The sequence below is a fragment of the Prionailurus viverrinus genome, chromosome B4 (genome assembly GCF_022837055.1).
Source record: "Prionailurus viverrinus isolate Anna chromosome B4, UM_Priviv_1.0, whole genome shotgun sequence".
Lineage (NCBI taxonomy): Eukaryota > Metazoa > Chordata > Mammalia > Carnivora > Felidae > Prionailurus > Prionailurus viverrinus.
The window spans coordinates 39,396,929-39,541,107 of record NC_062567.1 but is presented as its reverse complement, the minus strand read 5'-3'; the positions used below and the strand labels follow the sequence as shown (position 1 = coordinate 39,541,107).

Here is a 144,179-nt window from a genome sequence, read left to right as displayed (position 1 = left end):
TAAACAAAACAAAACAAAAAACCAGCTTATCGCATCAATATAACAAATATTTGATGCACGTAGTCATGGGTCTTGAAAGAAGTCAGCCAGATTTGACATGGTAAGTCACTCAAATCTGAGTGACTTAAAGAAAATTAAATATTTTATTGATTTACCGGTTATTAATTTTCTTTTTTTTTTTTTTTTTTAGTTTTATTTATTTAAGTAATCTCTACACCCAACATGAGGTTCAAACTCACCACCCCAAGATCAAGAGTCTCATGTTTTTCTTACTGAGCCAGCCAGGCAGCCCTATTGGTTATTAATTTTCTTTTTTTTTTTTTTTAATTTTTTTTTCAACGTTTATTTATTTTTGGGACAGAGAGAGACAGAGCATGAACAGGGGAGGGGCAGAGAGAGAGGGAGAGACAGAATCGGAAACAGGCTCCAGGCTCTGAGCCATCAGCCCAGAGCCTGACGCGGGGCTCGAACTCACAGACCGCGAGATCGTGACCTGGCTGAAGTCGGACGCTTAACCGACTGCGCCACCCAGGCGCCCCTAATTTTCTATTACAGTATGTACTGAGGAGAGCCAAGGAAAGGAGATTGAAAGGGAAGTAAACCGAGTGCAGCTGCATTTTTCAAGAACACCCTCTGTGACTTTAATTCCATGAACTGAAAGTGGACATGGGGGCAAGCCTTTCCGTTTGTGCTTATCTAATCTGATGAGAAACCATAGGGACTTTTTCTGGTGGGGACAGGACTCAAGACCCTTGTGGGGTACACAGGTCTCTACACAATTTTGTGAGTAAATTTTGGTGGATTTTGTAGGTTAGTTATCCTACTTGTGCATTACTTAGAAAATGTCTTCCCCATTTCCTTTCTTCTTTCTCTTTTCTTCCCCATTTCGTTTTCACTAGGATGCAGGGGACAGAAGGTGGCGCTACTGAGTGGGGAAACCACCCAGCGTTCCCCTCCGTAGAGGGGGAAAAACCCAATTCTCCATCTTTTGCGTGTCTCCTTTATTTTCATACAGCCGACATTTCACTTCTGACACGTCTGGCCACCACACTTGTGGGTTTTATTTTTCTTCCCACAACCAAACCATTCTGTGAGGCCAGTCGGTGGCAGTTTAACTCCATTCTGACGCTGTCTACCTGGATAGTATCGCATCCCGCAGATCAAGGACCGAGTCCGGCAAGACTGCGCTTCACTTCGGGTGCCAATCCCAAGTAGGAGGTCCCCAGGTTACCCACAACTTCTGTCCCTCTTGGCTACGAGTCGGACGTTCCCATGACCTTCTCCCCCTTGGATTCCATTACTTACTAGAGCCCTCCCAGTGTGGATGTCTTCACCACCCTGGTAACTCTTTGAACCTCATACTTTGGGGATTTTTATGGAGTCTTCCTCACCTAGGCTATATCAATTATTAATGCCTTCTCCCACTCTTTTACCTTCTCGAGAAAGTGGGGGATGGGGCTGAACATTTCAAGCTTCTAACCATGGCTCCGTCTTTCCGGAGCCCTCATCCAGGAGCTACCCGGGAGCCCACCCAGAGCTGCCTCATAAGAACCCAAGACACCTCTATCACCCAAGAGATTACAAGAATTTCAGGACCCCTGTGTCAGGAATCAGGTTCAAAGACCAAACATACAGAACAAATGCTCTCTTTTTTTTTTTTTTTTTAAATATAGTTTATTTATTTTTGAGAGCTAGAGACAGAGTGTGAGCAGGGGAGGGGCGGAGAGAGAGAGGGAGACACAGAATCCGAAGCAGGCTCCAGGCTCCGTGCTGTCAGCACAGAGCCCGATGCAGGGCTCGAACCCACAGCTCCGAAATCATGCCCTGAGCTGAAGTCGGAGGCTTAACTGCCTGAGCCACCCAAGCACTCCTAGAACAAACGCTCCCAATGCTCTTCCCACTTAGGAATTTACAAGGGTTTTAGGAGCTCTGTGTAAGGAACTGGGGGCAGAGATCAGGATATATATTTCTTATTATAAATCACAGTATCACACATAGCCATTTCAGATACAGTGCTCCTTATGTACTCACCACTTTTGCCCGCCATTAAGGAAAAAATGATGTCAGAATGGTAACTCCCCTTTAGTTATTATGTTCTCTGCTGTGAAGCAGCAGAACTACTGATCTACTGAAAATAAATGTGTCAATGCTTATCTTTACCTAAACAAACATGAGAATTCTTATCTCAAACGTAGATCGGTATCGATAATTGTAAGACCTTACACACTGAGAACACATCTACCAACACTCTGCTAAGCACCAGCACTCCCCAGCGATGCGAAAGATCCTAATACTAGTATCTCACTGTCAAAAAGGACACTGAGTTGCAAAGAGGCTGAGGAGTTACCCACGTTCACACTACTGTGTAAATGGCCAGAACTAGAACCAGACAGCTGGCCTCCAGACCCCCTCCTCTTGGCCACCATGTTCCCTCGTGAATGCTCTATTCTTTTGGTATTAGTGGTAATTTATGCTGTATAGAGTCACCAAGAACACTGAATTAGCAGATACAGAACAATTGCTGCTTGGGTAAATGAACGCAGATTTACATTCCGTCATCTGGTCACAGTATTCTGGTCAACAGATCCCTATACAGTTGATCGTTGAATAGCATGGAGGTTAGGGGTGCCGACCCCTCACACAGTCAAAAATCCATATATAACTTTTGACTCTCTCTAGACTTACCTACTAATAGTCTACCATTGACCAGAAGCCTTGCGAATTAGCAGTAGACTAACACAGATTTTGTATAGGTATTATATGCTGTATTCTTACAATGAAGTAAGCAAGAGAAAATAACACGTTATTAAGATAATCATAGGAGGGGTGCCTGGGTGGCGCAGTCAGTTAAGCGTCCGACTTCAGCCAGGTCACGATCTCGAGGTCCGTGAGTTCGAGCCCCACGTCAGGCTCTGGGCTGATGGCTCGGAGCCTGGAGCCTGTTTCCGATTCTGTGTCTCCCTCTCTCTCTGCCCCTCCCCCGTTCATGCTCTGTCTCTCTCTGTCCCAAAAATAATAAACGTTGAAAAAAAAAAATTAAAAAAAAAAAAGATAATCATACGAGGGGCGCCTGAGTGGCTCAGTCGGTTAAGTGTCCGACTTCAGCCAGGTCATGATCTCGCGGTCCGGGAATTCGAGCCCCGAGTCAGGCTCTGGGTTGATGGCTCAGAGCCTGGAGCCTGTTTCCGATTCTGTGTCTCTCTCTCTCTCTGCCCCTCCCCCGTTCATGCTCTGTCTCTCTGTCTCAAAAATAAATAAACGTTAAAAAAAAAATTAAAAAAAAAGATAATCATACGAAAGAGAAAATAAATTTATAGTACTGTCCTGTATTTATTTTTTTTAAAAAAGCCATGTAAAAAAAATAAATTAAAAAAATTTAAAAAGCCATGTACAAGTAGAACTGCACAGTTCAAACCTGTGTTGTTCAAAGGTCAACTGCATAAACTTGTTTTATATGTGTTTCTGTTGAAACACATCTTATTCGGCGTACATCGTGTTTTTAAAAAAAAATTTTTAAGTGTGTATTTATTTATTTTGAGAGAGAGAGAGAGCTGGCGAGGAGCAGAGAGAGAGAGAGAGAGCGAGAGAGAGAGAGGGAGAGAGAAAAATCCCAAGCAGGCTCTGTGCTGTCAATGCACGTAAAATCATGACATAAGCTGAAATCAAGAGTCCGATGCTTAACTGACTGAGCCACCCATGAGCCTCAGTGTATGTTCTTGGTTTATTAACACTGACTTCTCTACCGGTAGCATTATAACTCATGCTTGAATGAAATTTACCTAACACATGTATTTTCTTTGTAAGACACATCACGGGCTTCTTGCACTTAGAAACATAGCACAGCTTCTGCACTATGCCTGGGGGGGGGGGGCTATTTTAAACAGGAAAACTTCCAAGAAAAAGCATGAAACATGCAAAAATCTTAGCACTACATAGAATGCGAGGGGCATTTGTTTGCAATATGAAAAGCGAAACAGGAAGGCATGGCACTATCTTGTTCAATCTCAGCTATATATGTGCATTTCAGGTGAGTCTTTTTGTGTGTGTGTGTGTGTTTATTTATTTTTGAGAGAGAGAGAGACAGAGTGAAAGTGGGATAGGGGCAGAGAGAGAGAGGGAGACACAGAATCCTAAGCAGGCTCCAGGCTCTGAGCCATCGGCACAGAGCCTGACACGGGGCTCGAACTCATGGACCTTGGATCCATGACTTGAGCCAAAGTCGGAGGCCCAACCGACTGAGCCACCCAGGCGCCCCTCCGGTGAGTCTTTTGCCACTCTGTGCCTGTCTGAGAGTGACTGTGGGAAGTTTGGTGAATATTAATCTTGGGGTTACAAATAAATTTAAGCAAATAGGCAAATTCACAAACATGGAATTCATGAATAATGAGGATCTACCATAACTGCTAAAAGTCTTGCATATTCTGCCCACCAACTGAATGGGGAGGTTGGAGGGAGAAGAAAAAATTACAGAGGCAGAGTTGCATGCTGGTTAAGCACCTGCACTTGGGGGCGCCTGGGTGACTCAATCAGGTGAGTGTCCAACTCTTGATTTTGGCTCAGGTCATGATCCCAACGTCTTGAGATCAAGTCCCATGTCAGGCGTGGAGTCTGCTTAAGACTCTCTCTCTCTCTCTCTCTCTCTCTCTCTCTCCCTCCCTCTGCCCTTCTCTCCTGCTCACTCTCTCTCTGAAATAATTTTAAAAAATTAATTAATTAAAAAAAAGAAGAATTAAACCTTTAAAAAAAAAAAAAAAAGGACCCGAGCTGGGAGACATTTAGATCTGTTTGCCAGTTGTGACTGTGGACAAGTTACTTAATCACATTGTACCGTTTCTTCACCTATAAAACAGGCAGGATAATCATAGTACCTGTCTGTTGCGAGGAATAATGATAGAAAGCACATAAGCATGCAGAATAGTACTCAGTACTCAATAAATGTCACTCATTACTATAATTCAACCAGAGACACAGTATTACTAATAATACATGTAAACATATAAATTATAGGCAACTGTTGTGTTGGTATCAGAAATTTAAGGTTTTCTTTTCCTGACACTTAACTATTAAATGAGCAACTCAATAGAGCTTTCTGTATCTCAGCATGTTTAAAATAAAAAATTTTTAAATGCTTATTTATTTTTGAGGGAGACAGAGACAGAATGCGAGAAGGAGAGGGGCAGAGAGAGAGAGAGAGAGAGAGAGAGAGAAAGAGAGAGAGACAGAATCCAAAGCAGGTTCCAGGCTCTAAGCTGTCAGCATGGAGCCCCATGCCGGGCTTGAACTCACGAACTGTGAAATCATGACCTGAGCCTAAGTCGGACGCTTAACCTACTGAGCCACGTAGACGCCCCATCTCAGCATATTTTTGATGAAAATTGGGTTAATACTATCTAGCAGCCAACAGTGTTGTGAGAAATAAATGAAATAGTGTATGCGAAAGCATTTTGTAATTTTAAAGGTGCTATATAAATACCAGGTAATATTATTGTTTTTTTTTAATTTTGTTTATTTATTGATTTATTTGGAGAGAGTGGGGGAGGGGCAGAGAGAGAAAGACTCCCGAGTAGGTTCCTCGCTAATAGCACAGAGCCTGATGCTGGGGCCTGAGCCCACGAACTCAGAGATCGTGACCTGAGCTGAAACCAAGAGTCAGATGATCAATATCATTATTCTTTTTTTTAAAAAAATTTTTAATGTTTTTATTTATTTTTGAGACAGAGACAGAGCAGGGGAGGGGCAGAGAGAGGGGGAGACACAGAATCGGAAGCAGGCTCCAGGCTCCGAGCCATCAGCCCAGAGCCCGACGTGGGGCTCGAACTCACGGAGTGTGAGATCATGACCTGAGCCGAAGTGGGACGCTCAACCGACTGAGCCACCCAGGCGCCCCTCAATATCATTATTCTTGTTCTACTGATTATTTGTTGTTGAAATCAATAACTGACCACTTGCTTTCTTCCTATATCACTGTTTAAATGTTACCGGGAGGTATATAACCCATTTGAAAGAGTCTGTAATGAACATGTACGTTTTAAACAATAATGAAATGACTACCATGAGCTTATCATCCAGTTTTCAAAGCAGAATGCTGGCCAGTATCACTCAAGCAGCCTCTGTGTACATCCTGATCGCCCTCCTCCCTTCCTCCTCCCCACTATCCACAGTTGGGAGTTTCGTGTTCAGCATTTCCCTTCATTTTGAAAATGGCTTTGCCGCCTAAATGCATTTGCCAAAACCATACGATTTTAGGTTTGTTTGTTTTTGAATATTGTCCACGTGGACAATCTTGTTGTTTCTTTTGTTAACTCACTTTTCTCCCCAGTCAACATTATGCTTTTGTGATCTATCCCTTTTGATGCACGTGGTGAGCAGTTCACTCATGGTCACTGTTTAACGTTACCCTATTGTAGGAATATACCCCAGTTGATTTGTTCTAGTGATGGACATTTATTTCCAATGCCTCGCTGTCACAAATGGTAAACAACGCCGCGATAATATTTTGTGCAATTTTCCTAACAACCTCCAGCCCCTGGTTGTATGTTTGCACCTGGGGGACATATGCAGGGCTTGTTCTGCTTCAGTGGAGAACTCCTGGTAGGAGCACATTCAACTTTACTAGATATCGCCAAACTCCCACCAGTTCCATTGCCCCATATCCTTGCCAACATTGGATGTGGACCGATTTTAAAAATGTTTGACTCTCTGGGTTGTGAGAAATGTCACCCCAAACTCTTCATTAAATAAGGAGAGTCCTGAGGCGTCTGGGTGGCACAGTCGGTTAAGCGTCCGACTTCAGCTCAGGTCACGATCTCGAGGTCCATGAGTTTGAGCCCCGCGTCGGGCTCTGGGCTGATGGCTCGGAGCCTGGAGCCTGTTTCCGATTCTGTGTCTCCCTCTCTCTCTGCCCCTCCCCCGTTCATGCTCTGTCTCTCTCTGTCCCAAAAATAAATAAACGTTGAAAAAAAATTTTTTTTTTAAATAAGGAGAGTCCTCTGGAGATCAACTGTTTCCTTAGAAAATGGCGCCTGGGTGGCTCAGTTGGTTGAGCGTCTGACTTCTGCTCAGGTCATGATCTCACAGTTCGTGAGTTCAAGCCCTGCACCGGGCTCTCTGCTGTCAGCACAGACCCGCTTCAGATCCTCTGCCCGCCCCCTTTGCCTCTCCCCTGTTCATGCTTTCTCTCTCTCTCTCTCAAAAATAAACAACAACAACAAAAAAGCATCTACAGACTCTAGTGGCTATAGGAGGGACTAGAAATTGCTTCCGTCGGACTTGCATTTGGTAGTGCAGTATAAGATAACAGAGTTGGGGGGAAAATCAGACATCTTGAGCTGTCGTGTTGGGTCCTTCTCCTAATTCCATCCCACACCTGCCACATGCCTCATGTCCTTGAGATGGAACGAAGATTCTCAAAGGATGAGTTATTGCTACAAACCTCTGTGGGGCCAAATCATTTTCCACCTTCTGCAGCCATTAAGGCTTGGACACCTAGGAAGAAACAGGCATTTTTCTTGTCAGAAAAAAGAATCCTAACTCAAGAGTTCTCATCTGGAACTTCAAGTGAGACATAACCTTTGTTTTTCAGGGTTGTAGGACCTGGTAGAGCTTTCTCTACAAATGCTAGGGCGGCTTGGATCTTAAACTCTGTAGTTCTAGGACTTGCTCAGTCTTCTTCCCCCCTTAAGCCTCTAGGTCACTCCCATTCTAACTGTAGATGTTGCTGGAACACACCGTGTGCCAGGCATGTCTTCTGTGTGGGGGATACGGAGTAAATCAATTGGACAAAGTTAGAATTCGTTACCTTTCAGATTTAGAGACTGTCAAATTCACAAACTGGGCCAGTTTAACTTGACCCAGTAGCTACAGCACCACATTGGGAAGCAAGGAGTAGGAGGAGGTAGATTTAGGTGAATGACTGGCTTTATTTACTATTTAACTAAAACATCACGAAATCATTGTAAAACCAGTACAGTGTTTCTAACTTTTAACAATGCTCATTTTTGAATTATACAACTAATATGTGCTCATTGCAAAAAATCGAATGCAGACATGTTGAAAGTGAAAGTGAAAATTCTTTCTCTACTTTCTCCACTTCCCAAGTCCATTTCCCAAGAAGTTGTTGCTATTAAATATACCCTTTTTCAGGGACGCCCGGGGGGCTCATCCGGTTAAACGTCTGACTCTTGATTTCAGCTCAGGTCATGGTTTCACAGTGTGTGAGTTCAAGCCCCACATCGGGCTTTGTGCTGACAGCACAGAACCTGCTTTGGATTCTTTCCCTCCCTCTCTCTCTCTGCCCATACTCCACTAGCACTCTCTCTCTCTCTGTCTTTCTCAAAATAAATAAACTTTATTTATTTTTATTTTTTTTTTAATTTATTTTTTTTCAACGTTTATTTATTTTTGGGACAGAGAGAGACAGAGCATGAACGGGGGAGGGGCAGAGAGAGAGGGAGACACAGAATCGGAAACAGGCTCCAGGCTCTGAGCCATCAGCCCAGAGCCTGACGCGGGGCTCGTACTCTCGGACCGCGAGATCGTGACCTGGCTGAAGTCGGACGCTTAACCGACTGCGCCACCCAGGTGCCCCAAAATAAATAAACTTTAAATATACCCTTTTCAAAGTTTTCTACATACCTGGAAGTATATGTGAAGTATATGTGTATGTGTGTTTGAATATTTCACATACTCACTTTAAATTATACATATAATTCAACAGCTCACTTATAGCACTCAGTAATTTACCACGTCATTTCTTCATTACTTAATTAAAAATTTTTAACTCTTGGACTCCCATTCTCTATTTTCTTATAATCACATATTTAAAACAGAGGTATAAGGACATAAAAACTAGGATCAGTATCAGCTTCATCAAGTTGTGACTATGCAGCTTTATTAAGGTTTTAATATTTATTTCAGATATATATATTTATTATTAAAAAATTTTTATTTACTTTTATTTATTTTGAGAGAGAGAGAGAGAGAGAGAGAGAAGGAGCATGAGCAAGGGAGGACAGAGAGAGAGAGAGAGAGAGAGAGAGAGAGAATCCCAGACAGACTTCACATTTAACACAGAGCCTGATGAGGGGCTCAATTTCATGAACTGTGAGATTATGACCTGAGCTGAAATCAAGGGTGAGACGCCCAACTGATTGAGTCACTTAGGTGCCCCTACTCAGATATTTTTAAAAGATATATACTCTTTCCCCAAATCTTTTATCTCTCTCTTTTCCCAGAGATAACCACTTTCTCCCCAATTTGCTTTTATACTTTTATTACATATACATGGCTTCATCAGCAATATGTAGCTTTATTTTCATGCTTTGAAATTTTATATGAATAGCTCTTGACTTACTATTACAAGTTAGTTATTACAAGAGTAACGTAAGGAAGGGAGTAAAATGAGGGGCCCCTGGGTGGCTCAGCTGGTTCAGCATCCGACTTCAGCTCAGGTCACGATCTCATAGTTTGTGGGTTTGAGTCTTACATCGGGCTCTGTGCTGACAGCTCAGAACCTGGAGCCTGCTTTGGATTCTGTCTCCTTCTCTCTCTGTTCCTCCTCTGCTCTCACTGTCTCTGTCTCTGTCTCTGTCTCTGTCTCTCTCTCTCTCTCTCAAAAATAAATAAAGATTTAGGGGCACCTGGGTGGCTCAGTCGGTTAAGCGCCCGACTTCAGCTCAGGTGACGATCTCGCGGTCCGTGAGTTCGAGCCCCGCATCGGGCTCTGGGCTGATGGCTCAGAGCCTGGAGCCTGCTTCCGATTCTGTGTTTCCCTCTCTCTCTGCCCCTCCCCCGCTCATGCTCTGTTTCTCTCTGTCTCAAAAAGTAAATAAACGTTAAAAAAAAATAAAGATTAAAAAAAATTTTTTAAATAAAATAAATTAAAAAAATGAAGAATATAAAATGAAGAAGAATTTCCTTTTCTTTACTTTCCATTTACCAGATATAATAGCCTGTATTAAGTGTCTTGGCTGTAGTTCCATAAATATTTTGTGCCTAGCAAGTCTAAATATTTTATAGTTCTTTACTTATTTATTTTATTATCATTTTTTTAAGGAAGTGCTAGACCCAATGTAGGGCTTGAACTTAGGACCCTAAGGTCGAGAGTCAAGAGTCATATGCTCGGGGCGCCTGGGTGGCGCAGTCGGTTAAGCGTCCGACTTCAGCCAGGTCACGATCTCGCAGTCCGTGAGTTCGAGCCCCGCGTCGGGCTCTGGGCTGATGGCTCAGAGCCTGGAGCCTGTTTCCGATTCTGTGTCTCCCTCTCTCTCTGCCCCTCCCCCGTTCATGCTCTGTCTCTCTCTGTCCCAAAAATAAATAAACGTTAAAAAAAAAAAAAAGAGTCATACGCTCTACTAACTGAGCCAGCCAGGCATCCCTTATATTTAGTTTTTTATACAAATGACCTACTATTACACTTTTTTTTTATACTTGCAGTTTTCCACTTATTTAGTTCACCTTTTCATATCTGAGCATATAGGTCAACCTCAATTTTTAATAGGTGCATATACTTTATCGATAGATGTGCCGTAATTTATTTATTTATGGAATTGATCAATTCTAAATGGATGGGTGTTTAGATTATTTCCATTTTCTAATCACAAAAATTTTGCAATACATATCCCATGTATGTTATGTACTTGCGAACTTATCTTTATGGTTTATATCAAATGAAAAGAATAGATGTGCATACAAAACTACATGAGTGTATTATTTTTGAACCAATATCTTTTTTTTTTTCCTTGAGCCAGTATCTTAAGTGCTTCTTGTATTAAATAGTATGGTGTGGTGAAGAGAATGTTGATTTGTAAATCATGAGGCATGAGTTTTCAATTCTGACTGCATCACCAAGTGTGTCTGGACAAATGACTTAATAAGTCTGGGATTCAAGTCTGTCATATGTAAAGTGCAAGATTTCAACTACAAGGTCACGAAGGTCCATTCTAAGTTAGGAAGATTTGTAAACTATGATTGAATGCTCATTACAATTGTTATCAGTGCATTTGTAGCAATCCTAGGATTTAGGAAAGTTATACTTTAACAAGTACCATTTCATGATAGATAACAGTACCCTGAGCAAAGGTAAAACGGAATTGAAAACCCTGTGATAAACTGCTTTTTGTATGCGCACAAAGAATCAAGAGCTGAGAAATATGTTACTGGTGGAAAAGAGTCAAGAAACTCTGACTTTTATTTTCATGTTTAAAATATATCTAAAAGTAATAAAAATTTGAGTTGGATGAAGCTTCTGTCATTTCTAACAAGAGTGCTTTTGTTGAACTTGGTTAAATCACATACACTTGGAAAAATCACACATACGAGAAAATTCGCTTGATTTCTAGGAGTCTCCAGTCCAGAACTTTTAAATTGTGTAGTTGCTGCCCCCTACTGGTAGGCAAAGGTGAATTGCAGCCAAGACATTTAAAATTTTCTTGATCAGGGCAAGGACAAATTATCCCAGTAAAGATGAATAGAAATGATCATTCATTTAACGACAACGAAAAAATATGGCGTTCTTGCTACATTCTGAAAGCTGTGATAGATACTGGGTAAATACAAATGGGTTTCTTGCCTTTGTAAAATAGATGTACCTATAAACAGCTGAATGCAATGTGGTAAGAATTAAAACTAAGTATAAGTCCAAGTATAGATAAGTATAAATAAGTGGGAGCATAGAGTGGGAGTTACTAGTTTTATTTAGGGAAGCTAAATAAAAGAGAGAATAACTGCTCAGATAAATTGATATTTAAATTACATCTGAAGGCATTTTACCAAGGAATGAATGGGAAGGGCATTTCAGTCTATGCAAATATGTGTAACATGAACAAAGACGTGTTTGGAAAATTACAAAATTAGCAATGCGATTAGGTTAGAGGGGACACTGGGAGTGAGAGGAAGACAGTACGAGAAAAGAAGCTCTCTGTGAGCCTGAAAAGCAAGGTTGGGGCAAGATTATGAAGAATCAACTAGCTACGAAAATTCGACTTTATTGTACAGCTGGTGGAGAGTTTATAAGACAACTCTTTAAAAGGCAGAGTATAATGTACATAATAATCTTAGTATATGATCTAATTATCAGAATTATTCTTGGTCTTTTTCCATTACTTTTTTTTTTTTAACCTGTAAACTGATGAACAGAGTTAGATCCCTTTTTATTTATTTATTTTTTTACTGTGAGTCAAGATGTACTACTGGGTATTAAAATCAGTTATGTGGGTTGAGAACAAAAATATAAAATAGAACGGAGCAAAATAAAAAAAATTATACACTGCCATCATGTTTAATAAGGTTATCATTTTGGGAAACCTTTGTTTCAAGTATACATGTGTGCATTGGGTTCTAATATAAAACGTGTTCTTACTGTGGGTCATAGTAAAAAAAAAGTACAGAAAAGGCTATTTAAAAATATCTAACGGTCTCTCCTAATTCAAATTTCCTATGCTTCTACTACCTCCTATTGGCTGATTCTTTGGAAGTAAATATTATTAATTTAATTTCAGGTAGTTTGAAAAGATTCTATACTGTATAGATAAATGGAACTTTATATATAGATAAATGGAACTATATAGATAAATAAACTTTTAATGGAATGCATAAAATGCTAAAAAGTTTGAGGTCTATCCATATATACTGACACAAAAAGGTGTTTTGATGTATATTGTTAAGTAAAAAGCAAAATGTGGACAAATATGTATAGCATAACTCCATTTGTGTAAATTCATACACTCATACACACACATACACTTATACACACACGCACATATATACACATACACTTATAAATGGGTAATGCACATAAAATACCAGAAAAAATTAACAGTAGTTAATTCAATGGAGAATGAAAGAAGAATAGATCTTGAAGAGCACGGAGGTAGATTTTAATTTTTTTAAATAAATTTTATTCAGTTCTAATTTACACACAATAAAATGCATGCATTAAAAATACACTTTCTTGAGTCTTGATTAATATATATGTTTTGTGTAACCAACAAATCTTCTGGAATTTCATATAAATGAAGTTATATGGGGGGCGCCTGTTAAGCGTCCGACTTTGGCTCAGGTCATGATTTCACGGTTTGTGAGTTCGAGCCCCGAGTCAGGCTCTGTGCTGACAGCTCAGAGCCTGGAGCCTGCTTCGGATTCTGTGTCTCCCTCTCTCTCTGCCCCTAACCCACTCGCATTCTGTCTCTGTCTCTCTCAAAAATAAATAAATGTAAAAAAAAAAAAATGAAGTCATATGATATGTATGGGGCTGGCTTTTTTGTTTGGTATAATATTTTCGAGATCGATCTATGTCATTATGGGTATTAGTACTTCAAATCTTTTTATTGCTATTACTGAGTTTAGTTTGAGGCTATTTATTGCTATCCTTCCTAATACTGTTGAATATCCATATGACAGTATTTCATTATATGGATACACCACAATTTGTTTATCCATTTTCCTATTGATGGACATTTGGTATTTTTTTTCAGTTTTTGGCTATTTTAAACAAAGCTGCTATGAACATTTTCCTTTCTGGGGATCTACGTTTTGTTTTTAGTTTTTAAAAAAAATTTTTTTTTTTTTTTACATTTATTCATTTTTGAGAGACAGAGAAACAGAGTGTGAATAGGGGAGGGGCACTGAGAGACACACACACAGAATCAGAAGCAGGTTCCAGGTCCTGATGTGGGGCTGGAACACACAGACTGTGAGATCATGACCTGAGCTGAAGTCAGACACCCCACCCACTGAGCCACCCAGGCGCTCGACTGTGGATCTATGTTTTAATTTCTCTGGGGTAAATATTTTGGAGTGGAATGATGGGTGATGTGATAAATGTATGTTTAACTGAAAAAAATATTTTAGAAATGTTTATTTATTTTGAGAGAGACAGAGAGAGCGCGCGTGGGCCAAGAGGGAGTGCATGAGCAGGGAAGGGGCAGAGAGAGAGGGAGACACAGAATTGGAAGCAGGCTCCAGGCTCTGTGCTGTCAGCACGGAGCCCGATGCAGGGCTCTATCCCATCAACTGGGCACTTAACCAACTGAGCCATCCAGGTGCCCCCCTCCCCACCCCCACCCCCATCCCCGAGTCAGAGCAGTTTTCTTTCTTTCTTTCCAATGTGTATACTTGTATTTCTTTTTCTTACCCTATTGTAATGACGAGGACCTTTAGGATGATAATTAACAGAAGTGGTGAGGGCATAAACTTGCCTCGTTCTTCACTCGTTCTTGATCTTAGCAGAAAAGCATTCAATATTTCATCAGTAAGCATGATGTTAGTTGTAAGGTTTTTATAGATGTCCTTTATCACACTGAGGAATTCTCTTTCTATTCCTAGTTTGGTAAGAGTTTTTGAGTACTGAAGTTTTTCATATTCTTTTTTCTGCTTCTGTTGGGTTGACTATGTGCTTTTTCTCTATAACAGAACCTTAAATTCTTTGGAGTAAATCCCAGTTGGTCATGATGCATTCTCTTTTTTTACACATGGTTGGATTTGATTTGTTAGCATTTTGGTAAGAATTATTGCTTATGAGGAAATATTGGTCTACAGTTTTCTTATAATATCTTCGGTTTCAGCATCAAGGCAAATGATTGTCTCATAAAAATTAGTTGGGAAATATTTTTACTACTTATTTTTTTATTTTTGAGAGAGAGACAGAGCACGAGCAGGGGAGGGACAGAGAGAGAGAGAGGGATACACAGAATCTGAAGCAGGCTCCAGGCTCTGAGCTGTCAGCACAGAGCCTGACGCGGGGCTCGAACTCACGGACCGCGAGATCGTGACCTGAGCTGAAGCCGGACGCTCAACTGACTGAGCCACCCAGGCGCCCCAAGGGCACACTTATCTTGATGAGCAGTGAGTAATATATGGAACCGTTGGCTCATTATAATGTACACGTGAAACTAATACGACACTGCATGTTAACTACACTGGAATTAGAATAAAAAAATATGATAATTGGTGAAGTCACAAAGGAGGTAATATTTGAGCAGATATGTGAATGTATCAGTGTGCCAAATTGACAGGCCGGGGGGAAAGTGTTCAAGATAGTAGGTTTAAGCACAAGTAAGTGTTTGAAGAATACGAAGAACAGAATTCCGGAATGAGAAATAGTTGAGGATTACTGAAATTTTAAGTGAAAGTTTGCTGTTTTTCTTTTTGTCTGTTTTTTTATCTTAAATATTTTCCTATGGTTCTAATATCAAGACATATTTTTAAAAATTTTTATGTTATATATGTTTTAAATATATATTTTTTCTATTGATAGACGTTCATGTTGTTTTGTAGTTTTCACTATTACAAACAATGCTGTAATAAACATTGTCCCTACTTTTCTGCACATGTAAGAATGTCTCTAAAATAAGTATTAGTGGATTTACTAAATTGAATGTTATTTACAATATTTTGATCAATTCTGCTAAATTTCACTTCATTCTTGGTACCAGTATTTGACAGTAGCTGATTTCCCACATCCTTGACAGGGATACATCATAAGGCTTTTTGAATTTTAAGATTATCCCTTAGCTACGTAGACAATTAAGGACCCATTTTCAACCAGTCAATATAACGAAGTGGTTAAGACCACTCTTGTATTGTAGTCACAGTTGAGTTCGTATCTTGGTTTTGACATTTGCCATCCACTTTAAACAGTTTCTAAGCGATCGTGTTGAGGCAAGTTTACCTGTGGAGTGTACAAGAAACATATTTATGGAAAGAATTCAGTTGGATTTATCATTATAGGACTGGGAGCAAATAGCGGGCATTAAATAACAGTTCATCATTCTTCGCGAATTTGTCAGGAATTGAGGGTCCCATTTAAGAGTTTAAGAGGTTCACATTTTCCAGAAAGATAACCAGAATGCACATCGGAAGTGCGGCAAACTATTTCAACAAGTGCTTTTAATCCGAGATTAAAAGGTGCTATCAGGCAACTCATCAGGCTGGGCATTTTAAACGTTGAGACGCTGGAGGATTAAAATCCACCACGTCTACGACTGGGTCATACATTTACCATAGGTACCCAGTTTGAGATTACCGACGGGCAGATACCCCTTTTTTGCCAGGAAACTATGGCTAAATAGTGACTTCTGTCAGAAAAAAAATCCTCCAGATTCCAACACAGTCCGCCTCCTTCCTAAGCACTGCGGGCACCTGCCAGCCGCAAGATGGCGATTACCCCAACCACCTTTCCGAAACGGAGATTTCCATAACGCGAATCGCCGCGCCCTGGAAAGGAAGTTTTGCCATTACCCAAGATGGCGAACTGCGCAGCTTCACGGTTTCCAGCTTTCAATATGGCTTCCCCAACCCGCACCACCGGAGGTTAATCTCAGGAACCAAACTAAACTCGCGCGGAAGTGGCGTCAGCGGAAGTTGCGCCTGGCCCAACTTCCCACCCCCCCTACGCCCGCCCCCGTTCCTTCGCCCCGCCCCCGGTGGCGCGGAGTGCAGAGCCAAGATGGCGGCGGAGTTGGAGTACGAGTCTGTTCTGTGTGTGAAGCCCGACGTTAGCGTCTACCGGATCCCTCCCCGGGCCTCCAACCGCGGTTACAGGTACTAGCCCCGAGGCTCTGCAGTACACGCATACCGGGTCGGGGATGACAGTGTCCTCCTCAGGTGGCACGCAGCGAGTCCCCGCCACTGCCACCTCTGAGTTGTCACTTTGCTAGCCTCCCCACCAGGGTTGTTCTCGCCCCGTCCTCCTGTTCTTTTCCCACTGTGGCATGCCAGCCTGGTTTCCGCCGCTTAAAAAAATTTACCATCTGCGTCTTCCCACCCCTCCTCCCTTGGGCCCCTCTGGGTTACCCATCTGCTCCCCATCATACCCATCCCGTCGTGCCTGCTCCATCGCCTGTCACCTTTGGTTCATTCTTTCTTGCGTCCTTCGGTTTCTCCTCCTCGTCGTACCCCCTCCTGACCTCCCTGTCTCTCATAAACATTTCCAGTACCCCGTGCATAATGGTGGGTAATCATCGTGTCGGCCGCTCTCTAGGTGATACGATTTAATCTTTTGTGCCAGTCTTGCCACCAAGCATGATCCGCCGTTTGGTTTTCCTTTCACTTCTTTTGCTAGTGGGCAAAGGTTATGATGGTACGTTTTCCAGTGGTTGTCCGTTCTGTTTTTTTTTTTTTCCAGTACATTTTCTTGATGATTACATGGTATTTTCTATTTTCCTTTCCTCTCTTCTTAATCTCTCTCATAGCCTTTCTCTCCAAAGTTAATGCAGCATTTTCTCTGTAGGGCTAACCAACCACCTTGTGATCGCGTGTCGGTGAGGTTCTGAGGATGCTCTAGGCAGTCATGAAGTCATGTAGTGGAAGGAGTTAACACGTTAACCGGGTTACATATTCAAAAATACGGGTATGAACCCTGACAGTTTAACAGCTGTATGATTTGGGACAAATCGCTTAATCTCTGCAAGCCTCAGTTTTTTCATCTGTAAAATAGAAAAAAAAAAAGTGATCAGAAAACCTGCTCTGGTTCTGTACCTCAGAGAAGTTTTTGGGAGGGTTACGTGACATAATATAAGAAATGTGAAAAAATTTAGGAGACAGGAAAGCAGCATATTAAATACAAGGCACTGTTCTTACCCCTCTCTCGTCCACCTCACCATCATGATTTTCCTCTTGGCATTTATCATTGCTTTGGCTCTTGTCCTCCTCCTGGGGCCATTAGCTTGCCTCCTTACTGGGGTTTCATTCATCATGGATCACTCTCTTCGTGCTTGCTGACCTGTGCACTAGACACTGTGGGTTGCACGTTTTGGCGGAGGTGGTCCTAATTCCAGTTTTTCAGTCAGGCCCCAAATCGACCACGAATAGGAATCTACGTGCTTTTCGATGGTAGTTACTGGTAGTGGTGTGTGAGTCAGCAGGGACATCTGCTGCTTTGGGCTTCCCGAAGGAGTGACCCTGCCATTCTGGCTTAGGTGTGCTCTGTGCGGGCCTCCGTAGCGCCACTGCTGATCTCTGTCCTAGTGCTCTTCCTTCTGTATTGTAATTGATTGTTCCGTCTGCTGTTTCTCCAGGCTAGCTGTGAACAACTTGAGGTCTTTTCTAAGTTTATAGTACCAGGGTCTAGTACAGGGTCCTGCACATAGTTGGCACTCTGTAAACGTGGGAGAAATTAGTAGATTCCACTTCATCACATAAATTAGCAGTGATTGAACTGTTCAGTAGTTAAGACTTCCGAAAGGGTATGATACATCATACAGTGGGGTTTTCTTCTCTTTCTTCTACTTTAAGCTTTTTCAACGACCTTCCTCCTCTCACCCACCTGCATTCTCAACTTTCACTTTCTAGTTTATCCACAGCCTTTTATCTGCATGTCAGTTAACTGCACTGAGCCATCAAAACAATTTCTTAATTTTCCTCTATTTCTTGTTGTCTGTGTTTTCTATGCTTGTTATTGACATTTCTTATCCTCAAGAGGCATTTTATCATTAGCCACTCTTAGTATAGTGAGTGAAGAGAGCTGAACTAAGTGTGCATCGAGATTCCCATTTATTTGCTGGGTTACTCTTGGCAAGACACCTAACTCTTTTTAATTTTTTTTTATTTTTTAATTTTTTTAATGTTTATTTATTTTTGAGAGAGACAGAGATGGAATGCGAGTGGGTTAGGGGCAGAGAGAGAGGGAGACACAGAATCTGAAGCAGGCTCCAGGCTCTGAGCTGTCAGTGCAGAGCCTGACGCGGGGCTCGAACTCACAAACCATGAGGTCGTGACCTGAGCCGAAGTCGGACGCTCAACTGACTGAGCCACCCAGGCGCCCCACACCTCTCTTGAACTGTAGTTTCCTCGTTTGTAAAAATGGATATACTACTACTTACCTTGCAGTATCCTTTCACTTAATTTTCATAGGAATAGGCATAATGCTTGGCACGTAATAAGTACTTGATAAATGTTACTTTTATGCCTTTTTGTCTGCCTAATCTTGTTTACAGAACCCGTTTTACATTATGAGCATGACTTATTCTTTAGGCTGCCTTTAAAGGAAAAACTGGGATTTTTAGGAAGCAGGAGGAATACTTTGAGTGATTAGTAAGATTGAGGGAATGAATGACTTTGATTCACGTAGTGTAAGCTGTTGCTTCCCAGACTTTCTCTGACAATTTAGATCGATGAGAATGTTAGAAATGATTAGAAAATGGTTTCCCAACCTATGAAACTGTTGTCATATTCATCACTGCCCTTCCCCTCAGCTAAATCATTAGTAAACTCAATAGTCTGTTTTAATGTAATGAGAAGAATGCTGGACTTCGAAGTTAGGCATTACTTCCTGTGTTACTATTCTTCATTGAGACGGACAGAGATGGTAGGCTTTCCATGCCTATTCCAGATGGTTGCTGTAAGGGTTTATTACTGACGTCAGTGAAAATTTGTGAAGTCAGTTCAGAAGACCAGTGAAACCAAGAGTTCCTCGGACTAGGTCTTGGGAATGGGAAAGGAACGAAGGCTCAGGGCTGAGGGAAATTGCTGCTGGGGATATCCATTCACTTACTGAGGATTTGTTAAATATTGGCCACTGGACATGCAAGATAAATAAGCCAAGGAACCTGTCCCAGGAAACACATCTAGTAGGCTTGTTCCTGATATATTCAGTACACAGTGTTTAGCTCATGGTGTGATGGTAGAATAAGTAATGACTCCTTAAAAAAAATTAAAACTCAGGGACCTTTAGAGCATTATAGTGTGGATCAGATTCAAGTACTTGAGGCACCGCATTAAGAGATGAGGGCATGACAAGGATTTATAAATCCTGTTCAAAACCTGTGCTAATTTTCATTTTTTTTTTCCTTTCCACCTTTGCTTCTTGTTTAGATATATTTTATTGTTACCTTTCTGCCTTGCAAGTATTAGTCTTCAGGTTTCTGAGGGATGAGGTTTTTTATTTAAAGATTTTATTTATTTATTTTTAAATTATTATTTTTTTAAGTTTATTTATTTTTGAGACAGAGAGAGACAGAGCATGAATGGGGGAGAGTCAGAGAGAGAGGGAGACAGAATTGGAAGCAGGCTCCAGGCTCTGAGCCATCAGCCCAGAGCCTGACGCGGGGCTCGAACTCACGGAACGTGAGATCATGACCTGAGCTGAAGTCAGACGCTTAACTGACTGAGCCACCCAGGTGCCCCAAAGATTTTATTTTTTTTTAATTTTTATTCTTTTTGAGAGACAAAAAGAGAGAGAGAGCACAGGATAGAGGCAGAGGGAGAGAGAGAATCCCAAGCAGGCTCTGCCCTCAGTGTGGAACCCCATGCGGGGTTCGATCTTGTGACCGCGAGATCACAAACGCAGCTGAAATTTAGAGCCTGGTGCTCAACTGACTGAGCCACCAAGGTGCCCTGAGATTTTATTTTTATGTAATCTCTGTACCCAACACGGGGCTTGAACTCACAACCTCGAGATCAAAAGTCACATGCTCTAGAGATTGAGCCAGCCAGGTGCCCCATGATGAGTTGCTTAATAACTTTTACTTTGCCCTCTCTTTTCCACACGCTGACAAAAACAAACTCACAAATTCAGAGCTTTGTAAAATTGGTCATATTTAAATAATGTCTTAGATTTCCTTCAAATTCATGTATCACACAGATTATAAGTATTCAGTGTTTTGTAATGTTTCCACAGACATCTGTATCTCTAGCCCACATGTTTTTCCTGAACTCCTGACTCATATTCAAATGCCTTCTCTGTATCTTCACTTGAGAAATCAATTTGACGACGTCTCCAACTCAACATATTCAAAACTGAACTCCTGAGCTTCTTAGACATGCTCTACCTATAGCCTTTCTGTCTCAGTTATTGGCAGCTCCTTTGCTCAGGCGAAAAACTTCAGTCATCCTTGACTCCTCCTACCTCACATTCAGTCCTTTAGAAAACCCCGTTTCTTGGCTTTAAATGTATCTAGAATCTAGCCGCTTCTGCTCCTGTCCCTTCCTAGTCACCGTCATGACTCCTGGATTGCGGTGGTAGTCTCTTAACTATAATCCCCCTGCTTCAGTATTTACATTGCTTCTATGTACAACAGACAAGGTGATCCTTTTAAAGTCAAAGGAAGATCATGTTTCACCTCTGCTTAAAACTGGTACTGGCTCCTTTTTCACTCAGTAAAAGCTAAAGTTCGTACAAGGCCTATAAAATTTGCCCCTCTGTTACCTCACCCCCACCTCATCTCTTACTTTATTCCAGCTGTAGTGGCTTTCTTTTTGAGGGCAAGCATTCCAGGTACACTCGCACCTTAGCACCTTTGCACTAATTGTTTCAAACCTGGAGCTCCTCCCCCCCTCCCCCCAATATCTGCATGAGTAACTCTCTTGCTTCCTTCACATTTTTGCCCACATGTCACCTTGTTTAAAAAAAATTTTTTTTTTTTTAATGTTTATTTATTTTGGAGAGAGACAGAGACAGAATGCAAGTGGGTTCGGGGCAGAGAGAGAGGGAGACACAGAATCTGAAGCAGCTCCAGGCTCTGAGGTGTCAGCACAGAGCCCGACACGGGGCTCGAACTCAGGAGCTGTGAGATCGTGACCTGAACTGAAGTCAGACGCTCAACCAACTGAGCCACCAAGGTGCCCTTCATTTCACCTTGTTAATAAGGCCTCCCCTGACTACCCTCTTGAATGCTGCAACCTGTTTACTCTCCCACTACCCTCCCGATTTCCCTTTTCTGCTTCTTCATTTTCTTTCTGCTTTAGCACTTACCATTTTCTGAGATACTAATTATTTTACTTGTTATGCTTATTTTTTATTGTCTATTTTCTATTAGAATATAAACCTCACGAGGGTAGGAGTCTTTGTTTTGTTCATTCACCTAGAACAGTGCCTGTGACTTAATATGCATTCTGTAAGTATTGGTTGAATTCAGTGAAAGATGGTAATACATTTAGGGATTTGGGAAGCCTTCTGTTACCCAGTATAGTTCATTCAGTAGACTCTGTTATTACTTGATCAGTAAAACACTATTATATAAAATATCATCTGCATTGTGGCAGTATAGTACCATTATGACAGTTAGTTTTAATTGCTTGTATTTGTACTTTTACATGTTTTTATTGATGCTTATTAGACTCCAGAATTCTTAAGGAGTAACACTGTCTTTTGTTTGCTTTGGATTATATGTCATATGAGGCATCTGGGCAGCAGGGATCATGAGTTATTCTTGTTAATTATTTAATAGGTAGAATAAGCAAGAAGGGAAATAGAAATACGGCAAATGATTCTGTGTAGGTTTTTCGTAATAAAAGCCATAGACTTGAGGCTTCCTATTTTCCTGTCCTAGGGCATCTGACTGGAAATTAGACCAGCCTGATTGGACTGGCCGCCTCCGAATCACTTCAAAAGGGAAGATTGCTTATATCAAGCTTGAGGATAAAGTTTCAGGTAATCTGTGCTGGTGACCTTCTAACATATTAAGGGTATTAGTTTGGTGTGCCTTTTCTTTTCCTTTTTCTTTTTTTCTTCTTCTTCTTTTTTTTTTTTTTTAATGTTTATTTATGTATTTTGAGAGTGAGAGAGTGAGCAGGGGAGGGGCACAGAGAGAGGAGAGAGAGAGAATCTCCAGCAGGCTCTGAGTTTTCAGCGCAGAGCCCAACACGTGGCTTGAACCCACACACCATGAGATCATGACCTGAGTCGAAATCAAGAGTCAGATGCTTAACCGACTCAGCCACCCAGGCACCCCATTTTTGGTGAACTTTTATAAATACATTTAAGTTGGAGACTGGAATGGAAATATTTGTTAGAGTTTTAGATTTTTGCTTCTTTAGCTCAAGGAAGTCCTTTTCTTACCTGTTAGGGGAGCTCTTTGCTCAGGCACCAGTAGAACAATATCCTGGTATTGCTGTGGAGACAGTGACAGATTCCAGCCGCTACTTTGTAATCCGGATCCAGGATGGTACTGGTAAGGGATCTGGGATTTTGAATGGGTGAGGTTAGGAAAATAGGTAATGCCTTTCAATAAAGTGCGTCTCAGTTGCATTTATCTTAACTTCAGTTTACTAAATTTTTCCACCCCTTGCTCCACAGTTAACTATGGTTGCTAAAGGACAAGGATTAACATGTTGTTTGTAATAAATAAAAACAAGTTCAAGAAATGATAATTAATAGGTGGATATAAATAAATGTCTATCCAACCAAAGAATTCATACGTATTGCCCACTCATTCGTTGTTTGTGGTGGGTTTTGGTGGGACTGTCTTAAATCATCTATGTCTAGGGCATTTTCTATCTTTTCTCCATAGTCTATATCAGAGGTGGGCAAACTTTCTGGAAAGACAGATGATGAATATTTTAGATTGCAGGCCAAATGGTCTCTATTGTAGCTACTCAGTTCTGCTGTTGTAGTATGAAAGCAGCTATAGATAATATGTAAACAAATGGGAATAGCTGTGTTCCAGTAAAATATTATTTAAAAAAAAATTTTTTTTTTTTTTTAACGTTTATTTATTTTTGAGACAGAGAGAGAGCGAGCATGAACAGGGTAGGGTTAGAGAGAGAGGGAGACACAGAATCCCAAACAGGCTCTAGGCTCTGAGCGGTCAGCACAGAGCCCTATGCGGGGCTCGAACTCATGGACCGCGAGATCATGACCCGAGCCGAAGTCGGCCGCCCAACCGACTGAGACACCCAGGCGCCCCATTATTGACAAAAACAAGTATGGCAGCATTTGTCTCTTGGGCAATATGTAGGGTGTGGACCCCTGGGCTGTGAGAAATGTTTCACATTCACAGACTTTATCTAGTTAAGGTAACTGTTAATTTTCATTGGGTGGAATTTTCCCTGAGGGACACTTCCTGTTCTGAGTATTCCTGTCTTTTTCACAGGGCGTAGTGCTTTCATTGGCATTGGCTTCACAGATCGGGGTGATGCCTTTGACTTTAATGTCTCCTTGCAAGATCATTTCAAGTGAGTGATTCTTGTCCTTAACCGAGTTAAACCTTGGCTAAGTTAACCCTGAACCAAGCTAAAGGGTTTTGGAAATGCTCCTCCTCAGTTGAATGGATACTACCTCTTTTACCTGCTGGTTTCTGTATTTGATAAACTAGTTTGTTACGAATTTGAATCTTCCCATTCACTGTTTCCTTACATCGTCTTTGTGTCTCTTCTGTCCTTTCCTTATAGCCCAGGATATGTTTTTGGTCCTTTGTACGGTTTTGAGATGATGCATTTGCTTATGCCTCTGGAGGAATTGACATTTGCTCTCTTAAGTGGCCGAGGGAGGCATATAGTCACAGCAGGACTGTATGTGAGAGAGGAGGAGTTACATGCCAGTTTTGTTGCTTTGTGTAGCTGACGTGTTGTATGTCTTCTGCAACGACATTGCTTCAGTTTTGCCACAGCTGTGGTGGACAGCGCCATGCACTGTTGCTTCCTACTTCAAGGGCAGGCATAAGTCTGCTTTTCTGCCTCAGAACTCTGAAATTGTGGAAGTGCACTCAGTTGGCACAGGGATGCAGCCCGGAAGGACGGAGGAATTAACGTCCCCTCAGGGGCAGCCCTCACCCGTGGCGAGTGGAAATTGGCGGCCAAATGCCCTCCTTTGGAGGGACAAGTTAAATATGCATTCTGAATGGCTCCTCGGTGATATTGAACCCTGTTGCCCTGTTTTGGCTTTTCTTCTTTTCCTTCCTCACTTTTCATGTTCCTTCACTCTGCCTTCTGGAGTCCTGTTTCACATAAGCCAGTTACACTCAAATTTGTGTGTCAGCTCTGCTTTCAGGTAGTCCCAAATTGAGCTAATTTACTCTTTTACTGAAGGTGGGTAAAGCAGGAATCTGAGATTTCCAGAGAATCTCAGGAAATGGACACTCGTCCCAAGTTGGATCTGGGCTTCAAGGAAGGACAGACCATCAAGTTGAGTATTGGGGTGAGTATGGTTTCTTTCCTCCCACTCCCTGAATTTCCATAATAAGCTTGTGACTTTTTCTTTCTCTTTCTTCTCTGTTTTCTTTTTTATAGAACATTACAACTAAGAAAGGTGGTGCTTCCAAGCCCAAGGCTGCGGGAACTGGGGGCCTGAGCCTGCTCCCGCCCCCACCTGGAGGCAAAGTCACCATCCCCCCACCATCCTCCTCAGTTGCCATCAGCAATCATGTCACTCCACCACCCATTCCAAAATCTAACCATGGAGGTAGTGATGCAGGTAAATCTCTCTGTTACTTTGAACTCAAGACCCTGAGAACAAAAGTTGCACATTGCACCCTCTGAGCCAGCCAGGCGCTCCGTCTCTGTTACTTTTAACTTTGAGAAATCATCTTATCTTTTCTTTCTTTTTTTTAAAAATTTTAAATTTTATTTAAATCCAAGTTTAACATGTGGTGTAATGATGATTTCAGGGGTAGAATTTAGTGATTCATCACTTACACATCAAGAAATCATCATATCTTAAGTTTCAGTTGGGTACCGTACCCCTGTTTGCCAAGGGGAGTATTGATGTTTTTGCTATTAAATGACACTTGGTACCGAAAGGTGATTCTGACAGCCTTTAGCAAGGAATTTAAGCTTTTCTATTGAACCGAGAGTCATGGTATTTGGTAGGTTTTTTGTCAGAAAATGAGTGGATATTGGGGCACCTGGGTGGCTCTGTTGATTAAGCATCTGACTCTTCATTTCAGCTCAGCTCTTGATCTCACAGTTGTGAGATTGAGCCCCGCATCAGGCTTCAAGCTGGGTGTGGAACCTGCTTGAGATTGTCCCGCCCGCCCAAAAAAAGAAAATGAGTGGTTATTAAGAAAAAGACTATTTCCTTCATTGTACCTTGGTTAGATGCTAGTAGGCCTGAGAGTCAGATGCACTCAGATTTTGGTGAGAGCTCTGCTTTTTTTTTTTTTTTTTTTTTTAATTTTTTTTAACGTTTATTCATTTTTTGATAGAGACAGAGCCTGCGTGGGGGAGGGGCAGAGAGAGAGGGAGGCATAGAATCCAAAGCAGGCTCCAGGCTCTGGACTGACACAGAGCCCGACGTGGGGCTCGAACCCACGGACCGCGAGATCATGACCGGAGCTGAAGTCAGACGCTCAACCGACTGAGCCACCCAGGCGCCCTGAGCTCTGCTATTTTATATCTGAGTGTACTTGGTGATATTATTTCCTTTTTTTGTCTTAATGTCCTTATCTACATAATGGAGACTTAAAACTACACCCAGATTGTGAAGGTGAGGTGGCCTGACGCCACCTAGCACTGTCTGTGGCGCAGAGCAGCCACTAAGTAAACGTGATGTTTTCATTTTTCCTGTTTCTTCGCTAGGGCAGCTGGGAGACCGTTAGACAGCATCTGGGTTCGTGAATACATTTTCACTTTTCTGTACCATCTAATGGCAAAAAAGAATAGATCTAGTTCTTTCCATTTCAAGAATGAGAATATTAGGGGTGCCTGGGTTTGACATCGACTCAGGTTGTGATCTCATAGTTCGTGTGTTCGAGCCCTGTGTCAGGCTCTCTGCTGTCAGTGCAGAGCCTGCCTTGATCCTCTGTAGCCCTCTCTGTCTGCCCCTTCCCCTCTCTCACATGCGTATGTATGTGTGTGCTCTCTCAAAAAATAAACATTAAAACAAAATAAAAGAGTGAGAACATTAGAACGTGAAAAGGAATTTTCCTGAGATTATTCATATAATTGACTACTAAGAGTAAACTTTTTCTTTCTGGAATTTTGAGATAAAAATGGTTGTAACCTACTTCTTTTCATAAGTGTCTCCAGAAGGCACTGGGGGGATAATGTCTAAGATTTATTTTTAATTTTTTTGAATGAAGCTTTTTATTTTAAGATGATTGTAGGTTCACATGCAGTTGTAAAAAATAACAGAAAGAAATCCTGGGTCCTCTTTACCCATTTTCCCTAAATGGTAACTGTTTGTAAAACCGAAGTGGAACAGCTTAATCAGGAAATTGACATTGATACCGTCTACTGATCTTATGTAGATTTCACCAGCTACACGTGTTCTCATTCGTGTGTATATGTGCGTTTAGTTCTCTGCACTCTGATCGTGTTAGGTTCCTGGATCTGTTACCACGGTCAGGATACAGAACGGCTCCCTCAGTGCAAGGATCCCTCACATCATCCTTTTATACCCACACCTCCCCCCGAGTCCTGCCCCACGCCTCCTCTAACCCTTGGCGATCACTAATCTGTTTGCCATCTTTATAATTTTGTCACTTCGTGAATGTTATATAAGTGGAAACATACAGTACATAACCTTTGGGGATTGGCTTTTTCCACTCAGCATAATTCCCTTGAGATTCATCCAAGTTGTGTACATCAGCAGTTTGTTTCTCTTTCTTGCTGGGTAGTATTCCATGGTATGGATGTACCATAGCGCGTTTAACCGTCGTCACCCACGGGGGAACATCTGGCTCATATCCAGTTTTTGGCTCTTGCAGATAAAGCTGCAAGGAACATTTGTGTATAGATTTTGGTGTAAGCGTAAGGTTTTATTTCTAAGATTTTTATTATGCTTCCCCTTTTCTTTTTCTTCCGTCTGCCCTGTATTCAGATATCCTTTTAGATTTGGATGCTCCTGCTCCTGTCCCGGCACCAGCACCAGCTCCAGTGTCTGCAAGCAATGACTTGTGGGGAGACTTTAGCACTGCTTCCAGGTATGAGCTTAGTGAAACCAGCATACTGTCAATCAGGGTACAGGGAATGTTACCGTCCAATGAAACGTCTTAGGCAGGAAGTTTAGGTAAGGAAGTAGAGTTAGTGCTGGGGATGGTGGGATAAGAAAGCTGTAGGGTGAAGTTTGACTGGGATGTTTCAAGCCTTGATGAGTAGAATTTCTGTGAGGTATAGTTTCAGAAATTCTGGGCAGTGATTTCTTGGAAACTATTAAGTGAAGAATGGAGTAGCTGTCCTAATTCCTTTGGCTTTCTCTCTGTTCTCCTGTCTTGCAGCTCTGTTCCAAACCAGGCACCACAGCCATCCAACTGGGTCCAGTTCTGAATAGCATTAAGGACAGACTTGAAGAAAAAAAAAAATGACCTTGAGGGCACCAATCTGTGAGGGAAGTTAGGAACCCCTTCTCTTCCCAGAACCAAAATTACTGGACAATCTTTTTCATAGCTCCTCCATTGCATTCAAGCTGGATCACGTCACCCCCCTATGTTGTTACTTGCGTACAGCCGAGGAAGAATCTCTCATCTCCTGTCCACTGTTAAGGCAGGGGAGTGGTGGGTCTTCTCATACTTGTGGCTGACTATGCAGGGCCCCAAAGGCCAGGTCTCTTTGAGGGAGAAGTGAATTCTAACATCTGTAAAGTTGTTCTTTTCAGTTCTTCAACTTATTTCAGAATCCTCTCATGACCCTGTGTGCCTCTTTGTGAAGCCCTATTTAGCAATTTCAGGGGAGACAAAAACCTTGACATTTCCTTTCCCACTAGCCTACGACCCTCCAAATGGACTGGCCAACCTCAGTGTTTACAGATTCAGAGTTTTGACAGGGATAGGTGTGAAGAAAGACCTGTTTCCTGGGTCTCTGAGATAGACCCTCCTGCAGGCTTATCCTGTCCAGTGAACATCCAGGGCGGGGGGCAGCTCCATCACCCTCGTGTGTTTACATTGTTTCCTCCTGTGCTCAGAGGGTTTGTTGGTGGCACCTCCACTGTTCTTTTATTTGTTGAATAGTGCGACATCTTTGATCAGTGGGTGTCTCTTGGATGAAGGAGGTTCAAGGGGCTGTGTTTTCCAAGTTATATTGTAGAGAAGCATTGACTTTCTTGCAGCTCCATCTGGTGGCTGCATTTGAAGCGCGGCATTACTTTGCATTTGCCCCATTATTTGACCTGGAGTTGAAGCGTTTAGAGTTTTTAACCTGATCTGTAGAGCAGACGGGTTGCAAAGCACGTAACTCTTTTTCAGTACCCACATTGCCTTGCTGCCTGGGTATCTGGCCCCTTGCGTGAACATTTCGTTTTCAGTGCATCTAGCCCTTTCATAGAAAGCTGCTATTACATACATTGTCACTTATGAAGGAAGCTGGAGAGTCCACGGCACTAGCCGTCCTGGGTTCTGCCCGAGTGACCGCTTCGCTAAACCATCACAGAGGGTATCTCAAAAGCAAGTTGCTCTCCCACCACTTTCCCTTCCCTCTACCCCACCATTCCTTTTACAGTGCTGTGAAGACAGTTCCCTTTCTCAAATGAATGGGCACTATCAATTGTGTTTGTTAATGGGCAATTTTGAGGGTGAAATGGGAAGATCTCGTTTCTTCCTTCAGCACTTCTTTGGATGTGTACACTTTGGGAGGCTCGTGTTTAGTTTCAAAATATAGTCTCTCTCCTGGATTTCCTTCTTGACTCTTTTTAACTTTGGGTCCATTTTTTTCTCATTGCCTCCTGTTCCAGGCAGCTCTATTCTTACAGAGCCATGGCAGGGCTTTTTAAAATTCCAATAGAAAACACTAAGTGGAAAGTCTATAGAATCACTAGTGACTGACTACTGGGAAACTATTTTCTCAATCTTCCTCCATGTTGTGTTCTTTGTATTCTCAAGATGATAATATATTATGTATTTGAATTGCTGAAAAACTGAAAATGAAATTTAAGATATATGTATATAAAGCGTATGCTGTATTGGTGCAATAATGGTAATTAAAAATATGGAAAAAGGTAGTGTCTCCTTTATCTTTAATTTGCCTATTTCAGTGCCTTTTTAATTCAACTGACCCAATATAAACGGGCCAGTAGGTAATAAATGGACATTTTATATCTATTACTCTTTTTCAAGAAATAGGGTTTCATTCAGCAGTTCAGGCTAGACTTCGGTACTCATGGTTCTAAACCCACAGAGCACTCCACTCCTTATAGAGATCGTATATATTAATTATTTATTTGCTGGTACAGTTCATTTCTTTTGCTTCAGATTATCTTCATGATCGAGGCCACCACTCACGTCCCAGAACTATAATCAGCATCAGTGAGGGGGATCTGTAAGACATGGAACTAAAGACAGAGTTATAGACTTTGGAAGCCAGAAGGATCTTGGAGTTCTCATTCAGTACTTTTCACAGAAGGTGAATCAGAATGATACGTGTGCTTGCTTTTTTAAATAAAGTAACACACTGCTCTCTGTAGAGATTCTGATGTACCTCCTAGAGTAGGGCCTAGATGTCTTTCCCACCCACGGCCTTTCTTATCATTACTGAGGTTGTGAGGCACTGTCACTGATAGAAGTGTATCATAAACCTCAGGTTTTGTTTGGGGAAGAAAGTGGACAATCTTTTTGTTTTTTGTTTTTTGTTTTGTTTTGTTTTTAGCTCAACCCCCTCAGTTATACATTAGAATCTGCCTTCACAGTTGTAGTGTGAACTTGTATTACTCCACTTCATCCTGATAACCTTCTAGGCAGTTGGCCTGCCTCTAGCTTTCTTTTCTTTTCCTCTAGCTCCAATTCACCTTCCCTGTTGCCACCGGAATCACCTTCCTAAATCAAGCCCTGCCCACGCCCTTTCTTCCCTGACTCATTGTCTTTAATGATTTTCCTTTGCTTAGATCATAAAGTCCAAAGTACCATTTCATCCTCAACCTTGTTTTCCCTTTCACTCAAAATATGCTCCTGAAACCAGGTTACTAGTCATTCTTCAAATGCCATTAGCACCCTGAGCATTGACTGCTTGCTAAAATTCCCTCTGCCTACAATACCTTCCTGCCTATTGAAATCCTTCCCGTTTCGTAAAGCTGGCGCGAATAATACTTCATGAAATGTCACCTATTCTTTCAGTCTGAAAAATGATCTCCTTTGTTTTGTTTAGGTTGCTGTTGAAATTCTCTAATAACATTACTTTGTAATATTAATTATGCTAATTAATATTAGTTTGTAATATTAGTTAGAATATTAGTTTTTAAGCTCTTTGAACATAAGGACCATGTCTTCATTTTTATCTACAAACCATACTTCCCTATACTTTTGTGTTATAGTAGATGCTCATTAAATACTTGTCAAATTAACGGCGATTTCAGTGAAGATGGATTAGAAATCAGTAAGTTGGGTATTTTCCTTCTTTTACTCATTCTCAGGGTTGTTCCTAGCTACATGACGTAAGTGTTCTTTGTATGCCTTGTCATAGTTGCAGAAAAATCTCATTTATGTGCTCCAAAATCCATCACTATTAGGGAATCAAAAAGGCAGTGATGAAGAAAAATTTTACTTTGGCGCATAAACCCTGTGACCTGGGAAAAGAAAAATGGTATTGTAAATAAAGCACGGCTGCGTATACGCTTGGTAATTTACGGTCTCATTTTGATGACCATCACTGTCTTAAGATGACATTGCACTTTGGTTATGTTTTAGTTATCTTGTAGCTTAAAAAAACACACCATTTCTGTTATTGCCTCTTAACTGTGCATGACACACACATACGGTATGTGACTATAGAACTTCCACTTGGGGCAATGGGGTGGCTCAGTTGGTTAAACGTCCGACTCTTGATTTCATCTCAGGGTTTTGAGTTCAAGCCCCATGTTGATGCTAGGTGTGAGGCCTACTTAAAAGAAGAAAAAAACAACAGCTCCTACTCGAGAGCTCCCCATCAATCACACACATATCCTCTTGAGAAAGAAAGGAAAAATGAGAGTTATCTTGATTTTCAGGTCCCTTAACCCTGGGGGACTTACGTATAGGCTTGTGATTGTTTGGGGCATTTATTTCAGATTTTGCCATTATTGTCATTTTCAGTCCCGTTTTGAAAGATATCAAAGTAGAGTGGTAGTTCGTATTTTTGAAAAAGCTCTGGTATAGTTGAATTGGCTACATCTGAGCCAGGAGTCACATAATTGTCCACAGTGCCCTCCTGTTCTGCCTTATCAGTCTACTCAGTCTAAGCACAGTGTCATGAGCTCAATTAAAACACAGTAACGCGGGGGGTGCCTGGGGGGCTCAGTCGGTTGAGTGTCCAGCTCTTGATTTTGACTCAGGTCATGGTCTCACAGTTGGTGAGATCGAGCTCCGTGTCCTGCATGGGATTCTCTCTCTCCCTCTCTCTCTCTGCCCCTCCTCATGCTCTCTCTCTCTCTCTTTCTCTCTCACTCAAAGTAAATAAACATTAAAAAACTCACAATAATGCGTTAAGACCCATTGTGGATTACTTGCTTTTTAATATTTTCTTTTCCCTTACATGTGTTCTGCCACTGAACCTATACTAGGAAAGAATGTCATTGAAGCACTTTCTGTGAATGCTACCTCTGGCTGCATATCAGCATGGGGCCACTAGAGGGCAAGCTCCCTCTAGCAACTCCAGCAACTGTAGGAAATACTGCTCATACATCCTGGTGACGGAAGGTGTTTAAAAAGAAAGACATACATGAAGACTGTCAAGGGACATATCTATGGAGTCTAACCATGCATTTGATGCATTTGTTGAGAATGTAGAAAGGTAGCTCTTTAGGTAGGCAGAAAATGAAGTACAGAATAATACTTTCTTCAGACTTTAATACTTAAATAAATATTTGAATGAGGAATGTACTTACTAATTTTAATGACCCTTCCCCTGATCCTATCAGAATAGATGACTAATGGCTAGTAAAGTGTAGTCGTGGTTATGACCATGGATTTGGGAGGGAACAAATTGCCACAGTGCAAAATTTTGCTGTGCCACTTACTTTTTTTTTTTTTTAATGTTTATTTATTTTTGAGAGAGACAGAGCATGAGCAGGGGGAGGGACAGAAAGAGAAGGACACAGAATCCAAAGTGGGCTCCAGGCTTTGAGCTGTCAGCACAGAGCCCAACGTGGGGCTCGAACCCACAAACCATGAAATCATGACCTGAGCCGAAATCAAGAGTCAGACACTTAAACGACTGAGCCACCCAGGCGCCCCATTGGTTTTTTAACTTTGGACAAGTTACTTAACATTTGTTTGCCTTGGTTTATTCCTATGTGATATGAATATAATAGTTCCTACTTTCTAGAGTTATTGTCACAATAATATTTTTTATTTTTATTTTTTTACTGAAAAATTTTTTTAGTGTTTTTTTTTTTAAATACAATTTATTGTCAAGTAATGGCTAGCATACAGTGTATACAGTGTGCTCTTGGTTTTGGGGGTAGAGTCCCATGATTCATCGCTCACATGCCACACCCAGTGCTCATCTCAACAAGTGCCTTTCTCAATGCCATCACCCATTTTCCCCTCTCCCCCGCACCCCCTCCCATCAGCCCTCAGTTTGTTTTCTGTATTTAAGAGTCTCTTATGGTTTGCCTTCTTCTCTGTTTGAAACTATTTTTTCCCCTTCCCTTCCCCCATGGTCTTCTGTTAAGTTTCTCAAGTTCCACATACGAGTGAAAACATGGTATCTGTCTTTCTCTGACTGACTTATTTCACTTAGCATATTGCCCTCTGGTTCCTTCCACGTTGTTGTAAATGGCAAGATTTCATTCTTTCTCATTGCCAAGTAGTATTCCATTGTATATATAAATCACATCTTCTCTATCCATTCATCAGTTGATGAACATCTGGACTCTTTCCATAATTTGGCTATTGTTGATAGCACTGCTATAAACACTGGGGTACATGTGCCCCTATGAATCAGCACTCCTGTATCCTTTGGATACCTTCTTAGTAGTGCTATTGCTGGTTCATAGGATAGTTCTATTTTTAATTTTTTGCAGAACCTCCACACTTTTCCAGAGCGGCTGCACCAGTTTGCCTTCCCACCAACAGTGCAAGAGGGTTCCTGTTTCTCCACATCCTCGCCAACATCTGTTGTTTCCTGAGTTAATTTTAGCCACTCTGACTGGTGTGAGGCGGTATCTCAGTGTGGTTTTGATTTGTATTTCCTTGATGATGTGTGATGTTGAGCATCTTTTCATGTGTCTGTTGGTCATCTGGATGTCTTCTTTGGAAAAATGTCTGTTCACGTCTGTTGCCCATTTCTTCACTGGAGTACTTGTTTTTTGGGTGCAAGTTTGGTGAGTTCTTTATAGATTTTGGATACTAACCCTTTATCCGATATGCCATTTGCAGATGTCTTGTCCCATTCTGTCGGTTGCCTTTTAGTTTTGTTGATTGTTTCCTTTGCAGTGCAGAAGCTTTTTATCTTGATGAGGTCCCAATAGTTCATTTTTGCTTTCATTTCCCTTGCCTTGAGAGACGGTGACAACAACATTTTATTTTTATTTATTTATTTATTTATTTATTTATTTATTTTTAATTTTTTTTTTTCAACATTTATTTTTGGGACAGAGAGAGACAGAGCATGAATGGGGGAGGGGCAGAGAGAGAGGGAGACAGAATCGGAAACAGGCTCCAGGCTCTGAGCCATCAGCCCAGAGCCCGACGCGGGGCTCGAACTCATAGACCACGAGATCGTGACCTGGCTGAAGTCGGACGCTTAACCGACTGCGCCACCCAGGCGCCCCGACAATAACATTTTAAAGTGCTCAGGATGGCCTGGCACATGGGACTACTACTGCTGCTTAATGGATATTCTAATTCTGGCTATCAGGATGTGCAATAAAATGGTAAGTGTAAGGACATAATGATGGGAGTTCTTTTCTTTTTTAAAAAATAAATTTTTATCGAGATATAATTGACATATGTAACATGACATTAGTTTAGGCATGTGCCACATATTGATTTGATACATTTATATATTGTAATATGGTTACTACCATTGTGTTAGGTAGCACTTCTATTACATCACAGAATTATTATTTCTTTTTTCTGGTGAGAACAGTTGAGATCTGGTCTCTTACCCCTTTGAAGATTATAATACAGTATTGTCTATAATCACTATGCCATGCATTAGATGTCCAGGACTTATCTACTGGTGGCAGGTTTGTACCCTTAAACCACATCTCCCCAACTCTCCTACGCCCTAGCCCTTGGTAACCACCAATTTACTCTTTGTTTCTGTGAGTTTGGGTTTTTTCAATTTCACAGAGAAATGATAACATATATTTGTCTTTCTCCGTCTGACTTATCTCATTTGGCATTGTTCCTCAAGGTCCATCTATGTGGTTGCAAATGGCAGGTTTTACTTCTTTCTTATGGCTGAATAAGATTTTTTATGTATGTGTGTACATATATATACATATGCACACACATATATACACCACATCATAAATGGACACAGGGTGTTTCCATATCTTGATCTTTCTGAGTAATGTTGCACGAAACATTGGAGTGCTTCCATCTCTCCAGTATCCTATTTTCATTACTTTTGGATGTATATTTAGAAGTGGAATTGCTGGACCATATTGTAGTTTTGTTTTTAATGGTTTGAAAGACCTCCATACTGTTTTCTGTAGTGCTGTACCAATTTGCCTTTCCATCAACAGTGTACAAGGGTTCCCTTTTCTCCACATCCTTGCCAACTTTTGTTAACTCTTGTCATCTTGATGACAAGGTGTGAGGTGATATTTGATTGTGGTTTTGATTTGCATTTCCCTGATGTTTACTGATGCTGACCATCTTTCTTGTGAATGGGCCCCAAGCATCACTCCTGCCAGGCTGGGCCCTAGGGCTTGGAAGGGAGTAAAGTAGAAGTAGTATCTTTGTGGTCTTGAGTCACGTTGAGACCGTCAACTACTTGTGACTAAATAAGCCTTTTGTAAATGAAAGAAAAAAAGAGCTGTTGGCCATTTTGTCTTCTTTGGAAAAATGTCTATTTAGTTCCTCTGCCCATTTTTAATTGGATTGTTTTTTTGTTACCGAGTTGTAGGGGTTCCTTAAATATTTTGAGTATTAACTCCTTGTCACATATATGGTTTGCGAATATTTTTCCCCATTCCATAGGTTGTCTTCATTTTTTTTTTAATGTTTCTCTTGTGCAAAAGCCATTTAGTCTGATACAGTTCCACTCGTTGATTTTTGCTTTTGTTGCTTGTGCTCTTTGTATCATATCTAAAAAATCATTGCCAAGACTAATGTCAGGGAACTTCCTCCCTATGTTTTCTTATAGAAGTTTACTATATCAGGTCTTAAATTTAAATCTTTAACCTATTTTGAGTTAATTTTTGGGAGTGTTGTAAAAAAATGTGGACATTTTAACAATATTAATTCTTTCAATCCATGAACACAAGATGACTTTTCATGTTTTGTTTTCAGTTTTTTTTCATCAAAGTTGCAGTGTTTGGGGTATAGAAATTTCACCTTCTTGGTTGAATTTATTCCAATTTTGTTGTTTTTGGTGCTACTGTGAATGGGATTGTTTTCTTTATTTCTTTTTCATGAAATGAATTTGGGAGTGTTTTTCCCTCTTGAATTTTTGGTCGAATTCTCCTTTAAAATCATCTGGTTATGGACTTTTCTTTGTTGGCAGGTTTTGGATTTCTGATTAAAAATCCTTACTTGTTATTGGTCTGTTCATATTTTCTGTTATTTACTGATTTAGTCTTGGTAGGCTGTATGTTTCTAGGAATGTTTTCAGTTTTCTAGGTTATCCAGTTTCTTGGCATATAGTTGTTTATAGTAGTCTCTTACTATCCTTTGTATTTCTGTAGTACCAGTTGTGATGTCTCCTCTTTCATTTTGTAGTGTACTTATTTGAGTCTCCTTTTTCTCTCTGTCTTGCTAAAGGCAAGGCAATTTTATCTTTTCAAAGCACCAGCAGAGTTTTGTTGATCTTTTCTATTGTTTTTCTGGTCTCTGTTTCATTTATTTTCATTTTGACTCTTGTTATTTCATTCTTTGCACTAACTCTGGGCTTAGTGTGTTTTTCTTTTTCTAATTTCATGAGGTGTAGTGAGGTTATTTATTTGAGATGTTTCTTTTTTCTTAATGTAAGAATGTACCGCCAGAAACTTATCTTTTAGAATTACTTTTGTAGCCTTGCATAGGTTTTGGTATGTTGTGTTTTTACTTTTGTTTCAAGATATTTTTTGATTTCCTGCTTGACTGCTTTGATGTATTGGTTATTCAGGAATGTGTTAATTTTCATATATTTATGGATTTTCTAGGTTTTCTTCTATTACTGATTTCTAGTTTCATACTATTGTGGTTGGAGAACATTTCAGTCTTTTTAAATTTCCTAAGACTTTTTTTTGATCTAACATACGATCTATTCTGGAGAATGTTATGTTTGCACTTGAGAAGAATGTGTATTCTACTGGTGTTGGATGGAACGTTCTGTATATGTCTGTTAGGTCCCTTAGTCTGAAGAGTGGCTGCAGTCCAACATTTTCTTGTTGATTTTTCTATCTGGGTGATCCATCCGTTGTTGAAAGTGGTATACTGAAGTCTCTTGCTATTACTGTACCATCTATTTCTCCCTTCAAATCTGTTAGTATTTACTGAATATATTTAGGTGCTTTGCTGTTGGGTGCATATATATTTGGGGTTGTTATATCCTGTTGACATTATTTAATGACTTTATTTTTTTGTTATCATTTTTGGCTTCAAGTCTGTTTTGTGGTATATGGATCGCCATCCCATTCTCCTTTGGTTTCTACTTGTGTGGAATATCTTATCCCATCCATTCACTCTTCACTTATGTGTATCGTTAAAACTGAAGTGGGTGTCTTGTAGGTTATATATAGTTGAGTCTTGGTTTTTTTATCCATCTAGTCACTTTATGTCTTCTCATTGGGGAATTCAATCCATTTACATTTAGAGTAATTGACAGGTAAGGATTTACTAATGCCATTTTTAAAATTGTTTTTTTGTTTTGTAGTTCCCTTGTTCCTTTCTTCTTCTCTTGCTGCCTTCTTTTGTGAATTGATGATTTTCTGTAGTGGTATGCTTTGATGCCCCTCTCTTAATGTTTTTGACTCTACTGTAGGCTCAGAAACTTCCATAAAGCACCATATATATGTATGTATGTGTGTGTATACACATATATGAAATAGTCTTTTATGCTGATAACAATTTAACTTTGCATACAAAAACTCTACCCTTTTATTCCCCCTTTTATGTTTTTGATGTCACTATTTACCTCTTGTTATATTGTATATCTATTTAATTATTCTAGCTATAGCTGTTTTTAATGCCTTTGTGTTTAACCTTTATGCTAGAATTAAGTGAATATAGCTATAGGCTTATCTTTACCAGTGTGTTGAATACTTTCATATTACTAACGAGCAATTTTTCATTTTAGCTTGAAGAATTCCTTTCAGCATTTATTATAAAGCAAGTCTAGTAGTGATGAGCACCCTCAACTTATGTTTCTTAGGGAAAGTCTTTCTCTCACCTTCATTTTTAAACTTTTAAAAAAAATTTATTTTAGAGAGAGGGAGAGTGTGTGAGTGGGGCAGAGGGAGAGAGAGAGAGAGAGAGGAAGAGGGGGAGAGAGAGAGAGAGAGAGAGGAAGAGGGGGAGAGAGAGGGAGAGAGAGAGAGAGACAAAGAGAGAGAGAGAGAGAGAGAGAGAGAGAGGAAGAGGGGGAGAGAGACAAAGAGAGAGAGAGAGAGAATCCCAAGCTGAGCATGGATCCTGATGCAGGGCTTGATCCCATGACCCTGGGGTCATGACCTGAGCCAAAATCAAGAGTCAGACACTCAACTGACTGAGCCACCCAGGCGCCCCTCACCTTCATTTCTGAATGATAATTTTGGTGGGTAAAATATTCTTGGTTGACTGTTTCTTTCTTTCAGCACTTTGAACACGAATATATCACCCCATTCTCTCCTGGCTTGCAAGGATTCTACTGGCAAATCTGCTTATGGCTTTGTGTGAGAGAGATATTTTTTCTCTTGCTGCTTTTTAAATCCTCTCTTTGTTTTTGATTTTAGACAATTTTATCATAATGTGTCCTGGAGAAGATAATTTATTTTATTAATTGAAGTATTAACACACAGTGTTTTATTAGTTTCAGGTATACCACGTAATGATGCAATAGTTGTACATATTACTCAGTGCACGAGAAGTATAGTCACCATGTGTCTCCAAACCATGTTATTATAATGTTGTTGACTGTATTCCTTGTGTTGTACTTTTCATCTCTGTGACTTATTTTTTTTTTTGTAGCTGGAAGTTCATACTTTTTAATCCCCTTTATCTATTTTGCTTATCCCCCCACCAACCTCCCCTCTGGCTACCACCAGTTTATTCTCTGTATTTGAGTCTTTTTATTTTTTGTCTCTTTGTTTGTTTGTTTTTCTTAAATTCCACATGTGAATAAAATCATATGGTATTTGCCTTTGTCTGTTTGACTTACTTCACTTAGCATTATATGCTCTAGGGCTATCCATATTACAAATAGCAAGATCTCTTTCTTCCTTACAGCTGTGGGATATTCCATTATACACACACACACACACACACACACACACACACACACACCCCACATCTTCTTTATCCATTTATCTATTGGTAGACACTTGGGTTGCTTCCATTTCTTGGCTACTGTAAACAATGCTGCAATAAACATAAGGGGTGCCCCTTAGGGGGTGAATTAGTGTTCTTGTTTTCCCAGTGGTGGAATTACTGGATCATACACTATTTCTAATTTTAATTTTTTTGAGCAGCCTCCATACTGTTTTCCACGGTTGCTGTACCAATTTGCATTCCCACCAATGGTGCACGAGGCTCCCTTTTTCTCCCCATGTTATTTCTTGTCTTTTTGATTCTAGCCATTCTGACAGGTATGAGGTGATATTTCATTGTGGTGTTGATTTGCATTTCTCTGATGAAAACATACATATGTCTTCTTTAGAAAATATTCAGGTCCTCTGCCCATTTTTAATAGGATTTTTTTGGGGGGGAGGGTATTGAGTTGTAGTTCTTTATATATTTTGGATTTTAACCCCTTATGGAATATATCATTTGCAGATTTCTTCTCCGGGTCAGTAGGTGGCCTTTTCATTTTGTTGATTTGTTTCCTTCATTGTGCAGAAGTTTTTTATTTTGGTGTGGTCCCAATAGTTTATTTTTGCTTTTGTTTTCCTTGCCTCAGGAGAAATACCTTGAGCATGCTGGTTTCTATAACCGATGTAGAAATTATTGCCTATGTTTTTTTTTGTGGGGAATTTTATGGTTTCCTGTCTCATATTTAGGTTTTTATTTATTTAAATTAAAACAATTTTTTTAATGTTTATTTATTTTTGAGAGAGAGCGAGAGAGAGAGTAGGAGAGAAACAGAGAGAGAGGAAGACACAGAATCTGAAGCAGGCTCCAGGCTCTGAGCTGTCAGCACAGAGCCCGATGCAGGGCTTGAACCCACAAACCATGAGATATGATCTGAAGTCAGATGCTTAACCAACTGAGCCACCCAGGCATCCCTATTTATTTTTTATTTTTACTTTTAAAAAATTAAAAAAAAAATGTTTATTTTTGAGAGACAGACAGAGACAGAGAGTGAGCAGGGGAGGGGCAGAGAGAGAGGGAGGCACAGAATCCAAAGCAGGTTCCAGGCTCTGAGTTATCAGCACAGAGCCTGACGTGGGGCTCAAACCCATGAACCATGAGATCATGACCTGAGCCAAAGTCAGATGCTTAACTGACTGAACCTCCCGGGTACACCTTTCTTTTTTTTTTTTTTTTTTTACTGGTTGGTTATTTTTGAGAGAGAGAGAGAGAGAGAGGAGCAAGAGCGAGAGCACAAGTGGGGGAAGGGCAGAGAGAGAGGGAGACAGAATCCAAAGCAGGCTCCAGGCTCCGAGCTGTCAGCACAGAGCCCCATGTGGGGCTCGAACTCACGAATCGCGAGATCATGACCTGAGCCACAGTCAGATGCTTAACCAACTGAGCCACCCAGGTGCCCCCCTTTTATTTTTACTTGTAAAGAGAGAAAGCACAAACTGGGGAGAGGGGCAGAGGGAGAAAGAGAGAGAATCTCAAACAGGCTCCCTGCTCAGCACAGAGCCTGACATGGGGGCTCAATCCCAGGACCCTGGGGTCATGACCTGAGTGGACATCAAGAGCTTGACACTCACCCAACTGAGCCCCCTGCACCCCCACACTTAGGTTTTTAACCTGAGTTTATTTTTGTGTATGGTGTAGGAGTGTTCCAGTTTCATTCTTTTACATGTAGTTGTCCAGTTTTCCTAGCACCATTTGTTGAAGAGATGGTCTTTTACCCACTGTATATCCATGGCTTTCTTTGTCATAAAGTAATTGACCATATTACGCTCTATTCCATTTCATTGATCTACGTGTCTGTTTTTGTGCCAGTACCGTACTGTTTCTTTCTTTCTTTTTTTTTTTTTTTTTAAGTGCCACAGAGAAGACTGCATATTTCTTCTCTGTGCTTTTCTTTTCCTTTTTTTTTTTAATTTTTAAGATGTTTATTATTTACTTTTTTTGAGAGAGAGAGAGACAGAGCATGAGCAGGGGAGGGGCAGAGAGGGAGGGAGACACAGAATCCAAAACAGGCTCCAGGTTCTGAGCTGTCAGCACAGAGCTGGATGTGGGGCTCGAACTCTTGAACCGTGAGATCATGACCTGAGCCAAAGTCAGACGCTTAACTGACTGAGCCATCCGGGCACCCGAGTACCCTACTGTTTTGATGACTACAGCTTTGTAGTACATCTTGAAATCTGGAATTGTGATACCTCTACCTTTGTTCTTCTTTGCAGAAGATCATTTTGAATTGCATTTTTGTGGTGATGTCTTCCTTCGTGAATTTGAATGTCCAAATCTCTCTCTAGGTTTGGGATATGTTTAGCCATTATTTCTTTTCTTTTCTTTTTTTTTTTTTTAATGTTTATTTCTGAGACGGAGAGAGAGAGAAAGAGCATGAGTGGGGGAGGGGCAGAGAGAGAGGGAGACACAGAATCTGAAGCAGGCTCCAGGCTCTGAGCCGTCAGCACAGAGCCTGATGCGGGGCTTGAACTCACAAACCATGAGATCATGACCTGAGCCGAAGTCGGTCACTCAACCGACCGAGCCACCCAGGCGCCCCTAGCCATTATTTCTTTAAAGAGCTTTCTTTATTTCTTTAAAGAGCCATTATTTCTTTAAAGAGGTTTTTGTGTCTGGGACTCCAATGATGTGTGTTTGTTTTAATGGCTTCCGATAAGTCTTGTAGACTTTATTCCTCTCTTTTCATCTTTTTTCTTTTTGCTCTCTAGATTTCATTTGATCTATCTTCTAGATCAAAATTCTTTGTTCTACTTGGTGAAGGCTGCTGTTGAAGCTTTCTGTTGAATGTCTTCAGTGATAATTCTTCAGCTACAAAATTTCTGATTTTTTCTTATGATCTCTGTTGGACTTCTTTTTTCTTGTATTGTTTTTCTTATATGAAATTGTTTCTCCCAGTTCTCTTACAGCTCTCTGAGCATCTTTAGAACAATTATTTTGAATTCTTTGTCAGGTAATTCCTAGATCGCCATTTCTTTGGGGCTAGTTACTAGAGGTTTACTGTACTTCCCTGCATATTTCCCTGATTCTTCATTATCCTTGTAGCCTAGTATAGTTGTCTGAATATTTGAAGAAACAGCCCCTCTTCTAGACCTATGGCCTAACTTCCCTAAGGGAAGGCATTTGTCTGTGGGTGGGCATATGCTAGAGCATGCTGTGACCCCAGTTCTAGTGGTGCAGGGTGCCAACTGCTGGGATGTGTAGTTGTGCCATAGATGGGGTGGGGCATGATGTGTCTTTGGCTCAGACCGTTGGGGTCCACGGCATTGACACTCGTTTTTGACACTTGTTTTGGAGACGCCAGCAGTTTGGGCCAGGGCAGGCAGTGGTGGTGGCTGGGGCTTGTGGTATGCACACACTTGGCTGTGGGGACCAGCTGTGAGAGCCAGTTAAGCAGTGAGGACCAGTTGCAGCCACATGGAGTAGTGGGGGCCAGGGCAGGCCGCAAGGGTGGGAGCCAGCTTTGGGCTCACCGGCAACAGCCTGGGCCGTTGGTGCGTTCTCCTTTAGTTGCATGGTCTCCCCCTCTGGGTGTGTGCACGGTAGTGGTGGCCAGTGATAGGCATCAGGCTGGCCACGTGCAAGTGTATAGCTGGAGAAGCTACACTTCAGTGCACACATGACGTTTGGGGTAATCCTCTGGGGTCCATGCTAGCATCTTGTATTGGAACAGCTGCAGAGGCCATGGTTGACTGCTGGTGTGGTTCAGGGGCTCTGGTGGGGGGTGGGGGTGGTGTGCACGGAGAGGTGTTGGAACGGGGAGGGACTCGGATGTCTGGTGTCAGCAAATGTGAGTATCTGTGAGGCAAACGCTGGTGAAATCTACAGGGAGTCTGCCGTGGTCGTTAGTTTTTGCAGTGGCACAATCTGGGCTTTCTGCGGATCATGTCGCCGAGCTGTGAAATGTGACCCGTGACCATGTGTGGCTGCTGTTGGTAGCTTCTGCTTTTCTTCCTTGTTCCTAGCTGATGCTATGCAACTCGGCTCTGCCAGTCTGGGTGGGTTGAAACTGAAGTGAGACCTTCTTGAAGCGCTCTGAAAGGCTAGGGAGGCTGATCATTCACCCCATGTTTCCCTTTCCTGGTAAGGAGAACTCTTTCCAGCTGGGAAGAACCCTCTTGGTGCTGAGCAGTGTTGCCTTGGGTGGTCCGGGGTGGGAGGGTGGGAAAGTGCAGGCAAAATGAAGCTGTTTGTTCTCTTCCTGTGTGGTTATTCTCAGGTTTTTTGTTCCACTGTGTTGCTAAAGTTTCTGAAGTAGACTTCACAGCTCTCCTAGAGCAGTTTTTTTTGTTCATGGATAGCTGTTGATCTTTGCGGGGGGACCGAGGCTGGGAATCTCAACGGGTCACCCGTTTTGGTGATGTGAAAAATAATTATTCAGTTCCTTTATATCTGATGGAACAAGATATTCCAGATTCCTCTTGTTCTTAACTACTGGTTTTTCTTTTTTGATCTAAAGCCCCGGGAGAGAGGTATTACTGATGGGTGGTCTGTGCTTTGCTGTGTCGAAGCTTTTTAGTTTGCTGCAGCCCCACTTGTTTATTTTTGCTTTTGTTGCCTTTGCTTGTGTGTCAAATAACATTATTGTGTTATATACTTGGCAGTTGTTAAGAGTGTAGACCAGTCACGTGAAGGGATGGATGTGTTAACTAACTCTATGGTAGTATTCATTTTCCAATATATATGTGTATCAAATCATTACCGTATACATCTTAAACTTACATTTTTTATATTTCAATAGTATCTCCACAAAGCTGGAAAAAATGACAGATACTGTATGATCTCATTTATATGTGGACTAAAGAAACTGAACTCATAGAGTGAATCATGGTTGCCAGGGACCGGGAGCCAAGGGAAATAGAGAGATGTTGGTCACAGGGTGCACACTGCCAGCTCTAAGATTAACGAGTTCTGGAGATCTACTGTATAGCATTGTGAGTATAGTCTGATATTGTCAAATACTGTGTTATATAATTGAAATTTGCTAAGAGAATGGATTTTAAATGTTTTCACTACAAAAAAAGAAAGGGCAATTATATGAAGTTATGGAGGTATTTACTAACTCTGTTGTAATAATTTCACAATATATCCATATATCAAATTATCACATTGTACACCTTAAACTTACACAAAGTTATATGTCCATTTTTATCTCAAAGCCTGAAGAAAAGTACAAATAAAGGTGAATTATTACATTAATCTATGCTCAGGAGCTTAGACATAGCTTGGTGATGTTAATCAGATGTGTCTTTGCTGTTTATGTATTTATTTTTGTGAGAGAGAGAGAGAGAGAGCGCGAGTGCTCACATGTGCACAAGCAGGGGAGGGACAGAGAGAGAGGGAGATACAGAATCGGAAGCAGGCTCCAGGCTCTGAGCTGTCAGCACAGAGCCTGATATGGGACTTGAACCCACAGACTGTGAGATCATGACCTGAGCCAAAGTCGGATGCTTAACCGACTGAGCCACCCAGGTGCCCTAAAAAGTTAAAAAAAAAATTTTTTTTTTCAACGTTTATTTATTTTTGGGACAGAGAGAGACAGAGCATGAATGGGGGAGGGGCAGAGAGAGAGGGAGACACAGAATCGGAAACAGGCTCCAGGCTCTGAGCCATCAGCCCAGAGCCCGACGCGGGGCTCGAACTCATGGACCGCGAGATCATGACCTGGCTGAAGTCGGACGCTTAACCGACTGCGCCACCCAGGCGCCCCCTTTTTTTTTTAATTTTTTTTTTCAACGTTTATTTATTTTTGGGACAGAGAGAGACAAGTTTTTTTAAATGTTTATGTGTTTTTGAGAGAGAGAAGGAGAGAGAGTGTGATCAGGGGAGGGACAGAGAGAGGATCCCAAGCAGGTTCCACACTGTCAGCAAGGAGCTCGACGTGGGGCTCCATCCTATGAACGGTGAGATCGTGACCTGAGCTGAAATCAAGAGTCGGACGCTTAACCCACCGAGCCACCCAGGTGCCCCAAGTTAGCTGCTTCTTGCCAAGAGTATGCTTCACTGGAATTATTCAGGGGGAAACTCTAAGGGGCTGATTCTGAGATATTTTCTTGGCAGGAGGAGGAGTATCTTTGAGTCATTGGCAGGTTGCCACAACCTATATTTAGTTGCATGGGACTTCTGCAAAAATAATATTCAGCAATAGGGGGACTGGAGACACACAGTTTTTCCATTTCTCACCAACCACCACATAAACTCCATCTTTTTAAAATCCAAATCCTTGTCCGAAAAATAAATAAACATTGAAAAAAAAAATGTTCAATGAAATAAAATCCAAATCCTTAATATTTTTATAGGTTCCAAGGAATCAAAATTTTTGATTCAAAAGAGATTTAATGACAGTTTTATAGAAAACATCCATAACATCTTTGAAAGATAGTTATCCAATATCTGCTTCAGTAGCTCACTCTTTGAAAGATAACCTTTTATGTATGTATGTATGTACATATGTATTTGCAAGAAGTAGCCGTTTATTTTTATATATGTATTTATTTTTTAAAATATAATTTCTTGTCAAGTTAGCTAACATACAGTGTATACAGTGTGCTCTTGACTTTGGGAGTAGATTCCCATGATTCCTTGCTTACATACAACACCCAGTGCTCATCCCAACAAGTGCCCTCCTCAATGCCCATCACCCATTTTCCCCTCTCCCCCGCACCTCCCCCCTCCCCCATCAGCCCTCAGTTTGTTCTCTGTATTTAAGAGTCTCTTATGGTTTGTTTGCCTCCCTCTCTGTTTGAAACTATTTTTTTCCCTTTACCTTCCCTCATGGTCCTCTGTTAAGTCTCAAATTCCACGTATGAGTGAAAACATATGATATCTGTCTTTCTCTGACTTATTTCACTTAGCATAATGCCCTCCAGTTCCATCCGCGTTGTTGCAAATGGCAAGATTTCATTTTTTCTCATTGCCAAGTAGTATTCCATTATATATATAAACCACATTTTCATTATCCATTCATCAGTTGATGGACATTTGGGCTCTTTCCGTAATTTGGCTATCGTTGATAGCACTGCTGTAAACATTGGGGTACATGTGCCCCTATGAATCAGCACTCCTGTATCCTTTGGATAATTTCCTAGTAGTGCTATTGCTGGGTCGTAGGGTAGTTCTATTTTTAATTTTTTGCAGAGCCTCCACACTTTTCTGGCTGCACCAGTTTGCATTCCCACCAACAGTGCAAGAGGGTTCCCTTTTCTCCACATCCTCGCCAGCATCTGTTGTTTCCTGAGCTGTTAATTTTAGCCGCTCTGACGGGTGTGAGGTGATATCTTAATGTGGTTTTGACTTATATTTCCCTGATGGTGAGTGATGTTGAGCGTCTTTTCATGTGTCTATTTGTCATCTGGATATCTCCTTTGGATAAGTGTCTATTCATGTCTTCTGCCCATTTCTTCACTGGATTACTTGTTTTTCGGGTGTTGAATTTGGTAAGTTCTGTATAGATTTTGAATACTAACCCTTTATCTGATATGCCATTTGCAAATATCTTCTCTCATTCCTTTAGTTGCTCTTTAGTTTTGTTGATTGTTTCCTTTGCAGTGCAGAAGCTTTTTATCTTGATGAGGTCCCAATAATTTATTTTTGCTTTTTTTTTCCTTTGCCTTCAGAGATGTGTGGAGTAAGAAGTTGCTGTGGCTGAGGTCAAAGAGGTTGTTGCCTGTTTTCTCCTCTAGAGTTTTGATGGTTTCCTGTCTCACATTTAGGTCTTTTATCCATTTTGAGTTTATTTTCGTGTATGGTGTAAGAAAATGGTCCAGTTTCATTCTTTTGCATGTTGCTGTCCGGTTCTCCCAGCACCATTTGCTAAAGAGACTGTCTTTTTTCTGTTGGATACTCTTTCCTGCTCTGTCAAAGATGAGTTGGCCTTACATTCGTGGGTACAATTCTGGGTTCTCTATTCTATTCCATTGGTCTATGTCTGTTTTTGTGCCAATACCATACTGTCTTGATGATTGTAGCTTTGTAGTAGAGGCTAAAGTCTGGGATTGTGATGCCTCCTGCTTTGGTTTTCTTTTTCAACATTACTTTGGCTATTCAGGGTCTTTTGTGGTGCCATACAAATTTTAGGATTGTTTGTTCTAGCTCTGAGAAGAATGCTGGGGCAATTTTGATTGGGATTGCATTGAATGTGTAGATTGCTTTGGGTAGTATTGACATTTTAACGATATTTGTTCTTCCAATCCATGAGCATGGAATGTTTTTCCATTTCTTTGTGTCTTCCTCAATTTCTTTCGTAACTTTTCTATAGTTTTCAGCATACAGATCTTTTACATCTTTGGTTAGGTTTATTCCTAGGTATTTTATGGTTCTGGTGCAGTTGTAAATGGGACCAACTTCTTGATTTCTCTTTCTGTTGCTTCGTTATTGGTGTATAGAAATGCAACTGATTTCTGTACATTGATTTTGTATCCTGTGACTTTGCTGAATTCATGTATCAGTTCCAGCAGTTTTTTGGTGGAGTCTTTTGGGTTTTCCATGTAAAGTGTCATGCCATCTGTGAAAAGTGAAAGTTTGACTTCTTTTTTGTCAATTTGGATGCCATTTTGTTTTTTGATTATTGAGGCTAGGACTTCCAACACTATGTTAAACAACAATGGTGAGAGTGGACATCCCTGTCGTGTTCCTGATCTTAGGGGGAAAGCTCTCAGTTTTTCCCCATTGAGGATGATATTAGCGGTGGGCTTTTCATATATGGCTTTTCTGATGTTAGGGTATGTTCCTTCTATCCTGACTTTCTTGAGGGTTTTTATTAAGAAAGGATGCGTTTTGTCAAATGCTTTTTCTGCATCTATTGACAGGATCATATGGTTCTTATCCTTTTTTCTACTAATGTGATGTATTGATTGAAAGTGTTGAACCAGCCCTGCAGACCAAGAATGAATTCCACCTGATCATGGTGAATAATTCTTTTAATATACTGTTGAATTCAATTTGCTAGTATCTTGTTGAGAATTTTTGGTTCCATGTTCATCAGGAATATTGGCCTGTAATTCTCCTTTTTAGTGGGTTCTCTCTTTGGTTTGGGAATCAAGGTAATGCTGATTTCATAGAATGAGTCCGGAAGCTTTCCTTCTATTTCTGTTTTTTTGGAATGGCTTGAGAAGGATAGGTATTATCTCTGCTTTAAATGTCTGGTAGAATTCCCTTAGGAAGCCGTCTGGTCCAGGACTCATTTGTTGGGAGATTTTTGATAACTGATTCAATTTTATTTGCTGGTTATGGGCCTGTTCAAATTTTCTATTTCTTCCCATTTGAGTTTTGGTAGTATGTGGGTATCTAGGAATTTGTTCATTTCTTATAGGTTGTCCAGTGTGTTGACATATCATTTTTCACAGTATTCTCTAATAATTGTTTGTATTTCTGTGGTGTTGGTTGTGATCTCTCCTCTTTCATTTGTGATTTTATCTATTTGGGTTCTCTCCCTTCTCTTTTTGAGAAGTCTGGCTAGGGGTTTATCAGTTTTGTTTATTCTTTCAAAAAAACCAGCTCTGGGATTCATTGATCTGTTCTGCCGTTTTTTGTATTCTACATTATTTATTTCTGCTCTAATCTTATTATTTCTCTTCTGCTGGCTTTGGGGTTTCTTTGCTTTCTGCTTCTAGCTCCTTTAGGTGTGAGATTAGGTTTTGTATTTGGGTTTTTTTTTTTTTGTGTCTTGAGGTAGACCTGGATTGCAATGTATTTTCCTCTTATGACTGCCTGTGCTGCATTTGAAAGTTCGGATTGTCATGTTTTCATTTGCTTCCATATATTTTTAAATATCTTCTTTAATTGCCTGGATGACCCATTTATTCTTTAGTACGATGTTCTTTAACATCCATGCATTTGGAGGCTTTCCAAATTTTTTCTTGTGGTTGATTTCATTTCACAGCGTTGTGATCTGAAAATATGCATGGTATGATCTGAATTCTTCTGTGTTTATTGAAGGCTGTTTTGTGACCCAGTATGTGATCTATCTTGGAGAATGGTCCATGTGCACTTGAGAAGAATGTGTATTCTGCTACTTTTAGATGAAAAGTTCTGAATATATCTGTCAAGTCCATCTGGTCCAGTGTATCACTCAAGGTCATTGTTTCTTTATTGATTTTTGCCTACATGATCTGTCCATTGTTGTAAGTGGAGTATTAAAGCCCCCTGCAGTTACCGTATTCTTATCGATAAGATTGCTTATGTTTGTGATTAACTGATTTAAAATTTTTTTTTTCAACGTTTATTTATTTTTGGGACAGAGAGAGACAGAGCATGAACGGGGGAGGGGCAGAGAAAGAGGGAGACACAGAATCGGAAACAGGCTCCAGGCTCTGAGCCATCAGCCCAGAGCCTGACGCGGGGCTCGAACTCACGGACCGCGAGATCGTGACCTGGCCGAAGTCGGACGCTTAACCGACTGCGCCACCCAGGCGCCCCTGTGATTAACTGATTTATATATTTGGGTTATCTCCAGTTGGGGGCATAAACATTTACAATTGTTAGCTCTTCTTGATGGATAGACCCTGTGATTACGATATAATGCCCTTCTTCATCTCTTGTTACAGCCTTTAGTTTAAAGTCTAGTTTGTCTGATATAAGTATGGCTACTCCAGCTTTCTTTTAATTTCCAATAGCATGCAAGATTGTTCTCTGTCTCCTTACTTTCAATCTGAAGGTGTCCTCAGGTCTAAAGTGAATCTCTTGTACACAACATATAGATGGATCTTTTTTTTTTTTTTTTTTTTAATCCATTCTGATACCCTATGTCTTTTGACTGGGGCATTTAGTCCATTTACATTCAGAGTTATTATTGAAGGATATGGATTTAGTGTCATTGTGTTATCTGTAAATTTCATGCTTGTGGTGATGTCTCTGGTCCTTTGTAGTCTTGGCAGCATTCCATTCACAGAGTCCCCTTTAGGATCACTTTCAGGGCTGGTTTAGTGGTCATGAACTCCAGTTTTTGTTTGTTTGGGAAAGCCTTTATCTCTCCTTCTATTCTGACTGACAACCTTGCAGGATAAAGGATTCTTGGCTGCATTATTTTTCCTATTCAGCACATTGAATATTTCCTGCCACTCCCTTCTGACCTGCCAAGTTTCAGTGGACAGGTCTGCTACTACCCATATGTGTCTACCCTTGTAGGTTAAGGCTGGTTTGTCCATAGCTGCTTTCAGAATTCTCTCTTTGAATTTTGCTAGTTTCACTGTGATATGCTGTGGAGAAAACCTATTCTTGTTAAATCTTAAGGGAGTTCTCTGAGCCTCCTGGATGTCTACTTCCTTCCCCAAATTAGGGAAGTTCTCAGCTATAATTTGTTCAAGTAAACCTTCTGCCCCTTTCTGTCTCTCCTTCTTGAACTCCTGTGTATGGATATTATTATGTTTCATTCAGTCACTTAGTTCTCTAATTCTCTCCTTGTGATCTAGTTTTTTCTTATCTGTCTTTTTCTTGGCTTCATCATTTTCCTTAATTTTATCTTCTATTTCACTTAGTCTCCCTTCTCCTTCTCCATCCTTGCTGTCACTGCATCTAGTTTATTTTGTACATCATTTACACCATTTCTTAATTTGTCATGATTATTTCTTAGTTCCTTGATCTCTGCAGTAATAGATTCTCTTCTGTCTTCTATGCTTTATTCAAGCCCAGTGATGAATCTTATGACCATTTTTGTAAATTCTTGCTCAATTATATTGTTTATATTTGTTTTAAGTAATTCTCTAGCTGTCATTTCTTCCTGGAATTTCTCTTGAGGAGAATTCTTCCATTTCATCGTTTTGGCTAGTTTTCCATCTTTTACATGTTTTAATAGCTTGTTATGTGTCCTGCAGCTGTGAGCACTGATGTATTAAAAAGGGATCATACACTGTATAGGGCCTGGCTCTTCAGGAGGTGTTTTCGGAGTGTGTTGTGCGTTGTCCATTGTTGTGACTTTGGTTGCTTTATCTCCCAACTTATAGTGGTGGTTGGGACCCTCCACAAGGTATGCTTTGATTTGTTCATTGAAGTAACCCTGGAAAAAATTTAAAAAGGCAGTGGTGCTGGAAGAAGCCTTATCCCATACAAAGAGAAATGACAGGGGCGGGGAAGAAGAAAAGAAAAAAAAAGACCAGGCAGAGAATCAGAGAAACTATATAGCTTAATACAGAGAGAGAGAGAGAGAGAGAGAGGAAAAAAAATAAAGGAGATACAGAAGAGGTGTAAAAAGAATAGATTAAAAATGTCTGCTTAAACAAACCAACAACCAGAATAGAGAAGGGAAGAAATAAGAGGAAGAAAAAAACATATATATATATATATATATATATATATATATATATATATAATTACATATTTTATTATGTATAAATATGCAATATGTATTAATATATATAGGTATATAGATAGATATAGACCAAGAATCAAATCAGAAAATGCAAAATCGTTGGACTGATGTCTGATGGTGCCTTGGAGCCAGTGGTCTGGAGGAGGGGCTGTCTGGTTTGGTCAGTGTCAGTCTTGCTCCTAGATACGCAGTTACCAGGCAGGAAGGGGTGTGGTTTGGTGTAGGCAGGTCCCGCCTCCACTGTGGGCCCATTGTCCTGTTCCCTGAAGCCCCACCTTGTTGGTGATAGGGAGAAAAATGGCAACACCCCAGTCTCTCCTCCGTGGACCGGGTGTCCCAGACCACTCTGTTCAGGCCATCCTCACAGTTCTGCATGGGAGTGAGTGGGACAGGTTTGTCCTGCTCTGAGTCTCCCGTGCCTCTCTGGCGGTCAGCAGGGATTCAAACCCCGATGTCTTAAAGGATCCCGCTCTGTGTGCCTGGGGTTCTGGGGTAGAGCCGGAGCCACTCTGCCCAGCCTGCTGGCAAAAGGCCTCCGGCTGGTGGGTGCTGCGGGGTTTTGCGCCCTTAGAGTGGCTATGTACCTTCTTCTGCACTCAAGGGAGGGGACTGCTCTCTGACTGTGCCTCTGAGCACACTACCCAGCCCAGGGCTGGCTCTCCTCCCTGCGAGGTGCCAGTGCAGGGCAGCCCGCCCCAGTCGGGAGAAAGACCCACAATCCTGGATCGTGTTAGAAATTGGTGCTTTCTCCATTTTTTCCGTTCTCCAGTCTGTAGTGTTTCTCTTGTCCACATACAATCCTACACTTCTACAGCCTCTTTTTCTCTTCCTTTTCTCTCTCCACAGAAGGGGATCTCTCCCCTCTGTGCCTACGCCACCCGTTGTATCTCTCCCAATTTGCAATTGAGCACCGATGGCCCACCAAGTTGTCCCCGTGGGCCCCTAGAGATGTTTCTGTGCTGTTTGAGGGACAAGGGAACTTTGGTGCCCCCTACTCCTCCACCATGTTGAAGCCACTCCGAAAGATAACCTTTTAGAATACAAATTTGGGAATTAGGCCTGGATTCAAATTAATTAAAAGTCTAATTTTGTTGGCTCTGTGGCCAGTTTAATAACTTGTCAAACTCTCAGTTTTCTCATTGGTCAAATGGGGAGTAACAATGCATATTTTTCAGGATTATTTTGAATATTGAAATGAGAAAAGCAATATATTCATCGCAGCACAGGGCGTGGTAAGCTCAAATGCCTTAACCATTATTGGCATTCTTTTTCACTGCTGATGACTAAAAGCAGGACTGGTCGCTTTTAAGGAGAGGAAACCCAGGTTGAGTCATAACAACAAATAACTAAATAAGCAATAACCTTGCCAGGAAGGGCAAGCGTGAAAGATGATCTTTAGAGTGATTGGTGCTATGAACTTCTTTATAGGTTCGCACCAGTGCAAGGATTGCTTTTATATGGCTGTGGTGTCCTATGAATTCATAGGAGCCTTATTATTTTAAATAAGCCTCCATATTTAGGAGCCTTAGGACTCTTGATTGTCACTCTTTGTGTAGCTTCGATGGAAGTATCATAAACCTGCAATGGAAAACCAACAGGTTTATTTTTCCCAAAACTGATATTAACTTATCCCTCTTTTTTTTTTTCTTTTTTTTCAACGTTTTATTTTTATTTTTGGGACAGAGAGAGACAGCATGAACGGGGGAGGGGCAGAGAGAGAGGGAGACACAGACTCGGAAACAGGCTCCAGGCTCTGAGCCATCAGCCCAGAGCCTGACGCGGGGCTTGAACTCACGGACCGCGAGATCGTGACCTGGCTGAAGTCGGACGCTTAACCAACTGCGCCACCCAGGCGCCCCCCTCTTTTTATTTATTTATTTATTTTATTTTTTATTAAAAAATTTTTTTTAATGTTTATTTATTTTTGAGACAGAGAGACAGAGCATGAATGGGGGAGGGACAGAGAGAGAGGGAGACACAGAATCTGAAGCAGGCTCCAGGCTCTGAGCCATCGGCCCCAGAGCCCGATGCGGGGCTCGAACTCACGGACCGCCAGACTGTGACCTGAGTTGAAGTTGGACGCTTAACTGACTGAGCCACCCAGGCGCCCCTTATCCCTCTTTTTGAAGGTAGGGTCAGAAGAAGAAAAATATGGCAGTCCAGGCTTTCTTAGTTCTTTTCAGTGCACATCAGTGCTTTCCAGTCATCGATTATCTGATCTTGTAATTAAAATGTCACTTTGAGGGCCTATCAGTTGCTAGTCACATGTAAAACTGTTGATGCGTGTTTGTTTTCCTGCCATACTTTGTGGGCTTCCATTTTTAAAAAGTGGTTGGTGTATTAATTGTCTGCTTTTCGTGTGTGTTGTCCTTCCCCAGCTCCAGGTTATGATGGCCTCTCAGACAGGGACCTCTAGTCTGCATTCATTGATCACATCCCACGCCTTTTGGGTATATTTCTTTGTATTTAAATGAGGCGTCTCGCAGTCAGCCTTCTTTTTGACACCCCTTTTGATTATTGGTGTCCTTAGTACCATGTGTCAGGAGTATTTCTGAGTCTCTTTCTTTGCTGTCTTGGAACAAAGGATGGTTTATGTTTCAGGATCTATCACTATCATTGTCTCAACCAGAGCACTTATGTGAGCATCAAACCAGGAGAAATCCCAAGGAGAATTGGTACCGCATCTTGTGATCCAGATTTATTTACCTCTCTGAACGAGACTGAATGTAGCAGTGACTCTAATTTGTCCACACCTTCTTACAGTTTTTGTCTTGTAGCATTTGCACTGGCTCTGGGCTTGATGGTGCAATGCTTTGGCCAAGGAAAGACTACGTGATGTGAGGCAAGCAGGGATTATGTGCATTGGACTTGTTCTCTTGCTGCTCTTGGAACCCTGCTTAGTCGGCTGGAGGATGAGAGACCACATAGAGCAGATATAAGCTGTCTCAGTCGGGGCCGTCCTAGATAAGTGCCTATCAATCTGGTATCTGACCAGAGATACGTGAATAGACTGAGCTGAGATGTGAATAGACTGAGCTGAGATGTGAATAGACTGAGCTGAGATCGGCCACACTGACTCAAACCAGAACTATGCAGCTGAGCCCAGCCCAATTTGCCCAAATCAGGAATTTGAGCTGAATTAATGGTTGTTGTGTTAAACTACTAAGATGGTTGGTTATACAGATAACTGATGCTCTCCCGAGCAAGTCTATTATGTATATTATAATAAAAATGAAAGTTAAAAAGGATGTGGTAAAGGCAAAGTAAATAATATTTTCAAATGATTTTAAATTTAGTGTTACTTGTTATGAGAGCAAAGTATCTGATTAGTTATAAGTTTGGTTTATTTCAGCTCTTGCTTTTAGTAACTATCAACTGTGAAACATACCACATAATGATACATGGCTCAAAAGGGATGTGTATTATTAGCTGTACTTAACAAGTTTTGATTCTTGTTTTTCAATTGCCTTTATAAGTCTTTCTGTTAAAACCAGCTAGTAAATATCTTTTTTCTTGTTATTAATCCAGTTGTTCTTGCAGACTAATGAGAGTGTTCATTTTAAATTCATTGATAAATGAGTTCAAAACCCACTGAAACCAGATTTTGAAGATTTCAAAAAGGAAGATGTCTAAACCATGTCCTTATATAATTTTTGGCAAAAGGAAAAACATCACAACATGGTGGAACTAATTTTTTTCTAATTATCAATTTTCCATCCGCTCTGTCCATAACACAGTTCCTTTTTTGAGGTAGTCGTCTTCTCACTGTTGAAACATCACCTTTACCTTGAAAGCACAGGCTAATTGTGTGTGTGTGTGTGTGTGTGTGTGTGGGCGCATGTACGTGTGTGCTCATATGCTTTGATATCTGCTAATTAGCATACCACCGGAAGCTATTACATAGCACTGAAAAAGTGAGCAAAATTGGAACACGTCTTTTTTTTTTTTTTAAGCATAGCAATATTAAGTTTCCCAATTCTTTTTTTTTTTTTTAATTTTTTTTTTTTCAATGTTTATTTATTTTTGGGACAGAGAGAGACAGAGCATGAACGGGGGAGGGGCAGAGAGAGAGGGAGACACAGAATCAGAAGCAGGCTCCAGGCTCTGAGCCATCAGCCCAGAGCCTGACGCGGGGCTCGAACTCATGGACCGCGAGATCGTGACCTGGCTGAAGTCGGACGCTTAACCGACTGCGTCACCCAGGCGCCCCAGTTTCCCAATTCTTTTAAGTCATTTGCCAAAGTGAACAAGATGGTCACTTCCCATCTTGTTAAAAAAAAAAAAATCACAAATATTCTAATGTCTTGTTTTATGAAACTAATCATATTGTGGTCTTGTAATGATTTATGATACCAACTGCCGGGGGTTGGGCCAGATTTCACAGATTAAGGGCATAGTCCTGTGTAAGACTGCTCTCATTTCAGACACCAGTCACAAGTTTGGGGGTTTCTCGGGCTTCCCTTACTTCTTATCAACCTTCTACAAATTTGGGGATTCCCATGACTCCCTCAGGTTTGATATTTTGCTAGAATAAGTCACCGGACTCAGAAGACTGCCAGCTATACTTACAGTTTTATTATAGCAAAAGGATACAAATCAGAGTTATCCAAAGGGAGACACGCGTAGGGTGAGATCTGGGAGGGTCCCAGGTGTGAAGCTTTCATTGTCACCTTCCTGGCACATTAATATGTGACAGTACACACAGTATTGCCAGACAGAGGAGCTCACCTGAGCTTTGGTGCTCAGAGTTTTATCGGCATTTGTTACATAGGCATGCTTGGTTGTGTCATTTGCCATGAGGCTGAGCTCAGTCTCCGTCTCTTCCCTGGCTGGACTGGCATCTCATGGCTCAAAGCCTCAACCCTCTAATCCCATGGCTTTTTTCTGACTTGGTCAGTCCCTATCTTGTTAGCGTCATCTTGTTAGCACAAACTAGGGGCTCAGAAAGAGTGACTTCATTACCATAAAGTGTCAGGGCTCATCATGAATAACAAAGACATTCATATTACTCAGGAAATTCTAAGGATTTAGAAGTTACCTTCCAGGAACTGGGTCCAAAGGTCAGCCAACTTCTTAACTATACAGATATTTAAACTGTAATATGATGCAACATGCAGAGAAGGAATGAACAAGAATAAGGTACAACATCAACTTCTTAAGAGTTGTGGAACCTTGGGGCACCTGGGTGGCTTAGTCAGTTCGGCTCAGGTCATGATCTCACAGTTCGTGAGTTCAAGCCCTGTGTCAGGCTCTGTGCTGACAGCTCAGAGCCAGGAGCCTGCTTCGTATTCTGTGTCTCCCTGTCTGCTCCTCGCCTGCTCACATGCTCTCTCTCTCTCTCAAAAATAAATAAACATTAGAAAAAAAATAAAAAAAGAAAGTTGTGGAACCTCCACTCTTTCCTCATGATAGATCCTGTACCAACATGACATGCAACAAACACTAAACTCATATGATAGTAATAAAACTTATTTTACTTAACATTTTAAATATCTAAAAATAGATGTTCTAGTATGTTATTTATGTGCCCTAGAGGATCCTTTTTAAAAGTTTTTTTTTTTTTAAATGTTTTTGTTTTATTTTTGAAAGAAAGAGACAGAGTGTAAGCAGGTTAGGGTCAGAGAGAGAGGAGACACAGAATCCAAAGCAGTCTCCGGGCTCTGGAGCTGTCAGCACAGAGCCTGATGCGGGGCTCGAACTCACACTGCGAGATCATGCCCTGAGCCTAAGTTGGACACTTAACTGACTGAGCCACCCAGGCGCCCCTAGAGGATCCTTTTTTAATACCAGCGGGGGTATTGTGCCCCATTTTGGAGATCACTGCTCTAGAGATCCCTTGGCTAAATTATTTAAAGTGTGCTAGGGGTACCTGGGTGGCTCAGTTGGTTAAACGTCTGACTTTGGCTCAGGTGATGATCTCATGGTTCATGAGTTCGAGCCCTATGTGGGCTCTGCTGTCAGCACAGATCCTCTACCCCTCTCTCTGCCCCTCCCCTGCTCCTCTCTTTCTCTCTCAAAAATAAACATTAAAAAAATTTAAAAAAGTAAAGAGTGCTATAGCCTGAATGTGTCCCCCCTCAAAATTCATACGTTGAATCCTAATTCCTGATGTGGTGGTATTAGGAGATGGGGCATTTTGGAGGCGATAAGGTCATGAGGGTAGAACTCTCATGAATGGTATTAGTGTCTTTATAAAAGAGACCCCAAGGAGCTCCCTCACCTCTTCTGCCATGGGAGGACATAGTGAGAAGATGGCCATCTATGAACTAGGAAGGGGGATCCTCACCGGATATCCGATCTGCTGGCACCTTGATCTCAGACTTCCCAGCCTCCAGAACTGTGAGAAATAGATTGTTATTTAAGCCACTTAGTCTGTGGGAATTTTGCTGCCCTTGACATGTCTCCCCATAGGTAGAGTGTATTTTCCTCTTCATATCAAGGCCAGGTGACTTCTACTGGCCAAAGGAATCATAATGGATGTAATATGTCCCTTATCTGAGTAGAGGATTTGAGTGTTACTGTATGTTTCAACTTATAAGGAGCTGCTCTATGATCCTAGGTTCCAGAATGAGAAAATACTAAGAGAAGAGCCAAGCACAGTTACCGTCAACCTTACGCAGACCATAAGCCTACCCGCGATGTGAGTGAGACATAAATGTCATTGTAAGCCATTCAGGTTTTGGGATTATTTGTGATATAGTATAATCCAGTTATAATGTGATTTACCCCAGGGAAACAGAGATACCTTTGGGAACTTATTTATTTATTTATTTATTTATTTATTTATTTATCTTTACAAACTTACGTTGTTGAGGCTCTGATCATCAGTGATTATTCTCGGGAGGAGGGTGTAGGCACGCACATAGGCAAGTGTGCAAGTACTTGTTGAGTCTAGTAATTTGCTAGAAAATTTGCAAGAATTAGCTCTTCCCCTCTCTTACCTCTTTTCAAAACCCTTTCCTTTTCCTTACGAAACAGTTCAGTCCTAAGTGAAACATTAGGTAGAGCAGAACAAGGTAGGTGTCTGTTGTAGGGTGGGGTGGGAGAGCAACAGTGGTCTGGTGCAGGCTGTCAGAGCTCAGGCAGGGTGAGAAGGGTGACTTGGCAGGGGGGTTGGCTTGATGATGGTGCTGGAGCCCGAAAGAGTGAGGAGAACATCCCTGCAGGGATTGGAAAGTGTTTCGGGCGTCAGACCCTATGCCTCCCAAGGAGAATGTCCACACGTGGCAACAGCCTGGTGTAGGGTGTCAGAAGCAGCCTGGTCTGGAGTGCCAGGGCCTGAAAGGTGAAGAAGACATCCATGTGGTGGGGAGGCCAGGTGCAGGGAGCTCAAGCAGGATGGTCCTTGCTGGGACGTGGGGGACCCGGCACGGGTCAGGAAAGTGGCAGACCCGGTGTGGGTTTCAGAAGCCGAACGGGATGAGGAAGCCGTCCACATGGTAGCGTAGCCCCGCGTGGGGACTCAGAGCCCAGGGAGGGCGAGGAGAGCTTCCACACGTCAGGGTGATCTCGTGTCGGGTTTTAGAACCTGAGTAGGGTAAGGATGGGTTCCATGTGGGTGTTAGGGAGCCGGCATCAGAAGTCAGAGTCTAGGCAGAGTGAGGAGGGATTTCCTATGGAGGATGGCCCGGCGTGGGGTCAGACCTGAGCAAGTTGAGGATGAGGTCCATGGGGGTTGGTTGGCTCTGTGCAAGAACACCCAAGCAGGTTAAAGGCCCCAGTAGTAATGTTGGCCTGGATTGGCAAGTCAGAGCCCCGTCAGGAAGAGAAGAGCATCTTAGAGGAGGGAATGGCAAAGATAGAAAATTGAATAAACGTGTTTATTACTCAAATAACTAAAATAAATAAGTAAGTAAGTAAGTAAGTAAAAGACAATGGAAGCCGGTTTCTTACTGTAACAGAAGGGAGTTAGAAATATGGAAGGGAGAAAACTAGAATGAACTCCTTAGCGTTGGATTGGAATTAGAGGTTATTAGTGTGAATGCACGGTTTTCAATGTACCTTGATATGGAAAGATAGAGGTAAGAGTGTGTGTGTGTGTGTGTGTGTGTGTGTGTGTGTGTGTGTGTGTTATGCAGGAGATGGAGGAGTTTGGTGCAGGAGATTAAAAGAAGGAGGATCCTTTGGGGAGAGCTGAATCTAGGGAGTGAGCTTTCAAGAGCACATCTCAGAAGATTCTACCTGAAGGATTCAGTTTTTGGAATGCTTTCCTCTTGTCCTTTGGAAAAAGTCACATTTGTCACTGACTTTATCTCCTAATTTGTGACTCTATTAAATTATCTTAACTTGTTAAAAAACAGTCACATTGGCCTGTAGAGTCTTTTTGTTGTGGTGGTGTAAGGGATTAAAGGGATGGAGAAGGGTGGTGTGCAGGCTGGCCTATTCCACTAACATCCAGCAAAGAGAGCTGCTTTCAGGAGCTTCTGGAAGCGACTCTAGCAAAATGAATGGAGATCCATGAAGGAGTCAGTTAAGAACAGGGAAAAGCAGAGAGCACTGGGGAGCAGCTTCAGAACACGTATGACGTAAGCTTTGACTTCCCTCCTACATACACTCTTGAAAGTGGGGAGGCTGACACGTGAGTTTTTTGTCGATGATCCTCTTAGAATGTGGTCACCAAAAGTTGCCTGATCAGCCACACATGATGAGAATACAGCATGAATGAATCTATGCACAGATTGGTCTATAAATAATTATGTTTGCATGCAGATGTACACAAATACATGAAGTTCATTCTTGGCTGGTGAGCTCAGATAATACAGGTCTCAGAAAAGCGTTCTCTAACTGCTTAGTTTCTCTGTGTCTTTCCTTCCTATACATATTTTTAAATCTACACTTTGAGTTCCTACTTTCCATTTCCTTATTACATTTATAAATTTATGAGAAGTTCCTTATTACATTTGCTGACGTATGTTCAAATGCCATGATTCTCTTCGTGCTGATCCTGGAGATTTGGCCTCTGAGGTTTCTAATTTTCATGAGATTCCTCTCAGAGTTATTTGCCTCTATGGGGCCCCTGTTCTTGATAGGAAGTATGACAAATTGCCACCATGTTTGGGTTTTATTTTAAGATGTTTTAAGGAAGAGATGTAAAGGATTTTTTGAAGAGCAGATTTCTTCTCGATATGACTTCAGAGACCACTTATGCTGAATTGAGTTTCAAAAATGAATCGAAGTCCTCAGGCACCAAAGAAAGGCCTCCTGCAGGTAAGCACATTTTCTGGTGGTCAGAGTTAGTGATGAGAAGAAGGATGAAGAGAGAATATTGTAAATGAAGCATGATAGTGTTAGTTGCTGGTTCTCTGGCCACAGGTAGGGCACCTAGGATTCTCAGAAGATTGAGTTATCTGAAGATAAGCATTAAGGGCTTGTGTAGTTATACGCTAACCAAACTGAGGTGTGACAAGTCCACTAAGGTCCTGAGCTAAGGAGAATGCTAATTATGCTGAGGTTATTCTCTTGTGCCTTCTGAGGCTGAGTGAGACTGCAATCAAGAGATTGGGTACAGGAGCGCCTGGGTGGCTCAAGTCACTTGAACGTCCGACTCTTCATTTCAGCTCAGGTTATGATCCCAGGGTTGTGGGATCGAGCCCCAGGTTGGACTCTGCGCTGAGCATGGAGCCTGCTGAAGATTTTCTTTCTCTCTCCCTTTGCCCCACTTGCATACGCTCTCTCACTCTCTCTAAAAAAAAAAAAAAAAGAGAGAGAGAGAGAGAGAGAGAGAGATTGGGTACAGGTCTTGAAACCGTCAGCCCAGATACAGAGGATGTTGATGAGTCCGTGGACTCAGGCTCGGTTAGAGGGGAAGAGTTTGGGTGGAGAGCGTTGTGGGCGTCTTTGTTACCGCGGGACTAAAGTGTAACCCAAGACCGTTGCAGAAGAAGGACTAGAAAGTTGCAAAGGGAGTCTTCCGTGAATTCAGGAAGTCCATTGCATCCTGCCTCCCCAGGATGAATTTAACTGAATTTGGGAGTAGATAAAAGGTAATATGGTTATCATTTATGATATATCAGATATAGAGCAAAAGAGAAAAAAAGCATATGTATTATAAGAAGCTGTGAGTGGGAGGTCATGATTGCGCATGCTTTCCAAAACACTTCGGTGGAGATAGGGAGAACGCTCAGGGAAACTGTTTTTTCCCCTTAAAAAGCTTTTTTTTCTTCTTGCATATTTTATTTTATTTTATTTTATTTTATTTTATTTTATTTTATTTTATTTATTTTTCTTTTTTTCTTATTATTTTTTATTTTTTTATTTTTTTAATATGAAATTTATTGTCAAATTGGTTTCCATACAACACCCAGTGCTCATCCCAACAGGTGCCCTCCTCAATGCCCGTCACACACCCTCCCCTCCCTCCCACCCCCATCAACCCTCAGTTTATTCTCAGTTTTTAAGAGTCTCTTGTGGTTTGGCTCCCTCCATCTCTAACTTTTTTTTTTTCCTTCCCCTCCCCCATGGTCTTCTGTTAAGTTTCTCAGGATCCACATAAGAGTGAAAACATATGGTATCTGTCTTTCTCTCTATGACTTATTTCACTTAGCATCACACTCTCCAGTTCCATCCACGTTGCTACAAAGGGCCATATTTCATTCTTTCTCATTGCCACGTAGTATTCCATTGTATATATGAACTACAATTTCTTTATCCATTCATCAGTTGATGGACATTTAGGCTCTTTCCATAATTTGGCTATTGTTGAGAGTGCTGCTATAAACATTGGGGTACAAGTGCCCCTATGCATCAGCGCTCCTGTATCCCTTGGGTAAATTCCTAGTAGTGCTATTGCTGGGTCATTCCCCTTAAAATTCTTTGTAAAACTTCCTTATTATATGTTGAAAGGCTCATTAAAGAAAAAATTAAAAACTAGAGGCATACACGAATTTATATTTATTTTACCATCTAGAGATCACTATAATTTACATTTCAGTATAGATCTTTCCAGATATAAATACTATATCTAACTTTATTTTTTCTAAAGCTGAGATTATGTTATACATTATTGAGGATTTTGTCCCCCTGCTTGTCAATACCTCATAACTTTGGGAAAACTATTCCTTATTTTTTTATGGAGGTATGATTGACATAAAACATTCTGCAATAGTCCCCTCTTATCTGGGGGGATATGGTCCAAGATCCCCAGTGAATGCCTGAATAGTAGATAGTACCAAACCCTATATATTGTGGGTTTTTTTCCTATACATATATATCTATGCTAAAAGTTTAATTTATAAATTAGGTACAGTAAGAGATTAACAACAATAACTAATAATAAAACATACCAATTGTATTAATATACCATAATAAAAATTATGTGAATATGGCCTCTCTATCTCAAAATATTGAACTGTATTCACCTTGCTTGTGATGATGTGAGATGATAAAATTCTTATGTGATGACATGAAGTTAGGTGAATGACCTAGGCATTGTGACCTAGCCTTAGGCTACTATGCACCTTCTGAGGATACATCAGAAGGAGGATCATCTGCCTTCAGACCACAGTTGGCCACAGGTAACAAATTGTGGAAAGCAAAACTGCGGGGGCGGGGGAGGGGAGGGGGACTCCCGTGTTAGTTTCAGGTATACAATGTAGTGATTTGATTTTTGTATATATTGGTGAAATGATCACCACAATCAGTCTAGTTAACATTTATCACCATAGTCACTCCAATTTTTTTCTTGTGATGAGGCCTTTTGAGATTTAATCTCTTAGCAACTTTCAAATATGTAATAATATTTAATAGTTGATAATATAATAATCTATAATATTAACTATAGTCGATATGCTGTACATTACATCTCCATGACTTCTTTTTTTTTCTTTCGAGTTTTTATTTAAATTCAAGTTAATTAACATATAGTGTAGTATTGGTTGCAGGAGTAGAATTTAGTGCTTCATTGCTTATGTATAATACCCAATACTCATCCCAACAAGTGCCCTCCTTAATACCCATCACCATTTAGCCACCCCCCCCCCCCCACTGCAACAACCCCTGCAGGAACCCTCAGTTCTCTATAGTTAAGAGTTTCTTATGGTTTGACACCCTCTCTGTTGTTATCTTACTTGATTTTCCATGACTTCTTTATTTTATAACTGGAAGTTTGCACCTCTTTTTTTTTTTTTTTTTAATTTTTTTTTTCAACGTTTTTTATTTATTTTTGGGACAGAGAGAGACAGAGCATGAACGGGGGAGGGGCAGAGAGAGAGGGAGACACAGAATCGGAAACAGGCTCCAGGCTCTGAGCCATCAGCCCAGAGCCTGACGTGGGGCTCGAACTCACAGACCGCGAGATCGTGACCTGGCTGAAGTCGGACACTTAACTGATGGCGCCACCCAGGCGCCCCAGAAGTTTGCACCTCTTAATCCCCTTCACCCATTCCCCACCACTCCTTACCCCACCTCTGGCAACCGCCAATCTGTTCTCTGTATCTGTGAGTTTCGTTTTGTTTTTTGAATTCCACAGATAAGTGAGATCATATGGTATTTGTTTTCTCTGTCTGACTTATTTCACTTAGCATAATGTCCTCAAGTCCCATCCAAGTTGTCACAAATGACAAGAGTTCCTTCTTTTTTTTTATGGCTGAATAATAATCCATTGTATATAAATATCACACTTGGTACATCCATTCGTGGATGGATGGACGCTTAGGTTGCTTTTCCTAGTTACTGTAAATTATGCTGCAATAAACATAGGGGTGCATATACCTTTTTGATTTAGTTCATTAAATGTCTTTGTTTTCTTTGGGGAAATACCCCGTACTGGAGTTAATAGATCATATGATATTTCTGTTTTTAATTTTTTTTAAGTTTATTTATTTTTTAGAGAGAGTGAGCAGGGGAGGGGCAGAGAGAGAAGGAGAGAACCCTAAGTAAGCTCTGCACCGTCAGCACAAAGCCCGATGCAGGGCTTGAACTCACAAACTGTGAGATCATGATCTGATCCGAAATCAGGAGTCGATGCTTACCCGACTGGGCCACTCGGGTGCTCCTCTATTTTTAAATTTTTGAGGAACCTCCATACTGTTTTCCACAGTGGCTGCACCAATTTACATCCCAACCAACAGTGCACAAGGGTTGCCTTTTCCCCACATCGTCACCAACACTTGTTATTTCTTGTCTTTTTTTTTTAATTTAAAGTTTTTATTTAAATTCTAGTTAGTTAATATATAGTGTAATATTGACTTCAGGTATAGAATTTAGTGATTCATCGCTTATATATAACACTCCGTGCTCATCACAAGTACCCTCCTTAAACGTTTTTTCGTTTTGATACTAGCCATTGAGAAAATAATTCTTTTTATTTATTTTTTAATGTTTATCCGTTTTTGATAGAGACAGAGTGTGATAGAGACAGGGGGGGGGGGGGGTGGGGAGGGGCAGAGACCGAGGGAGACACAGAGTCTGAAGAAGGCTCCAAGCTTTGAGTTCTCAATGCAGAGCCCCACACGGGGCTCAAACACACTAACTGTGAGATCGTGACCAGAGCCAAAGTCAGAAGCTTAACCCACTGAGCCACCCAGGCACCCTGAGAAAATAATTCTTAACGATGAAATAGTAACTAGAAAGGTCTGACCTTATTTTTAGAATGTGATGAGGGATGACCATAATAACGATTTATCTGCTATGGCATTATTTATAGTAGTTGAAATTGGAAACAATCTGGAAGATTATTTATTTATTTTTTTTTAATTTTTTTTTCAACGTTTATTTTTTTTTATTTTTGGGACAGAGAGAGACAGAGCATGAACGGGGGAGGGGCAGAGAGAGAGGGAGACACAGAATCGGAAACAGGCTCCAGGCTCTGAGCCATCAGCCCAGAGCCCGACGCGGGGCTCGAACTCACGGACCACGAGATCCTGACCTGGCTGAAGTCGGACGCTTAACCGACTGCGCCACCCAGGCGCCTCTGGAAGATTATTTAAATACATAATGAAATTCTATACAACCACAATAGACAGCGTTAAAGAAAAAATATGGTTGTATGAAAAATGTTCATGGTCTAGTGTATAACAATATAGTAGGTCTGAAGCTAGTGTCTATGGTATGTCAATCATGTGGGAAAATGTGTACTTATGTATATACACTTTGAAAATTACTGGAAGGATATATATCAAAACATTAGCAATAGTTACCCCCAGTGGTAAGAGGTTGTGTTTTTATGTAGTTTTTATGTAGTTTCCAACGTTTCCAACGTTTCTTACCCCCAGTGGTAAGAGGTTGTGTTTTTATGTAGTTTCCAACGTTTTTTTTTTTTTTCCTATTTTCCTATTATTTCAGATGTCATATTCTTGGTAATAGTATGTCATCCTAGAAAAGGGAGAAGAGGAAGGGGAGGAGAAGGAAAGTAAAAATCAGAATTTGTTACTGATGAAACTCCTTTGATTTCTCGTTCAGCTCCCAAAGAGAAGACCAGCCTGAACAAAAGTAATCCCAGTTTTCCCAAGCTACTTTTTGCCTCATTGCTGGTGCTTCTGCTGCTATTGGCAATCTCATTTTTTATCGCTTTTATCAGTAAGTATCCAACTGAAGCTATATGGAATGTCTGCCTTCCATGAAGAGATGGCGTCCATTAGATACTGACATTTAATAACGGGTCTATCCAGAAATCTGGAAAAGAAGTCATCTTTGGGAGGGAGAGACACAATTAATGGGAATCTGTTAGAAATTTTGTTACTTATTTGAATTTAGTTACTTCCTTATAAAAATAATGGTATCCACCCTATAAAGAAATTGAATATATGTGTGTGTGTGTCTTGTAGAGGGACATATATTAGGTACCATTTCTACGCTAGACAGTTGTGTAAGTGAGGACAAATCTGTGTTTGCCTATTAGTGTTTATAAGGCCAGGTTTTTTTGACTGCACAGACATATATTTTGAGATGAGCAGGTGGACGAAAGGCGATGGGAAGAGATATTCCAGGAAGAGTTTCCATTGAAATTTCACCTTAAGCATGTCTTTCCTGCCCAAGACTATGTAAGATCTAAAGCCAATTTGGCAAATAGGTGGATTTCTTCGTATCTCTGGCTTTAAGAACATATCAAAATTTGAAAAGGCATAAGAAGTAGTGAAGCCAGAATGTAGTGGGGCAGGGAGCAAATGGGAGGTAAGGAGGAAAAAAAGAGAAAATTCACTTTTTGGAGGACGAGGTAAGTTATTTTTAAGTTGTGACATATTTGAGTATATTGGTGTGCTGAAAAAAAAAGCCAGTTGAGAGTGGATAGAGTAAAGGAAGAAGGAGGAGGAAAATAATGCCCGTATCTCCTGATCAATGTTGGCTTAAAAAAAAAAAATCTCACTTTACAGGTAACCCAGAACTCAGAATTAGCTCAGTCTGCAACGGCCCCCACCCTCCTCCGCCACAACAGACCTATGCTGTGTACATCCTCAGACAGAACTGTTTGCTTTCACTCCATTCTCCCACCTTCAGGGCTCACCTTCTGCATTTAGTATTGAAGGAAAATATGGATAAATCCCTTTGCACTCATTATAATGGAACCATCATGTCTCCCTTCAACTACTGATCTTTTGGCTAGTCCTGGAGAAATCTATAGTTTCAAAATCAGTGGGATTAGGATTACATTGAATGTGGGGTGATGAGAAATCTTTTCCATTGTCAGGAGCCTTCCGCTCAAGCAATTGGACATTTGTAGATTTTGTTCCTATAAAACAGAATGTGAGAAAGTAACAATAGAGAGCAAAGTCACAACACCAGAAAATGAATGGCCTTTTTTTTTTTCAGTTTTCTTCCAAAAATATTCTCAGCTTCTTAAAGAAAAAAAGACTGCAAAAGAGCTCCCTCACACGGAATTGGAATGCCTGAAAGAGAATGTGACCATGGAAGGTAAAAATGAATGTGCCTATAATTCAGTGGTTGACTACACTATGTAAGGATACCAAGTTAATATTTCCAGTAAGATTCACAGGCAGATCATAGTAAGAAGTTGAGTCTCTTGATCATTTCAAGCTTCAGGTGTACAAAGAAATAAGACTTAAAATTCTTTTTTTTTTTTTTAATTTTTTTTAACGTTTTATTTATTTTTGAGACAGAGGGAGACAGAGCATGAACGGGAGAGGGGCAGAGAGAGAGGGAGACACAGAATCGGAAGCAGGCTCCAGGCTCTGAGCCGTCAGCCCAGAGCCCGACGCGGGGCTCGAACTCGCGGACCGTGAGATCGTGACCTGAGCTGAAGTCGGACGCTTAACCGACTGAGCCACCCAGGCGCCCCAAGACTTAAAAGCCTTTTTTTTTTTTTTTTTTATTTAAAAAAAATTTTTTTTTTCAACGTTTATTTATTTTTGGGACAGAGAGAGACAGAGCATGAACGGGGGAGGGGCAGAGAGAGAGGGAGACACAGAATCGGAAACAGGCTCCAGGCTCTGAGCCATCAGCCCAGAGCCTGACGCGGGGCTCGAACTCCCCGACCGCAAGATCGTGACCTGGCTGAAGTCGGACGCTTAACCGACTGCGCCACCCAGGCGCCCCGCAAGACTTAAAATTCTTATATGCGTATCTTTATCTGTACAAAGAAATAGTCTTCATTGTGGAGATGGCTGTTTAAATCCATGGGTAATCTCTTTACGGAATGTTTGTCCAGCCACATCCTTGGAGTTGTTTGCAGAACACAATTTCTCACTTTTTACAGTCTGGCTAAGAATTTTGTGGGTCTTCAGATTCTGGTTCCTTTTCACTTCACACTTCCTTCAATTTATCTCTTTCCTTTTGCATTTTACGATAAGCAGTAAGGAGAAATCAGGCCACAGCTTTAATACTTGGCTTAGAAATCTCCTACTAAATATCCAAGGCTGTCACTTACAGGTTCTACCTTTCACAAAACATTAGAACACAATTCAGCAAGTTCCTTGCTATTTTATAGTAAGAATTGCCTTTCTTCCTGTTTCCAATAACGTGTTTCTCATTTCCGAGACCTTACCAGAAGCATCTTTAATGTTCAAATTTCTACCAACATTCTGTTCATTATTGTGTATGTATATTCTTTAAGACGATAGGACGTTTCTCTACAGCTCTCTTCTACTGAGTCCTCACCAGAATTATCTTTAATATCTATATTTCTACCAGCAGCCCTTTCTTTTCTTTTTTTAAAATTTTTTTTTACATTTATTTATTTGAGAGACAGAGAGAGACAGTGTGAACAGGGGAGGGGCAGAGAGAGAGGGAGACACAGAATCTGAAGCAGGCTCCAGGCTCTGAGCTGTCAGCACAGAGCCCATGTGGGGCTCGAACCCATGAACCATGAGATCATGACCTGAGCTGAAGTCAGATGCTTAACCAACTGAGCCACCCAGGTGCCCCCCTTTCTTTTCTTTAAAAAAATTTTTTTTATGTTTATTTTTGAGAGAGAGAGAGAGAGAGAGAGAGAGAGAGAGCGAGAGAGCGAGCTTGTGAGTGGAGAAGGGGCAGAGAGAGAGGGAGACACAGAATCTGAAGCAGGCTCCAGGCTCCAAGCTGTTAGCACAGAACCCGATGTGGGGCTTGAACTCATGGACCTGAGCCGAACCTGAGATCATGACCTGAGCCAAAGTCAGAGGCTTAACTCATTGAGCCACCCAGGGGCCCCTACCAGCAGCCCTTTGAAGGCAATCTAGGTTTTTTCTAGCATGCACCTCAAAATTCTTCCAGCCTCTACCCATCACCCAGTTCTAAAGCCATTTCACGTTTTTAGGTGTTTGTTACAATAGCACCCCACTTTGGAGCCAAAATCTGTATTAGCCTGCTTGAGTGTCATAACGAAATACCACAGACTGGGAGGCGTAGACAACAGAAATTTATTTTCTCATAGTTATGGAGGCCGGAAGTCCCAGGTGCCATAAGAGTTGGTTTCTGGCAAGGCCTTTCTTCCTGGCTTGTAGACAGCTACCTTCTTGCTGTGTCCTTACATAACCAATTCTCTGTGTGAATGGGGAGGGAGAGAGAGTTTTCTAGTGTCTCTTCCTCTTAGAAGGACACAAGTCCTATTGGATTAAGGCCCTGCTTTTATGATTCATTTAACCTTTATTACCTCCTTAAAGTCTACCACTGTAGTCACATTGAGGGTTATAACTTCAGCACATGACTGTTGGGGGAACACAATTCAGTGCAAAACAAGTTTCTATGTAGTTTACTAGAAATTCTTGTGCATTTGATATTTGTTCTACCCTGTTTATTAATTTATTCAGTCATCTATTTATATCTGTATATACTCATGGATATTTATCTTACACTTTGGGTTATAATCCAATACTGTATTTATTTTGTTGCTCAAATTGTTCTGCCTTTGCCCCTGGGAGTCTTTCAGTTGGCTCCCATGGCCCTTTGACATGCCCCCATCACTTTGTTGTTTTACTTGGTTTTTGAGCACTTCCTTACTTTTTGGGATTGTAATATTCTCTGGGCTTATATTGTATATTTCTTGCCTTAGTCTTAGAATCAGCTATTTCTCTGTGGAGTCCTGGCTCCTGCTATTGAAGAATGGTATTAGAAACCAAGATTTGAATACTAGGTATGCTCACTGCTGCTGAGGTGTTCTTTTAGCCCTCCCAGTTCACAGGACAAGGAAATCTCTACGTGTGTACTAACCTGTGCATGTACATATATTGACAAATATTTCTATAGGCAACTATGTATATCTATAATAAGGTATACATCAGTTTTTACTGATGTCTGAAATGTTTCTCCATTAACACATTGCATCATTCTAGCCTACTTCCCTTGATATCTTTAGTGACTACTCCAACAGAGAGAAATCTGGTCCCGTTAACTTGCTCAGTACACTTCCTTAATTATTCAATTCCAATGAACACATATAGTAGTATCGGAATTGTAAACTCATACCACCACGGGAAACAACTTTATCGACTAGAATACATTGCTGGTGTGCGGTGTCTTTTGTCTTTATTCTTGTAGACTCCATTTCCAAAGTCACTTAGGTCATCATCCTCTTCCCACCCCCTTCGGTGTGTTGCGTCTGACATTTGTAATACAGTTAGATTCTCTTGTCACAGTCTTCATTCTTTCATGGATTCTCTGACTTCCTAAATGGATTTTTAAAGCTTTATACAACAAATATGTAAAGTTCTGTGGATTTTGACAAATGCATAATGTTCTGTATCTATTATTAAACAGTATCATACAGAATAACTTCACCGCCCAAAAAGTCCCCTGTGCTCCATTCTCCTTTCCAAACTTTTTTTTTTTAATCTTTTTTTAATGTTTATTTATTTTTGAGACAGAGAGAGACACAGCATGAGCAGGGAAGGGGCAGAGAGAGAGGGAGACACAGAATCCGAAACAGGTTCCAGGCTCTGAGCTGTCAGCACGGAGCCCGATGCGGGGCTCGAACTCACGGACTGTGAGATCGTGACCCGAGCCGAAGTCGGACGCTTAACCAACCAAGCCACCCAGGCGCCCCTCCAAACTTTTGGTAACCACTGAAATTTTTACTGCCTAGTTTGTCTTTTCCTATCATTGGAATTACAGTTAGTAGGTAGTCTTTTCACTGGAATTATAGTTGGTAGTTTTTTTTTTACTTAGCTTATTTTATTTTATTATTTTATCATTTAAATATTTTTGTTGAAGTATAATTAACATACACTGTTATATTAGTTTCAGGTGTATAACATATTGATTCGACAATTCTATATATTGATGCTCACCTTGATAAGTATAGTCACTATCTGTCACCGTACAATGTTATTACAATGTTATTGGCTGTATTCCCTATGCTGTACTTTTCATCTCCAGGACTTATTTATTTTATAATTGGAAGTTTGTACCTCTTAATCCCCTTTACCTATTTCATCCGTTCCTCCAGTAACCTCCATCTGGCTACCACCAGTTTGTTCTCTGCATTTAAGAAGAGTACGTTTATTTTTTGGTTTTGGTTGGTTGGTTGTTCATTTGTTTTGTTTTTTAGGTTCTACAAAGTGAAATTTTATGGTATTTGTCTTTTTCTGTCTGCCTTGTTTCACATAGTGTAATACTCTCTAGGTTCATCCGTAACAAACAGTAGGATTTCCCTCTTTCTCATGACTGAATAATATTACATTGTATATAAATATCGCAGCTTCTTTATCCACTCATCTATCAGGGGACACTAAGGTTGCTTCTGTTTCTTGGCTACTGTAAAAAATACTGCAATAAACATAGAGGTACATATATCTTTTCGATTTTGTGTTTTGGTTTTTTGGGGGGGTATATAGTATTGGAATTATTGGATTATGTGATTATTTTTAATTTTTTGAGGAGCCTCCATACTGTTTTCCACAGTGGCTATACTAACTTACATTCCTACCAACTATGCATGAGGATTCCGTTGTTTCCACCTCCTAGCCAACACTTGTTTGATTCCACGTCTCTGATTCTAGCCATTCTGACTGGTGTGAGGTAATATTTGATTGTGGTTTTGATTTGCATTTCCCTGATAATTAATGGTATTGAACATCTTTTCATGTGTCTGTTGGTCATCCGTATGTCTTCTTTGGAAAAACATTCAGGTCCTCTGCCCATTTTTTTTTTTTTTTAATTTTTTAATGTTTATTTTTTTTTATTTTTGAGACACAGAGAGACAGAGCATGAACGGGGGAGGGGCAGAGAGAGAGGGAGACACAGAATCAAAAGCAGGCTCCAGGCTCCGAGCCATCAGCCCAGAGCCCGATGCGGGGCTCGAACTCACGGACCGCGAGATCGTGACCTGAGCTGAAGTCGGACGCTTAACCGACTGAGCCACCCAGGCGCCCCCTCTGCCCATTTTTAATAGGATTATTTGGTTTCTTGGGTGTTGAGTTGTTTAAGTTCATTATATATTTTGGATGTCAATCCCTTATTGGATATATCATTTGCAAATATCTTCTCCCATTCACTAGGTTGCCTTTTTTTTTTTAATGGTTTCCTTTTCTGTGAAAAGCTTCTTATTTCAATATAGCCCCAATAGTTCATTTTTGCTTTTGTTTTCATTCTCCGAGGAGGTATATCATAAATATGTTGCTAAAGCCGATGTCCAAGAGATTACTGCTTACGTTTTCTTTTAGGAGTTTTATGGTTTTAAGTCTCAGATTTAGGTCTTTATCCATTTTGACTTTATTTTTGTGTATGGTGAGAAAGTGGTCTAGTTTCATTCTTTTGCATGTAGCTGTCCGGTATTCCCCACACCATTTATTGAAAAGACTGTCTTTTTTCCCTTTTATATTCTTGCCTCCTTTGTCGTAGATTAATCGACCATGTAACTTTGGGTTTATTTCTGGGCTTTCTATACTGTTCCCTTGACTGATGGGTCTATTTTTGTGCCAGTACCATACTGTTTTTATTACAAAAGGTTTGTAGTATATCTGGAAATCTGAAATTGTGATACCTCCAGCTTTGTTCTTTCTCAGCATTGGTTTGGTTATTCCAAGTCTTTGTGGCTCCATACAAATCTTAGGATTATTTGTTACAGTTTTGTGAAAAATGCTGTTGTTATTTTGATAGGAATTGCATTGAATCTGTAGATTCCTTTGGGTAGTATGGACATTTTAATGATATTAATTCTTCTGATTCATGAGCATAGTATATCTTTTCATCTGTGTCATCTTCATTTCTTTCATCGACATCTTATAGTTTTCAGAGTATAGGTTTTTTACCCCTCTGGTTAAATTTATTCCTAGGTAATTTATTGTCTTTGGTGCAATTATAAATGGGATTATTGTCCTATTTTTCTTTCAGTTACTTTGTTATTAGTGGGTAGAAATACAACAGTATGTATAATATAATATATTAATTTGTATCTTTTAACTTTAATGAATTTATTTATCAGTTCTGATTTTTTTGGTGGAGTCTTTAGGACTTTCTATACATAGTATCATATCAGCTGCAAATAGTGAGGGTTTTACTTCTTTTCTTACCAATCTGGATGCCTTTTATTTCTTTTCCTGTCTGATTGTTACAGCTAGGACTTCCAGACTATATTGAATAAAAGTGATGAGAGTGAACATCCTTGTCTTGTTCCTGATCTTATAAGAAAAGCTGTCAGTTTTTCGTCATTGATTATGTTGTTAGCTGTGGGTTTGTCATATGATCTTCATTATTATTATTGTTATTTCTAAATATAATTTATTGACAAATTGGTCTCCATACAACACCCAGTGCTCATCCCAACAAGTGCCCTCCTCCATGCCCATCACCCACTTTCCCCTGTCCTCCACCCCCCATCAACCCTCAGTTTGTTCTCAGTATCCAAGAGTCTCTTATGGTTTGCCTCCCTTCCTCTCTGTAATTTAACCCCCCCTCCCCCTCCCCCATGGTCTTCTGTTAAGTTCTCAAGATCCACCTATGAGTGAAAACATACGGTATCTTTCTTTCTCTGAGGTTCCTCAAAAAATTAAAAATTGATCTTTGTTATTTTGAGATATGTTCCCTGTAAACCCCTTTTGTTAAGAGTTTTTGTTATGAACAAATGTTATATTTTGTCAAATACTTTTTCTGCATCTATTGAGATGATCATATGGTTTTTCATCCTTCTTATTAATGTCATGTATCACATTGATTGACTTGCTAATAGTGAACCACCCTTGCTTCCCTGGGATAAATCCCACTTGATTGTGGTGAATGAACCTTTTAATTTAATGTTGAAATCAGTTTTCTAATATTCTGTTGAGGTTTTGCATCTGTGTTCATCCAAGATATTGGCCAATAGTGTTTTTTTTTTTTTAAGGTAGTATCTTTATCTGGTTTTGATATCAGAGTAATGCTGGCCTTGTAGCGTGAATTTGGAAGTTTTCCTTTCTCTTCTAAGTTTTGGAATAGTTTGGAAGAACACACATTAACTTTTCTTTAAGTGTTTGTTGGAATTTACCTATAAAGCCATCTGACCCTGGACTTTTTTTTCTTCAGACTTTTTGGTTGCCAGTTCAATTTTGTTATTAATAATTGGTCTGTTCAAATTTTCTACTTCTTCCTTGTTCAGTTTTGAAAGATGGTATGTTTCTAGGAATTCATCCATTTCTAGGTTGTCCAATTTGTTGGTCTACATTTTTAAATACATTCTCTTATAATTCTTTGTATTTCTGTGATTTTGATTATTTCTCATCCTTTATTTCTTTAAAGAAAAAATTTTTTTCAATGTTTATTTATTTTTGAGAGAGAGACACACACATACAATGTGAGCAGGGAAGGGCAGAGAGAGGGAGACACAGAATCTGAAGCAGGGTCCGGGCTCCAAGCTGTCAGCACAGATCCTGATGTCGGGCTTGAACTGCAAGATCATGACCTGAGCCGAAGTTGGATGCTTAACCAACTGAGACACCCAGGTGCCCCTCTCATCCTTTGTTTCTGATTTTATTTATTTGAGTCCTCTCTCTTTGTTTTCCATTGGATGTTCTTTCCTGCTTTGTCAAAGATTAGTTGGCCATATGTTTGTGGGTCTAGTTCTGGGGTTTCTATTCTATTCCATTGGTCTATGTGTCTGTTTTTGTGCCAATACCATGCTGTCTTGATGATTATAGCTTTGTAGTAGAGGCTAAAGTCTGGGATTGTGATGCCTCCTGCTTTGGTCTTCTTCTTCAGAATTACTTTGGCTATTCGGGGCCTTTGGTGGCTCCATATAAATTTTAGGATTGCTTGTTCTAGTTTTGAGAAGAATGCTGGTGCAATTTTGATTGGGATTGCATTGAATGTGTAGATAGCTTTGGGTAGTATTGACATTTTGACAATATTTATTCTTCCAATCCATGAGCACAGAATGTTTTTCCATTTCTTTATATCTTCTTCAATTTCCTTCATAAGCTTTCTATAGTTTTCAGCATACAGATCTTTTACATCTTTGGTTTGATTTATTCCTAGGTATTTTATGCTTCTTGGTGCAATTGTGAATGGGATCAGTTTCTTTATTTGGAGTCCTCTCTCTTTTTTTTGGGAAGGCTGGCTGACGATTTATCAGTTTTGTTCATCTTTTCAAATAACCAGTTCTTGGTTTCATTGATCTTTTCTATTTCTTTAGTTTCTATTTCCTTCCTTCTACTAACATTTGGCTTTATTTGTTCTTCTTTTTCTAGTTCATTTAGGTGAAAAGTTAGGTTATTTGAGATTTTTCTTGTTTTTTTTGAAGTAGGTCAATATCACTATAAACTTCCCTCTTAGAACTGCTTTTGCTGCATCCCAAAGATTTTGGACTGTTGTGTTTTCATTTTCATTTGTCTTCTTGCATTTTTAAATTTCCTCTTGGGGCGCCTGGGTGGCGCAGTCGGTTAAGCGTCCGACTTCAGCCAGGTCACGATCTCGCGGTCCGTGAGTTCGAGCCCCGCGTCGGGCTCTGGGCTGATGGCTCAGAGCCTGGAGCCTGTTTCCGATTCTGTGTCTTCCTCTCTCTCTGCCCCTCCCCCGTTCATGCTCTGTCTCGCTCTGTCCCAAAAATAAATAAAAAACGTTGAAAAAAAAATTAAAAAAAAAAATTTCCTCTTTGATTTCTTGGTTGGCCCATTCATTATGTAGTAGCATGTTGTTTAGCTTTCACATGTTTGTGTTTTTTCTAGTTTTTTGTTCTTGTAATTTCTTGTAATCTTTAGTTTTATACTGTTGTGGTTGGAAAAGATGCTTTAGTCTTCTGAAATATATTGAGTTTTGTTCTGTGATCTATCCCGGAAAATGCTTCATGTGCACTTGGAAAGAATGTGTGTTCTGCTGTTTTTGGATGAATATTCTGTATATATCTACTAGATCCGTCTGGTCTAATGTCATTTAAAACCAGTGTCTTATCCTCTCACTTCTCCATGCTTGTGATGTCCCTACCATTTGTGGCTAGTTGTGCCAGGGGGTTGGTTCCCAACCGTGTCTCTGCCCCTCCTACCCTTTTTGATGTGGCCCTCTCTCTATGACTAGTTGTGGAAGATCTATTCTGTCAGTCTTCAGGTCATTTTCAGAGTTGGTTGTATAGAGATAGTTGTTACCTTGGTGTGTCGATGGACAAGGTGAGCTCAGAATGCTCCTACTCGTCCATCTTACTATTTTCCATTTTTCTGTTACTGATTTCTAGTTTAATAACCCTTGTTGTCTGAGAGCAGACATTGTATGATTTCTATTCTTTTCAGTTTGTTAAGGTATATTTATGGCCAGTATGTGGTCTGTCTTGATGAATGTCTATGTGAACCTAGAAAGAATGTATATTCTATTGTTGTCAGAGTAGTCAGTAGATGTCAGTCATATATGGTTTATTGATATTGTTGTTGACTTCAACTACATTCTTACTGATTTTGTGCATTCTGGATCTGACCACTTCTGATAGAGGAGTGCTTAAGTCTCTAACTGTGGTAATAGATATGTATTGAAGTTCTATTTTGTTTCACTTTTTGATGCTGTGTTAGGTGCATACACATTAAACAATGTTATGACTTCTTGAAGAATTGACCCCTTTATCATTATGCAATGACCATCTTTATATCTGGTAACTTTACTTGCTGTGCACCCCGCACTGTCTGCAATTAATATAGCTACTCCTGCTTTCTTTAGTTCAGTATACCTTTCACTACCCATTTACTTTAAAAAAATTTTTTTTTTTTAAAATTTGTATTTATTTATTTTTGAGAGACAGAGAGAGACAGAGCACAAGTGGGGGAGGGGCAGAGAGAGAAGGAGACACAGAATCCGAAGCAGGCTCCAGGCTCCCAGGTGACAGCACAGAGCCCGATGCGGGGCTTGAACTCACGAACAGTGAGATCATGACGTGAGCCGAAGTCGGACACTCAACCGACTGAGCCACCCAGGTGCCCCACACTACCCATTTACTTTTAATATACACATGTCTTTATATTCTCCTCCTAAAGTTTTAATGTGGGTTTCTTGTAGACAACATATAGTTGAGTCTGGTTTTTTTTTTTTTTTTTTTTGATCCACTCTGATAATCTTTGTGTTTTAATTCGTGAATTTAGACCACTGACACCCCAAGTGATTATTAATATGGTTATATCAATATTTATCATATTTCTATTGTTTTCTATATCTTGCCCTTGTTCTTTGTTCCTTTTTTGTCTTTCACTCTTCTGTGGTTTTGAGAATTTGATATGATTCCATTTTCATTGCATTCTTAGCATATCAATTATACTTCTTTTATACTGGTTGCTCTAAAGTTTGCAATATACTTATCAACTAATCCAAGTCCACTTTCAAATAACTATACAGCTCCATACACAGTGAGAGTATCTTAAAATAGCAAAATGATCCTAATTCCTCCCTCCTGTCTCTTGTGTTAATACTCTCAGTTATTTCATTTACATCTTTGTATACATAATCTAATACATTGTTGCCATTATTGTTTTGAACAAATGAAAGATCAATTATGAATATAGATCAGGGGTGCCCGGCTGGCTCAGTCATTTGAGTGTCCGACTCTTAATTGTGGTTTAGGTTATGATCCAGGGGTGTGGGATTGACCTCTACATTGGTCTCCATGCTGAGCGTGGAGCCTGCTTGGGATTCTCTCTCTCTGCCCCCTCTCCCCTGCTTGCACACATGCTCTCTCTCTCTCAAAAAAAAAAAAAAAAAGAGGGGCGCCTGGGTGGCGCAGTCGGTTAAGCGTCCGACTTCAGCTAGGTCACGATCTCACGGTCCGTGAGTTCGAGCCCCGTGTCAGGCTCTGGGCTGATGGCTCAGAGCCTGGAGCCTGTTTCCGATTCTGTGTCTCCCTCTCTCTCTGCCCCTCCCCCGTTCATGCTCTGTCTCTCTCTGTCCCAAAAATAAATAAACGTTGGAAAAAAAAAAAAGAATATAGATCAATTAAGAATATAAGAAATATGTTTTTATTTTACCTTCACTTATTCTTTTTTTGATGCTCTTACTTTATATAGGTTCAGGTTTCTGACCTATAATATTTTTCTTCCCCCTAAAGAACTTCTTTTAACATTGCAAGTTCTACTGGCAACAATTTCCCTCAATTTTTATTTGTCCAAAAAGTCCCTATTTCATCTTCACCTTTGATGGTTAATTTTGCAGGATAAGAATTAGGGTGATAGTTTTTTGTCTCTGAACACTTTAAATATTTCACTACATTCTCTTCTTGTATCCGTGGTTTTGGAGAAGTCTGATGTAATTTCTATTTTGCTTCTCTGTAGATGTGTTTACCCCTTCTAGCTTTTTAAAGGATTTTTCTTTATCTTTGATATTCTGTAGTTTGAATATGATATATCTTAGGTGTAGTTTTCTTTGGCATTTATCCTGCTTGGTGTGCTCTGAGCTTTTTTGAATCTGTAGTTTGGTATCTGTCATTAATTTGGGAGAAATTCTCAAATGTTATTGCTTCAATATTTCTTCTGTTCTTTTCTCTTTTTATTGTTCTGCTATTCCCATCATGCACATATTAACACTTTTTGTAGCTGTCCCACATTTCTTGGATATTCTGTTTGTTTTCCCCCCCCCAGTTCTTTTCCTTTTTTTAGTTTTGGAGACTTCTATTGAGACACCCTCATGCTTAGATTTTTTTTCTGCAGCTGTGTCCAGTCTAATAATGAGCTCACTAAAGACAGTCTGCCTTCCTTTCTTTTTTTTTTTTTTTTAATTTTTTAAAATGTTTATTTTTGAGAGAGAGAGCGCGTGCGTGCGTGTGCATGAGTGGGGGAGGGGCAGAGAGAGAGAGGGAGACACAGAATTCAAAGCAGGCTCCAGGCTCTGAGCTGTCATCACAGAGCCTGATGTGGGGCTTGAACTCACGAACCATGAGAGATCATGACCTGAGCCAAAGTCGGAGGCTTAACCGACTGAGCCACCAAGGCGTCCCATTTCTTTTTTTTTTTTTTTAAGTGTATTTATTTATTTTGATAGAGCAAGTGGGGAGTGGGGGAGGGGCAGAGAGAGGGAGAGAGAGAGAGAGAGAGAGAGAGAGAGAGAGAGAATCCCAAGCAGGCTCTGTGCTGCCAGTGCAGAGCTGAGGCTTGGTCTCATAATCTGTGAAATCATGACCTGAGCAGAAATCAAGAGTCGGACGCTTAACGGACTGAGCCACCCAGGCGTCCTAGACATTCTTTGTTTCTGTTACAGCATCTATCATGTTTCCTTTTGTTTCTTAGAATTTCCATCTGTCTGATTACATAGTTCATCTCTTCTTGTATGCTGTCTACTTTGTTCATGAGAGCCCTTAACATATTAATCATTGTTGTTTTAAATTTCTGTTCTGATGATTCCAATATCCTGCTACATCCGAGTCTGGCTCTGATGCTTGCTTTGTCTCTTCAAACTGGGGCGCTTCAAATTGCTATGCTTCTAGCAATTCCCCATTTACACCTCAGGTTTCCCTACCCTGCAACTGGTCCCCACAGAAATTTTGGCTCCTGGGTTTCTGCTTCAGTAAGTTGTGATCCTCTGTATTTGCCTGCCTGCATAATTTTAAGAGCAGCGGCTTTGCTTGTGAGGAGTTGTTGATTTGTGGTTTGTTCAGCTTTTTACTTCTTAGGTTGGTATGGTAACTTCCAAGATTCTTGCGTGCCGGCCTGGAAAAGGGAAGTCTATTTATTTATTTGCTTTTGTCTGTTTTGGCTCTGTTACTTGCTTGAGTAATTTCTATATTTCAATTCTGTCTTTCAATTCCCTGATTTTTCTGTCTTCTCTGCTTTTGAGCCCAGCCACCGAACTTTTTATTTTGGTTATTATATTTGTTAGTTATAAAAATTTGTTTGTTCTCCTTTATATCTCTAATTTGTTGGCTGAGATTTTCTTTCTTTCTTTTTGGAGAGAGAGAGAGTACATTGGGGGCAGAAGAGAGAGAGAGAGAGAGAGAGAGAGAGAGAATCTTTAAGCAGGCTCCACGCTCAGTGCCAGCCTGATGCGTGGCTCAGTCCTACGACCATGAGATCATGACCTGAGCTGACATCCAGAATCAGACCCTGAACCAATTGAGCCACCCAGGTGCCCCTGTTGGCTGAGATTTTCTATTTCTTTTCTGAGGCATTGTTTTGTTTTGTTTGTTTGTTTTTATTTGGTCCAAACATGTTTGTACTTTCTTGTTGAGGTATCTTTGTCATGGTTTCTTTAAAATCTCTGTCAGATAATTCTGGTATTTCTGTTATCTTGATATTGGCATGTATTTATTTTCTTTTTAAAAATTAACTTTGAGGGGCGCCTGGGTGGCTCAGTCGGTTAAGCGTCCGACTTCGGCTCAGGTCATGATCTCGCGGTCCGTGCATTCGAGCCCCGCGTCTGGCTCTGTGCTGACAGCTCAGAGCCTGGAGCCTGTTTCACATTCTGTGTCTCCCTCTCTCTCTGGCCCTCCCCCATTCATGCTCTGTCTCTCTCTGTCTCAAAAATAAATAAACGTTAAAAAAAAATTAACTTTGAGAACTTGTAATTCATGGTATGATGGGTGATTTTCCACTGAAACCTGGACATTTGGTATAGTAGTCTGGATCTTATTTAAGACCTCTGTTTCAGCTGGCTTTTCCAGACACCACTCTGGCAAGGGAAGGGGGGCCCTGCCTTGTTACTGCCTGGTACAGGTAGACTTGATCCCCTTGATACCTGGTGGGTGGCTCCTTTTCACCTCTGGATGAAGATGCAAGTTCCAGTTTCCATGGGGTCTTCCTTGGTTCTTAATTTTAATAATACACACACTTAAAATTTTTCTTTTATATTGGACATCTATGGCCTTTCTGTCAATACAGGGAAAGATTGGAGCTGCTGCCCAAAGGATTGGAAGCCATTCAGTTCCAACTGCTACTTTATTTCTAATACAACGAGAAATTGGACGGAGAGTGAGAAGAACTGCTCAGCAATGAAGGCTCACCTGCTGGTGGTCAACACCAAGGACGAGCAGGTGCTTTCCAATAGATGGTGGAACCAGGAGTCCCATCTGGTTGTTGTTTACCTCTCTTGTCTCAGAAGGAGGTTTTCACTGTTTTGGGATATTGGTGGTGTGGCAGAAGGCTTTTAGTATAATTGATAAGAAAGGCTATACCTAAGCCATTACGTGCTGCACCTTCTTCCTGTTTCCATAAAACGAATCTGTCCCAAAATAAATTGGGGCATTTAAAATATAATATGTGGGCTTGGAGTGGAAGAATGAAAATGTCTTAGCCTAAAATACTAGTTTATTCTTTCAACCTGTAAATATTTTAGAAAGTATTAACTATTTCATGGAGAAGGGGTATTATATCAAATAGAGAAACAGAGTTCGGTCATGAAGAGTCACAGTCAACAATCAGAAATGAATGAAGTTGAAGAAGTTATGAAAGGAGAATGATTTAATCTGCAAAAATTTTCTAATGCATGATTTTGAAGAACACTACTTAAGTGGAGAAGGGAAGTGAATCTGAGATGAGAATTCATTATGATCGTGGATAGAAATGGCTTCCATTTATATTGAACATCACTATGTTCTAAATGTTTATATCCCCACCAAACTTCATATGGTGAAATCTTAACCCCCTGAGATGGTGGTATTTGGAGGTAGGGTCTTTGAGACGGGTTTAGGTAATGAGGGTGGAACCCTCATGAATGGAATTCATGTTCTTATAAAATAGTTCCCTTGCCCCTTCTGTCGTGTGGATACACAGTGAGAAAAAGCTGTCTATGGATGAGGAGGAGGGCCTCTACCTGACCTTGCTAGTACCCTCATCTGCGGTTTCCAACCTCCAGAATTGTGAGAAGGAAATCTCTGTGGTTTATAAGCTACCCAATCTGGGGTATGTTGTTATAGCAGCCTGAGCAGACCAAGATAAACATCATGGTCACAAGTGTTATCTTTGATCTTGTACTGCTCAGCCAGAGAAGACTGCGGCTCCTGGGCAGGGGCCCCATGTGGCTCTTCCTGGATCCTTTCTTTTTCTTGTCTTCTAAGGCTACTGTAAAGAACTTAGTTCTACCTGAATACTTTAAAGGCTATAACTCCTTTCTTTTCTTCCCTTAGGATTTTATCATCCGGAATGTGGATACGTCTCCTGCTTATTATATAGGGCTGTCAGACCCAAAGGGAAAAAGAGATTGGCAATGGGTTGATCAGACACCCTACAATGAAAGTGTCACGTGAGTACAGAATTCGATACAGGAATCCCGGGCCCTGGATCATGCACGGATTTTAGAATGTTCCAACTATTAGCTATGAAAATAAAATAGCTCACTCTTAACTCTTGGGCACTAGGTTTAAATAATTTTATTTATTATCTCATATATAGTCATCACAAGAACTCTGTGAGGCACACGTTATTATTTTTCCCACCGTAGATTTGAGGAAATTGAGTTTAGAGAGTTTAGACAGCTCAACAAAGGTTATCCAACAGTGGCGACAGTGATCCTCAAATCCAGCTCTATTTGACATCAAAGTCTGTACTTTTAACTACTACATTATATCTCTAAATATAACAAAAATTTACGTCAGTTAAGGTCGTGGCCAGTTATTGATTTAATATTTCTCATAAAGCAAATAAGCTAAATTGTGATACTTATAATATCTCATATTCATGTAGGTCTTTTAAAACTCTTAAATCCTTTAGTGCGTTTTAGGATAATACTACCTTTGATCCTCATATCATAAAGGAATATGACTCTAGTCTCTATTTTTTAGATATGGAAATCAGGAAAATGAAATTATATGTCCAAGATAACAGGGATGTTAGCAGATTTAGGGATTTTAACTAGTTCTTCAGACACCAAAAGCAATATATATTTAAAAAAAGGAAACACACTACAGTGATATTTGGGACTGGGATGAAATTTTTTTTTTTTCTTCATCATTTAAGGGAGCTTATGGACTGGTAGTCCCCTGGGAACAGGACATAATGATGGACAAATAGAAGGGCTATCTGCTAGGAGAACGTTTAATGCAATGAAATGCCACAATATCGGGTGATGCACGCACCGTTTCTGAGGGAAATGCCAGAGTTTCAGGCGGAGGAGAACCTGCATGAGAAATGGAGAAGGAATGATTTGGGCATATCCACCCTTGACATCCACACAGTTCAACCTCAGCCCCCTTCCTCACTGTCTCTAACCCTTTTCAAAGCCCTGTGTGGAGAAACAACCTCATCCATTTTTTTCCCTTTCAGATTTTGGCACTCAAGTGAACCCAGTAATCTTAATGAGCGTTGTGTTATATTACATTTTCGTCATCAACTGAGAGAATGGGGCTGGAATGATGTTCCTTGTAATGAACATCACAAGTTACTTTGCAAGATGATGAAGATCTACTTATGAATGGGACATTCTGCATGAACATGTGGTTGAATTGGAACCCACCATTACAGAGATAGCTAATTTGCTCTTTTTATTCATGTGTAAATCTTGTGGAAGGAAGCTCCATAGAAGTTTTCCATAGGCTGTCACCTTTTCCATTTATGAGAGAATCAGTATACGCATTCATTCATTTCTTCCTTCTCCATGTGCAGAGATCATATTTCTGCAGACAGATGGAGGAAGCATGAGCCTCCTTTCCTAATTTTGAGGAGTTAGGCATTGACGTAATTATATATGATATTGGTATAATTATATGATGGGGTTCCTCTCTCTCTCTGGATTTTTTTTTTTTTTTCCATGAGAGTGATCAAAAGCGGAGTAATCCCAACTATTACTTTCCATTTCTCTCAGACATTTATCAGCTTTTTTTATATAGATTTTTTTTTGTTTTGTTTTAACATTTATTTATTTTTGAGACAGAGAGAGACAGAGCATGAATGGGGGAGGGTCAGAGAGAGGGAGACACAGAATCCGAAACAGGCTCCAGGCTCTGAGCTGTCAGCACAGAGCCTGACGCGGGGCTCGAACTCACGGACCGCGAGATCATGACCTGAGCCGAAGTCGGCCGCTTAACCGACTGAGCCACCCAGGCGCCCCCATTTATCAGCTTTAACTGAAGCATGTTATGTGCCAGTTGGAATATGATACACATCAATGGAACTTAGTTTCTGGCTTCAGCCCAGTAGACTATTTGGGATTCTTAGCATTCTCTGTTCATTCTTGGACTGTCACTTAACATCAGGGTGCACTCAAAGGGAAATCCAAAACTGAACATTAGAGATTTAGAAGTTATTATTAGTGAGTTGACATAGATGTATAATCATTAGGTATTCTGATAGTTTTTTTTTTTTCCTTAAGTTTTATAGTTTCTGTGTGTAGATTGCCACTCAAAATGGCTCCTGGTTTATTTGTATTCCCCTTTGCACTGAATTCTTACAGATCATTTTATTTCAACTACAACATAAAATAGATTTATAATGAAGCCTGTTATTCATTGCTTTCATATGCTAATTATAATTGATCACAGTAAAGCTGATTCTAGCCATGGCTATCCAAGTATGACTTCTTGAGATTATGCCCCGATTATCTTGATACAACTGAGTAATTACATTTGCCACTCATTTCCTGACTGTATCTAAAAAGGAGTTGTTTTTATACAGGTCTGATCTTATCCATAGTATGTAGAACTTACCAGTTTACTCCTCGGAGAGCAACTTACAATCATGGAAGAATTCCAGGGAAGCTTTATTGACAAAGAGTTTTCCTCACTATTATTTCAATAATAAGGGGTTGGAATGAAGAGCAAAAAGAACCACTTTACGAAATGCTTTTGATTTTCAGAATAGAGGGTGTGCTTGAACTGGAGTGCAAGGAGAGTGGTGACATTAGTCATTGCTGGAACTTTCTCTGATCTCCACCTTATATCTTATGAATGTGGTTCAGATCCTATTTTCTTTAATTTTCCATAAAGCACCACTAAATTAAGATTGTGGGTAACAGAGTTTATGTAAGATTTGTGTTTAAAGAGTGATATTAAAGTGAAGAGGCATCCAGCTGACTTCAAATCAGTGGACAGAATTTTGAAAAATAAAGTTGCTTTAAGCCACTAAAGTTTTGGGGTGGTTTATTATTTAGCAATGTATACCTGAAACACCTGTGAGTTATATTGTGGATTTGAACCAGATTCTGCAAAATAATGAAACATGAAAATAATGAAACAAAATAATGAAACAAACATATTCAGAGACATTGCTGTCTCTGAAAAGACTGACAGTTTTGGGGCTTTTTTTGTGGGTTTTTTGGGGGAGAATATCTCGAGAACTGGTGGGCACTGCCTTTTTTGCTGTGACTCTCAGCCATTCTCTGCTTCTAGTAACCCACCCTCAAACTCGAGCCATTTGTGAAAGCAATTTTTAAAAATTTTTTTAAATGATTATTTATTTTTGAGAGAGAGAGAGAGAGAGAGAGAGAGAGAGACAGAGTGTGAGCAGGGGAGGGCCAGAGAGAGAGAGGGAAACACAGAATCTGGAACAGGCTCCAGGCTTTGAGCTGTCAGCACAGAGTCTGACACGGGGCTCAAACCCACCAACTGGAAGATCATTACCTGAGCTGAAGTCAGACGTTTAACTGACTGAGCCACCCAGGTGCCCCAAAAGAGTGACAGTTTTAAAGTGAGAGTAGGTTAATTTTATCATTAAGTGAATAAAATGCAAAATTAAAGTGTTTGTTTTTTATACAATTTAATTCTTACTCTTGTGTTGTAGGCATATTATATTACATCAGAGGTATGTGGTTCTTAAAGTTCAATATATTAAGTGTGCATATATAATTTTTTTCAAATATTAAGTATGAGCAAACAAAAATTGTTTTCAGACCACTATTCTAGAAGATGGATTTGAAAATGCTTGATTGGGGGCGCCTGGGTGGCTCAGTCGGTTAAGCATCCGACTTCAGCTCAGGTCATGACCTCACAGTCTGTGAGTTCGAGCCCCGCGTCCAGGCTCGGAGCCTGGAGCCTGCTTCCGATTCTGTGTCTCCCTCTCTCTCCGCCCCTCCCCTGCTCACACTCTGTCTCTCTCTCTCAAAAATAAATAAACATTAAAAAAAATTTTTTTAAAAGAAAATGCTTGATTGAAGTTTAGGTAATTGTTCCATCTGAGGTAAAAGAAAAAGAAAAATACAAGCTACAAACAAAACGATTTGAAGAAAGTTGTGTTTATGTTGGTTTATTAAGAAGATACATTTAAGCCTATGAATGAAATATACTTAGAATTTTAGTATCTATATTCATTTTTATGTTGCTATTAAAAACAAACATATAAATAAATAAATCTACCAACACCTAAAGCCCTTTTAGTCAACCTGCCACTTAGTAAATATGGAAAAGGAAGCAGAAGCTGTGGAATATTCAGTACTGGGGAAAATACCTTTGCTCAGTGGAGTTAAAATGATCAGCCTGGATGATTTTTCTGAAGCTGGGCATCTGCTGACACATGACAAACCCTTCTGAGCCTGTTAATATTCATTTTGTCTTGATGATAATACTGAAACATGAATTAATAATAGTTTTGTCTTTGCCAATATGGAAATCATCAGTGGTACCCACTTTGTCAGAGATGAATTCAGTGACTCGGGCAGGGAAAAAATAATGTCACAATTCAAATGTATTAAGCCATCTGTTCAGTATGTGTTTAATTAAATCAACCACATTTTCTCTACATAATGGAATGCTCTGCATTAGTGAAAATTGTTGCAAATGGAAGCACATAATAAAGAACCAGTAGTTAGGACTGTGGTGCATGTTGTTGGTCTGTACGTTTTCCTTAGAAGCAAAACTTTGATTTTCTTTACAGAGAGTCATTTTCTTTCGTGCAGCCCAGGTGACCTCACTTTCAGCTCTGTGAATGGATACTGATTAACTCAAGGCAATCAAAATAATCACCCTAGTGGTTGGTTTAGGAATAGGCACACATTGCAAGGTAATCCAGTGAATCCCCTCCCCTTGTTCTCCAATGAATCCGGGAGCGAATCTCCCTCTCCCAAAGAATGTGAACAGAGAAGTATGTAGCCTGCCTGCTACTAATAGTCATTCTATCACCATGTGGGGAACTAGCTTTAGAATGACAGAAACACCATGGGGTAGGACAATGGAAAGAATCTGGTTTCTTAAGGGTATTGTTGAGCCACTGAATCAGCTATTCCTGAAGCATATTCTACTCTGAATTTTTAATCAAAACTAATAAGTTTTCTAATTTAAGTCTGACTGAGTCATGACTGATATAAAATAGTATATATATATATTTTTTTAAATTTTTTTTTCAACGTTTATTTATTTTTGGGACAGAGAGAGACAGAGCATGAACGGGGGAGGGGCAGAGAGAGAGGGAGACACAGAATCGGAAACAGGCTCCAGGCTCTAAGCCGTCAGCCCAGAGCCTGACACGGGGCTCGAACTCACGGACCGCGAGATCGTGACCTGGCTGAAGTCGGACGCTTAACCGACTGTGCCACCCAGGCGCCCCTAGTATATTTTTAATTGACCTAACTTTATTGGGATTCAGTCGTCTAAGGAGAGAAGCTAACATTTTTAGAGCACAGTTCCATGAGTTTTGTTTGTTTTAGATTCCATTTATGAGTAGAATCACATGGTGTTTGCCTTTCTCACTCTGACTTATTTCACCTAGCATAATACCTTCTAGGTCCATCCATGTGGTCTCAAATGGTATGATCTCATTTTTTTTAATGGCTGCATAATATTCCAGCGTGTGTGTATACCACATTGTCCTTATCCATTCATCTGTCAATGGGCAGTTGGGCTACTTCCATAATGTGGCTATTGTAAACAATGCTGCAGTAAGCATAGGGGTGCGTATATCCCTTCAAATTAGTGTTTTTGTTTTCTTTGGCTAAATACTTTGTGGTGGAATTACTGGATCATATGATATTTCTGAGTTTAAAATTATTGAGGAACTGGCATACTTTTTTCCACAGTGGCTGTAGGAATTTACATTTCCACCAACAGTGCATGAGTGTTCCTTTTTTCTCGACATTCTCATCAACACTTGTTATTTCTTGTCTCGTCGAGTCCAGCCATTCTGAGACGTGTAAGGTGGTATCTCATTGTGGTTTTGATTTGCATTTCCCTGATGATGAGTAATGTTGAACATCTTTTGATGTGTCTGTTGGCCAAGGGAAATTAATTTTCAATAGAAAGATGCAATTTTGGGGGTGCCTGGGTAGCTCAGTTGGTTAAGCGTCTGACTATTTCGGCTCAAAAATTTAAAAAAAAATTTTTTTTAAGTATATAATTTGAGGCGCCTGAATGGCTTGGTTGGTTGAGCATCCTACTTTGGCTTGGGTCATGATCTCGCAGTTTGCGAGTTCAAGCCCCACATCCAGCTTACTGCTTGCTGTCAGCTCTGAGCCCAATTCGGATCCTCTGTTCCTCTTTGTCTCTGCCCCCTCCCTTGCTTGCACTCTCTCAAAAATAAATAAACCTTTAAAAAAATAAAAAGTATACAATTTTTGTTACTGCATTTATGAAAAAATTCTTTATTTTTTAATTTTTTAAAGTTTATTTATTTTGAGAGAGAGAGAGGGAGCACGCATGTGAGTAGGGGAGAGGCAGAGAGAGAGGGAAAGAGAGGGAGAGAGAGAATCCCCAGCAACTGACAATGCAGAGCCTGCAGGGCTTGAACTCATGAACCGTGAGATCATCACTTGAACTGAGAACAGTGAGATCATCACCTGAGCTGAAACCAAGAGCCCGATGCTTAATTGTCTGAGCCACCCAGGCGCCCCTATGAAAAAATTCTTTAAGTGGATCTGAAGTTTTCATCAGAACTTCAAATGGGTTAGTGGCCCAGAAGAGTTTCATCATTGTTTATCTGGTTGATTTCAACTTCCCAACATCTTATCTTCACGACTACAGTCCTCTGATAAGGGCTAAAGAAAAACAAAATCATTGAAGGTTACACAAATAAACTGTTCTCCTTCTGGTAATGGGGAACTATTTTGTTACAGACCAACCCTTGTAACAACAACAACAATAACAACACTAGCAAGAGGAAGTTGGTTTCAAAGCATTGGGGAGCTATCATGGCACTGAAGATTTGAGGCACATGAAGGTAACAACATAACCATGAACAGTGATCAGCCATTCTTCCTCTAATTTCTTGGAATTAGGTAATCCCTAGAATCTTGATGTAATCCCAAAGGATCATCTGAAGAATGACTTATATGAAATTTCTTATCATCCAGTTTTATTATAAGAAACAACAATAATAATCTCTTGAGTTGAAAATAATGAGATGCTCTATATTTTGTATTGTGAGTCTGTAGACCAAAAATATCTTAAACACATTTGTGTAGGAAAATATTGGAGTCTAAATATCTCTTAGAAGGTAGTGCTTGCCTCCACCTATTGATTAAATTGTCTTTAAATTCTTAAACAGGAGAATCAAACTGGGTCTGCTTAGTTCAATCATGGACAGTAATTTTCAAAAGGGCAACACAGGGCTGCTTTCTTAAAAGCATTTGTTTCAAATTGCTGATTCACTCCTGATGTCTCCTTCCAAAGAGTTCAAGTCAAAAGGACGATATGCATTTTGACTAATAGTATGTGATTTTATTTTCAATCCGTACAAGTTATTATCTTTTCCATTGCTAGTTTTTGCATGGCTCCCTTATTAGACTCAAATATCCCATATTTGTCTGTACATCTGACCTGAACCTACCACAAGTCTCCTTTTGATCTAATCTCCCATTCTCCCTATTAATTTTTTACTTTGTCTTTTGTTTTGATCCTGTTTGCCTTTGCTCATATCATCTCAGCGCTCTATTCAAAGTCTTGCTACTGTAATCTAGAAATGTATAAGGAATGAAAAGAACAAAAGAAAATGGAGCACAAGGCTGCCAGTGGTCAAGACCAGAAAGTGACTTAGGGAGCACATACTGGAGATGGGCAATGAGCAAATAGGTCTTTAAACTGATTTTCCTATAAATTTTTTTTTTCAACGTTTATTTACTTTTGGGACAGAGAGAGACAGAGCATGAACGGGGGAGGGGCAGAGAGAGAGGGAGACACAGAATCGGAAACAGGCTCCAGGCTCTGAGCCATCAGCCCAGAGCCCGACGCGGGGCTCGAACTCACGGACCGCGAGATCGTGACCTGGCTGAAGTCGGACGCTTAACCGACTGTGCCACCCAGGCGCCCCAAACTGATTTTCCTATATATAAAGTTTACAAATTTTCTTTGGACTATCTCATACCTTGGGTTTGTGTTTCTTGATCTCTGAGGGGAACTGGAGGCAGATGCATATGTTTTATAACCACTTCTCCTTCCCCTCTTACGACTTGTTGTATCTCTCTAACCAACCCCAGGGAGAATTTTCTGGGCTTTTACTACTGTTCTCAATATCTATTTTATCATTCACTGTAACTATGCCATCACTTTAAAAGCTTGTTGAGTACAGTATGCACCTATTCACATTAGGATTTCTTTTTGGTATTCAAGACTGCTCACTTGAGAATGTGGAGATATTTGTGATATTAATAAAGAGAAAGGTCTACATTCTAGAGACTGTATGTTTTGAAGGATCCCCAAGCTCCTGAGTAATTAGAAGAAATTAATGAAGGCTGTCTTTGATGTTATACCACTTAAGCTCCCCCTTACCTACTCAGGGAGATAATAAAAGATGACTAACCTTGGGGCACCTGGGTGGCTCAGTTGGTTGAGCGTCCGACGTCGGCTCAGGTCATGATCTCACAGTTTGTGGGTTCGAGCCCCGCATCAGGCTCTGTGCTGACCGCTTGCTCAGAGCCTGGAGCCTGCTTCAGATTCTGTGGTCCTTTTCTCTCTGCCCCTCCCCCGCTCATGCTTTGTCTCACTCTGTTTCTCAAAAATAAATCAATGTAAAAAAATACAAAAAAAAAAAAAAAAGATGACTAACCTATGCCCAATATTGGTCTTGATGCAATAAGAATGTTTCATCGCTTTGCAGATAGATTCCAAAATCTTCCATTTTACAATCATATTCCTGAGCAATGTCTATAGATCTTTATGTAATTTCTATATTAACCCTTATTACTGAAGCCATATCTAGTCAATCAGACTTTTGCTTACTTCTAAGACCCTCTTCAATACATGGATTAAAATTTACATAAAATCCAATTTGGCTTGGGAGCACTTAAATTAAGCCCTACAAATACATTTCTTTTAGGGCATATGAAATTTTCTATTCTGCACACCAGAATAGGAATCAGAAATCTTATGTCAGGAATTGACACATAATCTGAAATTCATGTCAAAGTTCCAATGAGCAGTTTGGGGTATGTTTCTCAATTTGCTCTTATTTCTCCTAGTATTTTTATTAAAAAAATTTTTTTTTCAACGTTTATTTATTTTTGGGACAGAGAGAGACAGAGCATGAACGGGGGAGGGGCAGAGAGAGAGGGAGACACAGAATCGGAAACAGGCTCCAGACTCTGAGCCATCAGCCCAGAGCCCGACGCGGGGCTCGAACTCCCGGACCGCGAGATCGTGACCTGGCTGAAGTCGGACGCTCAACCGACTGCGCCACCCAGGCGCCCCTCTCCTAGTATTTTTTAAAAATAACTTGAAACTTATCCAAACCACAACTTCTTCTTCAAGATACAGTTTTTACCAGAAGTCCCTTAGCCTCATAAGAGTGTTTAGCAGTTTCTCAGAGCTCTGACCTCTTTGACTGAAGCAGAGCTCTGGTGACATCTTCAGAGCAAGTGGTGAAAAAGACCCTCCTGAATCTTCTGAATACAGAAGATAATGGTACGAGAAGAGCAACCTCGAGATAGAGGTGAGTATTCCTTTTCTCAGTCCAGAGAGGAAGGCAGAAGTATATGAGGAGATGATAAAGGCCATTTGGAAACAAGGGGTAGACCACAGATTGATGGGACCAAGATTGGGCCATTGTAGTAAGAGTGATGGGAAGTTGAAAGAAAGAATAATTCCTCAGAGCCAGAAGCACTTCAAAAAGTAAGAAACCAAATATTAATACAGTGGTATGGGAAGAGGGAGGTAAAGTGATGTTTTCAGCAAGACAGAGACTCAATGGATTAGCATAATATTTAAGAAGAAAGAATAAGGAAATGGGAATTATGGTTGGCTGAGGGTGAGTTTTGCCCAGATTGTTTAGGACTACAGAGCCACTACTTGCTTGTTTATTCTGAAAGAGTCCTCCTCGCCCCACTGCCCTTATTTTTTAGAGAGAGCATGAGTGGGGGGAGAGGGAAAGAGGGAGAGAGGGAGTGAGGGGGAGAGGGAGAGAGAGAGAGAGAGAGAGAGAGAGAGAGAGAATCCCAATGCAGGGCTCAATCCCATGACCCTGGAATCATGACCTGAGCCAAAGTCAAGAGTCCAACACTCAACCGACTGAGCCACCCAGGAACTCCTATTCTGAGGGAGTTTCTAAGCTCTCTCTTGTTTTAGGTTTTTAATTACTCTGAGATTCTTCATCTGGTTTCTTCATTGCTCTAAGCTTCCTAAAAATTTTCACTTCCTGGCTTCTTGATAACTGCTTTTGTCTTGCTGGTCTGACAGAGAAAGCAGGATGGCGGTCCCAAGTAAGATTCTGGTCTGTTGCTGTGATTTCCATAGCACTCCTCAGTGCTTGTTTCATTGTGAGCTGTGTGGGTAAGTTCTTCACTCAGGTGCCACTTCCCTTGATTCCTTTTCCTATCGTGTTCTATAAAGATTTCCTAGGGTATGGTTTTTGTTTTTGTTTTTGTTTTTTAATTTCATTAATATGTTAGCTCTTACTTGGAATACCATATTTGATTTCTCCTCCTCCTCCTTCCTTCCCTCCTCTTTTTCCATCTTTTGATAATTGACTCTGCTCCCGGATCTACTTTACCTGGTTTTATTAACACGTTCCCCACTATGGCCTCACATATGAATGTGTGTTGGTTGTAGACATCCTTTAAGACACATCATCCACTACCGGGTTCCCTAGTGATCACTGTTCTCTGGGCAAAAAGCCCTCTATTTTGAGACTTCAACTATAATTACTTTTGTAATCGTAGTATAGATTAGGCTCTTTGATTTTCATATGGGAGTCTTTCCCAGTATGAGACGAAAAAGTTTTCAAATGCAATCTTGAAGATATAAGGGAATGAAGTTTTGTTTTCCTTGTTCAATTTACTTCCAAGTAAATATTTCAAGCTCATTTTGTGAGAAGTTTCAAAGATCTTTTTGCTCTTTAAGCTACAATTTGGTCCTCTCTTCATTGATAACGTAATTAAAAATAATATTGAATAGTCTGGGAGGGAGTGAAAGTGACTACCTATGTCAAATGGGCCACGTTTGAAGTTCCTTCTGAGATGTAAACCAATCTCACAGCCTTTGTTAAAACACGGTTATCACCTAAGTTAAAATCTGCTTTACTTTTCATGGTCAAGTGCAAAAGAGAAGGAGGTTTAAGAATAGTTATTTCATTAAAGGAAGCAGACATTCAGGACCCAAGGTAGAAAGTCTTGACTGTATTGAGCTTCAGTAGTAGAAAGGGCAAGAAAAAGTAAGTGAAGAGTCATGGCAGAACCTGAGAGAGAATAGGTCTTATGCTAAAGGCACACACCCTTGAGCATAAAAGTGAATGTTTATCTGAGACATTTAAAATGTCTAAATGTTTAAAAGTTCCCCTTGGTTGTTATTTACCCCATACGTTTATCTGTAGCTACCAACAGTCAGAAATTTTAGAAAATATTAAAATAACCTGCAAGCTTGCTTCAGGATTATTAACATTAAGGAGAAACAGACAGCCAGTGAGTCGGAAAATATCTATTGATTACTCTGTGACCATCACTGCTCCAGGTGTTTGCGATCGATTGATGTGGAAAACAGATCAAATCTCTGCCCAAGAATATAGAACTTAAATTCCAGTGGGGAAAGAACCAAAAAATAAACGGGCAGGCATATAAACAAACAAAATTAATGAATACAAACAAGTCGTAATTCAGCGTAGTGTTTATGAGCTTGCCTAGAGAGAAGAGATTGGTGGCGGTTGGAAGCAAGCCAGCTTGGCAAGAGATGTAGAGCATGACTCTCTATAATAAAAACAAATGATGAATACTAATCCTTCTCCTTCCTTCACAGTGACTTATCATCTTACATATGGCAAAACTGGCCAAAGGCTGTCTGAACTACACACACGCCACTCAGGTTTAACCTGCTTCAGTGAAGGGACAAGCATGAGAGGTAAGGTGTTGCAATGCCTAACCAGACTTTCTCTTTTCTCAGAGAGAGGTCAAGGTCAAGTTCAACATTGGTTTATTCCATTTTTTTTTTTTTTGGAAAAAATAAAGTCTCTGCTTTAAGATATCTCTAAATTTACATGTTCATATCAGGCTGTAGATTCATCCTCAAAACAATTTTTCCTCCAGACTGCTCGATCTCAATAAATGCTACCAACACATAGCATGTACTTTGCTCAAGCTAACACTGGAAGTTATTCATAACAGTTCTCATTTCACATTAACCGCATCCTTATCAAATGGATAAAATCTTCTTTTTTATCTAAAGTTCTCAGTAATAGCCATCTGCATGCCAAGCATCAGCTTTATTACTGGTCAGTGTGAATCCTGGAACGTGGCTCAGGATGAGATTGCCCTCACTGTAAAATATAGTCCTGGTAACTTCCTATGTGAAGAGCTGGGGCAGTTGAATTCAGAATCACAATTTGCCCCACACTATATCTAGTGAAGAAAGTCAAAAAAAGGTAAAGTACATGTTTGTAGTAGTCTTTATGGCCTTACTCTTTCCAAGAAAAAAAAAAATTCAAGTAGATTTCAGACTCTTGCTACTTCAAGAACTAAATAATCCAATCCTCTGCTTCTATGTGGAAACCTATGAGGGATAAAAAGAGGGCAGATGTTTCTTTGTATTTCTATGAGATGTTGGAATTTTCCCTTTTATGTTATTTGGCTACAATATGGTACATGGGGTGGTTAGGGAGTATTTTCTTTACTCTCCCTGACTTCTGGTTCTCTTGTCACCTTGGGGTTCTTTTGTCAAACAATTGTGGAGCTGGCCCTTCTGAGGAGGGAGACAATTCTATCAGGAGGTAGGCACTCCAACAACTGGAGTTTTAAAGAATGCCTTCTTGGAAGCAGCCATGGGTGTTTTACCCTTTGCCTTCAGAATGTTCTGAGATGAACGAGACAGAGATGGATATTAATGAAATGAACCCTACATTTGCAGAAGAGACTGCAAATTTACTCCTTAAAAATACCCAACCTGGGGGCGCCTGGGTGGCGCAGTCGGTTAAGCGTCCGACTTCAGCCAGGTCACGATTTCGCGGTCCGGGAGTTCGAGCCCCCGTCGGGCTCTGGGCTGATGGCTCAGAGCCTGGAGCCTGTTTCCGATTCTGTGTCTCCCTCTCTCTCTGCCCCTCCCCTGTTCATGCTCTGTCTCTCTCTGTCCCAAAAATAAATAAACGTTGAAAAAAAAATTAAAAAAAAATACCCAACCTGGTATTATTTATGGTCAACTAAGTTTATCAATACAACTAATTCAAGTTACACGATTCAAGCTTACATGATAAAATTATTTTACTTAATACCATATCAGCAAATAAAAGGGCCCCAATGTTAACAATATCTTTTCAAATTCTTATTACAATGAAGAGGAAGAGCAAAAGTCTAAACACAAAATTTTCATTTCAATTACAGTTAAGAAATAATTGATAGTCTCAGTGTGTCTTCTCCAATTTGTTTCCCCCTGAGTCCCAGTCAGAGTGTTGAGATGTTCAGATGCCCGGATAAAGTTTCTTCAGTAGGGCTGAGCTCTACCTAGACCTGTAGTTTTCAAATTCAGGTCCCAACAAGGATTTTGAAAAACTACATACCCTCTTATACAATTTATTTTGACATTAAATTTTTTTTTTTTTACCAAGTTGTAGAAATGAAGGGTTTAAGTTCTAAAATATAAGTATTGGGGCGCCTGGGTGGCTCAGTGGGTTGAGCATCCAACTATGGCTCAAGTCATGATCTCGTGGTTTGGGAGTTCGAGCCCCGCGTTAGGCTCTGTGCTGACAGCTCAGAGCCTGGAGCCTGCTCCAGATTCTGTCTCCCTTTCTCTCTGCCCCTCTCCTGCTCACACTCTGTCTCTGTCTCTCTCAAAAAGAAATAAACATTAATAAAAATAAAAATAAAATATTGTAAGTATTGACATTTAAAACACAAAACTCTTGCAACTCCTTTCAAAATCTCTCTGCTGGTGTTGAAATACTACCATCATTCATTAAAAAAAAAAAGTATGTATTCTTTAACAGTTGGATGTTTTACATTATTCTTTTTCCCTCTTCAACTACTGTTTACATCACACTTCCTTGATTTTCTAAAATATGTACTATATGTCTGATATTTTCATTTCCTGAGGGCCATTAGGCTTTACATGTTATAAAATTTCTTCCAGATTGACTTATCGTTACGTATCATTGACTTATCCACATTATGAGGATACAATATTCAACACATCACATTTATTACAAATTTTGACAAATTATTACCAATAAAATAAAACTATTAGAAACTCACCTCTCTCTCTTTTTTAAGTTAGCTTAGAGAGGGAGAAAGAGCACGAGCTGGGGAGAGGGGCAGGGGAAGAGAGAGAGAATTGCAAGCGAGCCCTGAGGTGGGGCTTGATATCACAACCCAGGGATCATGACCTGAGCTGAAATCAAGAGTCAGATACTTAACCAACTGAGTCACCCAGGTGCCCCAGCTCATCTCTCTCTCTCTCTCTCTCTCTCTCTCTCTCTGTGTGTGTGTTTTGTTCTGTTTTGTTTTGTTTTGTTTTTTTAGAGAGAGGGCGCAATTGAGCAAGGGGCAGGGAGAGAGAGTGAATCTCATGAAGGGCAGAAGGAGACAGAGAGAGAGAGATGGGCTCACCCAGAGCGGGGCTCGAGCTTACCCGAAGCACCACAACTCATCTCTTAATGAGTTCAAAAAAAATCTTTTAACGACTTAAAAAAAAATACAATCAGTCGGGTGCCTGGATGGCTTAGTTGGTTGCATGTCTGACTTTAGCTCAGGTCATGATCTAGCAGTTTGTGAGTTCGAGCCCGGCACCTGGCTCACTGCTGTCAGTGCAGAGCCAGCTTTAAATCCTCTGTTCCCCTCTCTCTCTGCCCCTCCATCTGTCTCTCTCTCTCTCATAAATAAATAAACATTAAAAAAATTTTAAAAAACAATCAGTTGTATCCTAATATTACTAGAATCAGATAAAATTCAACATCAGTTCTGTTCCTATTTTTCAATTTAGTGACACATACCAATAAATCTTACTTATATAAATAAGTAGGAATAGAAGGTGATTTGTTAGCATATCACCAGTTTTTAAACTTTTTAAAAGTTATTTGCCAAAAATCATCCAGTTTTCTGTTATCAAAAATTATTTTAATGGTGTGTTAACTGAGCATTGATTAGATTATTCTTCAGTGTTGTTGAGGGTAAAGAATAATAAATGGGATAATTTGCAAAAGGTTGTTATTTCTTAGTAGTCATTTGCTTTCTCAATTTCAAGGTAGTACACTAGAAAAGGTTTTAGTAACTCTTGTGAAATGACTTCTAATTACACCTGCTTTTTAATAGGTACCTTAATAGGTACTGTTTTTTAGTCAAAGTACTTGATCAGTCCATTATTCTCAGAGCAATTGGGAACACAAAATATTATTAATGTTAGTGTACCTTTTTGACAAGTGCTTCTATTCATCAATATTCTTGTCAACCCCAGAGCTAGAGATTCAGCACATTCATCATATGCAAAATGTTTGCCATATATAATTTAGTTGACCAAGACGGTACCGACCATCAAAACAGTCAGCCAAATCAGACTTTTTAAATTGAAATAATAACGTTAATACATGCTTTGAGGAGTGCTGTGAAAAGCAGTCTTTTTTTTTCCCAACTTTTTTTTTAATTTTTTTATTTTTGGGACAGAGAGAGACAGAGCATGAACGGGGGAGGGGCAGAGAGAGAGGGAGACACAGAATCGGAAACAGGCTCTAGGCTCCGAGCCATCAGCCCAGAGCCCGACATGGGGCTCGAACTCACGGACCGCGAGATCGTGACCTGGGTGAAGTCCGACGCTTAACCGACTGCGCCACCCAGGCGCCCCATGCAGTCTTTAATAATGAACAGAACACAGGGACGCCTGGGTGGCTCAGTTGGTTAAGCATCTGACTCTTGATTTCGGTCGTGATCCCACAGTTTATGGGTTCGAGCCCCATGTGGAGTTCTGTGCTGGCAGTGTGGAGCCTGCTTGGGATTATCTCTCTCTCCCTCTCTCTCTCTCTGTCCCTCCCCTGCTCGCTCTCTGTCTCTCAAAATAAATAAATAAACTTTAAAAAAACTAATGAACAGAATACATACTTGAGATAGATTTCTACAAGTGGCTAATATTAAAATGATAGAGACGTGGCCTATTTCATCCAACTTATAGTATTATAAAAGATAAAAAAGCCTGTACATTGTTTGTCATCCCTTAATGATGTAATAACATACAAAATAAATAAAATAGACCTATATGCAACACAGATGAATCTTAGCAATGTGGATCAAAAAATTAAGCCCGAGAAGACCAGATATATTAAAATAGCTTTAAAAACACTCAGACCTCAACAAATCTAAATGACTTGTTATTTATTTATATATATGTATATATATACACACACATATATATGTGTCTTATATATGTATGTATACCTATTTGCTCAAATTATTCACCTGCGCGGGTCATTTGAAATCCTGAGAGACCTTGATGTTTCTAATGTATAAAGGATTTGAAGGACAGGGAGAAACAATGATAATAGCTTTTTTTTTTTTTTTTTTGGCAAGAAATCCAGAGCAATTATGCAGGTAAACTTTAGGGCTTAAATATTGTGGGCTTAATGCTAAACAATGTTTATTTAAAAGCAGATCTATGGCTCCAAGCTATATAATTCAGGGAAACCGTAAATACGTGAAATAAGAAACCCATCTCTAGAAAAGAAATGCAGATTCTTGGAATTTTATGTGTATGAAACATACCTCTTTAATCTTATTCGTGCCGTCTCGCGCTCATTCTTCTGTTTCATGCAACACAGAGAATGTCTGGGCATGTTGCCCATGTGCTTGGAAGTCATTTGGTTCCAGCTGCTACTTCATTTCTACTGAGCAGAATTTTTGGTCAAAGAGTGAACAGAACTGTGTTGCAATGGGTGCTCACTTGGTGGTGATCAACACAGAAGCAGAGCAGGTACTTGTGTTTATTTTTCATTAAACTGTTTTTAATTGTGGAAGAAAATACCGATGTTACCATCTGAACTGGTTTTAAATGTAGAGTTCAGTAGTGTTACCCATATTCATATTGTTGCAAAAAGATCTATCTCTACAACTTTTTCATCGTGCAAAAGTGAAACTCTATACCCTTTTAACCGCAACTTCCATTGCCCCCCACCTCCAGTCCCCGGTAACCCCCCTTCTATCGAACTTCAATGAGTTTGACTCCTTTGGACACCTCGTATAAGTTGAACCACACAGTGTTTGGTTTTTTGTGACTGCCTTATTTGATGTAACATAATGTCCTCAAAGTTCATTCATGTTGTAGCAGTAACAGAACTCTCTTCCTTTTTAAGGCTAATATTCCATTATGCATATACCACGTATCATTTATCCATTCAAGTGTTGATGGACATCTGGGATGCTTTTACCTCTTGGCTATTGTGACTAATGCTGCAGTGAACATGGGTGTGCAAATGTTTCCATGAGTCTTGCTTTCAGTAACTTTGGATATATACCCAGAAGTTGGATTTCTGGATCATATAGTAATTCTAATTTTAACTTATTTGAAGAAACTGCACTGTTTTACATTGTGTCTGTACTATTTTATACTCCCACAAAGAATGCACAAGGATCCCAATTTCTCCACATTCTTGATAGCACCTGCTATTTTCTTCTCTTTTTTATTAAAAAGAATTTTTTTTAAGTGTTGATTTATTTTTGAGAGACAGAGACATAGACAGAGCACAAGTCGGGAAGGGGCAGAGAGAGAGAGCAAGAAGGAGACACAGAATCCAAAGCAGGCTCCGGGTTTTGAGCTGTCAGCACAGAGCCCAATGGGGGGCTCGAACTCACCAACCATGAGATCATGAGCTGAGCTGAAGTTGGCCGCCTAACTGACTGAGCCACCCAGGTGCCCCTCTTCTCTTTTTTATTTTGATAGCGGCCGTCCTAATGGGTGTGAGATTATATATTCCATTATGGTTTTGATTTTCACTTCTCTAATGGTTAGCAATAGTAAGACTCTGTCATGCACCCTCGTGCACTGTTGGTGGTAATGCAAACTGATGCAGCCTCTGGGGAAAACAGTATGGAGGTTCCTCAAAAATTAAAAATAGAATCACCATATGATCCAGCAATTGCACTATTGGATATTTACGTGAAGAATATGAAAATGCTCACTTGAAAGGATATAGGCACCCCTATGTTTACTGCAGCATTATTTACAATAACCAAGATATAGAAACAGCCCAAATGTCCATAGATAGATGAATGGATAAAGAAGATGTGGTATAGATATGTATGTGTGTGTGTGTGTGTGTGTGTGTGTGTGTGTATCTCAATACATACATACATATGTATACATACACCATGGAATATTATTCAGCCATAAAAAAGAATGAAATCTTGCCATTTGCAACAACATGGTTGGAGCTAGAGTATTATAATGCTAAGTGAAATAAGTCCGTCAGAGAAAGACAAATTTCACTCATATGTGGACTTTAAGAAAAGCAAAACAAATGAACATTGGGGAAGGGAAAGAAAAGGAGAGAGGGAAGCAAACCATGAGAGACTTTTAACTCTAGAGAACAAACTGAGGGTTGGTGGAGGGAGGAGGGCGGGAAATAGGTTAAACGGGTGGTGGGTATTAGGGAGGGCGCTTGTGATGAGTACTGAGCGTTGTATGTCAGTGATGAATCACTAAATTCTACACCTGAAACCAGTTTTACCATATGTATCAACTAATCAGAATTTAAATAAAAACTTGGAATTAAAAAAAAATTGTGTCTCCTTTGATTTCTTTAAAAATGTTGTGTAACTTTCAAATTATAAGATTTCCACTTTCTTTGCTAAGTTTATTCCTGAGTATTTTGTTCTTTAGATGCTACCGTAAGTGAGGTGGCTTTCTTGATTTGCTTTTTATATTGCTTATTGTTATTGCATAGACACGCAACTGGTTTTTGCATGTATAGTCTGCATCCTCCAACTTTCCTGAATTTGTGTATTAGTTCCAACGGCCGTTTTCCAGCTTTAAAGAGATATAATTGTCATATAAAATTGTATGAGCTTAAGGTGTGCAATGTGAGGACGATGTATGTATGTGTTGCACAATGATTCCCTCAAAAGGTTAGTTAACACATCCATCAATTTACGTAATTACCATTTGTTTTTGCGGTTGGAATATTTCAGTCCTATTCTCTTCTCAGCTTTGCAGGATCCAGCACAGTATTGTTAACTATAGTCACCGTGCTGAACATTACAGTTCCAGAACTTGGATTCATCTTGTAACTAGAAGCTGGAACTTTATGATTACCATCTTCCCATTTCCCCCGCACTCCAGCACCTGAACCACGGTCATGGTCTATTTCTCCCATCCAAGTACTAACCAGGCCCGACCCTGCTTAGCTTCCGAGATCAGACGAGATCGGGCGCGTTCAGGGTGGTATGGCCGTAGACTGTTATAGTCTATTTCTATACGTGGCTTTTTAATTGAAATGAAATAAATGTAATTTGATTCATTTACTTTTTCTTTGAGTAGAGTTGACACACACTGTCACATTGGTTTCAGGTGTCAACAAACATAGTGATTTGACAAGTTTATATGTCATGCTATGTCGGCACAAAGGTAGCTACCGTCTTTCACCCGACAATAGTGTTGCGATACCTGTGACTATATTCCTTATGCTGAGCCTTTTATCCCTGTGATTTATTCATTCTGTAAGTTTGGCTTTTTTTAGAATTCACGCGTGAGTAAGATCGTACTGTACTTGTGTCTCCCTCACTTATTTCGCTTAGCTTAGTGCCCTTAACATCCATCCATGTTGTCACAAAGGGCAGTATCTCCTTCATTTTTATGGCTGAGTCATGTTACGCTGTATATTTCCCACACTTTCTTTATTCATTCACCCATTTATAGACTCTTAGGTTGTTTTCATGTCCGGGTTTGGTAATTAACACCGCAATAAAGATGGGGTTGCAGCTATGTTTTGAAAATAGTGGTTTCATTTCCTCTGGAAATCCCCAGAGGAGGGATTGCCGGATCATATGGAAGTTTTATTTTCAATCTTTTGAGGAACTCCCGTATTGCTTTCCCTATTGGCTGTGCCAGTTTACATTCTCATCAACAGGGCACATAGGTGCCCTTTTCTCCACATTCTTGATGGCATTTATTATCTTTCGATATTAACATTTATTTTCTTTCGTATCTTTTGAGATTAGTCATCCTAACAGCTATAAGGTGATATCTCCTTGTGGTTTTGATTTACATTTTCTTAACAATTAGTGATATTGAACATTTTTCCATACCTAGTGGCCAGTTGTATGTCTTCTTTGAAAAAAATATCTATTTGGGGCGCTGGGGTGGCTCAGTCGGTTAAGCCTCCGACTTGGCTCAGGTCATGATCTCATGGTTTGTGAGTTTGAGACCCGCATCAGGCTCTGTGCAAACGGCTCAGAGCCTGGAGCCTGCTTCAGATTCTGTGTCTCTCTGCCCTCCCCTGCTCATGCTCTGTCTGCCTGTCTCTCTCTCTCTCAAAAATAAGTGAACATTAAGAAAAAAATTAGAAAAGAAAAAAATGTCTATTCAGGCCCTTTGCCCATTTTTAATTGGATTTAAATTATTTAATTTAATTTTGTTGTTGAGTTGTGTAAGTTCTTTATATAGTTTGGATATTAACCTTATCTGTAGCTGGTTTGCCAAAATTTTTTCCCATTCCATAGGTTGCCTTTTCATTTTGTTGATTGTTTTTTTTTTTTTTTTTTTTTTTTTTTTTTTTTACTGTGCAGAACTTCTAAATTTGATGTAGTCCCACTTCAATTTTGTCTATGCTTCTGGTGTCATATCCAAAAATTCATTGTCAAGACCAATGTCAAGGAGGTTTTCCTCTACGTTTCTTTTTCTAGAAGTTTGTTTCAGGTCTTGCATATGTTTTCAGTCCATTTTGAGTTGATTTTTGTAAGTGGAATAACATAATGGTCCAATTTTATTCTTTTGCAAGTGATTATTCAGTTTTTCCAATACCATTTATTGAGACTATCTTTTGAGTATTTTTGGCTCCCTTGTCATATATTAGTTTATTGTATGTGCATAGGTTTATTTTTGGACTCTCTATTCTGTTCCACTGGTCTATGTTCCTGTTTTTATGCCAATACGATAATGTTGTGATTACTATAGATTTGTAATATAGTTCAAAATTAGGATGTGTGATGATTCCACCTTTATTCTTTCTCAAGATTTCTTTAAAGTATTTGGGGTGTTTTATGGTTCTATATCAATTTTAGGATTGTTTTTTCTGTTTCTGTGAAAAATGCTATAGGTATTTAATAGGTAGAGATTAATTACATTAAATCTACAGATGGCTTTGGATAATCTGGGCATATTAACAATATTAGGTCTTCCAATCCGTGAACATGGGATATGTTTCCATTTATTTGTGTCTTTCCCAATTTTTTTCATCAATGTATTATACTTTTCAGTGTACAGATTTTTAATCTCCTTGGATAAATTTATTCTTAAGTATTTTATTATTAGTATTATGTAGAGTATTTATTATGCCATTGTAATGGGATTGCTTTTTAATTTCCTTTCCAGGTAGTTCATTGTTAAAAACACAACTGATTTTTGTATTCTACAACTTACTGAATTTGTTTATTAATTCTAATAATTTCTTGGTGGAATTGTAAGATTTTCTATATATAAGATTATATCATCTGCAAACAGAATTTCACTTCTTCCTTTATAATTTGGATGTCTTTTATTTCCCTTTCCTTTCTTCCTCCCTCCCTCCCTTCCTTCCTTTCTTCTTTCTCTCTCTCTTTTCTTTTCTTTCTTCATTTCTTCCTTTCTTTCCCTCTTTTTCTTTCTTTCTTTCTTTCTTTCTTTCTTTCTTTCTTTCTTTCTTCATAATTAACTCTGGCTAGGACTCCCAGCACTATGTTGAATAGAAGGGGTGAGAGTGGGCATCCTTGTTTTCTTCCTGATCTTAGATAAAAAGTCTCAACCTTTCACCACTGACTATGATGTTAGTTGTGGGCTTGTTGTATATATGGCCTTTATTATATTGAGGAACATACTTTCTATATCCAATTTGTTATGAGTTTTGTTTGTTTGTTTTTTGTTTTTGTTTGTTTGTTTTATGGCAGGATGTTGAATTTTGTAAAATGATTCTTGGCATCTAGTGAGATGATCATATAATTTTTATCTTTCATTCTATTAATATGGTGTGTCACATTTATTCATTTGAATATGTTGAACCATCTTTGCATCCCAGAGATAGAGCCCACTCAATCATGGTGTCTAATCCTTTTATGTATGTATGTATGTATGTATTTATGTATATGTATTTATATACTTATGTATTTATTTATTTACAGTGAGTGGGGGAGGGGGCAGAGGGAGAGAGAGAGAGAGAGAGAGAGAGAGAGAGAGAATCTTAAGCAGGCTCCATGGTCAGTGTGGAGCCTGACACAAAGCTTGATCTCATGATCCTAGGATCATGACCTGAGCTGAAATCAAGAGTCAGACACTGAACTGACTGAGCCACCCAGGTGCCCATCCTTTTAAAGTGCTGTTGTATTTGGTTTGCTAGTATTTTGTTGAGAATTTTTGTATCTATATTCATTAAAGACATTGGCCTGTTATTTTCTTTTCTTGTGGAATCCTTGTCTGGCTTTGTATCAGGATAATGCTGACCTCATAAAATGAATTTTGGAGTATTTCCTTCTCTTCAATTTTTTGGAAAGGTTCAAGAAGGGTTGGTATTCATTCTTCTGTCAAGGTCTGTTAAAATTCACCAGTAAAACTATCTGGTCCTGGGCTTTTCTGTGTTCTGAGGTTTTTAATTATTTTTCAGTCTCCTTACTCATTATTGGTATTTTAAGATTTTCTATTTTTTCATGATTCAGTCTTTGTAGGTTATATATTTTTAGGAATCTTTTTGTTTATTGTAGATAATCTAATTTTTGGCATATAATAATTCATAGTATTCTCATGATCCTTTGTATTTCTGTGGTATCAATTGTAATGTCCCCTCTTTCATTCTTGATTTTATTTATTTGAATCCTCTCACTTTTTTTAGTCTATCCAAAGGTTTGTCCATTTTATCTTAAAAAAAAAAACCCAGCTCTTGATTTCATTTGTCTTTTATGGTCTCTATTTCATTTATTTATGCTTTGATCTTCATTATTTCCTTCCTTCTAAGCTCAAACGAGCTTAGTTTTTTTTTCTCTTTTTCTAAGTATTTGAGGTGTAAAGTTAGGTTGTTGTTGTTGGTTTTTTTTTTTAGTGATCTTTCTTTTTTTTAGTGTAGATGTGTTCCTAAAGTTTCTAAGTGGTGTAATAGCAATTTTAGATGAGTAATATCTTTTTTAGAGGGTGAGGAAGGAAAATAAAGAAAATAAGAGAAAGAAAGCAATGTGAATGCAATTTCTCTTTTCTTTTAGGGCTTTCCGAACATCTTAAGAACAATTATTTTGAATTCTTTGTTAGGTAATTCCTGATCTCCACTTCCCTGGAACTATACTAGAGGCTTACTCTATCCCTTTGGTGGAAACTTTTTCCACACATTTGTGATTCCTGTACTTTGCCTAGGTGTCTGCACATTTAAATAAGCAAAAATCTCTTATCCAGACTTTATGGGTTGATTTACCTAAGGGAAGACTTTCACCTCTGGGTAGAGACACACTGGAGTGTGATGTGACCTAGGTCTAGTGGGGCAGGGCATCAAGGATGGGGGCTTGTGAAAGCACAGGGTCTGGGGGTAAGGAAGTTTCTTTGGCCCAGATCACTAGGGTACACAGCAGACAGCTCTGTGGTCCTTAGAGAGCACTATGGGAGGTCCACAGAGGGTACAAGGACTCATGGTGTCTCAGTGGTAGTTTCAAGTCCAGTGGGGATTAGGGCGAGCAGCGGTAGTGACTGGAGCTGGTTGTATGCACAAACTTTGCTGTGAGGGCCAGCTGCATTTGCCTATGTTGTGGCAGGGACTAGTTGCAACACACATAGCGGTGGGAGCCAAGGCAGGAAGTCAGTCCCAGTACTCCCACTCAAGCAAGGCAAAAACTAGTCCCTCCAGCACCCCCCTTGAAAAGCCAGAGCATTGGGCGTATTTCCTTCCCATGAGAGAAGCTGCGGGCTGGCCGTTTTCTCCTGATGGCTTTGTAGTCTGCCCATGAAGTGGTGGGTAAATTCAACAAACTTTCATACCCACTTTGATGCAGCTCTGCTTGGCTTTGCACTTGCCTTGGGCCCTGCAATGTCTTGACTGGTTTCTTGAGTTCTCATAAAGGCAAGTTGGTCTGTATATTGTTAACTTTGGTGTCTACCTGGGGGAATGAAGACCTGGGGTTTCCTATTCCACCATCTTGCTAATGTCAGTGGAGCAGGTACATTTTTCAAAAGACATTTTTCATTTTGTAAAGTAAATATTTATTTATTTTACATAGAAAAATATCAATCTTTCTTTATTTTCAGCATTCACAATAGAATGATGAAATCCGTATGGTCCTTCCATTTTCTTTCTGCTGAATGAATGAATGAATGAATGGAACATGTGTAATGAAATCTGGTTCCACATAATTCTCTGTATTAGGACTTTCCCAAGCAAATAATTAACAATTTATGTTTCAAAATTCTGTTTTTCCCCATACTCAGATTCTCAATGGAGTGTCAACATTTAATCATACAATCAACAAGCATTTTGATTTGTTTGGTGAAATGGCAATCATCTGGAAGGTCAATATTTTTAAGGGCGAATCATCTCTAAAACAACATATATACAGTTCTCAGCTGACAAAATGAAAAATTTCAATGTAGTAAGACTCAATCTAACTTTTACTTTAAATATGCATGCATGTTAATTGTAAGGCATTGGCTATTAGATACAAACATCTCAAAATCATCATCGATATTTGAGGAATGTCTGTTTTGACAATGTTCATTTATATTATAGTGAAACAAAAGTAAATGTCCACATAGAATATTGCAAGCAGCATTCTCAGTATTTAATAAAGCTCAGGAGAAAATATTGCCAAATTTATTTGACTATTTTTCAGAATCTATTATAAAGCACCCTGTTTTCTATAGAGTTCCATAGCATATTTTTGCACACAAAACAAAAATCCAAGGAAAACCAGTCTTGGGCAACGAGTGCCAGCCTATTTTATAACAGTTAGTTAACAATCCTAGCTCTTTGCAAAAGGATGCCATTTTATTTTATTATTTTTTATTTAAAAAAATTTTTTTTAACGTTTTGTTTATTTTTGAGACAGAGACAGAGCATGAATGGGGGAGGGGCAGAGAGAGAGGGAGACACAGAATCGGAAGCAGGCTCCAGGCTCCAAGCCATCAGCCCAGAGCCCGACGCCGGGCTCGAACTCACAGACCGCGAGATCATGACCTGAGCTGAAGTCGGAGGCTTAACCGACTGAGCCACCCAGGCTCCCCTTTTATTATTTTTTAAAGTTTATTTGTTTATTTTGAGAGGGAGAGAGTCAGAGCCAGCAGGTGAGGGACAGAAAGAGAGAGAGATAATCCCAAGAGAAACCTGCTGGGGATTCTCGCTCTTCCTCTTTTTGCCCCTTTTCCACTCGAATGCACTCTCTCTGGTAAAATCACGACTGTTAAAACCCAGTCAGCACTCCTTTATGTTTAACTTTTACAGATAATTTCCCACTTCCTAGAGAAGTACTTCTTAGGAGAATAGGGAAATGTAAAATTTGGTAACCCAAATGCGATTTCACTGGTAAACAATCAGAAATGAGATGAAACACCTCTGAACTTATAAAATTAAAAAAGTACAAAACCTGACATGTAATTTTAAAGGAATTCCGTCTCTTGGTTAAAAAAAAAAAGAATAAATTCTGCCTGAGATGGGTGGGTTAGGAGTCGTCCCCTCCTGTGATCTTGTTGGTGTTTTGGCTTGTTTTCTTGGCCAGCGTGCTGTCGTGTGACTGTTCATCATGCCTCACATTTTCTTTTCGCTTTAGAGTTATAGGAAATTGCAGCCTATGACTCCTTCTTTTCTTCATGCAGAATTTCCTTGTCCAGCAACTGAATGAATCATTGTCTTATTTTCTGGGACTCTCAGATACACAAGGGAATGACAATTGGCAATGGATTGATCAGACACCTTACAAGGAAAATGTCAGGTGAGTGCCGAATCAGATGAATGACCCATAGGGCCTTGTTTAGGTAGAAAAGTTAGGGGAATTCCGTTCGTAGCGATCACTAGTGCTAATATTTACAATTGTAACAATGATAACAGATTCTAACAGTAAGCTCTTACTAAGTACATGTTTTATATCACTTAAGCTTCATGAAAGCTTATTTTTTAGAACTCATCTTATGGGTTAAAAAATTGAATAACTTGCTCAATGTCGATAAACTAGTAAGATGAAAAACCAGGTCTCAACTTCATGTCGACCTAACTCCAAAGATGGTGATGCTCTCAGCCATTACATTTTACTGCCTCTAAACACATGTAGACACTTCAATCAAATTTTTCTCCAGTTAATACGATTTAAAATATCCAGGGAAGAACTATGTTCAGTTCTGATGGGATAATAATATAATAATACTGTTTATTTGTGGCTTAAAAATCCATTTAATTGTACATTGTCTCATTTGATTTTCACACAATCTCGTGATCCATTTGGAGACCTTATTGTGAGTCCTATTTTTTTTTTTTAATTTTGAAGTTTATTTATTTATTTTGAGAGAGAGAGAGAAAAAACAAACAGGGGAGGGTCAGAGACAGAGAGGAGAGAGTGAGAATCCCAAGCAGGCTCTGTGCTGCCAGCTTAGAGCCCGATGTGGGCTCAATCCCACAAACCATGAGATCTTGACCTAAGCCAAAGTTGAACGCTCAACTGACTGAGTCACCAAGTTGCCCTTGATTCCTATTTTTTTTTTAATTTTTTTTCAACGTTTTTTATTTATTTTTGGGACAGAGAGAGACAGAGCATGAACGGGGGAGGGGCAGAGAGAGAGGGAGACACAGAATTGGAAACAGGCTCCAGGCTCCGAGCCATCAGCCCAGAGCCTGATGCGGGGCTCGAACTCACGGACCGAGAGATCGTGACCTGGCTGAAGTCAGACGCTTAACCGACTGCGCCACCCAGGTGCCCCTTGATTCCTATTTTTAATAGATGAAAAATCTAATACCCGGGAGAGTAAGTTACTTCTCTAAGATCAAAGTAAGCCAGCAATAAAATCCAGTTTCTTCATTCCAAAAATAAGGTCCTACCCACACCCTCACCTCCTACCACAGGAGTCCTTGGAAGCAGGGTAACTTCTCCCTGACACTTGTTTAGTGTTGATCCATGAGAATAGAGAAACTAACTTAGGAACGTGATAAGAGTACACAAACTTTAAGAGTACACAAATGTTAAGGCAGCCCCTTTATTACAGGCCACTAAGAGAGGAAATTTTTAATAACTTAGGTTGGGATAAGGGCTCTGAATAGATGAGAAAAGTGAAGATCAGAATCTGGGGCGGGGGTGGGGGGAAGGTCCAAGGACACTCTATTGCATACAAATGTTGCCAGGGGAGTGACAGAGGAAAAGAGTAAAGATATGTATCCACACTTGAGGTTTTTGAGGAGGGCAATATGAGAAGAGGAGAGCAATCATTGGGATGTTCTGTCATTCTGAACCTCATTGTTCAACCTTGACCCTACATACTTTCTAATCAATCGCAATGCATTCATTGAAGAAGACTTTTGCCTTTTCATTTCTCTTTAGATTATGGCACCAGAATGAGCCCAATTTTTCTGCAGAAGAATGTGCTTCAATAGTTTTCTGGGAAAACAGAGGATGGGGCTGGAATGATGTTTTCTGTGATACTAAGAGAAACTCAATATGTGAGATGAAGAAGATTTATCTCTGAGTGGAACTTTATTCACTGACACCTTTAAAGTTAAGACCTATCATAAAATGAAATTTCCTCTTACGCTTATGTATAATCTTTGTCACAGAGGTTCGTGGAAATATTCAGATACCCTTCTGCCTTCAATCATCCTTCTTCTGGTTTCCTCTTCTTCACTAATGATAAGATGAACTCTTCCTTCCTTTTCTCTTTAATTTGTTCTTCATTCTTTCCTTTCTTCATATTTCTTTTTGCAAACACTCCTTGGGCCAGAGGCTGTACTATTTTGTCTGTTAGAAGACTCATAAGGAAGTAACTTTTGAAAATTATGAATTTCTTTCACCAAAATGCCGCTTAAAAGCCCTTTTGGCCAAGATGGTGACTGGGACTGCAGTCATTGGAATCCCTGGCAAGAGCTGAAGGATTTGCTTCCCAGAAAGTTCACTCACATGGCAATTTCATATTGGCTATTGGTAGAAAGCCTCAGTGCCTCACCACAAGGATCTCTCCTTGGGGTTATTTGAGTGTCCTCACAATATGTTGGCTGGCTTCCACCAGAGCAAGTAATCCAAGAGAGCAACTGAGAGCAGCAATGTCTTTTGTGATCTAGCTTCAAAAGCCAAACACCATAATTCCATTGGTCACACAGACCAAACCTGATATAATAAAGAAGAGGGCTGGGGCACGTGGGTGGCTCAGTCGGTTGAGTGTCCAACTGGCTCAGGTCATGATCTCACGGGTCGTGAGTTCAGGCCCCGCCTCGGGCTCTGTGCTGATAGCTCGGAGCCTGGCACCTGCTTCAGATTCTGTGTCTCCCCCTCTCTCTGCCCCTCCCCTACTCATGCTCTGTCTCTCTCTCTCTCTCTCCAAAATAAATAAACATTTAAACAATTTTTTTAAAATAAATAAGAGGACTATCCAAAGGTATGAACACCAGAAGGTGAGAATCATTGAGGACAATCTTGGAGTCTGGCTGCCAGAGTGGAATTTCCTTATAAAGATACAAAATGTGTATTCCAAGAAGCAAAATAATTAAAAATTCTTCTACAATAAAAATATGAAACTCATGTTCATCAAAACACTATAAAGAAAAAATTTTAAAGTTGAACTGCAAGAAGATATTTTATTTTATTTTCTTAAAGATTTAATTTTTTTAAGTAATCTCCACACCCAATGGGAGCTCGAACTCACAACCCTGAGATCAAGAGTTGCATGCTCTACCAACTGATCCGGTCAGGTGCCCTGAAGATATTTTAAATACTTGTCACTAATACAGTATTAATACTGCATAAGAACATATAAACAACTGTCACAAATCAATTAGAAAAGACAGAATTTGGGCAAAATATTTAAACATTTTACGGGGCGCCTGGGTGGCTCAGTCGGTTGAGCGTCCGACTTCGGCTCAGGTCATGATCTCACGGTTCGTGAGTTCGAGCCCTGCATCAGCCCTGTGCTGACAGCTCAGAGCCTGTAGCCTGCTTTGGATTCTGTGTCTCCCTCTCTCTCTGCCCTCCCACCCCCACTTATGCTCTGTCTCTCAAAAATAAATAAATTGTTAAAAAAATAAAAAAAACCCATTTTACAGAAGAGGAAATACAGAATCCAATAAATGTGTTTTTATAGAGATGCTCGGCTCTACTAATAATTTGAAAACTGTCAATCCAGACCACAATAATATACTATTTTATATCCATTTTAATGGCTAACGTTAAGAAACATAACACCAAGAGTTGGAAGAGATGTAGGTAAATGGTGAGCTTATACTGTTACAACCACATCGGAAAATAAATAAATCTACATTTTTCCTATGAAACATCACCTAACAAATGCTGTGTGGAGTGAGATCTAAGTCTATGAAATGTGGGTACTGGAATGAAGAGTTATGCTATGGGGATAACTTTAACTAGGGAAACCTTCTGCATTGTATGCTTACGTTATTTAGGCAGGTACCTGGTAAAAGTGAAAACAAAACAAGGGTTAGATAAACATAATTCTCAATGTAATGGTTACAATTGGATGGTAGGCCGGGATTGGGAGGAACACTTAGGCACGTGATAGAGTTCCAGGTTTTGTATTGGGCAGTGGTGTTTATATAATAAACATTAAACAGGGGCACCTGGGTGGCTGGGTTGGGTAAGTGTCCAACTCTCGGTTTCTGCTCAGGCCACGATCTCATGGTTCGTGAGTTCAAGACTCACATTGGGCTCTGTGCTGACAGTGCAAAGATTGCTTGGGATTCTCTCCCCCTCTCCCTGCCCCTCCCCTGCTCTCTCTCTCTCTCTCTCTCAAAATAAATAAATAAACTTAAAAAAATTAAGAAAAAAACACGCAAAAAAACACAACAAAATAAAGCAAGAATATCAAGAAGGTAGTGTATTATGAATCTCCAATTATGATTAAAACATTTTTATGGACCCAAAGTCCAAATATAAAAATAATTAATGAAAGTCTAGATTAATGAAATTTGGGAGCTCTTGACTGATACCTTTGAATTCAGGATCACTTTGAAGTAGCAATGGTCCCAGATTCCAGAAGCTCTTGCTGCCATGTCACTGTCACCACAATTGTCTCTCCACCCACAAAAGGCCACACATTGGAATCCTCAATCTACCCCTACCAATCACATCTGGAAATGCATCATTTATGACCTTGATTATCGGCAGAAACATCCGCAGGAAAATCTCTCCTGCTTTATGTTTACTTCCAAGTCTCACACTGTTTCATCTAATTGGTGGTGAAAAATTTTTGTGAAGACAAGTCGGAAGGGAATCTGAATAATGTAGTTCATAGCTTTGGGTAAGTTTACCTGTACTGTAGTGTTTAAGTCTGTTTGGGCCGCTCTACTAAAATGCCAGAGACTGGGTAGCTTATAAACGGTGGAGGTTTATTTCCCACTGTTCTGGAGAATGGGCAGTCCAAGTCAAGGCACCAGCATGATCACATTTTGGTGAGAGCCCTCCTCCTAGTTCATAGCCTGCACCTTATCACTGTCTTCACGTGGTGGAAGACATGTGAAGTCTCTCGAGAGCCTCTTTTATAAAGCATTCATCTCATGCAAAAGGACTCCATTCTCAATACCTAAGCACTTCCCCAAGGTCTCATCTTCTAATACCATATGTATTTCAACCTATACATTTTGTGGGGACACAAACATTCAGACCGTAGCAGGTAGGTAGGTGTTTCTTAGATGTTTGGTGTAGATTTATCCATAAAGTTCTCCAGGCTTGCTGCCTATTTAAGACTGTTTATTTGGACTACATTTTCCTTTTATTTTCCCCCTACGATTTTTAGGTTTGATCAATTTAATTTCTATTTTCTAGAAAATCATTTATCTCACCTTAATTTTTTTTTTTTTTTTTTGAGCAGAGAACATGCTTTATTGAGGAATAGATAGGGAATGGCGCTGTCTACCACATGTGGGGAAGGGTTAACTTCGGTGAAGTTCCTTTACCCTTAAGAAAACCCCCAGTGAAGTTGCTTTTAGGCAAACTTTAACAGTGACACTGAAACTGGTTAAATATGCTTAAAATTAGCTCCCCCCAGACTGCAGTGGGTGTGAGTAGTGACAGAGATGACACGAGAAAGGCACAAATGACCAGAGTCAGGAATGTGAGGGTTCCACATGCAGTGGAGTGTTGTAGGACACCAGGTTGGGAAGGGTGTCATGTCATATATCAAAAGCTACCCATCAAAAAGTTGGAAGGGCCCCCATGTTTATAACAGCACTACCAACAATAGCCAAAGTATGGAAAGAGCCCAAATGTCCATCGATGGATGAATGGATAAAGAAGATGTGGTACCTATATACAATGGAGTATTACTCGGCCATCAACAAGAATGAAATCTTGCCATTTGCAACTACGTGGATGGAACTGGAGGGTATTACGCTAAGTGAAATTAGTCAGAGAAAGACAAAAATCATATGGCTTCACTCATATGAGGGCTTCAAGAGACAAAACAGATGAACACAAGGGAAGGGAAACAAAAATAATATAAAAACAGGGAGGGGGACAAAACAAAAGAGACTCTAACTATGGAGAACAAACTGAGGGTTGCTGGAGGGGTTGTGGGAGGGGGCATGGGCTAAATGGGTAAGGGCCATTAAGGAATCTACTGAAATCATTGCTTCACTATACACTAACTAATTTGGATGTAAATTAAAAAAAAATTTTTTTTAACGTTTATTTATTTTTGAGACAGAGAGAGACAGAGCATGAACAGGGGAGGGGCAGAGAGAGAGGGAGACACAGAATCGGAAGCATGCTCCAGGCTCTGAACCATCAGCCCAGAGCCCGACGCGGGGCTCGAACTCACAGAGCGTGAGATCGTGACCTGAGCTGAAGTCGGACGCTTAACCGACTGAGCCACCCAGGCGCCCCTGGATGTAAATTTTAAAAAATAAAAAAGAAAGTTAAAAAGAAAAGAAAGGAAAATGGAAACCATCAAAAAAAAAAAGTTGTAAGAGTCTGGACAGAAATTAAAGGGAACATCTCTTGCTTTGCTTGAACACCAAAAATAGGAAACCAGGGGATAAGGGGGGAACGGTGGCAAACCCCAAAAAAGGAAATGGAGGAGGAGTTCTTGGAAGGGCATGGGCACTTTAGTTCAAGAAGGAGGGTGAGGCACTGTTAAAGAGAAGCAAACCTTGGCGGGGGTGGCCTGCTGAGTCTTGGGCAGAGATCTGGAAATCATTCGCGGTCATGTCCTACCTACCTCGCCAAGGATGTTCAGACAAAAATCGGTGCAACTGAGGTGTGCTACATCAGACTGGTACTGGGGAGAAGGTTTCTGCAGTCTAATGCACCTGTTCGCCTGCAGCATGAAGGAGGACTGAACGTTATTTTGGCACCTGCAAATGTAAAAGGGGCCAGGGAGTTAAGAGAGAAGAAAGCAGTTATGACTGGGTACTTTCTGGCGAGGCAGAAAGAAGTATTTGCTGCCTTCTGCCAAGACACTGCCCACAGGTGAACTCGGAGTACCGAATCGCCACCTCTTAATTGCCCTCTCCATCTCGTTCCGATAGATTATGCGCTGTTAGCAAGACTCGTCCTTGGAAGAGTCTTAAGAAAATATTGCTCTCTGGCCAGCTTGATACTGATTATAAGCAAGGCTTTCAATAACAATGGAGGAAAGAAATCAAAGTGAGGTAAAATCCAATGGGAACGGACCCCTCCCAGTGTGCACACACGCACAAGTGTTACCTCTTCCCTGCTGTTCCAAAAAAAAAGTAAACACATGTAAGGAGTGATTGGAAAGGTCCTTGTGGCAGCAGCCATTATTTGGAAGTCTGGTGACCAGGCAGGAAGAAGCATTATTTCAAAGTTTAGAAGATGCAACACAAACAAGCTCATGGGGCTACAGGGCAAGAGGGGACCCGGTGACTGGACAGGTACGGTGCCAGACAGAGCACCATGGATCAGTGCTGTGAGGTATCTGCCTTCAGGGCTACTAGAGATCCCATCCAGGCAACCTCACTGAGGCCGAAATCACAGTTCCTCAGAACTAACATCTGCAACATACACCAGGGTCGGAGCCGGGACAGTCCTGAGGAGGTTGGTCTTCCCCCCAAATACTGTATTTACCAACCACAAGAGCCCCAGAGATGACAGACGGATCCCTAGGGTAGAGACTTCTGCTGCTGGGGTTCGCAGGCTCAGAGTAACATGTCACTTTAAGTGGGAGGGGCACATTGTAAAAAGCTTGGGTCCATGGTTTTTTTTTTTAGAGGGGATCTTTGACCTCTTTGGCTCTCCACTCATCTATCAGGTCCCGTGTCTTTAAAACTAAGTGTTTTCCTTTCCAATAGTTGAACATCTGAGGCTCTGTAGAGGGCTGACAATGTCCACAGGATTCACAGCTGTCTCCTGGCTAATTTCTTTGGTAGAAATCTCTTTCCCTTGGAGATAACGCAGGTAGCGGAGAAGCACTTCTTTCCAGTAACTGCAGTAGCTTGTGAGCCTCTGACTGGAGAGTGGACGTTCTGAGGAACCAACTTTTTCTTCCGCTTTCGAAAGCAAATAACTGAGATCAATGAGCACCTTGCCATAGTCCTGTCTCCTGTACTGAGGCATGCTAAGGATACTACATTGCAGTTGAGGAATGAATTCTTTTCCTTGGAAAAATATCCAATCAGGTGACAGCCGGTGTTGTCCACTTCTGTCATAACATGGAACATAAAGGGTTCCACATCATAATGTAATATCTTGTGGTCCAGAAAAAGCTTGGCCAACAGGCGTAGGTTTGGGCAGTGGACTTTGTTTTTCTTGCTGTCTACTTCAAACGTGAAGACTGAGACTTTCTGATATATCTCATCACCGGGTGGCTGTTTCCATACATGTTTTTAGCCGTGTGTTAGCTGAGTATCATTTGGCCTTTCGTGTATTTTAATCAGAATTCACATATGTAGAGATGTCCCAGTCACGCATATTCTTTGGGATAGGAAGAATGGTACCAGGTAATGAGCTCATAACCACCAAAAGCAATTGTTTTAATCATGTTGCTCTCCTCTGTGCTTTGGTCTTGTGGCCTTAACTTGTCCAAATCCTCTGAAGCCTGGGCTCACGCTCTTCGGAGAAGATCTAAGTCATACTGACTATTCAGGTTTTCCAAGAGAGTTTCTTGAGCATTCCCATAGGTCTGTCTGTGTTCCATGGCAGTGATTACGAATGTCCTTTCACAGGACAGCTATCTCATATTAATGTTTGTTAGTTAATGTTGGTTTGATTAATTTGCTAGAGCAGCTCACACAACTTGGGCAAACAGTTTATTTACTGATTACTTGTTTGTTACAAAGGATATTAAAGGAGGTGAGTGAACAGCCAGATGAAGCAATGTGTAGAATGATGTCCAGAGGGTCCTGAGCATGAAATGTGAGAGACTCCAGCCTCTTGGCATATGGATGTGCTCTTGTTCACACACACAAAACAAGAATATCAAGGGGAAGCTCTCTAAACCCTGTCCTTTTGAGTTCTTACAGAGGCTTCATTATGTAAGCATGATTGAGTAAATCATTGCCCAATGGTAATTAATTAAACCTCCATCCCCTCTCCCCTCCCTGGAGGTGAAGGGGGGGACTGAAGTTCCAACCTCAAATCACTGGCAACCAGCCTCTATCCTTAGCTTATCAAGGGGCTTTCCAAAAATCATCTCATTAACATAAATTCAGATGTGGTCAAAAGGGGTTTGTTATGAATAACATAAGTCGCGTAGTTAGAAAGCACTAGCTTTTAGCTATTTCTAAAGTTGAGCTGAAAATACCTTCCTGAGACACTCACACAGTTGAGTTCAAGTTGCTTGCCGAAGAAACATTTCACTACGTAAAACTCCCAACTAAATACTCCACTGCGCCTTGAGCTGATCTCAGTGTGAGATATTTTTTTCTAGTTTTCGTTATCTTTGCCTCTGACCTGAGTTTGAAAGCAAGTAGATTTGAGTCACGTAATGCCCCTCAATTTGAATTTCTGAAGTTGAATCCTCCGAAAAATGGGGCAGCTAGATCACATCAGTGTCTTCTAATCCAAACTGTACTGCAAAGTAATTATCAATGACAATAGGTCAGAGGAAGTAGGAAGAGACAGCCAAGAAAGAGGCGAACGGAGATCTGGGTACAGGTGCTAACATTTGAACTTGGTGGGCCTTAGACCAGACGGAGGACCACTTCTAGTTCTAGAAGTTGGTGATTTTGTAAATTCTACCTTGAGCTCTTTTAAAACAGTTTTGGTGATTTATATGATCTTGAGATAGGTATTGAAAATAAACTTCTCAGTATCTCAGTGATACAAAAGACAGGTAAAGTTAAAGATTTGTTTGTCTTTAGAGGGGGCAAATGTTGAAATACGCATCTCTACTTTGAGTTTTCTCTTTCCTTTTAGAAATATCTATTACTTCCAAAGTAGTTTTTCAGGGCAATGATGAGTTTGTACCAAAAGCTGAGAAAATTATTCAACATTAGATAACTCATGTTAAAGAAATTCCCCTGAATGCAGTGACTGTTCATTATTAAATTACTGTATTCTTTTATGAAGTTTACATTTTCCTTTATAAAATTTCCTCTTAAGGAAATCAGTGTGGCAAAATTTCCTGTAAGTGCTCATTCCTTGCCTTGCATGATAGAATTCATGCTAAAGGATATCCTCAGCTCAAATATCTCTTTTGAAACTTCCTAAGTAGGACTGGTCATTGTGTTTTTTTATGTGCGTATAATATTCTGTTCCTAATTTTTTTTTATATGGCGTGTGTGCTTGCATTAGGATTATTTGTTTGTCATTTCTACTAGACGACGTGGAAGAACAAAGCCCTATTTACTTTTTCCGTCTTTATTTTGTGTCATTTTTTTTTTTAACGTTGTAGTTAGTTAACATATAGTGTAATATTGGTTCCAGGAGTAGAATTTAGTGATTCATCATTTACATGTAACACCCAGTGCTCATCACAACAAGTAAAGCTTCTCTTATTGTTCTTTTTTTTTTAATAATTAATTTATTTTGAGAGAGAGAGAGAGAGAGAGAGAGTGCATGCATATGTGAGTGGGGGAGGGGCAGAGAGAGTAGGAGAGAGAGAGAATCCCAAGCAGGCTCTACTCTGTCAGCACAGAGCCTGACGCAGGGCTCGATCCCACGATCCTGGGATCATGACCTGAGCCAAGATCAAGAGTCAGCCACTTAACTGACTGAGCCACCCAAGCACCCCAATGTTCTTAATGCTCTCTAATCACTTGGGGAATTACAAGGATTGGGGGAGCTGTGAGTCAGGAATGAAGGATGTAGACCTTATTTCTTATTATAAATTACTATATCACAGTGCACAAAGGATTTCTGCATCATATATCACACTAATGAAACAAATTACTAACCTTTTGGTACTTATTGGTTGATACATTTATATGTAAATGTTGCACAATAGACATTATGTTATCCTTCTTTGCGATGAAACTGCTACAATGTCAGAAAAAAAATCATCCATCTAAATTGAGCCTGGATGAATTAGACCTCAAGGTGTCTAGAAGAAGAAAGAAAGATTATAAACAGCTAAACAGTTGGAGAAAGGACTGGAAAGTTAGTACATTTAGTCCTTTTCGTACATGGTACGTTTCGCCAGGGTTTATGAGCAACCTGAATTAGTTTTTGCTATGCTGCATGCAGATTCCGGCAAGTTTTCCCTTTGAATAGCAATTTCGGGTAAGAATTTTGTAGGATGCTTTAGTAAATATTTGGGTATTGGAACTGTATATAGGAAGAGATGCTTGTATATTGAAGTCACGAATTAGTCAATACAAGTTAAAGTTATTATTTTATTTGGCAAATTAAACCTTTTATCTTTATGGCATCACTTTTTAAAAATGTTTATTTATTTATTTTGAGAGAGGGAGAGGGAGGGGCAGAGGGCCGAGAGAGAGAGAGAAAGAGAGAGAGAGAATCCCAAGCAGGCTCTATGCTGTCAGCGTGGAGCCCAGTGCAGGGCTCGATCCTATGAACTGTGAGATCATGACCTGAGCTGAAATCAAGAGTCAGATGCTCAAATGACTGAGCCACCCAGGTGCTCCTAACTATGCATGTTTATGTGCCAGACATTTTATTTGAGAAATAATTGAAGCCCAGAATTGTCTTTAGCTTAATATATGTGTAGAAAAAAATAGGCAGCTGGGAGAGATCAGGTCTTGTATATAGTACCCAGAAATAGTACCTACTTATTCATTTTGCTTCTCCTGTTTGTGAAAAACCATTTAATATACAACCCCAAATCTCAGTAGCTTTTTGGACATAGGCAAATGCTCCATGGGGAAAAAAAAAGTGGCCCCCAAATTCTGCATTTCGTCTCTGTACTTCCGGCCAATCTGACTTTGGCCGAGTAATTTCACACTTGCGCAAGTATACCGCATTATACCAGTAACACTTAAATGTTGAAAAATTAAAAAAAAAAAAACTTTTGAGAATTTTTCGTTGTGGTAAAATACACATAGCATAGAATTTATCATCTTAACTATTTTAAGCGTACAATTCAGTAATATAAGTACATTCACATTGTTATGCAACCACTGTCCAGAACGTTTTTTATGTTGCAAAACTAAAACTCGATTCACTACACAACTGTCCGTTTTCCTCTCTTCTTAATTTCTGACAACCACCGTTCTATTTTCTGTCTGTTAATGCCTTCAACTACTCTAGGTGCCTCATATAAATGCAGTCATATGGTGTTTGTCTGTAATGACTGGCTTATTTCACTTAGCATGAGGTCCTCAAGGTGCCTCCATGTTGTAGCCTGGGTCAGGATTTCCCTCCTTTTTAAGACCCAATAATATTCCATTGTGTGTATATACCACATGTTGTTTATCCATTTATCTGTTAGTGGACCCTTGAGTTACTTCTACGTTTGAGCTATTGTAAATAATGCTGCAATGTACATGGGTATACAAATACCTCTTACAGACCCTGATTTTAATTATTTGGGGTATATATATCCAGAAGTAGAATGTCCAAATCATATGGTAACTCCATTTTTTTAGTTTTTGAGGAACCGCTCTACTGTTTTCTATAGGGGTCGCACCATTTTGCATCCCTGCCATTCAGAGTCAAAGGTTCCAATTTCTTTACATCCTTGCCAACACAATTTCCTATCTACCTTCCTTCCTTTTTTCTTTCTTTCCATTTTCCATTTCCATTTTCCTAACGATTAGCGTTGAGCATCTTTTCACGTGCTTGTTAGCCATTGATTTTAAGTTTTTATTTAAACGCCAGTTAGTTAACATACAGTGTAACATTAGTTTCAGATGTACAATATTCAACACTTCTATACGATACCTGGTGTTCATCATAACAAGTGCACTCTTTACTCCCCATCACCTATTTAACCTTTTCCTCCACCCACCTGCCTTTTGATAACCATCAATTTGTTCTCTATAGTTCAGGATCTGTTTCTTGGTTTGCCTCTCCCTCTCTCGTTTTTTCTCTTTGCTCATTTGTTTTGTTTCTTAAATTCCACATAGGAATGAAATCATATTGCATCTGTCTTTCTCTGACTGACTTATTTTGCTTAGCATAATACTCTCTAGCTTCTTCCATGTTGTTGCAAATGGCAAGGTTTCATTCTTTTTTATGACTAATATTCCATTATATATATATATATATATATATATATATATATATATACCAATTCTTCTTTATCCATTTATTGGTCAGTGGACACTTTGGCTGTTTCCATAATTTGGCTATTGTAGACAATGCTGCTATAAACATTGGGGTAGATGTATCCCTTTGAATTAGTATTTTTGTATTCTTTGGGTAAATACCTTATATTGCAATTGCTGGATCATAGGGTAGTTCTATTTTTTAACTTTGTTGAGGAACCTCCATACTGTTTTCCACAGTGGCTGTATCAGTTTGCATTCCCACCAACAGTGCAAGAGAGGTCTCCTTTCTCTATTTCCTTGCCTACACCTGATGTTCCTTTCTTTCTTTTTCTTATTCTCCTTTGAGAGAGAGAGAAAGAGAGAGAGAGAGAGCCTGACTCGGGACTTAATCTCATGAACCGTGAGATCGTGACCAGAGCTGAAATCAAGAGGTGGACACTTAACTGACCGAGCCACTGAGGCTCACCCTCTTGTGTTTTTTTATTTTAGCCATTCTGACAGGTATGAGGTGATATCTCATTGTAGTTCTGACAGTGAATGATATTGAGCATCTTTTCGTGTGTCTGTTAGCCATCTGGGTGTCTTCTTTGGGAAAATGTCTATGCATGTCTTCTGCCCATTTTTAAATTGGATTATTTGTTTTTTGGGTGTTGCATTTTCTAAGTTCTTTATGCATTTTGGATACTAATCCTTTGTAATTTGCAAAAATCTTCTCCCATATCATAGGTTGCCTTTTAGTTTTATTGAATGTTTGCTGTGCAGAAGCTTTTTATCTTGCTGAAGTCCCAATAGTTTATTTTTGCTTTTGTTTCCCTTGCCTCCGGAGACGTATCTAGAAAGAAGTTGCTGGGTGGATGTCAAAGAGGTTACTGCCTGTGTTCTCCCCTAGAATGTTTATGGGTTCCTATCTCACATTTAGGTCTTTATTCCATTTTGAATTTATTTTGTGTATGGTGTGAGATAGTGGTCCAATTTCATTCTTTTGCATGTTACTGTCCAGTTTTCACTATACCATTTGTTGAAGAGGCTGTGTTTTTCCCATTGGATATTCTTTCCTGCTTTACATTAAAAAGAAAAGTGAAAGGACTTGAATAAATAAAATCATAATGAGGGGTGCCTAGCTGGCTCAGTCGGTTGAGCATCCGACTTTGGCTCAGGTCATGATCTCATGGTTCGTGAGTTCGAGCCCCACATCGGGCTCTGGTGCTGACAGCTCAGAGCCTGAAGCCTGCTTCCGATTCTGTGTCCCCCTTTCTCTCTGCCCCACCCCTGCTTGTGCTCTGTCTCTCTGTGTCTTTCAAAAATGAATAAACATAAAAAAAAATAAAAATCATAACGAGAGGAAAAATAACAACCAACACCACAGAAATACGAACAATTATAAGAGATTATTATGAAAAACTATAAGTCAGCAATGGACAACATGGAAGAAATGGAGAAGTACCTAGAAACATAGAAACTATCAAAACTGAAACACGAAGACATACACAATTTGAATAGGCTGGTAGGCTGCAAAGAAATGGAATCAGTAATCACAAACTCCCAACAAACAAAAGTCCAGAGCCAGATGGCTTCACAGCTGTATTCTACCAAACATTTAAAGAAGAGTTAATAACAATTCTTCTCAGGTGATTCACAAAAATAGAAAAGGAAGGAAAACTTCCAAACTCATTCTAAGAGTTCAGCATTACCCAGCTTAAGACTCCACTAAAAAGGATAACTACAGGCCAATATCCCTGATGAACAAGATGCAAAATTCTCAATAAAATACTAGCAAAAAAAAAAAAAATCCAACAATACATGAAAAAAGTCAGTCACCATGATCAAATGGGATTTATTCCTGGGTTGCAAGGGTGGTTCAGTGTTCACAAATCAATCAATGTGATACACCACATTAATGAAAGAAAGGATAAGAACCATATGATCCTTTTAATAGATGTAGAAAAAGCATTTGACAAAGTACAACATCCATTCATGAAGAAAGCTCTCAACAAAGTAGGTTTAGAGGGAACCTACCTCAACGTAATAAAGACCATATATGAAAAACCCACAGCTAGCATCACACTCAATGGTGAAAAACTGAGAGCTTTCCCCCTAAGATCAGGAACAAGACAGGGACATCCACTCTCACCACTGTTCTTTAATAGAATACTGGAAGACCTGGCCTCAGCAATCAGACAAGAAGAAATAAAAGGCATCCAAATCAGCAAGGAAGAAGTCAAACTTTCACTCTTTGCAGATGACATGATACTTGATGTGGAAAACCCAAAAGACTCCACCAAAAAATTACTAGAACTGATACATGAATTCAGTAAAGTTGCAGGATACAAAATCCACATTCAGAAATCTGTTGCATTTCTACACACCAATAATGAAGCACCAGAAAGAGAAATTAAGGAATAAATCCCATTTACAATTGTGCCAAAACCAATAAGCTACCTAGGAATAAACCTAACAAAGAGGTGAAAAACCTGTACTCCGAAAACTATAAAACACTGACGAAAGAAATAGGAGACGATGTGAAGAAATTGAAAGACATTCCATGCTCATGGATTGGAACCACAAATATTTTTAAAATGTCTATACTACCCAAAGCAATCTACACAATTAATGCAATCCCTATCAAAATACCAATAGCATTTTTCACAGAGCTAGAACAAACAACCCTAAGATTTGTATAGAACTACAAAAGACCCTGAATAGCCAAAGCAACCTTGAAAAAGCAAAAAGCAAAAAGCAAAAAAAAAAAAAAAAAAAAAAAAGCTATAGGCATCACAATTCAGAGTTAAAGTTACACTACAAAGCTGTAGTGATCAAAACAGTATGGTACTGGCACCAAAATAGACATAGATCAATGAAACATAATAGAAAACCCAGAAATGAACCCACGATGATATGGTCAATTAATCTTTGACAAATCCATTGATGTTTTAAGACATTAAAACTACATTGCATTTGGCTTTTAATAGTTGTCTTCCTCGAAAAGCTTGGTCTAATTTATCAACTCTGCAAATGACTGAATATAGAAGTCTAGATAGCTAATATTTTACTGGGGCAAGAAGGTATTTTGAACCTTTCTGTAGTGGGCTGAATAATGGACCCCCAAAGACGCTCACATCCTAAACCCAGGAACCTGTGAATATGTTACAATTCTATAGGGTAAGGGGTTTTGCAGACATCAATAAATTAAGGATTTTGAGACAGAGAGATTATCGTGGATTATCTGGGTAGGCCTAATGGACTCAAAGTGGTCCTTACAAGAGAAGAGTAGAGGGATCAGAGTCAGGGAAGAAGATGCGACGACAAATGCAGGGGTCAGAGTCAGAGAGAGAGAGAGAGATTTGAAACTACACGACTGGATTTGAAGATGGAGGTAGGGACCATGGATCAAGGAACGTAGGTGGTTTCCAGAAGCTGGAAAAGGCAAAGAAATGGATTCACCTCTAGGGCTCCCGAAGGAATACAGCCCCGCCAACTCATTCTAAACTTCTGATCTTTAGAGCTATAACATAAAAATTTATGTTGTTTTAAGTCACAGAGTCTGTGATAATTTATTACAGCAGCATCAGGGAACTAATATACTTCCTTTGAATTTTGCCTTGAGTGTTGTTAAGGGCTCAGCAGAGCTGACGAGAGAACGCAGCTGCCAGGTGTTGGAAGAGCGGAGTAAAACAAGTCAAAATAAGTGTTAACAGCAAAGCATTAATCACTTGCTGTGCTGGTATAAACAAGAGACCGAATCAGAGTAAGTGCTGAATACCCCGTGTCCCATTTTCCCTCATGTAACAGCACACTGGTTGAGGATCAGGTGTGTGAGCACAGATGTGGGAGGCATCCTAGCTTTGAGAGAGCCTAGAAACAAAGGTTCCTATAGTTTTACAGACCCGGGGACTAAGGAGAGTTTGAGGGACAAAGGCTAGTAGTGGAAAATACTGGCGACTGAGTCAGGGTGGGGAAAAGTATCTTCAAAGTCTTCTCCTCCCCTGATCAGGATGTCCTGGCAGAGATGCCTGAAGAAGAACTGGGATGAAGACCCTTGCTATAGAGACCTAGAAATGAAGGTCGTCGGGCCAGGAAGGCAAATAAGCATAAGAGCGTGGCCAACCTGAGGGGACTGAGTCCTTGACTGCGACTTCCCTGGATGTGCACCAACTCTGCTATGGCAAGAACTGCTTTTCCTCATGAGACCTGCCAGGTAAAGTCTTTGTGATTGCTTATGGTCAGGCCTGAGAAAGTACACATGGGCTTTTTTGGCCAGGAAGCAGACTCTTCAGTTATGGTGGTTATCTTGAGTTATAGTGAGCTCTTAGTTATGGACAAGTATTACTGATTAAAAAGTCCCATCTGGGGCGCCTGGGTGGCTCAGTCGGTTAAGCGTCCGACTTTAGCTCAGGTCACGATCTTGTGGTCCGTGAGTTCGAGCCCCGCGTCGGGCTCTGGGCTGACGGCTCAGAGCCTGGAGCCTGCTTCCGATTCTGTGTCTCCCTCTCTCTCTGCCCCTCCCCCGTTCATGCTCTGTCTCTCTCTGTCTCAAAAATAAATAAACATTAAAAAAAATTTTTTTTAAAAGTCCCATTTGGGGGAGACTTCTTCTGACCTTCTTTGATATCATGGCACTGACCCACTAGAGGAGACTTGATACGTCTTCTGCAGCAAAGAAGATCTCAACATAACCAAGGTCACATTTCTTCCAGTCCAGTCCAAAACGATGTGGATAAACAGTAAAGGTAAATTGATTTAGACAGAATATTTAATATTTATTGTACAACCACGTATTTGGAGAGCAATTTAAGCTTTCTGAGTATTTCTTAAGCTCTACCTTATGACACTAGAAGATTTTCTAGAGGCAGTTAGTTCCAGACTTCTTACTGTCAATTCAAACGCCGGAGCAAGAAAATTTACTCTAATTAGCAGGCACACATCTTTATTAAGGAATCCAGAGATGTTTTCTGAGAACAGAAGCTCTGGGTAATTTAATTTAGTGATTCATGGATTACCCTTGAGAACAGCAGAGGTATAACTAGGAAAGAACTCTTGCCCTTTTAAAGGAGGTCGAGTCACAAGGAACACTATTCACTGTTTGAACATTGTATACATTTTTCCCTCCATACTTGCCAGTCTACCGAGGATTTTCTCTCCTGTTCTTTTGTTTTTGTACTTGTGCCTGGTCAGAGTCAAAAGATCCTTTGCTGTCTCCATTTGTGGCCTGAGGCCACGTCTAAATCTGCTCTTGCTTTATATTAATTTGGCACCCTGCCTGTGTTTTTATGTTGTTATTTATTTTAGTTTTAAGTCTATTTATTTATTTATTTATTTATTTCGAGAGAGAAAGAGAGAGAGAAAGAGGAATAGAAGCAGAGAGAGAAGGGAGAGAGAATCCCAAGCAGGCTCCACACTGTCAGTGCAGAGCCCGATGCAGGGCTCAAACTCACGAATCATGAGATCATGACCTGAGCCGAGATCAAGAGTTGGATGCTTAACCGACCGAGCTACCCAAGTGCCCCTGTGATTTATTTTAATTTATTTTCACTTTGGCATCTCCCCTGTTTTTAGTTTTTCTCCTCCCCTCAGTACCCAGAGGGCAAATCGATACCTGAAACTAATGTCACGTTGTATGTCAACGATACTCAAAAAATAAAAAATAAAAGAGCATGAAGAATAGGTAAGCAAAATGGGACTGTTAGTTGGTCTATAACTTACATGACTTGGAGAGATGCCTTTGCTCTTTTGTTTGGACCTTAAATTAGTCTCGAGCCTTTGGTTTATTGCATCCTCCATTATCAAGGGGAACTGAAAACTGATGGTGACGTTGCAGAGTCTGCTCTTCCTTTTTCCTGTATTGCTGTTGACTTCACTGAACCCTTCGGGAATTTGTACTATTTCCAGGTTGTTTCTGAGTTTTCATTTTATCAGTAACTCTTCCATTTGACAAGTCCTACTGAGGAAAAAAAAACCTCATCTTATTCAAGTTTCTGTATATTCAATACTACTCCCCTGAGAATGTGCTTCAGTCAATGATTTGGGGTGAGAAAAAGGGCCCATAAGTTAGAGAGCCCCACCAAGTCATTGATACTGAAGACAGGGGACCTGCCCCTGACATTCCAAAACTCTTGTGTCGCCCTTATTTGTTTTGGTAATTCTACTGGTCGTTAACCAAGGAAATCATGAAATATTTTTCCAACATGTCCTTCACCTTAACCTTGACTCATGAATACTAATTAACAATCTTCTCAGGTTCTTGAAACTTTAAGAACTCTGTTTTTGCAAGAACATCCCACACTACAAAATATTCATGGATCCATGCTGTTTATTATTTCCTTCCTTAAACTCTAACTCACACCTGTGAAATTGAACTGTTGCTTATCTTTCTAGAATGAGATGACTTATGTTTTTTACTTCATGGGCACAACTTCCGATGGAAATTTATCATGAAGAAAATGATAAGAATAGCAACAGACGTGAATGTTTGTTCATACATGGAAGATATATAAGCTCTCTCCCCGGTATCTCACCGCTGCGTCAGTGCATCAGCAAATTAATGAGAGGAGAGAGGAGGCCCCTGCTCTTGGGCACCCGCAGGAACTTACTCCAGCTCCAGACACACCGTAAACACTTTTGTCTAACGGAAGATAAGCTGTGAAATCGGATTTCTGAACCACAAGACAAGAAATCACAGAATTTTCCGGCTGAAAGGGAATAACACACTTCTTAATTGAAGAGTGGTCAGGAAAGAAAGCACACGGAGAGCAGTGCCCTGTGGCAGCTTGTGTAAAAACTGCATTCCATGCCAGGCCTGAAATGTTCCAAAGCTCAGTTCGCTATCAGCATCCCAGGTGGTGCAATTAATAAAGAGCTAGCGTGGGGCCACTGGCACAAACAAGGCAGCTCCTTAGAACCTGAACTTCCTATTTGTTCCATTCCTTGGGTAGATAACGCCTGTTAATTACTCTGGAGAAATTATTTTGGTGAGGAGAGAGGGAAGATGGCGGCTTAGGAGGACGCTGGGCTCACCGCATGTCCTGCTGATCACTTAGATTCCATCTACACCTGCCTAAATAACCCAGAAAACCACCAGAGGATTAGCAGAACGGAGTCGCTGGAGCCAAGCGCAGACGAGAGGCCCACGGAAGAGGGTAGGAAGGGCGGCGAGGCGGTGCGCGCTCCACGGACTGGCGGGAGGGAGCCGGGGCAGAGGCGCGGCTCACCGGCCAAGCAGAGCCCCCGAGTCTGGCTTGCAAAAGCGGAGGGTCCGGGCGGACTGTGTTCCGACAGCAAGCATGACTTAGCTCTGGGAGGACATAAGTTAGCAGCTCTGCTCGGAAAGTGGGAAGGCTGGAAGACACAGGGAGGGAGAGCTGCTGAGCCCCCAGACAACAGAGCTCAGTTTGGCGGGGAACAAGGTGCTCGCCAGCGCCATCTCCCCCGCCCATCCCCCAGCAAAAATCCCAAAGGGAACCGGTTCCTGCCTGGGAAATTGCTCGCTCCTCGAAAACACCCAACTCTGCGCTTCTGCGGAGCCAAACCTCCGGCAGCGGATCTGACTCCCTCCCGCTGCCACAGGGCCCCTCCTGAAGTGGATCACCTAAGGAGAAGCGAGCTAAGCCTGCCCCTCCTGCCCCCGTGCACCTTGCCTACCCACCCCAGCTAATACGCCAGATCCCCAGCATCACAAGCCTGGCAGTGTGCAAGTAGCCCAGATGCGCCACACCACGCCACAGTGAATCCAGCCCCTAGGAGAGGGAAAGAGAAGGCACACACCAGTCTGACTGTGGCCCCAGCGGTGGGCTGGGGGCAGACATCAGGTCTGACTGCGGCCCCGCCCACCAACGCATGTTATTCAAGACAGCACAGGGGAAGTGCCCCGAAGTTCTGCACGCCTCCAGGGACTATCCAAAATGACCAAGCGGAAGAATTCCCCTCAGAAGAATCTCCAGGAAATAACAACAGCTAATGAACGGATCAAAAAGGATTTAAATAATATAACAGAAAGTGAATTTAGAATAATAGTCATAAAATTAATCGCTGGGCTTGAAAACAGTATAGAGGACAGCAGAGAATCTCTTGCTACAGAGATCAAGGGACTAAGGAACAGTCACGAAGAGCTGAAAAACGCTTTAAACGAAATGCAAAACAAAATGGAAACGACGACAGCTCGGATTGAAGAGGCAGAGGAGAGAATAGGTGAACTAGAAGATAAAGTTATGGAAAAAGAGGAAGCTGAGAGAAAGAGAGATAAAAAAAATCCAGGAGTATGAGGGGAAAATTAGAGAATTAAGTGATACACTAAAAAGAAATAATATACGCATAATTGGTATCCCAGAGGAGGAAGAGAGAGGGAAAGGTGCTGAAGGGGTACTTGAAGAAATTATAGCTGAGAACTTCCCTGAACTGGGGAAGGAAAAAGGCATTGAAATCCAAGAGGCACAGAGAACTCCCTTCAGACGTAACTTGACTCGATCTTCTGCACGACATATCATAGTGAAACTGGCAAAATACAAGGATAAAGAGAAAATTCTGAAAGCAGCAAGGGGTAAACCTGCCCTCACATATAAAGGGAGACCTATAAGACTCGTGACTGATCTCTCTTTTGAAACTTGGCAGGCCAGAAAGAATTGGCACGAGATCTTCAGTGTGCTAGACAGAAAAAATATGCAGCCGAGAATCCTTTATCCAGCAAGTCTGTCATTTAGAATAGAAGGAGAGATAAAGGTCTTCCCAAACAAACAAAAACTGAAGGAATTTGTCACCACTAAACCAGCCCTACAAGAGATCCTAAGGGGGACCCTGTGAGACAAAGTACCAGAGACATCACTACAAGCATAAAACATACAGACATCACAATGACTCTAAACCCGTATCTTTCTATAATAACACTGAATGTAAATGGATTAAATGCGCCAACCAAAAGACAGAGGGTATCAGAATGGATAAAAAAAACAAGACCCATCTATTTGCTGTCTACAAGAGACTCATTTTAGACCTGAGGACACCTTTAGATTGAGAGTGAGGGGATGGAGAACTATTTATCATGCTACTGGAAGCCAAAAGGAAGATATATAAACGAATTACCTGTATGTCATATACATGCTTATCTTCTGCAAGATCCAACATGGTAATTGAATAGAGAAACTTAATGGGAAACACCAGGGAATGTGAACATATTTGGAGAAGTCCTTAGCATTCTTTTATTTTTGAATGTTTTTATGCTTATATTTTTCTGAATATAAAGAAAATGCTTTTCAATTTTGGAAGCGGGGGGACTTTAGCCCTTACTTTATCTGTGGTGAATTTTATATCTGAAGTTCCCTTTAAGAGTAGGACGACAAAGGTCTAATTTTTCTGAACAAGTCCAGGGTTCCTGGATAAAAACGTCAGAGAAACAGACATAAGAGGTTCCTGGTATGCCTCACCAAGTGGGTGCATACAAAGTGTTTCTAGAAAAATAACCTCAGAGTGGAAGTGAGAACTTACTTTCTTTTTAGTTTCAGAGGAGGGGAGAAGTAAAACTAAGAATGGAGTATTAGGAAATGGTGTTGATTCTGAGAGTGATGTTCTATTAAGCGAGCAAACAAGTGAAAGAACTCTAAGATTGGATAATTCTGGTACTGTAATGGAGCTCAGAGCATAACACTAGGTTAGAAAAAGATGAAATTAGAGAAATAACTGAGCCTTCTGAGCAATTAGGAGGGTTAAAAAACTCATAATTCTGGGAGATTAAAAATTGGAGCAAGTATTATATTTGGGGAGAGTTAAGGCAGCAAAGGGAGACTGCCATTCAAGAAGAGAGAATAGGAAGATGGGCAGTAGGGACTTCTCAGTACCGCCTAAGTTCAGCCATTTGTTCAGGTGTTTCTAGGATTCTCCCACCTTAAATTTTACCCATTATCATTAATCTTAGGTCATTAATTATTTCTTTCCATGCTCCAGGCTCCTAGGAAACTGGGTTCCTGAGCTCTTAGCTTGAGGGGATTGTTACTTTCTGCTTTATTTTGCAGATCTGACAGAAGGACGATCTGGTGGTCCCAGGAGAAACCTCCGAGTACCTCTATGGTTTCTTTTTTTAATTAATTAATTACTTTTTTTTTTTTAATTTTAGAAAGAGTGCAAGTGGGGCGATCACAGGGGTGGAGAAGATAGAATCCTCAGCAGGCTTCACTCCCAGTGTGGGGCCCGATGCGGGCCTCAATCTCATGACCGCGAGATCATGACCTGAGCCCAAATCCAGAGTTGGATACACCTAACTGACTGAGCCACTCAAGTACCCCTCTATGGTTTTCATTCCACCCTTCAGTCGTTGTTTCATTGTAGTCTATTGTATAAATTCTTACTTGAAATGGAGACATCTCTTCATTACTTCCAATACAGCCTGTTGAACAAATGTCCCTCAAAATATTTTTCTCTTTCCGTCTTAATATGTCAATTTCTACTGTAACTTCCTCCTTTGTTTATGAAATAGAATTCAAAATATAATTTACAGATTTTATTTTCCTTCTTGACCTTACAACAGCTCTTAAAATACTAAAATATGCCTTTCATGTATTTAAAACATTTTTTTTTAACATTTATTTATTTATTTATTTTTAATTTTTTTTTCAACGTTTATTTATTTTTTTTGGGACAAAGAGAGACAGAGCATGAACGGGGGAGGGGCAGAGAGAGAGGGAGACACAGAATCGGAAAGAGGTTCCAGGCTCTGAGCCATCAGCCCAGAGCCTGACGCGGGGCTCGAACTCATGGACCGCGAGATCGTGACCTGGCTGAAGTCGGACGCCTAACCGACTGCGCCACCCAGGCGCCCCTAACATTTATTTATTTTTGAGAGACAGAGAGAGACAGAGAATGTGCAGGGGAGGAACAGAGAGAGAGGGACACACAGAACCGAAGCAGGCTCCAGGCTGTGAGCTGTCAGCACAGAGCCCAATGCGGGGCTCGAACCCACCAACCGTGAGATCATGACCTGAGCCGAAGTCAGTTGCTTAACCGACTGAGCCCACCAGGGACCTAAAATATGCCTTTTAAAAATTCATTGACTGTCACTTTCAATTACTTTGCCTGGTTCTAGCTATGTCCCCAGTTTGGATTCTTTTCTAAAAAAAAATTATTGAGAAATAATTGACAAGTATAATTGTATATATTTAAAGAATACAATGTGATGTTTTGATATACATACACATTGTAGAATGATTACCAAGATCAAGGTAATTAACACATCCATCACCACACATAATGAACCCTTTTTAGTGTGGGTGGTAAGAATGCTTAAGATCTATTTTTAGCAACTTTCAAGTATATAATGCTGGATTATTAAATATAGTCACCAACCGTACATTAGACTTCAGAACTTATAACTGAAAATTTGTACCCTTTGAACTGTATCACCCAAGTTGCCTTCCCTTCAGCCCCTGACAACTACCATTCTATTCTCTGTTTCTATAAAATTGTTTTTTTTTTTAATCCACATATAAGTAAGTGATAATAAGTGATACCAGACAGTATTTATCTTTCTCTATCTGGTCTATTTCACTTCTTTCACTAATGCATTCCAGATTTATCCATCTGTTGCAAATGGTAGGATTTCCTTCTTTTCCATGGCTGAATGAGATTTAATTGTATATATACCACATTTTTCTTTGTCCATTTATCCAATGAAGGACATATCTCGGCAATTACAAATAATGCTTCAATAAACATAAATGTGCAGATATCTTCTTGAGACACTCATTTCAATTCTTACAAATATGTACTTAGGAGTGGGATTGCTGGATCATATTGTAGTTTAATACTTAATTTTTTGCCATACTATTTTCCATAAAAGCTATGCCAATTTGCATCCCCACCAACAGAGTACAAGGATTCCCTTTTCTCCATATCCTTGCCAATGCTTGTTATTGTTTGTCTTTTTAATAATAGCCAACCTAACAGATATGAAATGATATCGTAGTTTTGATTTGCATTTACCTGATAATTAGTGATGATGAACACCTTTCAGATACCTAATGGCCATTTGTATGTGTTTTTTGAAAAAAAATGTGTATTCAGATCCTTTGCCCATTTTTAAATTTGCTTTTTTTTTAATTTTTTTTTTTTTTTAACGTTTATTTATTTTTAGGACAGAGAGAGACAGAGCATGAACGGGGGAGGGGCAGAGAGAGAGGGAGACACAGAATTGGAAACAGGCTCCAGGCTCTGAGCCATCAGCCCAGAGCCCGACGCGGGGCTCGAACTCACAGACCGCGAGATCGTGACCTGGCTGAAGCCGGACGCTTAATCGACTGCGCCACCCAGGCGCCCCTAAATTTGCTTTTTTGATATTGAGTTGTATGAGTTCTTTATATATTTTGAATACTATTCCCTTATCAGATATATGTTTTGCAAATATTTTCTCTCATTCTGTAGGTTTCCTTTTCCCTTTCAATTCTTTGCTGTTCAAAGCTCTTTAGTTTGATGTAGTCCCACTTGTTTATTTTGGCTTTTGTTACCTGTGATTTTGGTGTCTTATCAAAAAAACCCCCAATTATTGTGAAGGCCAATGCCAAGGATCTTTTTCCTTATACTTTTTTTTTAGGGGCTATATGGTTTCAGGTCTTACATTTAAGTTTTTGACATGTTTCAAGCTAATTTTGTGAGTGTGTAACGTAAGGGGCCGGTTTCACGCTTGTGCGTGTGGATATTCAGTTTTCCTAAGGCCATTTATTGAAGAGACTATCCTTACCCCATTGTGTATATTAGTTAACCATATATACATGGGTTTATGTCTGGGCTCTGTATTCTGTGCCACTGGTCTATGTTCCTGTTTTTATGCCAGTACCATACTGTTTCTAGCTGTGGTTTTGTACTATAGCTAGAAATCAGGAAGTGTGATGTCTCTACATTTTTACTCCTTTCTCAGGATTGCTTTAGCTGTTTGTTTTTTGTTTGTTTGTTTTTTCATTTTTTTGTTTTTTTTTTTTTGTTTTTTGGTAGCTTTATACAAATTTTGGAATAGTTTATTCTGTTCCTTTGAAAAATGCCATTGGAGTGTTGATAGAGAGTGGATTGAATCTGTAGATCATTTGGGGTAGTATAGGCTACAGATCATTTTGGGGTCACTACCAATATTAATTTTTCTGATCCAAGAGCACAGTATATTTTTCCATTTATTTGTTTTTTTTTTTCCACTTTCTATCATCAAAGTCTTACAGTTTTCAGGGTAGGTCTTTCACCACTTTGGTTAAATTTCTTCCTAAATCTTATTGGTTTTGATGTTATTGTATATAAGATTTCTGTCTTAATTTGTTTCAGATAGTTGGTTGTTATAGAAATGCAACTAATTTTTGTATGTTGATTGTATCCTGCAACTTTATTAACTTCATTTTTTAGTTCTAACATTTTTTTGGTGAAGTCTTCAGGGTTTTCTATATAGAGGATTATGTCATCTGTAAAGTGATATGATTTTACTTCTTCCTTTCTGGTTTGGTTACCTTTTATTTCATTTATTATTATTATTATTATTATTACTATTATTATTACTATTTTGCCTGGTTACTTTAGCTAGGAGTTTTAGTACTATGTTAAGTAGAAATGGTAGGAGTGGGCATTCTTGTATGGTTTCTGATCTTACAGATCTTACAGGAAAGGCCTTTAACCTCTCACTGTTAAATATGATATTAGCTTTGGGCCAGTTATACATGGCCTTTATTATGTGGAGGAACATTTCTTCTATATTTAATTTCTTGAGAATTTTTATCAAGATACCATGTTGAATTTTGTCAAATGGTTTTTCTATATTGATTGAAATAATGATATGATTTTTTTCCTTTGTTCTGTAAATGTATTAGTTACATTTCTTTAAAAAATTTTTTTTAACGTTTATTCATTTTCGAGAGACAGGGAGAGACAGAGTATGAGCGGGGAAGGGGCAGAGAGAGAGGGAGGCACAGAATCTGAAGCAGGCTCCAGGCTCCGAGCTGTCAGCACAGAGCCTGACACGGGGCTCGAACTCACGAACTGTGAGATCATGACCTGAGCCGAAGTCGGACGCTCAACTAACTGAGCCACACAGTTGCCCCTGTATTAGTTACATTTCTTGATTTGCATGTGTTCAAACATTCTTGCACCCCAGGGATGAATCCCACTTGATCATAGTGTATGACCCTTTTAATGTGCTCTTAAATTTGGTTTGATAGTATTTTGATGATATTTGTATCTATGTTGATCAGGGATATTAGCCCATAATTTTGTTTTCTTTCAGTGTTCTTATCTAGTTTTGGTTTCAGGGTAATGCTGTCCTAATAACATGAATTTGGAAGTGTCCTTTTGTCTTTAATTTTTTGGAAGAGTTTGAGAAGGGTTAGTATTAATTCTTCCAAGATTTGGTGAATTTCACCTGTGAAGCCATCTGGTTCTACGCTTTTATTTGTTGGGAGATTTTAATTTTTAAGTTTTTCAAAAAGTCTTATTTATTTAAGCAATCTCTACCCAATGTGGGGCTTCAACTCATGACCTCAAGATCAAGAGTCACATGCTCTTTTGACTGAGCCAGCCAGGAGCCCCATGAGATTTTTTTAAAGAATTTTTTTTAACATTTATTTATTTTTGAGACAGAGAGAGAGAGAGAGAGCACAAGTTGGGGAGAGGCAGAGAGAAGAGTGAGACACAGAATTGAAAGCAGGCTCTAGGCTCTGAGCTGTCAGCACAGAACCTGATGTGGGGTTTGAGCCCATGGACCTGAGCCGAAGTCAGACACTTAAGCAACTGAGCCACCCAGGCGCGCCCCCATGAGATTTTAAATTAATGATATAATCTCCTTGCTTATTATTGGTCTGTTAAGATTTTCTATCATTTCATGATTGATTCCATTTCATTTCATGATTCTTTTTTTTTTCAACTTTTTTTTTTTTTTTTTTTTTTTTTGGGACAGAGAGAGAGACAGAGCATGAACGGGGGAGGGGCAGAGAGAGAGGGAGACACAGAATTGGAAACAGGCTCCAGGCTCCGAGCCATCAGCCCAGAGCCTGACGTGGGGCTGGAACTCACGGACCACGAGATCGTGACCTGGCTGAAGTCAGACGCTTAACCGACTGCGCCACCCAGGCGCCCCATCATTTCATGATTTTATAAGTTGTGTGTTTTAGGAACTTATCAATTTCTTCTAAGTTACCTAATTTTTGATGTATAATTATTCTGGATAGTCTCGTATGATCTTTTGTATTTCTGTGGTATCAGTTATAATGCTTCTTCTTTCAATCATAATTAATTTTAGTCATCTGTCTTTTTTTTTTTTTTTTGGTAATGTCAACTTTATCTTTTCAGAAAAACAACTCTTAGGTTCATTTTTCTATTGTTTTTCTAGTTCCTATTTAGTTTATTTCTGCTATAATCTTTATTATTTCCTTATTTCTGCTAACTTTGGATTAGTCTCTTTCTAGTTCCTTAGGTATAAAGTTAGGTTGTTATTTAAGATTTTTGTTTTTGGGGCACCTGAGTGGCTCAGTTGGTTAAGCGTCCAACTCTTAGCTTCAGCTTGGGTCATGATCTCATGGTTCATGAGTTCAAGCCCCACATCAGGCTCTGGGCTGACAGTGTGGAGTCTGCTTGGGATTCTCTCTTTCTCCCACTCTGTCTCTCTCGAAATAAATACATACACATTTAAAAAAAAGATCTTTCCTTTTCCCCTTAATGTAAGCATTTTTCATTATAAACTTTCCTCTTGAAACTACTTTTGCTGCATTCCATAAGTTTTGGTATACTGTGTTTCCATTTTTCTTTGTCTACAGATATTTTTTTGATTTCCCTTTTGATTTCTTCTTTGACCCATTGGTTGTTCCAAAGTGTGTTGATTAGTTTCCACGTATCTATACATCTTGTTTTCCTCCTGTCACTGATTTCTACCTTCACACCACTGTGGTTGAAAGAGATACTTGATATTATTTCAATCTTCTCAAATTTGTTACAGCTTGTTTTGGGACCTGGCATACAGTCTGTCCTGGAGAATGTGCCACGCGCACTTAATAAGAATGTGTAGTCCGATGCTGTTGAATGAAATGTTCTAGACATGTCTTTAAGTCCATTTCATCTAAAGTGTAATTGTGATGTGATTTACAATAAGAAATATATGGTTGGTCTTTTTCTCCTGGAACTCTTGAATTTTCCTGAGTGATGAAAATGATATAGGTGTCTTTTGGTGTATTTAGAAGGTGATTTTTGGAAAGCACCTAAGGATGGACATTGCTTGCAAGGAAAACCAACCGTGTGATTAGAAGGCTGAAACTTTCAGTCTCCCCCCGGCCCCCCATCCTTGAAGGAGGGGAGAGGGTCTGGAATTTGAACTAATCACTAATAACCAATGATTTCATCAACTGTGTCTGCATAATGGCATTTCCATAAAAACACGAAAGGATTAGGCTCAGAGAGCTTCTGGGTTGGTGAAAACATGGAGATTCGGAGAGAGTGGTGTGCTTGGAGAAGAGCATGGAAGTTCTGTGTCCTTTCCCCATCCCTTGCCCTATGCACACATCTCTTCTGTCTGGCTTTTCTTGAGCTCTATCTTATTATAATAAACTGGTAGTCACGTAAGCAAAATGTTTCGCTGAGTTCTGTGAGTCACTCTGGCAAATTAATCAAGCCCAAGGAGGGGCTCATGGGAACCTCAGATCTATAGCCAATCAGTCAGAAGCAAGGTGGCAACTTGGACTACCACTTGCATTTGAAGTTTGGGGCTGGGGCGGGGAAGGGCAATGAGATCTGATGCTGGGTTCACTTAGACAGTATCGGACTTTAGTTTTAGGGCCCTCAAATGCTGTTGGAGAATTGCTTTTTGGTGTGGGACTCACCTCCCCATTTTGGAATTTCATGCAGAACTGAAACTGGTGATCAGAAGGGAAATCAGAATCTAAGTAGTTTAAGTTAATTATTTCCTTAGTGGGTTTTTGTCTGGATGATCTATTCAATGTTGAAAGTAAGGTATTCAGTTCTCTACAATTATTACATTGCTGTCTCTTTTTGCCTTCATTTTTTTTTAAAGTTTTTATTTATTTCCTTTGAAAGAGTGGGGGGAGAGAGAGAGAGAGAGAGCACAAGCAGAGGAGGGGCAGAGAAAGAGGGAGAGAGAGAACCCCAAGCAGGGTTCATGCTGTCAGCACAGACCCTGATGTGGGGCTCAATCTCACAAACTGTGAAATCATGACCTGAGCCCAAATCAAGAGTTGGATGCTTAACCAACTGAGCCACCCAGGTGCCCCTATTTTTGCCTTCAGATACATTTATAATTGTGTAATCTATTTGGGCACTCCGATATTAGATGCATATAATTCACAATTGGTATATCCTTTTGATCAATTGGTCCCTTAATCATATATAATGACTTTCTTTGTCTATTTTTACTGTTTTAAATTAATGGGTATTTTGTTTTAGATCAAAGTATAGCTACCCTGCTCTCTTTGGGTTACCGTTTTCATGGAGTATTTTTTTCCATCCCTTTACTTTCAGGCTATTAGTGTCCTTAAAGCTTAAATTAGTCTCTTGTAGGCGGCATATAGTTGGGCTTTGTTTGTTTGTTTGTTTAATGGTTATTTATTTTGAGAGAGAGAGAGAGAGAGAGAGAGAGCAGGGGAGGGATAAAGAGAGAGGGGGACAGAGGATCCAAAGCAGGCTCTGTGCTGACAGCAGAGAGCCTGATGTGGGGGCCTGAACCCACGAACCATGAGATCATGACCTGAGCTGAAGTCAGATGCTTAATTGACTGAGCCACCCAGGCGCCCCTCTCTTTGCCATTTTTATTTTCACAAGGCATGTCTAGTGGTGATAAATTCCCTCAGGTTTTGCTTGTCCAGGAAAGTCTGTATCTCTTCTTCATCTGAAGGAAAAGTTTGCCAGGTCAAGTACGCTGGGCTGACAGGGTTCGTTCATTCGTTTGTTTGTTTTTCCTAGCATTTGAGTATATATTATCCCAATCTTTCCTGGTTTTGCAAGATTTCTGCTAACAAATCTTCTAATAACATTATTGGGAATTCCCTAGTATGTGATGAGTCTTTGTTTTCCCTTGCTGCTCTCAAAACTCCCTTTCTTTGATTGTTGAGAGCTTTATTATGATGTGTCACAGCAGAGATCTCTGGGTTGAATCTGTTTGGATATCTTTGCACTTTTGGTACCTCAATGTCCATGTGACTCCCCGGACATGGGTAGTTTAAACTCATTATTTCTTTAAATAAATTTTCTATTTCTCCTTATCTTTTCCTCCTGGGACTCCCATAATGTGAATATGATTTCTTTAGAAAAGAAACATAGAGGGGCGCCTGGGTGGAGCAGTCGGTTAAGCGTCCGACTTCAGCCAGGTCACCATCTCGCAGTCTGTGAGTTCGAGCCCCGCGTCGGGCTCTGGGCTGATGGCTCGGAGCCTGGAGCCTGTTTCCGATGCTGTGTCTCCCTCTCTCTCTGCCCCTCCCCCGCTCATGCTGTGTCTCCCTCTCTCTCTGCCCCTCCCCCGCTCATGCTCTGTCTCTCTCTGTCCCAAAAATAAATAAAAAACGTTGAAAAAAAATTTAAAAAAAAAAGAAAAGAAACATAGAAACATAGGTTTCATTTTTCATTCTTTTTTATTAAAAATTTTTAATGTTTATTAAATTTTTTTTTAATTTTAATTTTTTTTGAGAGAGAGAGAGAGAGAGAGAGAAAGCAGGGGAGCAACAGAGAGAGAAGGAGACACAGGATCCAAATCAGGCTCCAGGCTTTGAGCTGTCAGCACAGAGCCCACGTGGGGCTCGAACTCACGAACCGTGAATTCATGACCTGAGCCAGAGTCAGACACTCAACCGACTGAACCACCCAGGCGCCCCTAATGTTTATTTATTTTTGAGAGAAAGAGAGAGAGAGAGCAAGTGAGGGAGGGGCAGAGAGAGACACACACAGAATCTGAAGCAGGCTCCAGCCTCTGAACTGTCAGCACAGAGCTCCTGTTGCAGGGCTCAGACTCATGAACCATGAGATCATGACCTGAGCTGAAGTTGGCTACTTAACCGACTGAGCCACCCAGGCACCTCTGTTCTTTTTCATTCTAATTTCTTCTCCTCTGGATAATATTAAGAGACCTGTCTTCAGGTTCTCAGAGTTTTCCTTTTGCCTGATTGAGCCTGCTGCTGAAGCTCTCTGTTTCATTTCTGATTTTATTCATTTTGTGGAGCTTCAGCTCCAGAATTTCTGTTATTTGATTTGATTTGATTTTTTTTAAATTTTTAATGATTTTTATTTTTTTGTTTACTTCTAGTTTGTGCAGCACAGTCTGGGCATGCTGGTCAAAGTCCAACTCTTTCCCCAGGGCAGTAACAGGACAGCAGCTGCACATCCCTTGTGGTGGTGGCCTATTAGAGACATGTCAGAGCCCAGGGGAGTCCCTGGGTCCCTGGGGACGGGTGGCAGAGAAGTGACAGCTGGCCCTGGCAATGACTGGTCAGAGCTGAGAACTGGAATCCCAGGGTGGAATCAGGACAGCGGCAGCTCACCATTATAGTGGCATTGGAGGCACGACTTGGTACCCAGTGGGTGGAGCCACAGTCCTTCTGCTCTGTATATAGCAAGGTGCTGTGGCATCCTGGTCCTGGAGAATGGGGCACAGCAGTGACTGGGGCCCCTGAGGACAGGTGTCATCACAGTGGACATCTCATCTTGGGAAGGAGATGTAACAGCAGGGACTCTGGGCTGTTCCATCATCTGGGATCCCCGTTGGTGAAGGCTGTGGGGTTCCTCCGTAACAAAGGCTGCACATCTCCATGGTGGGGAAGCCTGCTGGGTTTCTCCCATTCTCTTTTTCCCTGGGTAGGGGGTGGTGATGAAATTCCTCCGATGGGATCTTTTTTGGCACCAAGATTCTCTGGCCTGGGGGATGGAGTGATGCCTTCTTATCTGAATTGGGAACATGTTAATTTGGGCAACCTGAGATTTTCTCGAATGTTAGAAAAAAAAAAAATCTCCGAGACTTTAGTATAATCCAAAGAAATAACATCATCACCTAAGGTAGCTCCATTTTAGTTTTTCAAGGTCAAGTGCTAGACAGAAAAATTTGTTTAAGGATAGGTATTTCATTAATCAGTTTGAGTCTCCACAAATGAAAAATAACAATAATAAATACAGGAAGCAAGAAAATGAAATGAGGAACTGAGACAGATCAGTGTATCTTTTTGCTAAAGAATAAAGAGAGAGTTTTTATTGTAAGACCTTTAAGACATCTCAAAGCATTGACAATTTTCCTTCCTTGTTAGTTTATCCCTTATGTTTCTTTGTAGTTACTAGTTAACTGAAAACCTCAGAAACTCTCAAAGAGCCCACGAGGTTTTTTTTTAAATTTTTTTTAATGTTTATTTATTTTTGAGACAGAGAGAGACAGAGCATGAACGGGGGAGGGGCAGAGAGAGAGAGGGAGACACAGAATGGGAAGCAGGCTCAAGGCTCTGAGCCATCAGCCCAGAGCCCGACGTGGGGCTTGAACTCGAGGACCGTGAGATCGTGACCTGAGTTGAAGTCGGACGCTTAACCGACTGAGCCACCCAGGCACCCCATAGAGCCCATGAGTTTTCACAAGGAATAATAAAATACAGAGAAGTAGACAGCCTGTAAGCGAACACATTTTTATTGAATATTTACTATTTTTCTGGTGCTGGGGAAACAGTGGGGCACCTAAGAGTCCCTGATTTAAACCATAACTCTGGGGTGCTTGACTAGCTCAGTCTCTAGAGTGTACAATTCTTGATCTTGAGGTCATGAATTCAAGCCCCATGTTGGGCAGAGAGCTTACTTAAAAACAAAAAACAAAAAACTGTAACTCTTACCTGTTAATGAAATGGACATTGAAAACATACATAAGCCTATAAATTAATTAATTAAACAAATATAAGCAAGCTCTGAGATAGCAAAGGTTTCCTTCTTGATCACAGAGAAGACAATATATTTAGGGTTGAAGAGAGTTATTATTAAACGGTTAGAGTCATGCTGGCAGATTTGAATCTTAAAACACATGAGATGGAATAAATGCGGGAGAACAGGGTAAGGTGATCTGTGAGAGGGTTGTGTTCTGGTGGTTTATAAAAATATGAAACTTTCTAGACTAACATATACTGAAGTGTAACAGAAATAAACCTCTTCTTCTTTTCCCATGATTCATCGAAGTTCTGCATAATGGAAATTTGACTTTTTCTTTTCTTTTAAAGTAGGCTCTAAGCCCAACATGGGCTCAAATTTGTGACCTTGAGATCAAGAGTTCCATGCTTCACCAACTGAGCCAGCCAGACACCCTTGACAAGGGTATTTTTATGACTCACTTGTGAAGTGCAATCCTATTGAAAGACGCTGCTTTGTCGTGCGTAATCAGACTTCTTGTTCTAATGTGTAATTTTCATTTAGTTTGATCTCCATACTGAGTTCCAAATAAGTAGGTCCTGCTGTTTCACTTAGAGATCTTAAATAAGAATTGAAAACTTAACAAGTTGAAATAAGGCCCTAGATTTTACCAAAAAACTGCCTCTTCTAGAGCTCCCCTCGTAAGTAGATGGATTCAACATAACCCAGGTGCTCAAAATTATAAATCTAAGAATCAGTTTTCAATAACTTTCCTCTTTTTACCCTCTGTTTTGTGCTGGTCTCAGCCTATCAATAGTGCTGCTCTCAGCTAGACATGCCTGGGGAGTTGACAAGGACCCATGGCAAGTCCCCACAGATATCTATCTCCCCTTTTGGAATCAATGTTGTCCGGACCAGCCTTTGTGGTTCTTCTTATGATTACAAGATGCCCCCAGCAATAACCATCAGGAAACTTAAAAAAAAAAAAAAAGCGTTTATTAGTTCAAGTCCTGGCATGCCTGGGGCCACACATTGAGGTCAGAGGAAGAGACAAAGAGAGGCTGTATAAGCCTAGGGTTCTGCTTTTATTGGGGGTGAGGGTGGGGAGGTTTTAGGGTTTTGTGAGTTAATCTCTTTACTGATGAATTTAAAACTGAAGAGTGGTGTTTGAAGTGTAGAAGGGGAAAACCAAGCAGCCAAATGGTCAGTTATCTAAGTCAACCAAAGGTCTCCAAAGCAAAGGAAACGTGGTGGTGGTTGGTGGGGGGGGGGCGGGGCTTGCAATATTGGAGGAGGTCATCAAGATGTGACCACTGACTGCCCTGGGAACTGGACCCAGGCAATTGGAAATCCTCAGTCCCTCTCCTGTCCTCGGGGCGTATGTTCTGCCTCTTATTCTGCATTTGGGGTCATTTTAAGGATGTAGTTCGGAGTGAGTAATGTGTTTTTGAGACCATCTGGACTGAATCCGTGATTGAACCCCGCTAAGGACTCTATACAAACTTTCAAAATCTGGGGGGCAGATGTGGTGATTTACTAGTAGCCAGCCTAGACAAGCCTCATTTGTAAGTTCTCTGGCTTCTTGAAACCGCCCCCTACCAGTCTGGAGTGGTCTGCTTCTTTCTTCAGTCTCTCCTTGCCCTCTGTGTATGAGGGTCAATCTCAGATTTCATCCAGGGAACTCCTGAGATTGTGGCCAAAAGAAGGCCTGCCTCTTTAGTTAGGTGGTTGGCAAGGTGTTTGAGATAGCCATCTTGGAGGTGGATGGTTTTCAGTGAAAAGCTTAAGTCGGCCATTTGCATTACCATAAAAATAAAACCCAAACTGTCAGGTGCTTACACTACACCCTCTCGTCTATTATCAAATCCTATTTCTTAGAACTTTAAGATGATTATTAGTGAC

The 144,179-nt window shown here is 40.2% G+C and overlaps 3 protein-coding genes and 2 pseudogenes across 10 annotated transcripts; 3 read left to right on the top strand and 2 right to left on the bottom strand.

Annotated features, from left to right (window-relative positions):
- The first annotated feature begins 16,425 nt into the window (after window positions 1-16,425).
- Window positions 16,426-29,581, top strand: NECAP1 (NECAP endocytosis associated 1). Its single transcript, XM_047868111.1, has 8 exons — window positions 16,426-16,539; window positions 22,266-22,366; window positions 22,782-22,886; window positions 23,808-23,889; window positions 24,742-24,850; window positions 24,943-25,126; window positions 27,473-27,575; window positions 27,870-29,581. The coding sequence occupies exons 1-8, from the start codon at window positions 16,445-16,447 to the stop codon at window positions 27,916-27,918; spliced, it is 828 nt and encodes a 275-aa protein (XP_047724067.1). The 5' UTR covers window positions 16,426-16,444; the 3' UTR covers window positions 27,919-29,581.
- Window positions 29,582-43,150: 13,569 nt separating this feature from the next.
- On the top strand, window positions 43,151-83,714 carry CLEC4A (C-type lectin domain family 4 member A). Of its 8 annotated transcripts, none has more exons than XM_047867650.1 (9): window positions 43,151-43,289; window positions 43,948-44,140; window positions 58,070-58,150; window positions 60,582-60,717; window positions 65,908-66,024; window positions 67,255-67,356; window positions 81,123-81,274; window positions 82,367-82,482; window positions 83,502-83,714. In XM_047867650.1, exons 4-9 carry the CDS (start codon window positions 60,636-60,638, stop codon window positions 83,647-83,649), a joined length of 717 nt encoding a protein of 238 aa, XP_047723606.1. In that variant the 5' UTR covers window positions 43,151-43,289; window positions 43,948-44,140; window positions 58,070-58,150; window positions 60,582-60,635; the 3' UTR covers window positions 83,650-83,714. The 8 variants fall into 8 exon arrangements, with proteins under 8 accessions (XP_047723606.1, XP_047723610.1, XP_047723608.1 ...); XM_047867651.1 differs by having other exon boundaries at window positions 43,213-43,289; window positions 44,045-44,140; XM_047867654.1 differs by lacking the exon at window positions 58,070-58,150.
- An 8,113-nt stretch (window positions 83,715-91,827) lies between these two features.
- Window positions 91,828-111,144, top strand: CLEC6A (C-type lectin domain containing 6A). The gene is made up of 6 exons (XM_047867649.1): window positions 91,828-92,021; window positions 92,765-92,857; window positions 94,316-94,417; window positions 99,306-99,457; window positions 108,512-108,627; window positions 110,221-111,144. The coding sequence occupies exons 1-6, from the start codon at window positions 91,991-91,993 to the stop codon at window positions 110,363-110,365; spliced, it is 639 nt and encodes a 212-aa protein (XP_047723605.1). The 5' UTR covers window positions 91,828-91,990; the 3' UTR covers window positions 110,366-111,144.
- On the bottom strand, window positions 101,813-101,937 carry LOC125171451 (uncharacterized; annotated as a pseudogene).
- A 4,924-nt stretch (window positions 111,145-116,068) lies between the features above and the next one.
- Window positions 116,069-116,998, bottom strand: LOC125170554 (histone acetyltransferase KAT7-like; annotated as a pseudogene).
- Between the last annotated feature and the right edge of the window lie 27,181 nt (window positions 116,999-144,179).

Coding starts and splice junctions, on each gene's coding strand:
- NECAP1 (XM_047868111.1), top strand. CDS start 16,445: ATGGCGGCGGAGTTGGAGTACGAGTCTGTTCTGTGTGTGAAGCCCGAC. Junction 22,887..23,807: donor CCGGATCCAGGATGGTACTG/GTAAGGGATCTG, acceptor TCTTTTTCACAG/GGCGTAGTGCTTTCATTGGC. Junction 27,576..27,869: donor GACTTTAGCACTGCTTCCAG/GTATGAGCTTAG, acceptor CCTGTCTTGCAG/CTCTGTTCCAAACCAGGCAC.
- CLEC6A (XM_047867649.1), top strand. CDS start 91,991: ATGGTACGAGAAGAGCAACCTCGAGATAGAG. Junction 99,458..108,511: donor TCAACACAGAAGCAGAGCAG/GTACTTGTGTTT, acceptor TTCTTCATGCAG/AATTTCCTTGTCCAGCAACT. Junction 108,628..110,220: donor CCTTACAAGGAAAATGTCAG/GTGAGTGCCGAA, acceptor ATTTCTCTTTAG/ATTATGGCACCAGAATGAGC.
- CLEC4A (XM_047867654.1), top strand. CDS start 60,636: ATGACTTCAGAGACCACTTATGCTGAATTGAGTTTCAAAAATGAATCG. Junction 60,718..65,907: donor CAAAGAAAGGCCTCCTGCAG/GTAAGCACATTT, acceptor TTTCTCGTTCAG/CTCCCAAAGAGAAGACCAGC. Junction 67,357..81,122: donor AGAGAATGTGACCATGGAAG/GTAAAAATGAAT, acceptor CTGTCAATACAG/GGAAAGATTGGAGCTGCTGC.